Genomic DNA, 144179 nt, shown 5'->3' on the forward strand with positions numbered 1-144179 from the left:
ACATTTTTCTCTTTTACCAGGTTCTTCAGGATTTCATTAAACTAATGTAGACCAGGAAACGACTATGTTTCTGTATGAAATATCCTGTGGTTCGCAGCGCCAGAAATGTTTCTTCAACGTCGATATTCCCAAAAAAAAAATCTTTATTTCGAAAATAAAAAGTTACAATTTTTGAGAAATTCTACAAACTACTACATTTAATGATTTAAAGTTGACTATTGAAACATAATAATTACAATAATAATAAAAATATTGATTTCTTCCTATTTATAACGTCGGATATCGGAATCTGCTGATTCTTAATAGTAAGGGAGCTTATGGCTACATTTCTATATATATATATATATATATATATATATATATATATATATATATATATATATATATATATATATATATATACCCGTACATATACAGTGTGTCCGTAATGTATGAAATAAATTCGATATTTCCTAAATGAAAAGCCTTTTTAAAAAAATCAATATTTATAGTAACGTTCAATAACAATTAAGTACTACAATAATTGTATTAATTCCTGAATGTTCTGTATTATTTCTTAGAATTAATTTTAAGTAGAAATGAATTTGAGTGTAAAGCAAATAATTGAAATACTCATGATGATTGGGTATGGAGACAAATCACGAACTCGGGTGGAAGTATAATTTATTTAATGATAAATATTCAGAAATACCCATCATGCAGTCAACAGTAAGTAAGATTAAAAAGAAATTTCGAGAAACTGGTACGGTTGAAAATGCACGCAAATCAGGTCGTCCCTCTGTAAATTATGTTACAACATTAGATGTTCTACTTGCTTTTGAAGAAGATGCTCACACTTCTGTTTGTAATGTTAGTAGTGATCTCGATGTTTGCAAAACAACGGTACACAAAGTACGTAAAAGTAAGTAAAATGCACAGTTGTATAGGAATTAAACGAGGATGATCCAGATAAAAGAATACAATTTTGCGAAATAATGATGGATAACAGCCACCGAAACCCTCTCTTGGTTCAAAATATTATTTTTTCTGATGAGCCTACATTCAAATTAAATGGCGAGTTCAACCGTCAGAATTGTAGATACTGGGCAAAAGCAAACTCCAACTTTTTGCGGGAACATCATACACAATACCCGCAAAAGGTAAACGTATGGGCTGGCCTTACTATTTTTAATTTTTATTGTTTTCCCCCCAACCGACAGATGAGTTTTAGGGGGAAGCCAGGAGTAGAAGTGGTAAAAGTTTTTTGCATATTTTTTGGGGTCCCAAAATTGACATTCTCGACAAAATTTAGTTTGTTTGTATGATTTTGAGAGGTCAAATCTCTGACGACTGGGCTACTTGGTCTAGGCCATTATAAAGTTTTAGTCAAGTCATGGAGTTGGGATGCCTACATTGTAAAATGACGTACACTCTATCCTCCATGCTATGGCAAGCTGGATGAGCCATATAGCCTGTAGTCAACACCCCGAAGTATGAGCAGGAATACAAAGTGTAGCAATACTCATACGCTTATGAAACGCACCTGGCGCATCATAAGGGCCTTCACATTTTACTCTTTTTCAACTAGTCTTGAGTGAAATGTCTTTAATCTTTTCTATCAGCCTCTCTTATCTAACTTGTTTCTTTCGACCCCGAATGGCTATTAGGTTTCCGTCTACGTATCACTATATTTCTTTCTACTACATACTCTTTTACAAACAAAGTGAGGGTAGCCAGACATGGCAATAGGTCGGACAGTGACAGCTGGCTGTTCCAAAACTGATCATGTACTATTTTTCCAAGTGAATTTCTTCCCATAACAATGACAATTTCAGTAAGTGAAGATGGAATATGTAGCGACCCGACTCACGGTCGGCGCCATCTCGGTTCCGGGTCGGATGGTGTGAAATATGCTACCGGCTGCCAATGTGTGAGGGACCAGGCATCTGGCAGAAATTGTGCGACTGATTCCAAACTTTTACTCAATTTAAGAAAATGTCAGCGAATTGGTACATGGAACATCTAGGGACTGATCCAAAACCCTGTAAAGTTACATATAATTGAAAAAGAAATAGCAGACAGCAATCTTTCGGTACTAGGACTCTCAGAAACTCACTGGAGAGGTAAAGAGCATTTTAAAACAACTGCTGGTAACGTCGTCGTTTCAGGACCAGATAACACAAGTACAAATGGAGTCGCAATAATTGTACCCTCTTAACTGAACGACAACGTAATTGGATATAATACTATTGATGACAGGATAATATCCATTAAAATGAGAATATCCACCAATACCCTACACCTTGTCCAGATATACTGTAGTCTACAAGAAATTTAGATGACATTAACGCCAAATTAGGGTCATCTAATGAAAATATTTAAGGTGTGCTGGGCAAAAATGAACTACGACAGAGAAATGAGAACGGCGACCGTGTAGTGGAGTTCTGTGAAGAACAACATCTTACAATTACAAACACGTTCTACCAACATCATCCACGGAGATTATACACATGGCTTAGCCCAGATGGACGAACAAGAAATAAAATAGACTACATCCTAATAAGATCAAGATGGATGTCGTCGGCCATCAACTGTAAAACACATCCTGGCGTAGACTGTGGAAGCGATCTTAACTCCTGGTATTGAACGTTCGACTTCGTTTTAAAGTCCCCAAAAGAAGACCCATAAGAAAAGTCATATCTATAAATCAATCCAGAGATTGGACCCACACAAAAGGAAATGAATTAATTCATCAAGTCCAGAATAGAGAGAAATTTGACATATTGATCGCCAACCTCAACAGAGAAGGCACTTAGGAGAAGGATAAATCAATGAAAAATTAATGACTTAACAGATCCCAAAAAAGCTCTTTCTTTAGAACAAGTATATAGTGACCCTGAAACCACTTCGATCTATCTCAAAGATAAGGTAATCGAGGCTGCAAAAGACTGTGAGGCAGTGGTTTCCACGGCCGTAAACCGTGGATATCAGATAATACTTGGACTGTGATTCAACTCAGAAAACAACAAAAAAATAGATATGGAACAAACGATGAACAGAGAGCGTTAACGTAAGAAATCATAAAACAGTGCTGCAAAGACAAAGCTGATTATATCTCTTAAATATGCAGGGAGATAGAGGAACGTGGGTGTCGAAATAAACCGATACTACGATATTCCCGATAGTTTATTGAAATCATAATTTAATCTGATCCAACTTACCCAAAGTTAAATACATATCTGCCATTTCCTGAAATGTGTAGGCCATTGTAATATCAAAATTTTTAATATTAATCTTATTCACACAATAAATGATAGCTTCAAATTATTGACTATTATTGATGGACCTGTTTGTAATTATTGTATCCGTAGAAACTAAATGTAATTTTATGGCCAACTAGGAAAAAACTAGTTTTTCGAAAAAGTCATAAGAGGCAAAAAAGTTTTAAAAATAATGTGTTAAACTAATGATGCCACAAAATTCATTTGATTTGAACGTACTTAAAAGTTTAGGGGGATTTAGGGCTGCACACCCCCCTTAAAATGTTTCTGTGCGCTTAGATTTTGTTGTTTCTTTTGTATGAAAAATGCTTTTACAACAAGAAAGTAACGTGTCCATTTTTATTACAAAATGTCAAGTAGTTTAGGAGATAATGCAAAAAAACAATTTTTATTTTGTAACTTCAAAGAGCTGTAACTATTTTTGTGTACACTTTTGTACTAAGGTAAGTAGGATTCAGTCAATTTATTTTTGTTCCCAGAATGCGTGATTTAATTTATGACATATGTTTTTAAAACACCCTGTATTATAATCTATGGTTATAATTTTGGACCAAAATCAATCAGCCACACAATAGTTGGATGTAGATATAGAACAGGGAACCAACCGCCAAATTTTGAAATATTCAGTTCTGTCGTTAAATAGATTTACAAAATACTCCTGCACCCAGCTCCAGAATATAAATCTTAAATAATACCCCTAGCGCCATCTATTGACAAAAGGTCCATGTTCTTGTACAGTTTCGCGAAATAATAATTTTAGAACAAAGATCCACAGTTTTTGGACCACGTTTTAGTGATTTCGAAATAGTCTGAAAGGTTATAAGAATGTCGCGTGGAAAACAAATATTAAATCTTTTAAAAGCCTCTGAAGTATTGCCAGAACCATCCAATGCACATAATAAACAGCAGGTAAGATTACTATTTATATGGATTTTATAACCTCAAATATGTTACGTGGTTCCTTTTTCAATAATGAAGTTAAGTGAAATATGGGGGTTTGGTACTTTTTATTGTTGTTTGGTTCCATGTTCTAAAATGTCTAGTAGGAATAATATGGATTCTCTTCTTATTGGTTCTTTGTTCAGAAATGTGATATTTAAGGAATCTGACGTGATGTGCACATAGGTACCTAAATGTTTTCGTATTTTGCTAAGATGTTTTTTGAAGTAGGATTTGCTCGATAATATTCCTAATCATCTTTTCGATGCACACAAATTTGGTAGTCAGACATAATTACTTTGGTGTTTTGTAATAAATCAAAATATATTTAGATAGATACCATTTTTTTACAGTCAGTTTGAAAAAAATACTGGTTACTGTGTAAATACCTCACTTATCTATTATAACTTTGTTTCAGGATAATAATAGCTTAGATAACGACAAAGATAGTTATCCAAATGGTAAGCAACATGGTGCAAGAGAGGACAATAGTGCAGCTAGTTCAGCACATAATACAACTGTGGAAGGCCGGAACACCGATTTATCTGAGGAGAGTGACTTTGACGACAATATTGCAGATCCTGATTTTCAAAATGATGAAGCCCCATATCCAGAAAGTACCGATGATTCGTCAGACAGCAGTGCCAATACGGGACACTATTCTAACAACGAAAATGATCCTCAACAAGTAAACCAAGAAGAGCATAGGAAAGGAAGACCAAGAAAAGGAAGAAAACGGAAGTACATTGGACAAACAGAAGCAATTCGGAAAACTTTAAAAAACACCAATAAACCATATATTTCTAAAAGAGGATTACACATAGATTCTAAACAGTTTATTGACTATAAATGTAACTGTAAAGAAAAATGTTACACAAAAATTAATAGTGACATCCGCAGAGAAATTTTTGAGAAATACTGGAATGTTGGTAGTTATGATCTTCAAACATCATTTATTACCGCCTTGGTTCAAGAAAATTCAGTTAAAAGACGAAGAAATCATATTCAAGGTAGTCATTTAAGATTGCATTCAAGAACATACACGATGAATAGGTTTACGGTGTGCCGCGATATGTTTGTAAAAACCCTAGGAATATCCACGAAACGCGTAAATACAGCACTTAAAAAATCAAGAGTATTAGACTTAAAAGATAACCGCGGTAAGCATCAACATCATAAAAGGTTGTCTGAAATGAAAAAGGAAGAGGTTAAGGCACATATTAACAAAATTCCAAGGTATAAATCTCATTACCGACGAACTCAAACAGATAGAGAATATTTACCTACTGATATGACACTTGAAAAAATGTATAACTTATATAAATCAGAAAACAATAGTCCTGTAAGCTTCTCATATTATAGGCGTATTTTCTACACAGAGTTTAACATTACACGTAAACCTTTAAAAAAGGATACATGTAATAAATGTGATACTTTTTCTGCAAAATCAGCGGCTTCAAATATCGTTAGTGATGTAGAAAATTTTAACCAACAACATTATGAACACTTGGAAGCAGCCGAAAAAGCTAGAAAGCAAATGAAAGAAGATTTTAATGAAGCAAAATCTAATCAACTTGTGGAAACTATAACATTTGATCTTGAGAAAACGTTACCAATGCCAAAAATTCCAACCAACATTATTTTCTACAAGCGACAGATTTGGTTGTACAACCTCGGGATACATACAGCCACCACCAACAAAGTCCACTGTTTTATTTGGCCAGAAGGTGTCGCTGGACGAGGATCGCAGGAGGTTGGATCTTGTTTAAAAAAGTTTATAGATCTCTATCTAGGCCCCGAGATCAAAGAAATTCGTTTTTGGTGCGATTCATGCGGCGGCCAAAACCGCAACATTAAAATATGTTTGTTACTGAAGCATGCCTTACATAATCACCGTACATTAAACAAGATAACAATAAATTTTTTGGAATCGGGCCACAGTTTTTTGCCCAATGACGCTGATTTTAGCGATATAGAAAAAGCCATAAAATTTCAGCAAAGATTGTATGGGCCAGAAGATTATGCAAATGTCATGAGAAGCTGCAGGAAAAAAAATGCAATAACAGTGAACACCATGACTACCAATGACTTCTTAAGTTCAAGTACTCTAGAAAAAATGATTGTCAACAGAAAAACCGATATTATAGGACAAAAAGTAAACTGGTTGTTGGTTCGAAAAATTAAAATCGAGAAGGAACGTCCATTTAGTTTATTTTTTAAATTCTCACATAATGATGATGAACAGTTTACGGAAGTTGATTTAAAACCAAAAGTTAAAGGTAAACCACAGCTGTCATTAACAACTGACTTGGAGCTATCATGGCCGACTGGAAAACCTATTTCTACGCCCAAGTTAAATGATATTAAATCTATTATGCATTTGATTCCTGAAAACGAGCAAAACTTTTTTACATCATTGCTTGCTAATGACGCTATTATAGATGATGTAGATGGTTATGATGGTGACGTTGATTTTGAGTTTGAAACTGAAAGTGAATAATGAAGCAGATTTTGTTAAAAAGTTCTATCAAAAATACTAATTACCATTTTTTTCTTTTCTTTTACCTTTATTGATACCTGTTTGTAGCATTAAATATTGTTTTTACGTTTTTGTACAAGGAACCACATTACTTTGTTGGAAAATAAACGTGTTTTATTTGGTGACTTGACATTTTCTTGTGTTTCCTGAAACCCACTCGTTGTTACTTTATCAATAAAAATATTTTGTGTTTCTTTATAAAAAAAATATTCCTATTTATACATGGAACCAAGTGACTGGTTCTTTTTAAAATTGTATAAAAATATTGAAATTTAGTTTTTTAAAAAGGAACCAAGTAGCATATTTATTTTATGAATGATATTTTTTAAACAACTTTCAGACAACAGAAGTATAAATTACCTATACTAATATTGGACGTGACGTGACCTACAATATCTTAAAATAACCGTTGTTCAAAATAATCGATTCTAACTGATGACAAACAATTTTGTTGATTTTCTCAGCTGTTACTTGATGGTGCTTGGTTCCCTGTTCTATATCTACATCCAGTTTATTTTCTTAAGATATTATGGATATAATTAAAAAAAAAACAGTAATATTTAAACCTAAAACGATATTAAATAAGATTTTCAATTGGCCCATATACTTTATACATTCGAAAAGAATATGTTTAATATCTCCTTTTTTATCGAAAAAGACAGACAAAATGAAAAAAAATTGCCTATCCTCTGCCTACAAGAAAGATAATTGGATACATCCATACATACGTATGAGCCTTACAAAATTTAATTTTTAGCATAAATTTATTGCAACAGAAAAAATTAAATATGTAATTTATCTTCTTCGTGAATATTTTTTGTAATGTATGCACACGTGCAACTTTTCTCTCATTTTTATAAAATAATGTATGCATTGTATGATCAGTGACACCCCTAGAAATCAGTCACTTTCTGAAGTGCTTTCAAATGGTAGCAACCGGTCCAATTCAAATTCCACTTTTCTGGTAGTTTGTGAATATTATATCCGGGTTTTGCCCGCATCTGCTGTTATGCACTTTACCCCCTTTCCCACCCGCCACCCCTTAGAACCACCGAATTCAACGCTACATCACACATTGGCATTGCGTAACAACGACAGGGAAGTTTCTGAAAAATATTGTTTTGTGATAATATCAGATATTTTTTTGTTTTCTAACAGACTAATCGGTTTGTACGGTTGGTTCCTACTTATTTCTGTAGTGGCTTCTTAGTTGTCCCTATTATAAATAAAAAAACATATCTTAAATAGTAAATCAATGAATTCTGAAACTTTAAATATTTTACAACAAGTTATAATGCTCATTTTATTTTTTTAAGAACTTATTTTCTTATATTCAGGCAGTAAAAAGTTATTGCATACCTACATCCTTTAAATTTTCCAAAAAGTAAGTAAATCTAGAGCAATAAATATAAAATAAACCTTTCTAAGAAACTTGTTCCTTTCGCAATGAATATTCCTCATTTGCATATCGTACCCTTGCAAAATTTTTATTTATGACCTAATAAAGAAATTTAGGCAAGAAACCAACCAGTATTGCACAAACACAGAGTAGGTCCAAGGGGTTACTTTTAAATATTTGAAAATTTTCCATTAAATGATGAAATTTTTTTATTTTTTTTTTTTAAACAATGTCATCGGCATTTTAATTATTTCATTATTCCGTTCTTTCCCCTTGATATTTATCAAATCATGCACTAGCCCAGCAAGCCATACTACGTTTCATTATGCTAATGCTTTCATACTAAAGATTTAATATAACTCGAAAGATTTTGCGTTTTTAGTCTTTTTCATTCATATTAAAGATTTAAACCAACTCAGTCTTTTGCTAAGTTGCATTTCCACAACATTCACTAGCTAAAATAGAAACACATAAAGAGGTGGATAAAACCAATAAACATTTAAAATTTTGAGAAATTTTAAATGTTTATTGGATAGTCCTGCACCAACTACTGACATAAATATTTACATTAAAACAAACAATGGTCAAGACATAACAATAAACTTAAACGAAATATTTTCCAGCAAATAGGAAAGATGACAGATGATAGAGGATAACAATATATGCAAGCGAGAAGCATCTAGATAAATACGTAACAAAATTACAAAGATAATAAAAAGAACAAAAAACTGAAAAGAGGAAAAAACTAAACAACTATTATAGGAAAACAAAATTACTAAATTTTTTAGAAGAAATCTACAAAAGAGACAAATTTAAATCAACAAGCTAATAAGCAGAGCAGGGACAAAACTAAACAAAGAAGAACTACTAACGATGATGGAAGAATACTACACAGACCTCTATTGAGCTAGAGAGATAGAGTAAAGTGTAAAAGCTCTAGCTAAAACTGAAAAAACAAAAACAGAAGTCACTGATACTTTAAAGAAAAAAAGCTCCGGATGAAGACGAAATAGAAACAACGTCCAAAAGGAATACAACAAAAGCACAATAAGTTTACTTTATAAAAAAGGATAACAAGACAAATTACATTGGGCGATTAGTCTTTTAAACATGCTCTACAAGTTGTTAATCAAAATAATTGTTACGGAAATGAAAAAATACTTAAGATATAACAATATAGATATCAGGTAGAATTCCGACAAGGTTACAGAGCCATCGCCCATCTACAAAGCACGAAAACCCTAATACAGAAAATAGTGGAATATAACGAGCCTCTTCCTCTAATCTTTATTGATTTTCATAAAGCTTTTTGCAGGGTTTCATTAAGCAGAATACTACAGGCGCTTAATACATTCAGGTCAGATTATAGGTATATAGAACTACTATACAACCTATACAAACCAACAATAACCACTGTTACATTACATAGAAACAGTAATTACATAATATAGGACGGGGATAATCAAAGAACGTTTGTGGCTGGATGATGAATACTCGATATAATACATTTTCAAAAAAAAACGAATCTTTATTATACCCGTACGTTGATATACCTACCTTACAATTCAACACAAAACTCTTAAGACTAAATAAAGCAATAAGATATTTATGGTTAATATTCGACGAAACGTTAAGTTGGAAAACTTATTAAGGAATAAAGTGATGTAAGACAGGGAAGATCTAGAGACAGTAAATCCACTTGTCCTATCCGCGTCCTCCTGCGGAACGGAAGATTTTTTATGTCTTTTAGTGGTACCAGATGGATAATAGTAAAAAAATGATATCGCTCGAAGCACTGTTCACTGTACCAACTGTAAGTACACTGTAAGTACCAACACTGTACATCTACACCAACAACCAACTCATACCAGTAGATACCATAAATGCAGACTACACAGCTATTGTTGTGCAAGTAGTAACTTTTGCCGGCAAGTGGAGACAACTAACTAAAGCCTTGAAAAAATGACAATCTATTACCAATCAAAGTAGCTCAAACTCAACCCTTTTCATCTTCGTAATAAAGACACATCTACAAAGGTACACATTTAATGGTATGGAGATGTAAAATTGTAATAAACGAAGAAATAATAAACCAAGTATCGAAATTCAACTATCTGGGAACACATATATCGTTTTATGGAAACATCTCCTAAGGAACCCGTATACAAGCTAATAGAGCAGCTTACTTGTCAAGATACCTACGAGACGTAATATAGAGAAATAAGAACATGAGAATAGAAGGAAAAACACGCATATATAAGACTTGTGCCTATGAACCTACTATAAATCCATTCTACTTTACCTGTTAAGTTGTTTGATATGTTTGATAAGGCTAATTTAAGTAAAAACGTTGTAAATTTACGTATTTATTATTAAAATGACTATGATTTCTATTACTTATGCATTCATTAGATATCTAAATGTTAAATGTGTAGGCCTAAAGTTTGTTTAACCTTTTATATCTAAGGCCGTTCCTGTATCTGTCTCCTGAGATTTTTGGAATCGATTTTTATTGTTTTATAGCTGTGGGTCTACTGAGCAGTAAAATAACATTAAAAAGTTAAGTCAGAAATTTGCATTTTGTAGGGACATTATATGACAGGGGTAGGTATCTCTTTAAAACAGCCGACTTAAAGAAAGAATGAGGTAAATTTAGGATAGAATTATACAACTTTTTACCTGAATTTTGTGCAACAAGATGTTAATATTATGGTAAAAATATTAAACACTTATTTTTGAACTGAAAATGCGTTTAGATATTTTTCAAACAGACGCGAATCAAATGACACCGTGGGAAAATATTACAAACTTAATGAAAATTGATGAAACCGCAATTACGATTAAAAAAATTGTCTATCTCTTAATTGAATTGATAAACAATAAAATAAAATTAAACAAATAGTTATGTATAATTATAATATAAAGTAAAACGATGACTCACTTTTATTTTGCAATTTTACCAATAATATATTATATTTTTTAAGTTTTAGACATAGTGCAATCATCAAGAACTGTGGTTTTGGAATCATTTAATACTCTGACAGCGTTTGAGTTGATTTTGATCAATTGATCATTCTTCAGCAAACGATGTTCACTGCCAGCGTATACAGTTATTTACCTGTGACATTTTCTGTAGAATCATCTAAACCAGTTAAAATTTATTTTAAAAGTGCTTGCTACAACCCCACTACGTCTTTTGTTTCTTCTAAATTTTTTGATTGTTCTGAAATATAGCGTTTTTGCATTTGTATTTAATAGCAAATCCGATTTCTTTAAGCAGTCTTCTTTGTAAGCATCCTTACCTATAATTTCTGGGAAAAGTAAAAAAATTGTGATCTCCAATTACCTTTAATATGTAGTTCTCTGTAAGACTTTGAAACATCTACAAAAAGAGGTTCTGAAAGAGGTTTCTTGTGGCATGATTAAGTTAAACATTGTATTTATATAAGATTAAACCACAATGTTGATTCTAATCAGAATTGCATTTTACATTTGTTTTGATATTTCGAACAGTCCGCAAATCGTTTTAAAAAAAAATTGTGAATTAAGAAATAATGTTAGCCTTGTATTCACAAGATATTTTATAATGCAGTTCTCTAATTTGTCCTGTGTATTGCTGGGTTTGATTTTGGACAGAATAAATCTCAATGTGTTGATTATTTTAAATGATGTGATGTATTTATTTCCTATCCTTTTTAATTTTTCAGTGTGCGTGTGCTCGAAATAAGTCTGTCAAATCACATGCCAAACAAACAAATCATGTTTTTTTTATAGCTCCACTAGTTTGATCATCATCATCAAGCTGTATGCATCCACTGCTGGACATAGATCTTCCTCAGCTCTTTCTATCTATCTCTGGATATGGAACGACAACTTACTGGAGGCACATTGAAAAACAGACAGAGTAGAAGACTAGAAGAAGAGTAGAAGGTAGAAGACAGAAGAAGAAGAAGAGGAAGTACTTATGTAGTCTGCACAATATCCCTGCCATCGACAGCAATATTTCGATTTAGTACCAGATTATTATTACATCATCCATACGATCGGCTATAAGAACGATGTCATCTGCGAATCTCAAATAATAATGACTGAAATGGTCGGAAATCGGTCTTAAAATACAAACATTAATAAATTAAACAAATTTTTGTTACTTGGTAAAAAATTCTTCTAATCCAGTAGAGCGTCTATTATTCGAACTAATTGGGGGACATAGGTGTTCGGAAAACCGATTTGTTCGGATAATCGAACTATATTGATTATAAAAAATTAATTAAAATCCTTTGTAAAATGTATATAAAATAAAATTTTAAGAACTCAACTTTCCACATATGTCTAGTTTCTATTTTCCAGGTACCAAATGTTGAAGAAACATAAAGGGCCTTATATTAAAATCTCTATTTCACAACACTACTACACACATATATAGTTGGTTGCCTAACTTTAACCACATAATCTTCTCTCCACATTTCATCTCATATACATAATTTTAAAACAACAACATTGATGGTTGATACTGTTATATTAATTTATTTTACTTTAACAATTTTAAATAACGTTGGCTTTTGTCGTAAGTACACACATACTGTTATATTGACTGCTCTGTTACGACTTCCATCCTAACTTGTCAATATTGTCATTTCAATCAGTTGCTTCCATAAAGTCCCCGTAGACACACCGTCTCAGGACTAGCAACTTCAACGTGGAGTCATAGGTCGCCATGTTACCTTATCCAACGGTAACTTAACATCCTAATAATTTATAAGAAATACTGTCAAACAAATGTAACTAATTATTTGTTAACGGGTTTTTACCCATATATTTAGTGGCTACATTCATGTACTCCTAGTAAGTATTAACCACACTTTACATTAACCTTGGTCAAAATTTAAACTTCATGTTCTTTTTAATTAAGTGGTTACATATTTTCTAGGACACTGATGATGGATTCCGAAAACGTTAAAAAAATAAAAAAAAAATAAAATATATATAAATATATATAAATATATATATATATATATATATATATATATATATATATATATATATATATATATATGTATATACCTTTTACAAAGGATTTTAATTAATTTTTTAATATATGGTATACAGCCAACTACAGGAACGTAGATTCCTGGTGGATATTGATTATAGTCATACATATTTATCCACAAGTGAATGAAAGCCATATTTATATACCTACATATATCTTTAATGACAAATAGGAACTAAACAAAAAAGTGCAGTCCTTGCAACAACAATTTTTAGATACAATATTGAAGAAAATTTAAGATATTTTAAAATTTTGAATTTTCGTCTACCGAAGCAAGTCTACCCGTTTACGAGCGGCTAGGTCGCGTATTTTTTTAGACAATTATTTGATACTGGTCACTTTCAGCTTGTGTTTCAAACCAACGCAAGGCCATATTTAAGCAAGTAAAAGCTTCTGAAGCACCAATTATCTTTTCATCTTCATTATTTGAACTTGCAGTTGTTGAGGTGCTAGATGTGTTCTCAGTTTTATTATTCATTTGCTCTATAATTTCACTATCTTGCATAATTTGGTACTCGGGATTCTGTTCGGTTTCTGGCAACATGTTGCCATCTTCTGATTTTTAATATCCGTAAGTCGGTTTCAACTCCATCTAACCACCTAATTCGCGGTCGGCCTTTGCTTCTTCTTCCTACAGGTGTTCCTGTGGTTAGCTTTTTAGCAATCGTATTTTCTGGCATTCGTATTATGTGTCCAGCCCATCTAAGTCGCTGTGGTTTAATGAACGTTATGACATCTGGCTCATCAAAGAGCTGATACAATTCAAAATTATATCTTCTGCGCCACTGCCCTTGATCGTTTATAGCTCCAAATATTTTGCAGAGTATTTTACGATCAAATATTCCCAAAAGTGTTTCATCTTTCTGCATTAGAGTCCATGTTTCTGCTCCATATGTGAGCACCGGCCTCAGCAATGTTTTGTATATAATAATTTTAGTTCTTCTTTGAATGTTTCTTGAGTATAAATGCTTTTGCATTTATATAATAGCGACCCAAGATATGTGAAGTTGTCAACACGTCCAAAGGTATGACTTCCAAAGACTGTTTCTCGTTCTTCATTTGGTATCGGATCCTGCTTTGTAACCAACATGTACTTGGTTTTGTCTTCGTTGATGACTAGACCGACCTGTTTCGCCGCTGTTTCCAATTCTAGGAGATATTGCTCAACATCTCGCTTGCTACGCCCTATTATGTCAATGTCATCAGCATATGCTAAGATTTGTATCGATCTATTGTAAATAGTACTGCCGTCCCTAATTCGTGTATCTCGGACTGCCTTTTCTAAGGCAATATTAAATAGGAGGCAAGCCAGAGCATCCCCTTGTCTGAGTCCATCCTTTATCTCAAAGGATCTAGAATTCTCTCCCTGTATTCTAACAGTGGCTTCTAAGTTAGACATTGTCATTCTCGTTAGTCGGATAAGTTTCTCTGGTATACCAAACGCATGCATTGATTGGTATAGCACTATTCTCTTGACACTGTCGTATGCGGCCTTGAAGTCGACGAATAGCATTCATATTAACGTGTTTAAAACAACGTGGTTTCTTGCTTTTACCAATGATAAGCATAGGCAATCGGTGGCTACCGGTAGCATTAGCACAAGCTAATGAGTGACAATGAATTAATGAATCAGCGTCTTGTAAAAACTGTGGGAGTCGGAAGTTCGGATAACCGGTCGTTCGGTTGATCGACGTTCGGATAATCGACGCTCTACTGTACTTTAATTTTATCTGACTCATTTATATTAACAATTCAGACATATATTATACATTTTAAAGTAGACGACTTTAAAATGATATTGCCAATATTGCTGAGTTGCGTTCCTGGGACGACTTTATTGTAAGATAGTTCATTCGATTACATGAAATCAACTTAAACTTGAGAATATTCGTCAGAAAAAATCATAGCGTGTAATTTGTCTTTCAAAAGACAACCCATGCCATGATGACAGTGAAATTCTCCTGTTAGTATTCCATAGTATATCATGAGGAAAAAAACAGAAAAAAACATTTTATTTACTAAAAAAGCTCTTCACAGATTCGAAAAAAAATGTTTTTTTCTTAGTGTTTCTGTCAACTAGTCAGTCAGGGACTATTTATTTCTGTCTTAAATTTTTTGGTATATAAGTATCTAATATTTGTACGTATTAATTATTCAATTGCGATTAATTAACTATAATTTAGAAAATATATATCCTTGGTATGCCATTGGTAATTTGATTGAATGTTTATCTTTCTACAGTTTTAAATATCAAATCAGCTAAAAAGAGTAAACAGACTATACCCCAGATATCCTTTATAGAATAAGGTGAAGACATACGTCAGTAATTTCCGCAATTCTTGTGGGCTGTGTTTTAATAATTCGTTCGGATTCCATATTGCATCTTCGACTTCCTGTACTGTTATTTCATCATCTTCATCGTATTCCACTTCATGTTGTTGTAATAGAGATCTTCCTTCTATTAAATCTCTTCTACTCACTTTTTTTCTGTTTGTTATCAGGTTTCTTACTGTTTTCCATGCTTCTCTTAATCTTATAGACTTTATATATTTGTTGACCTCTTCATATTTACTTTCCCAGAAAACATTTTTGCTTTAGTTACTAGATTTTTTACTTCTCTGTTTGATCTTGGGTATGTTCGTCTATCATCTGGGATCTGGGTCACTAGTTTGCAGCCACTTCTGATATGCTTGTTTCTTGTTGTATACTGCATTAGCGATGTCATTTATCCACCACAATGGAGTATCCTTTTTGTTTCTTTGGATTCTGGGCTAAAGAGTAGATCAGATTTGTTAATAATTAATGTCGATTAATTAATTAATAATAGTTAATGTCGATATTTTTTTAATTCTAAATATTTTGTTTTCTATGACCTTTGGAAATGCATTTTTCTTATGCAATAAATACAATTTTCATTTTACCACCATGAATTTTGTTTACAAACTTTCCTAGCACTTTCCCGAATCGAATTCAAAAAGTTGCACAGCGATTCATCTTGCTGTGAAAAATTGGTAGGTTAAGTGCTTCGTTTCAGAGCCTATATCGAAATATTTGGATGTAGTTTGTACTGAAACTAGACGACCCAATTTTAAAATATAATTTTTATATGTAATATTTCAATTTCGGAGACGTTTCTACTTATTTAACCGGTTTTAAAACGGTATGTAACGTATGATTGGACTTCAATACGAAACTATAATCTATACAGTTTATATGATTAACTTTTTGTTATTTACGTATTGTTCACTACCAGCAGATACTTTTATTGCTTATTTCCTACTGTTTCTTTTAACCCCAATTGTATTTGAAAAAATAGAACGACCCAACAATTTCAGTAAATTATTGCTACCACTATAATATATTAAAAATAAACCAGTGTAATTGTAGAACAAAAATACAATATATGCTCTGAAGATTTCTGGTTGAACAGATATATTGTTTGATGCTTATTTGAATAAGGCCGTTTCCTTACAATTATTTCATAGCAATAAAAACATTGTTGAACGTTCCTGAAGAGTTCGAAAAAAATGGATTGTTTAAGAATAGAATGGCTTCTATTTCTAAAAATGTCGATTTTCTTCATGACTTCTGTAAAAGTACAATAACCAATTGTTGTGTCGTCTCCTGAATTAGGAGTCAACCTCCGGGATAAATTTCTCAGGTGCGGGTCAAATTATATTAACATCCAGAAGAACAACCGGCCTGAGAATGGCACTATCATTCCGATAGGAGAGTTGACTCCAGGATAAGAAAATCCACAGCTAACAACATGGCTTGCTAACAACCATAGCAGAAAAGACCAGGATAAAACCTAGGATTTGGTGACAAGCATTTTTCCTTACTATAATGTAACACTGTAGCAAGAAGTCGAATAATTTTTATTGAACTTCAATATCATATTTAAACATGTATTTTTCTGTCATTTTTTTTTTTAATATTTTAATAAACATGTGTTAATTTAACTGTGTATTGTTTCTTCTTTTTACTTGTTTGCGTACGTCCTGAGTGAGCTAGCCAGGGAGTGTTTCGTATAACGTCTAATGTAGCAATTTTGCAATTGATACATTAGGGGTTATGACGTTAAAAATTGGTCCCAACGGGAAACGATTTGTCGCTCCAACGTTGTTAGTGATGTTAGTCGGGTTGTAGCACCAAACTAAGGTTTGCGGTTACAAGTTGACAACAGCAGCTCAACGTTGGGATTTTACAAATTGAGCCTCGAAGGGTTACAAATTGGCACCCAATAAATATTCGTTGGTACGTCATAGATAGACGTACAATGAATGTTCGTTGGAACGTTACAAATTGACGCCCAACGTTACAAATTATTTAAACAAACATAACAAGAATAATTCAAAAAAAGGAAAACGTAAAAAAGTGTTCTGACCAATTTAAAATAAATTATTACGCCACATGGCAAAAATGATTCAATTAAGAATTAACAAAAAACTCGAAATTGATATCATTATCATCAGCAGCTTGTTTTAAGTTCACTATAGGATACAGGCTACCCCTGTTTGTATCCAGAGTGTACAAACTTGTGCAGTATGGATCAAATTTTTTGTCATTTTCCCAGATCTTGTTACCACCTTCCTCTGTTTCGTTTATCTGTCCTTGGTCTCAATTCGGTTAACTTGCATGTCCGCCTTCCATCTTGTCTTTCAAACTCTCTCCACAACATATTATGTAACTCTGGTTATGTTTAATAGGTCTTTGTTTCTGATCTTGTCTTTTGTTGTTACTCCTATCATTAAACACTCCATCTTTCTTTGGGCTATTCTTAGGTTTGAGTCATTATTTTTGTTAGGAACAGTGTTTTCGCACTATAGGTCATTACTGACACACTGATTGGAGACTTTCCGCTTCAGATTAATGGGTATGTTACTTCTTTAGTGCCTCTATATAACTAGAAATTGACGATAACTAGATAAAAATTCAATTTCCCGTTCAATTCTATACAGTTCTAACGTACTTATCCATTATTTTTTGGACATCATTAGAGAAGTTGTGCAAAATATTTCATACATAAGTATAATCTATCATTTATGATAATCTAACGGTTAAGCTTGACAGAAATTCTATCACATTCGAACCAATAATTTTATTACTTCCTATGTTAAGATACAGACACAATTCGAACATTTCAAATTTTGCAAAGCCACTGGTCATTTGTCAAAGCTATTTGAAAAGAAATATAGAATCATTACCGGCAAATTTGAACGTTGGGGATGATACCACCAAAAATTCATTAATTTTAGTCAACCACGCTTCTTAAGCAAACAATACTGTACATGCTCTACATCATTAACATCATTTAACCTAAATAAATACATCTTTGTACATTTGAGTTCAAAATTCTACAAAAGACAACTGTTACAAACGAAAAGGACATTAACGTCAAGTAAAGAGGTAATAAATGGGCCAAGGTCCGAAAAGAGAAACTTTTTAGAAAAAATATACAATACCAAGCAACAGTAGCTGGACCATTAGGGAACAATGGAAGTCGTAAGGACAGTTTAGCCGGAAAGTTAAATTCTTGTACTTCGCACATGGTCACTATTGGCATTTTCAGTCTAGATTTATGGGTTACAGATGCAAGGTTGAATAACGGGTTTAAGGACATTACAGTCAGGGTTGGGTTAAGAATCATAGGTAAGAATAGAATAGCGGTCATAATCTCGACAAATACAACAAAGAAATTCATTGTACTTAGAAATAAAAGGGTGCAATGTGTCGGAGGAACAATGGATGTAATATTGCATGTATGGTAATGCTTCGATGGATCAGAAAAATAACGGTATAACATTATTTACTTTTTTTTTTCATTTGATCAGAAGTTGCAAGTGCAAATTAAACGACTTGATTGTTTATTTCTTGTTTTTATGGTATAAGATAAGTTGAATTTATTACTTTTTTAAATAAAATATATATACAGGAAATCAATTATCTACCAAAATGTCTACTATATTATATCAAAAGGATATAAAATGGTAAAAAATGGGAATAACAATTAACACTTTGTCAGTAACGCAGTGCTACAGCTTATTTCAAATCGAGTGGCGAGCCCTTCCACGAAATAGTTACTCGCGCAGACAATAGAATATCTATGATCAGACCCATGCAGTGGCGTTGCAGTATTAAACAAATTAAATTATTTGAAATCGCACTAACTAGAAAATTATTACTCACTTAAATAATAAATGGAGTTTGATTATACAAAGATTGTTTTATAGATACCAAACTTTTTGTTTGTTATAATATCATCCTTAATAATTGATACTCTATAAAGTTTGGTAAAAGTGAATTTCTAATTTAGTATCAGTTATCTTAAAACCGTAATTATAAAGTCATTATTAATGACTCCTTAACGACTCGTTAAGGACATACAAAGAACTGATAAGAATTATTTCCGAGAATTTCTAGTCACTGGATTTCAAACGAGTTCGTAATTTAGTCTCATTATGTTGTCGAGTCTCAGCAAGAAAGGTGTTACCACGCGTAGTAGAACTATTTTGTAGAATGGAGATGGTTAACTGTAGTAAAACATATCAGATTGACACCAGAATCCAAAAGAATAGTTTACAATATACTTAAATATACGCAAATACTATTTCCTGAAGATAATCGAACCAGTAGTAAACAACGTGTGAGTGAAGCTACTGGAGTATCTTTACGTACAGTAGAAAGGATCATTCAACAAGCGAGTATGTTAACAAACGCGGAGTCAAATAATACACTAAAATTTACAGCTACAACACTTCCTAAAAGGAAAGCAATCATGACAGACTTGAGGGAGTATGACAAACAGTTCATTAGAAATACCATTCATGGAACTGGACTGGAAGTGTGAGTTTTTTCTACAGAATTGTGGAAGATTTTGGATTTAAATGGAAGAAAATGAAAGATAATCGACGTTTATTAATTGAACGGAATGATATTCGTGCTCTAAGCATTAAATATTTGGATAAAATTAAATATTACAGAAGCGAAGGTAAGTCAATAACCATCACTGATATCAATTTTTTCTCCTTCTTATTCCAAATGAATAGCTTCTACAAAAAACACGAAGAGGATGGGCTTTGCAAAGCCCGAATAACACAACCAACAACGAAATAAACTATATAATTATTAACAAAAGAGTAATCATCAAAGATGTGCCTGTTCTAAATAATTTCTCTATAGGTAGTGATCATCGGATAATACGAGCCAAGGTTAAAATATATCTAGTCAAGGAAAGACATCGATTACTGAGAAAACATGAAATGCACATAACCTTGACGTCAAAATGTACCAAAAAAACATTGAGACCAAATTAAAATTAAATAAAAAGACACCTCCTATTGAAGATATCATCATCATTTGGCTCTACAACTCTATGTGAGTTTTGACCGCGCTTAAAATTTGCCTCCATTGTTGTCGGTCCTGAGCAGCTATTTCACATTACTGTATTCCCATTTTGGGTAGATCACTGGCTACTGCGTCCTTCCATCTCTTTTTGGACGACCAACTGACCTTCTGCCATCGGGCCTTTCCCAGAATGTGGCGTTTAGGAGTCTTTCGTCACTCGATCTTAGTACGTGGCCCGCCCATCTTATTCGGTTTGCTTTAATGTAGCGTACTATGTTTTCATCTCCATATACTGTCTGGAGTTCATCATTGTGTCTTCTTCTGCATTCTCCTGTGGTCTCTTCTCTGCAAGGCCCATAGATAGTTTCTCGCTGGTTCAGAGTCCATGTCTCGCTTCCATACGTTATTGTGGGACGAATTATTGTCCTCGTTGACCTTCAGACCAACTTCCTTGGCTCCGTTTTCGAATAGGGTGAAAACTTCTTTTGCATCTCTGGTGAATTGTGCAATTGTGTCCACGTTATCATCATTGTGGGCGGCAAATCCGTTTGTCAATTGTTGTTGAGCTTTCCTTAGGGCATATTCCAGTGCAAAATTAAATAGCAGGGGCGCGAGAGGATCTCCTTGTCTAAGCCCGGTGTCAATGAGGAATTCCTTCGACGTGGTGCTACCAATTCTGATCCGTGAGGAAGCGTTCTCTGTGCTCACCTGTGCTAATCGTACCAGCTTTCCAGGTACTGCCATTTCTACCATGGTCTCCCACAATGCTTTAACAAAGTCCACGAAGATTTGGTGTACATCGCGGTTGAGTTCTCAGTTTTTTTCCAACACCTGGCGTAGGACGAAAATCTGGTCCATGGTTGACCTTCCCGGTCTATATTGATTAACGATATTCCTCTATAGTTCCGACATATTTGTTTGTCTCCCTTCTTGTGGATAGGTATTATATGGATTTTATGCCAGTGTTTCGGTATTTCTTCTCTTTCCCAGACTTCTCTTATAAGATGATATATCTCAAGGTGGAGCTTTTCTCCCCCTTTTTTTAGTAGTTCCGCCTGTATGCCGTCTGGGCCTGGGGTTTGATGGTTTTTTAGGGACGAAATTGCGGACTTTACTTCAGCTAGTGTGGCCCCTGGTATTTCAGGTTCCGCTAACTGGTACTGTCTTTGTCGCCCTGTCGTTGTGGGTTTTTCTGTATTTAGGAGTTGCTCAAAATACTTTCTCCGTTGGCGGCTTATCTCCTCGTCGTCTGTGAGCAATTGTCCTGCATCGTCTTTTATAAATCTTAGGCTGTTGGTCGTATTGCCGTTCATTGTTTTTAGGTCTTTATAAACTATCTAGACTGACCGGTTCTATGTTCCTCCTCCAGTTGCTCTATTCGCGCTTCTAGGTACTGTTTCTTTTTTCTTCTCAAAAGTCTTCTCGTTTGAGTCCTTACTCTCTTGTAGTCTTCCCTGTTCTCATCTGTTGGGCGTGTTAGTAAATGTAACCTCTTGATTGCTTTCTGATGCAAGCTTTGTTCGCACTCCTGATCAAACCACTGGTTTTTCTTCTTGTTATTCCTTTCTTTTCCTATAGTTTTCGCTGCGACACTTTCTATGGCGTTCGTTATATTTTACCATTTCTGGTCTATGGTCAATTCTGGCGTTGATGTTTCTTTTTCTTCCAGTGTCTGCAATTCATTTTGGATCAGTGCCTGATATTGGCGTTCAAGGTCAGGTAAATCGAGCCTTGAAATGTCCCATCTGTTTCCTTGTTGGCGATGCTTTGGCTGTCTCGTCTTTAGCCTTGTTCTCATTTTTGTTCTGACCAGGAAGTGGTCAGAGTCACTTTCTGCTCCCCTTAGACTGAAGATATAAATCCGTTATTTATATTTTATATCATACATTAAACAAGCTATTCAGAAAAGTCAAAAGAAAAATTGTCCAGAAACAAGGAACGGGGAAAAATTCAGCAGTGACACCAAACCCTAATCAAACAGAGAAAAAATAAAACAGAATATAAACACAAATAAAGAAGAAATAAGGTGGATGAATCAAGAAGTATACAAAGCAATCAAAAAAATCTGAGAAAATATACATAATAACAAAAATGAAACAGAGTCAAATAATCAAATTAAAAGACCAACAGAGTGAAATAATAACCAACAGGACTGAGTTGTTAAAAACTCTGGAAGATTTCTATCAAGAACTATTGAGTAATTAGACGGGACACTATATTAAATCAAGGTTTTGAAGTCATGCCAGACATAACGCTTGGTGAAATCAGACAAGCATTGGCAGATATGAAAGTTAATAAATTATCAGGAGATGATGGACTACTAATAGAAACTCTCAAGAACAGGGACGAGACCCTGATTCTCAAAATACAAGAACTTTTTAATTCATGCGTACGAGAAAAGTCGATATCGTTTACATAGAATAAGGCTGTAACAATTGTGTTACATTAAACGGAAGATAAAACTGGCCAAGAAAATTATCGACCCATTAGTCTATTAAGTTACCCTGTGTTTGTAATCAATGATTCCAGATATCAATATGAGCTAACAACCTCAAACCGTTCAATCGTGGTTATGCGCAGATGATTGTTATGTATTGTCTATTCACTATCATGATCTTTGTCTTTAATATGTTTAACTGCAGACCAAATATTTGACTTTCGCTTTCAACCAGTCTTATAAGATCAATTAACTCTTCTTGACTATTTGCATGAAGGGCTGTGTCGTCTGCAAAACGTAAGTTGTTTATGTTTCGGCCGTTTATTGAGATGCTCTTTTCCCATCCTTCAAGCGATTTTCTCATAATATGCTTCCCACATATATTAAATAATTGTGGAGACTTTAAGTTCCTGGCGTTGATATAGACCTTGGCAACATAATCTCCATTAGTATTTAAATGGGAATAAGCCACAATTAAAGGTTAAAGTAAGTTTATTGACGTTTCAATTTCCACTTCGGAAATCGTTCTCAAAATACAAACGTTAGTCAATTAGCTTCAGAACAATATAATTTCCATGTCTGGTTGTCTTCAATTAACAGAGTACAAACAAGGGTAGAAGGCTCAGGAGTACACCGATATCCAAAAATATTATAGTATCCAAAATTCTGGCCACAAATTTTAACATTTTATAACCAAAAATTTTTATTTAAAAAAATTCTTTTATAAAAGAAATATATAATAATCTGCTATCTGGCTGTACATATTTAAAACCACTAAATATGTGGGTAAAAACCTGTTAAATATAATTTGATTAACTTTGAGTCACATCATAGATTTTAAAACCATTTAAAAAATCTCCTTCCTTAATAAATTTTTTTCATATTTTGTTTACTTCAAATATATCAGTCTAAGAAATAGCTAGAAGACTGACTATTTTAAAATAAATTTGTCCACAAAATAAATACTCGAACATAATCATTCCAATAATTATTGATAAAAGCATATTCCACCCCTTCGATATTTCAAAATAATAAGTACTTAATATGTAGGGCTCTTAAACGAATATCCCACTGTTCAAAATATCCCCAATAATCGTCAGTTATTTTACGCTTATTTTATTTTGAATAATACGTGAAAAGCAATGAACCCTTTCAACTCTTCCGCACCCTTGCCATAGAGAAAGCCCAACCTATGAACGGCGAATTTTCGACCATTTCACCCTTTTAGGAAGGGTATAATGATAAACAGAGTGTTGATTAATTGAGTACACTTTATTATAACGTTTACACAAAATGTCCGCATGAGTAAAAAATGGAATTTATTTAAGGGGTGTATAAATTAAGGTTTTGAGTCCTTAAATGGCGTTGACCGAATCAATTTATAGTTACACAGTATTCATTAAGATTTATAAAAACATTCATAACCACATGGCATTTGTTCTTAAAAAAATTGTGATATTCAATTTTAAAATCTATGAAAACACTTGTGAAATTTAAAATAAAAACAGATTGTGGGAAGTAGTTTTTTTTTGCTTTGATTTTGAACCTTTGGTCACGTAATTACAAATAAATATTAATATTCATTCATAAAGGATTGTTCAAGGAGGTCACTTTTCATGATCAGGCGTTCATCAGAGAGACTTTATTGTATACACAAGAAATAAACTGCGGTTAGATATTTGAGCAACATAATATTGTTATGATTCATTTTATTAGCCAAAGAGAAAAATAAAAATAAATACATAGACCATTTAAATAAATTTTCAAGACATCCTGGTAAACAAAATTTATGTATTATATTACGATAAGATTATATTAACAGAAAGTTTTGCTTGTCAATAACTGATTTTTTAAAACAATCGCAGGTAAATTTTTTTTATATAGAATTAGAAAGCCCATACTCATTATAATCTTTTCATTGTTTGTATATGACCTAGGATTAAGATATTGAAATTAACCTTTTGTTATAGAAATGAATTAAGTATTTTTAACCAAAGAGAAAGCCAAGTTTAAAGCAAAAATTTTAGTTTCTCTGGAAACAGTAATGGGGTTTTTTCTAGGTCCCTTAAGCTAGCGGGGACACATGAGCGGAATCCAATTTAACCTACGTAATATTTTTTCACCAATTTTTCACTAATTTATTACCACCCTAATAATTTTTCACCACCAAACCAACCTTAAGGGCAGCGATTCTGCTGGCTTAAGGTTCAAGCTAGCAGAATTCAAAAAAAAAACTTTTTGTTATTGGCATATTTTTTCACCCATTTTTCACTAATTTATTACCACCCTAATAATTTTTCACCACCAAACCACCCTTAATGGGAGCGATTCTGCTGGCTTAAGGTTCAAGCTAGCAGAATTCAGAAAAAAAACTTTTTGTTGATGGCATATTTTTTCACCCATTTTTCACTAATTTTCTACCACCCTAATAATTTTTCACCACCAAACCACCCTTAATGAGAACGATTCTGCTGGCTTAAGGTTCAAGCTTGCAGAATTCAGAAAAAAAACTTTTTGTTGATGGCATATTTTTTCACTAATTTTTCACTAATTTATTACCACCCTAATAATTTTTCACCACCAAACCACTCTTAATGGGAGCGATTCTGCTGGCTTAAGGTTTAAGCTAGCAGAATTAAAAAAAAAAACTTTTTGTTGATAACATATTTTTTCACCCATTTTTCACTAATTTATTACCACCCTAATATTTTTTCACCATCAAACCACCCTTAAGGGGTGCGATTCTGCTGGCTTACGGTTCAAGCTAGCATAATTAAAAAAAATATTTATGATATACCACAGTGTTCTGCTAGGTTTTTACGAATTTATTACAACTTTAGTAATTTTTCACCCCTTACTACCTCTTTAACAAAAATTAAATAAATTTGTTTTTTCAAAAATACTTCAATACATTTACAAGGTGTGTGTGTGTGTGTGTGTGAAAAACACTTCTGTTGTAATAATTATATTTAATTAAAAATTACTACTTACCTATTACTTATTAATTACTTACTAAAAGTACTACATATTTTACTGAAGATGGACTGATAAGTCCGAAAACGTTTTGAACTTAATCCTTTAGGATTTTTAAAATTTAATTAAATATACCAATCACAACAGTGTTTTACTTCAATGTTCGAGTTTTTTAACTATATGATATACAGCCAACTCACGGGAATGATCCCTTTTTAAGTTGTAAAATTTTGTTAAAAAATAGGCAATGTACAAAACAACAATATTGCAATGTTTAGCATATAAAAAAGTTGGTGAAGTTGGTGTTTGTGTAAATTCTAGCATTTAAAGATGTAAACTACTTTCCTTATTTGAATTTCTAGTATTTATGGGAATTATCTTCCACACTGACACATACGGATTTCAATATTGGAGGGTTATTGGAAAACAGATCCACTATTCAACTTAAAATCTTTTTTCGGATCGGAAGAGATCTTTTTCTTATAATTTTAAGGTGCTTAATCTTCATCCATAATCCAATGGGACCGAATGTTATTCCTGAAGATCGGTTTTATAGAATAAGAACAGTTATAGACTTTTTAATAATAAAATGACTGCTCTGCGTTATCCAGCAAAAGAAATATCGCTAGATGAATCGATGGTACCGTGGAAAGTTAGACTTAGTTTTAAACAATATACTAAACAAAAGACATAAAAGACGATATCAAGGTTAGAATTAATTCGTAAATTAATTTATAAAAAAGCAAAGAAAGACGGAATATCGCACGCGAACATTTACCTATAAATAATTGCTAATAAATCGGACAAACGCGAAACGAAAACGAAAAGATGCAGAGTATGTCCTATCCTAAAAATAAGAAAAAACCCAATTTATGAGTGTGTGGATTGTGCCGAGAATCCAGATCTCTCCGTGGGCGATTCTTTCAAACATTTCCATAAACAAAATAAATAAGTTAATATTTTTTTGTAATAACCTTTAATTTTTTCCTATATTCAACAGACAATGAATGAAAAATCGACAAAGAATTAAAATACAAATATCTTTAAATTTTTAAATGCTGCTAATATAAATTTATTTTACTACGCAAATAATCTATATCAGCTGTTCTGACCAACCGGTAATTTCGGTCTCATTTGAATATACCTACTTAAAATATTTATATCCTAAAATGTTTTCCAATATAAATTCTTTATGTTATACACCTAATCTTAAAATTATGTTTTGACCAATCGTTAATACTCTTCTTATTTAAATAATATTAAAATATTAAATACCTAAATTATTTTTCAAATTTTCATCTACCTAATGAATATAAATCTTTTAACAATAGGTGCGAACGGTCCCGACGACCCTCCTTTACAATCAGATAAATAATGTAATAGACGTAATAAAATTATTTCAATTTGAATATTTCTTACCTGGTAATTTATTCTATGAAATATAAAAATTCCATTGTATTTACTAAAACTCAACTTGATTTCAGTTATTTTATATTCATAAAAGGGACTAACGATTCGATTTCGCTTAGCCATGTAATACAACTCGAATCAGAGTCAATTTTTTAAAACAGGTAAAATTTATAGTTTTTGGAATAAAGTGTTTTCATATTTTTAATATTTAAACATTGAAACAATAAATATTAGTTAGTATAGAATAACATTTGAAAATGTTTTTCAATTAGGGTAGTTGAGAAAAACATGACTAAGCTGGTAAAGATATAGTAAAATTCTAGCAGAGCACTCTTGTGTTTTCAAAAAGATTTTTTATTCACCTAGCGTCAATGTGTATCTTGTTGAATGTTTCCCATTAACTGAGGCTTAGGGGGTCAAAAATTATAAGGGTGGATCAAATTTAGTAAAAACCAGGCAAGCAATTTATATTTTCAGTTACAAGTAGAATACAGTAAAATTATAAAAATAGATTTTTTATCACCTTAAATTTTAACGTAGTAGAATTATTGACTCCTCATAGAGGGTAGTTGAAGGGTGAAAAATTACTAGGATGATAATGTCTTAGTACAAATCTAGCATAATACTGTAGTATCTCATATTTCCGAAAAGATTTGCTTTGCATTCAACCAGCGTAAATGTGTAGATGGTGGAATTGGTGAAGTTGGTTAACATTTAGTAAAAACTAACCAGAGAGTTTCTTATTTTATTTATTAATAGTATTTAGTAAAATTATAAAACAAAACTTTTTCACCTTTAATTTAAACGTAGCAGAACTATTGACTTCCACTAAGGGTTAGTCGAGGGATAAAAAATTACTAAGTTGGTAATAAATTCGTAAAAACTTAGCAAAACACTGTGGTATATCATAAATAATTTTTTTTAATTACGCTGGCTCGAATATTAAGCTAGCAGGAACGTTTCCAAATAAGATTGGTTTAGAGATGGAAACTTATCAGGGTAAAAATACTTTTTTATGTCAGTTATAAGTAGAGGATAGTGAAATTGTAAAAAAAGATTTTTTTCACGTTAAATTTTAACAAACTTTTTAACCAACAATTTTAAAATATTGTAACAACAGAATTATTGATTTATCACAAGAGGTAGTTTAGGTGTGAAAAATTACTAGGGTGGTAATAAATTAGTAAAAACTTAGCAGAATACTGAGGTATTTCAAAAATACGTTTTTTTCTTATTTTGCTGGTTCAAATATTCAGCTAGTAGGAAAGTTTTCGAATAGGTTTATGGGAGCAAAATTATCAGGATGGTCAAAGTTTAGTATAAACTTAACAAAACACTTTTTTATTTCAGTTATAAGTAGTGGACAGTAAATTTGAAAAAAAAATTTCTCCTTAAATTTTAATCTAACACAATTATTGACTTTTCACAAGGGGTAGTTAAAGGGTGAAAAATTACTAGGATGGTAATAAATTGGTAAAAACCTAGCAAAACACTGTGGTATATTATAAATATGTTTGTTTAATTCTGCTAGCTTGAACCGCAAGCCAGCAGAATGGCACCCCTTAACGGTGGTTTAATGGTAAAACAATATTAGGGTGGTAATAAATTATTATAAATGGGTGAAAAAATATGCCATCAACAAAAAGTTTTTTTTTGAATTCTGCCATCTTGAACCTTAAGCCAGAAGAACCGCTCCCATTAAGGGTGGTTCGGTGGTGAAAAATTATTAGGGTGGTAATAAATTAGTGAAAAATGGGTGAAAAAATATGTCATTAACAAAAAGTTTTTTTTTTTAATTCTGCTAGCTTGAACCTTAAGCCAGCAAAATCGCTCTAATTAAGGGGGGTTTGGTGGTGAAAAATTATTAGGGTGGTAATAAATTAGTAAAAAATTGGTGAAAAAATATGCCATCAACAAAAAGTTTTTTTTTTGAATTCTGCTAGCTTGAACCTTAAGCCAGCAGAATCGCTCCCCTTAAGGTTGGTTTGGTGGTGAAAAATTATTAGGGTGGTAATAAATTAGTGAAAAATTAGTGAAAAAATATGCCATCAACAAAAAGTTTTTTTTCTGAATTCTGCTAGCTTGAACCTTAAACCAGCAGAATCGCTCCCATTAAGGGTGGTTTGGTGGTGAAAAATTATTAGGGTGGTAATAAATTAGTGAAAAATGGGTGAAAAAATATGCCATCAACAAAAAGTTTCTTTTTTGAATTCTGCTAGCTTGAATCTTAAGCCAGCAGAATCGCTCCCCTTAAGGTTGGTTTGGTGGTGAAAAATTATTAGGTTGGTAATAAATTAGTGAAAAATGGGTGAAAAAATATTACGTAGGTTAAATTGGATTCCGCTCATGTGTCCCCGCTAGCTTAAGGGTCCTGTTTTTTCTTAATGATTGTAAACAAAATAAAGCTTTTTGATTGGACAGTTTTTGTTTGAGTGGGAGAATTGATAGTTGATATATGAAAGAAACAGACAGTTGTTTTAGAGGATCATCGAAAGGAAAGGTCGCGTCTCGATAGAGGGTGTGTTTCGTGAGTTTGGATACCGGCATTGTGAAAGGAAGTTAGCAGAATTGTGGAAGGAGATTACAAGTCGATGAAAAGATATCCTTGGATCTAAAGTGGACAGTTTCTGGAATACGTAGGAAATAGTTTGGTGGCACTAAGTTGACAGAAAAAGGTCTTTGTGTCATTGAGAAGTAGGTGTTTTGGAGAATAAAATTTAAAGTGTAAATTGTTGGAGAATTGAGTCAGGTGTTTCGTACAGTCGCTGCAGGAGGATTGCAGATACGAAAAGAAGAAAGCCGAAGCGAATAGTGGCAGATCACATTGCTGTGGAGCGTGGACGATTCTGGGTATGGTCCAAATACAATCTACGAAGGAAAGGTCAGTGATTTTCGGTTCAGAATTAAAAATTTTGTAACTGTAAATGAGGTTTGTTGACATCATTTTCGCTACCATTTTAACTCAAGAGTAGACTTCATTTGTAAAATGTTTTAAAATTTTGTTTTTGCAATAAAGTAAATCTTAAAAATCAGAAAGATAAAAAGTTTTAAAGATATTCTTTGAAATTGGCTTTAAATTGGTTTTGTCTTCAAGAAAACTTAAAATATTCGTTTTGTGTAAATTTTATTGTGTTCATTTACGCTGATTGATAAGATAACGGCAAAATTTGATAATTGTTTTATTCTTCTTTAAATAAAATAAAGAATACCAATTTTTTTGTAACATACTATTTCTATTATTATCCTTTTTTCTCTATCCCGATAAAGGACAACTAGGAAATCTTTGGATCCACACAACATAGGTTAATATAAAGAGATTTTTCACCCTGAGAACAATTAAGTTATGTTTTTGATTTGCTCAATTAACCAAGTAAAAAAGTTAATAACATAATATATATATATATATATATATATATATATATATATATATATATATATATATATATATATATACTGTTATACACACAACAGTGTTATACACACAACAGGAAATGTTCATTCAAACGATAATTTTTTCAATTACACTTTTAATTTAATTTTTGCAGAAATATCATTATTAGGTTAAATATGTTTGTATTATCTTCACTTAATAGTACATCTAAGTTTAAGGCAGTCTGTTTTCAGCAATTCTTGTAGTAACCACGTGCTTATATTCAGATGTAAGGGACATTTGAAGAATATGTGATGTAGATCACCTATGCTAAATCCACACTCACATATACGAGGAGAACTCCGATTTTGTGTAAATTCTTCGGAAAACATTCATGAGCTACTTTTAATCTTGGGGTAGTCGACAATGTGTTTCTACTTAGTGCAAAAGCTGGTTCAAATTGGTTGTAATTTAAACAAATTAGTGCCTGTACTTTCACCAAACTGAATCCAAATTCTATCCCATTGAAATTTAATACGTTGTTTAACATATGCAAGGAGATCACAATGCTCAATTAATATATGTAGGTTTAGTGGATTTCCAGCTATTAAATCAGCAATACTGTTACCCAATATGTCTGATGTTCCTTAACCCATATGAATGTAACATCATATGATGAAGCTGATAGTTTTAGTAACTATTGAAAAATTGGTTCTGTAATGCATTTAATACTGATGATGATGAATCAGCGCATACGACAATAATTTTGTCCCACTGGTTTTCACACCATTCAAGGGCTTTATATATAGCCCATGCTTTAGCGGAAAAGATGCTAGATTTATTATTTAATCTTCATTTTTGGTACAATGTAAGCAGCGGTTATACATGTTACTAACTTTGACCGATCTTTATAGATCACAGTTGTAATTTGAAGACCTGCTTGAGAGTATTATGGCAAAATTAAGTTCGTTATTTAGGAATAATAATATTTGTAGATAGAACACTTGTTAGGTATGGTATATCAAATGATTCCCAAATAGAATTCTCCACCAATTTTGCAAGTGTGGAGAATTGTTTTTTAATAAGTAAGGTAAATCAGAGTTATATGGTGAACAAAAAAGTTAAGCGGTGATAAAATATACTTCTTCCACAAAATATATTGGCAAAAACTTGAGTGCCATAGTTTCAAATCAGTGTCAAGACCTCACAAATGTTTGAAAAAAAAAACAAAATTAATTTTTACTAAATTCACCATTTCATCCATGCATAAATGTGAAATGGTGAAGGTACTTGGGGTGAAATTATGAACTTACTTCTCCTGCTTTTTACTACATATATCACACATGGATTAATATTTTAAACAGTCTTCGTACAGCCAAAGTTGGCAGCTCATACATTTGATCCGAACCACGTCCTTTTTAGTGTAACTCTACAGTTCACCACACTCTACACAACAACAATCTTTATCGGCCACGTCGTCATCATCGTTTGCAAGTGGATATCCAGCGATGAGTCGGATTCGGTGTGAGGTGGTACACGCTTTTCGTTTCTTAGGTTGCTTGGTTCTGGTATTTCCTTTGGTAGTCTCTTTGGTTGCTGTTTTTTCTTTGACCTTCCTTTTAGCATTTCGTACACTCCTCACTGACTCAATTGTTTTGTTTTGTCGTTTTCTGTTTCATAGGTTGGCGATATTTTCTGAAGAATTCAAAATCTCCAGTCCTCCTCAGTGAAAGCAGTCCTCCAAACACTAGTCAAACATTTTAATGTAGGAATTACAAGCATTGTAATAATAGGATTTTAAAGGTTTAAAAAAAGCTCTGTCTAGTGGCTGCAGATAATGGATCGTGTGGGTAGGTCATCATCATCATTCTGGCTTTACGACCCTGCGTGGGTCCTAGCCTCCTCAAAAATGTCTTTTTATCTTCTATCTACCTCAGATGTCATATCTTAATATGTTTTACGATATCTGGTTCCTGGTATATTCTATAAAGTTCGAAATTGTATCGTCTTCTCCACACTCCATTGTCATTCATTTCTCCATAGATTCGCCTTCGTACTTTTCTTTCGAAACATCCTAACATGTTTTATTACTTTTTTTTTAGAGTCCAGGTCTCTCACCCATATGTTAGGACTAGGCGTATTATTGTTTTGTGCAGTTTTATTTTGTGTGGCTAGGTAGACAGAGCAAAATTACGTTATTTTCCTATCTAAACTATGATGTATCCACACTGCTGCAATGGGAGCATTCAAAATGTGCACGTATATTCCCTCAGACTTCCTCGATACAAAATGGTTCCTTAGCTAGAGAAGGAAAATGTAAGTTGTTACGTACGCCGACTTTTGTGACATGAAAATTATGGAACCAGATGGCATACCGTCCTTATAATCGACCTTTTCATTTTTTCCCTTCAAAACACATGCTGGAGGTAAACACATACCCTCTGCATTGCAGCAAGCGATTACAGATATGGTTTCACCCTACGATCTTAGATCCCTTTGCTGCAATTAATTTGGGCAATTTCCTTTTCATGGTTAAACTTATGATGCAGATTACATTTCTCGGACAGTTCATATGCCATGGTATGAAGTTCTGTTCTAGTCGGTGAAAATCCGAATTTTTGTAATCTTATGATATGTTTTACCATCTTCTTCTCACATTCCTGTGTTAAAACAGGCGGCCCACCTAAAGGCTTTTTTGTAAAGCACCCCTTTGCTATTTGTGTCTTCAGCGTTGACTATGGAACGCCAAACTCCTTTGATGCTTTATTGATATTCACTACTGCTTTTACTTTATCTTTAAGTTGCTCTTCTGTCCAGTCAGCACGGATGGATACTCTTTGCCTTTTATAAAACGTAGACATCTTTACCTGAAACAATGATAATAGAAGTTTTACTAATGCCGAGTTCATAATGTTAGAGGCAACGATTTCTAGGTTATGTTGTATAAAAACAGTCTAAGAAGTTTTACACAAAATACTTGCGGTTTTTAAAACGGGACTGGTTTACACAACGTACTCGATGCATAAACGAAAATAAACTGTTGGCATTTAGATTTACAGAGACATTTGTATACCGGAAAAAGAAATAGAACATTTCACGATTTCACCCGATTCACTATATCAATTATTTTATATAGATGTTAAATCAGCTAAAGCATTTTGTATCATGTTTCAAATTGGAACCTTCTCCAAATCAAAGTTTAGATGAAAATAAATGATTTTTTCACGAAAGCATCGGTTAATTTTACGGCATCATTGTTTAAACATTAAGTAAATTTTACAAAAATCTAAAAAATCAGTTTTTTAGATGCATCAAAACTTTTATATACTTTTAGATACATTTATTTAAATTTGTTTAAAAAGGCGGCTTTATAAATTTAGACAATATTGGTATAAAGAAGTAAAAAAAAATGGTACAGTAGGCTGTACTGGAGACTAGCGCAAGGCTTTAAACTATGTTTTCTATATATTTATTAATTCTATTGTTTTCAATAAAATTGATATTCAGATGTTGTATAACGACTCTCTCGTAACATAAATCATATATTTAATATGTACTGGTTTAGAAATCTCTTCCAAATACAATAGTCGAACTGATAATTGTAAAAATCCGAAAGTTTATTTATATGAAATTATTTTAAAACGAGAAGTGTCATAAAAATTTAAACAAATGATTCAATATTGTTATAATTTAATCACATTTATGACCTTAAAAAACGTTTTATGACCTTCAACAACTTTGGCGGTTATACACCCCTTTTTAACACAATTCTTAAATAATCTTTTTTGAAAATTATTTCCGAAATGGCAATCGAAACGTCAAATTTTTAGTTAATGAAGTATAAACTAGTTTAGAACAGATATGAGAAAGACTGACACATTTTATATGAACGTACAATTGCATCAGGACTCGGCGATTGGTCCGTATTTATTCTAATTAATATTGAAACATGCATATAATACCCATTCATCTTTTATAACACATCTTACATTTCAGGTTTCTTTATGAGTTCAACACAATAACTTTTTTTGAAAACTTATGACAGAGTTTTGACTGATATTTATCCGCTTGATTTGCAACGAAAAGGATACATTTTCGTCCCTTTGTGGGAGTCAGTATTCAAAGGATTAAAATACGATAATAACAAACATGTATCGAACAATGGATTTCTCACTTTCCTGGTTTCGTAATCCGTCTGAATGATGCCGCCACGTTGTTATCCAAATGGTTTTGTAATTCTAGCCCATATATACTGGGCGTTATGAATATTACAAACCTTATTTTATCACTGCCTAAAAAAATTATCGATATAGCATTTTTTGCAAAATTCACAAAGCATATAAATTATGCCATTGATCATTATCTTTTAATATTTTAGTTTTTACTTTAATTAAATATACAGAGTGAGTTAAAAATATTAGGAAATAGACAAGTTTAGGTCATTTGGACTAAAATATGACTGTTTGCCTATTTTATTTAGATATTATTGCTACCACAGTTTAAATAGAATAAATTGAATAGTTTTCGAGAAAAACACATTTAAACAGTATGGAGGATTACGAGAGGGGATTTCGAATATTACTGCATTTATGAAAAGTATGTTTTTAGCTATCAATTAATTGTTTTCGGTAAATGTTGTTTCTTTTAACAAACTAATTTGTTCTATGGTAGTGTATTTTTTAAAGCTATCATTAGATGGTATGGATTGTTACATGCTGACAACCAAATCAAACTAGTGCAGATTTATTTTATTCATTACATACTACTTTTTCCCTATTTAGTTTTCTTTTTTTTTATGTAGTTGTGTAACTGATAGAATAAGAAAATAATTTTTGTTTTTGTTTTGTTTGTTTTTTGTTTTTGTTTGTTTATGATACATGGTATACAGCCAGCTACAGGAACTTAGTTTCCTTGTGGATAGAATAAGCAATTTGTTTGAAAGAGTTCACGCTGAATATGTATATTATATTATGAGAGACATGTATGAGGGAGTAACAACTAGTGTTTGGACAGGTGTGGGAGAGACTGATGAATTTCATGTGAAAGTAGGATTGCACCAAAGCTCGGTGTTTAGTCCTTATTTATTCTCATTAGTTCTGGATCAATAACAGCGAAACTACAAAGTAAAATACCCTGGTGCTTAATATATAGTAATGATCTAATGTTAGTAGGAAATAATGAAAGCTATTAGAACAAAACCTGGAATAGTGAAGAAAAATTTTTGAGAAAAAGGTTTCAAACTTAGTAGCACAAAAACAGATTAATTGGAATGTTAATTTACAAATGGTTAGTACAAATAACTTTGGAACATCAAGAACTAAGTAAGAAATAAAAAAGTAGAATGGAACGATCATATAAGCCGAATGACAACAAATAGAGTAGTAAAGACGGCAAGAGCCGGTTCCCCAATAGGAAGACGATTAGTAGGAAGACTAGGAAAACGATGGAACGACAACTTACTGGAGGCACATTGAAAAACAGACAGAGTCATGTCTATATAAAAAGAAGAAGAAGAAGAAATAACTTTGGAAGGTAAAATAATTATTGTGAAAAGTAATAGTTTTAGGTACCTGGATCGGTATTATGGCGTAACGGAAAAATATATGGAGATGCATGCACTAGAATGAGGATTGGATGGATGATGTGGAAGAAAGCGAGTGATGTGTAGTATGCAAGATTCCAATGAACCTAAAGTGAAAATTCTATGTATAGAACTAAATGTTAAGCGGTCAAAAAGAAAGAAACAACGAATACATTTGGTAGAAAAGAAAAACTTAGATGGTTTACTGGAGTGACAAAAAAGGATAACATTAAGAATAAGTATCAGTTGTGTCTGATCTTTCGTCCAGTATGTATCTATTCAGATTTATCGAAAACTAACGCGTTATCTATAGACAAAAAGTTTGTGGGTAACTAGTGTTGTTTATAAATAATATTGACTGTAGACTTAAAATAAAGTGAGTTTTTCCTTTCATTGCAATGGGGGAAGAAGATCTTCTTGATGGAGGGTGATTAGATAATATGAATATGGAAAATAGTTTGAAAATCGAAAATACAACAAATAATGCTGTCATTGATGAGGAGCCACCCAAAAAATTCTTTAATTTGCTAAAAGCTCCTCTTTATTCTAATAAAGTATCTTTATTGAAAAACTTCACTTCACTTATTCAATCTTTACAATGGTTATTTGACATTCAAGTCATTTAACCGTGGCAACTAACTTCGTACACGTACACTTGTACAACTCCACTTGGTCGAAGTTGGAATTCAAGCATTATTGGATCGTGTCAACCAGCCTTTAGGTAGGAGAATGATTCTAGCACATAATTTCTCTCAGTAACACGAGATTATGAGATAATTATGGCTCACGTGGGCAGGGTCGCATCCCTGAAGTTTCTATATCTTCTTCTTCTTCTGCTAGTGCCTATCCTCTATGGATGTTGGCTACCACAATAGCCCATCGTATTTTATTAGCAGTTGTTCGAAATAGGTCTGTGGTGGTCATACCTGTCCACCGTCTCAAATTCTTAAGCCAGAATATTCGGCGACGTCCTGGTCCTCTATTTCCTTCTATTTTCCCTTCTAATATCAGTAGTAGGATTTATTTTCATTTCTCACTACATGTCCAAAGTATGCTAACTTTCTTTAATGGATTTCAAGACTTCAGGTTCTTTTTGTAAACGTTGCATTACTGCGTCGTTGGTTATATATCTTCTAATGAATAGTAATAATATTGCCCCAATAAATATGAATGTGTTTAAGTATTGTCAATTTAATCCTACTTCCATAAATTATTATTATTAAACAATAACTCTTAAAATGTCGATAATTGTTGAAATAATTTTAAACAATTTATACAATACACTTTATACAATTTATAAAATACCGTTATAAGACTACTAACAAGCCGTATCTAGAAATTCAAGGAAAATATCGGCAATCTGTCTCTGTATTTACTAAGTGTACGGCATATTTTTCTATAAGTCTGTTTTCAAAAAATATTACCCTATAATTTTTTAAATAGAAAATATTGCAAAGCGAGAGCCTCTAAACCGTAAAGTATTTGCACAATTCCTTCTTTTGCCTTTTTATGACAGTTATAAAATTGCATAATAACCCATAGTAAATTATTTTTGAAGGTTGACGCAACAAAGTTAGCGTGACGTTTACAAATACTTAACGCTTAAAAGTAATTTATGGCAAGTAATCGTATGTACCTACAAATCAAACAAAGATAAACGTGGTACTTTCAAATCTAGTAATACATTTAGAAATAAAATAAATACCGTTCATAGTCCACATTATTTGGAAATAATTCAAAGTGTTTACAATTATTGTTGCGTGTTTTTGGTTATTTCATCTGGTTTATATTAATATTAAAATCTCTTGAAATGTCTTTATTAATAGTAGATATATTACATTGTATACATGTTTTGATGTCATGTGATGAACAGTAGCGTCTGATCCAGAGTGGATGGCTACGAACAGCGTCTGACCCAGAGTGGGCGGCAGAACTCACCAACCCGTCTGGCAAGCGAGGTGTTTTAATGCCAAAAAACCCTCTTCAGGAAACATGTCGAATTATGAAACAAACGAAATAGGACCCGAGATGGGTAGAGTTACTAACTTGGAATCCCACATCGGGAAACCGGTCCGCCTCAAGGATTCTGGGGGAGGCAAATATTCGACAAAAATAAATGTAGGAACGTGTAACATCAGATCCATGAACGAAGACACTAAAATCCACGAACTAGAGGAAGAACTGACGAAAATACAGTGGGATCTTATCGGCATATCCGAAGTAAGAAGAAAAGGAGAACAAAAAATACAGCTAAAATCAGGAAATTTGCTATACTATCAAGGTAATGAGAAAACACCACCAACGGAGTAGGATTTATAATAAATAAAAAAGTAGTTAAACACATACAATCTACCAAGAGCATATCAGATAGAGTAGCATACACGACGCTTAAATTAAAAAAAAACTTCCTTAAAAATCATACAGGTATACGCTTCAACAAGTACCTACAGCGATGAAGATATTAAACATTTCTTGACAAACAGCATATAACATGACAAAAGACATAACAACAGCAATGGAAGAAAAGAAATCAAAATTAACGCTAATAATCGCGGACTTCGATGCCAAAATAGGAGAACAACTATATAAAGAAGAAGACAAAGTAGGACACCATGGATACGACAAAAGAAATGATAGAGGACACATATTGATGAATTACTTATAGGAGAAGCAACTATGCAATGAATACATTCTTAAAAAAAAACTCAAAGAAAATGAACATGGATTAGTCCCAATGGTGAAACTAAAAACGAAATTGATTATATTCTTTCAACACCAATATCCATGGTTAAAGACGTAACAGCCCTAAATCGCTTCTCAACTGGTAGCGACCATAGACTAGTCCAAGCCAAGCTGATCATTGGTAGTAGATTTAAAACAAGAAAGAAAATGGAAAATAATCAGAAATTAGACATGGAAAAACTAAAACAAGAAAAACAGACGTACGAAGAGAGAATAAAAAAAATATTGCCGACCAAGGAAGATATAGAACACAAACATATCGATGAGATAAACATGATATTTACTGAAACTCTAATGAAAGTGGGTAAAGAAATAGCACAGACAACAACCAAAAAAGAAAGTTTCATATCCGAGGAAACAAAGATTCTTATGAACACAAGAAGAACATTACTAGAACAAGGGGAGAGAAATAAAATGGAATACAAAAAAATAAACAAAACTATTAGAAATATATCAAGGCGTGTAAACGGAGAGTACAGGAAGAAAACATAGAGAAAACAATTGAAAAAAATAGAAACATGAAGTGCTTAAAGCAGAACCTGGAAAACATACAAATTAATAGCATAAAGAACAAAGAAGAAGTGGAAACCAACAATATAAAAGAAATTTTACAGATAACGCACGAATAATATACAAATCTCTATAAAACAGAACAAAAACCAACCCAAGAAATCCGTAATCAGTTACAACTGAAAATGAAGAACGTTAACTCTGACCTACAACCAGAAATCAGTAAACATGAAATAAAAAAGGCACTCAAAGAAATGAATAATAACAAATCTCCTGGGAAAGATGGAATAACTGTGGAAATGCTAAAAAATGGGGGGAAAACTACAGTGGAAGTCCTTTATGTACTAATAAATAAAATATTGAACGCAAAACAAATACCCACCACATGGAACGAGGCAATAACACTATTACTATTTAAGAAAGGCGATAGAAAAGATCTGAAAAACTATAGGCCCATAACGCTACTGAATGTAATGTAGAAACTGTTAACTAAACTACTAACAAACAGATTAACAACTAAGTTAGATAATTACCAGTCAAGAGAGCAAGCCGGTTTTAGAAAAGAATTCAGTACAAGAGACCATCTGCTTACGATAAAAATATTAATTGAAAAGACCAACGAATATCAAATCCCAATGTAGATGGCATTTGTAGACTTTGATAAAGCAATTTGATAAGGTGGAACATTGGGCAGTAAAAAAGTCTTTACAAAATGGGAGAATAGACTATAGACGGACTTAATTTCCAATATATATGATCAAGCAACAACATCCATCAAAATAGTTGAACAAACGGAGCCCATCAAGATACGGCGAGGACTCAGACAGGGTGACACTATATCACCCAAACTATAAAGCATTGGAAGACGTTATGAGGAAATTACAATGGGAAACGGGGTATTAACATAAATGGCCAATACTTGAATCACTTGAAATATGCAGACGACATTGTATTAATAACAGATAAAAGGGAAGAATTACAAAATATGATGGATGAATTAAATAGCGAATCAACAAAAATAGATCTACAATGAATTATAATAAAACAAAAATTATGACCAACTAACCAAAAGAATTAATAATTACAATTGCACAAACAACTATAGAACAAGTAAAAAAATATGTATATTTGGCACAACTAGTTAAATTAAATAAAGAAAATTAGACCGGACAAATAAAGAGAAGGATACGGTTGGCTTGGGTATCCTTCGGAAAACTTTCCTATATACTAAAAAATAGAAAATACTCCCAATATTTAAAAACAAGAGTATTTAACTAATGTATACTTCTTGTTCCCACCTACGGTTCTCAAACTTGGACGTTTACAAAGGAAAACAAGGAAAAAATAGCAAAGACCCAAAGAGCCATGGAAAGACAAATGCTGAACATCAGGCTATCAGACAAGAAAATAAATACTTGGATCCGCAACAAAACAAAAGTGACCGATGTATTAACGCAGATAGCAAAACTTAAGTGAAAGTTCGCTGGACATACCATAAGATAGAAAGACGACAGATGGAATAAGATGATTATACCCTGGAGACCATATAGTTATAAACGAAAAAGAAGAAGGCCACAAATGAGATAGTCAGATGACTTGAAGAAACACGCAGGCCCGAAGTGGAAACAAACTGCCTACAATAGAGAGATGTGGAAGAAGGAAGAGGAGGCCGATGTCCAAAATTGGACAGCAAGAGCTGTATAGATAGATAGATACATGTTTTGATTACTCATTAATTTTTAAGGACACTGATATACAAAAAGATCATTGAATAATTCTATAATAATATAACCAATGTAAATACAGTGTTAATTCACCATAATAAGGTGACACCTCAAGGACTATCAAGGCGGATTTCGATCGGGAAGATCAACAATAGATCAGGGGTTTTACTATCAGGTAACTGCTGGAAAAACATTGGAAATTCAATAAAGATGACCACCAGTTGTTTATAGATTTTGGATTTAGCGATTAAATTAAGATTGAAACAACAAACGAGGCGACTACCAAAAGAGCACTACACCTTATCTTCGTTATGAATGAACTCTGGACTCTGACTGAGTTTAAAATAAATAACTGATCGAATCCCAATATGCGACATAGCAAATGAAAAGGGAGAATACAAAAAATATATTAAGATAAAAACTAACAAACAAGGCGACTACTAAAAGGGCACTTCACAGCATCTTCGTGATTAATGACAGTCATGTAAAATTGGACTTCGGATGCGCGCCACCCAGCAAAACCGCGGCGGACGTTTGAACGATGTTATATTCCGTATATTCCATACATAATGATGTCGAAAGACTAATCCTAGTCTCTTTTCCAACGGTGCAACTCTGTTTGATATTTTAATTGTTGAAATTGGGAATTGTTTTATTAGATATTATATTCTTCTCTTTGTATTAATGCGAAATTTCTAATCAATTTAATTTATTATTATATTATATTTTATGTTTTCCTAAAATGAAAATTTGTCTTGTATTTTTTTGTAATTTATGCAATTTCAAAACTCCTTTTTCCGAATTCATCGTGTACGTCCTTTGATTTAAGCTTTACATTCTTAACAGTATACATGAAACAAATCTTAAGATGCTTTTTCCTGTAAGAAAGAAAGATGTGCGTATTTGTCGCCTTTCTCTTTTATGTTTGTTTACAACAATAGCGGATCGCACCATTTCACTCGAATGGCAAAGTAGAAAATAAAATCACTTCTTGAAAGGGTTTGTGTCTTAAATATCAACCCGCAAAACCCTTCTTATCCCTTTTTAAAAGTGATACACTTCTTTGGGTGATATGCCGCTCTAGCAGATTTTTCTGATATTATTTTCTAAGGATTATGGGATTTTGTAACCATAGGCATGAAGTTAAATAAAGCGTAAATTTGGCACTCTTTTTATCACTTACGAAGAAGTGAGTTGGTAAAGTATTCATGGAGGCAACAGGCGTCTTTAAGTAAATATTTAAAAAGGGTTTTTATATGTTTTTATATGGAAATGCGTTTAAATTAGTTTCAATGATGTAATAAAATTTTTACTTCAATTTTATATATCTTACTTTTATTATTCAACGATTGTCTAATAAAGGGTGTCCCAAAATTTACGCAAAATTTGAATTGAAAAAAAAAACACGGTTTTTTCTTTATAGATTGCAATTTTTTAGTAGGTGCTACAGGTAGGTACATAGGATAAAAGAAAACTTCATAGAACAGTTATGTGTGGAATAGCACATCAGTCACATGGACTTTCCGGCTTTGCTGGCACATATGTACTCTTTTGTCGAAATGTTTCATGATCCACAAGGAAACTCAATTTCTGTAGTTGGCTGTGTATCATGTATCACAAAATTTCTTATTAAAAAAATTTCCTTTATAAAAGGTATATTAATAAAAAACCCTATCGGGCTACATCACAGAACGTTTTCGGAATAAATATTCCGAAATTCCGCATATCAGTGCTATCCTGAAATAAGTAAGACTACTTTAATTAAAGCAAACGTGAAAGTTAAAATTTTGAACAAGGTTATTACAACAGTGTGATTAATACTTACTGGATGTACATGTTTGACGACATAATTATACCCTGGCCGCTTAAAACATGGAATCCAAGGTCGCATGATCACTCAATGCAAGCATCGACAGGCGCTCGAAACTAGACCTTATGGGAAACTGTTTACACCGTCATTATTTGTGTCATGATACTATAACTTAAATGTTTTATGTATCATGATTTGTGTTTCACTTTCGTTGGCTGATGAATTTTGTGAAAATGTTTAAAATTAATGTAAATCAATAACCTCTAAAAAACGGTATAAATATATTACAGCAACATTGTTAGTTCGTTTTTGTTGAGCGGTGTAAACGTGGGAAAAGTGATAACATAGGAAGAGGAATATTTAAGAGTGCGTGCCATTCACATGATCATTCCATCTTTTCAGCGGCTCAACTATAGTGGCTTCAAACATGCACATCCAGTAAGTATTACGTTTTGGGTCACCCTGTATTCTATATAAAGAAAATTTGCAATATCATTTTTATAAATTTTGACAATCAATAAAAAATAGATCATTGTATTTGTGTTTCTTTTTAATTATACAGGGAGTTAAACTTAAAACTATTTTCCAATAGTTCCATAATTTCATTATGGTTTAGAATACACAAAGGCCAACAAACATTCATTCTATGAACACATCCACAAAACATGTTAATAATACACTAAAAAGATCCTTAAACAACGATATGCAGGGTGAGTTTTAGTGCGAAATGGTCGATAATTCCATTGTGATAAGATATCCAAAAAACTTATTTATAGAAAAAATGTAGGCAATTATATTCTCCATACCTGGAAAATATGTGGAATTCTACAGGGTGAATAATATCTACGTGGTATAGCAAACATTCAACTTTTTAAACGGGACACCCTATATATGTTTTTATATTTATATTCCTCTCATAATTCTTGTTCTAATAATATTGGGCTTTGCATTACTATACAAAGTATTTACCAAGTTATGACCATTTTTATTTCGAAATCCATATGAAATCAACACGATGTATATAAAGAAGTAATGCATAAACAATTATTTATTTTACATAATAAAGTAAACAATATATTGTAGTTTTTAAATTAAGTTTAATTAAAATCATTGACAAAATATTGTATACAGGGTGAACTACAAAACAAAATTACGATTTTCTCAATTTTTTTAAATGAATCACCCTGTATTTTTTTAAAAATTGTATTTATGAAACTCTTATATTTTTATACGGGATGTTTCAAAAAGATATGTCATAAAGATACCAGATACAAGAATGCAATCTTGAGGTTCTTCTTCTTCTTCTTTTGGCATCATAACCCTTGATGGGTCTTTGCCTGTCTGGCTATGTCCTTCCATTCAGATCTCTCTTGGGCCCTTCTTCTCCATTGTCTTATATTCATCGTTTTCAGGTCGTCTTCTACGTCATCCAACCATCTCGTCCTGGGCTTTCTTTCTTTCCGCCTTCCTACCGGCTTCCACTGTCACATTTTCTTTGTCGTTTTCGTGTCTTCTTGTCGCTGAACATGTCCCAGCTATGACAGTCTTTGACTTTTCACAAATCTTACAATGTCATACCCTTCATTCAGTTCATTAACCTCGACGTTTCTTCTGATTCTCCATGTGCCCTCTTCCTCTTGCACCGGGCCATATACTTTTCTCAGTGTCTTTCTCTCGAATGTCCTGAGTTGGGCTTCTTCTTTTTTCGTCATTACCCAGGTTTCACAACCATAGGTTACTACGGGTCTAATCAAAGTTCTGTAGATAGTCATTTTGGTTCTTTTGTCCGCATGGGCTGCTCCGCCGTAAAATATATTGTCTCCTTTTGATCATTTCCATTGTCTGCATTTAGGTTTTCCTCAAAGTATTCTTTCTATCTCATTATAATATCTTGTTTCTCTATTAGTAGTTCTCCGTCCCTGTCTTTGCATTTTGGTCTAAATAACTGTGTGCTTTCTTTTATTATTTTGTAAAATTTTCTGCTCTTATGTCGGTTGTTATGTTTTAGAATTTCTTGTACTTGTTTTTTCAAAGCCTCTCTTTTTTTTCTTCTACATATTCTAGTCGCTTATATTCTCTTTTCGTTATAAATTTCTCTGCTATTTCTTGTGTTTCTTTGTAGTCGGTTAAGCCCAGCTTGCATTTTTTCCTCTAGCGCAGTTCTGTATTCATCATCATACCATTCCGCATTTCTTTGCCTTTTGGCTTTTCCGACAGTTTCCTCTGCAGACTCCGTTATTGTTTTTAATTGTCTCCATTCTTCCTCTGCAGTATCTTTCTCTCTGATTCCGTTGAGTTTTATTTGGAGAGTAGGTATTTTGATATTCTTGTGTCTTTGTTGGACTTTTGAATCCCTCAACATTCCATTTTTTAATTTGGCTATTTTTCCCTTCTGCCACTGTCGCGAATTTCTGTCGCAGTTTTGCCCCCATATATGAGTCAGATACGTTCTGACATTAGTTATATCCGTTGCCCGTCTTTTTGAGATGAAGATATGGTCAATTTGATTGGCTTTATTGGTTCCTGGTAATGTGCATGTTCCTTTATGGATATATTTTCTCTGGAAGTTAGTGCTGACAACTATGTAAGTTGATCATGCAATCTTGATGTACTTCTAACATAAAAGTGGAATAGTCTCAAAAGTGATCAGTTCACAGTGATTTTTCTGTCTAAGAGGTAGATTTGAATTAATTTGACAAAAGGAATGACCATATCTTCGATCAAAAGTTTCTTTTAAACTTTGTTATGCAAGATTTGAACAAAGATCTTTTAAACTTCTAGAAATACACTTATTGTTAGTTTTTATCTAAGTAAGATCTTTACTAAAGTCGAGTTGAAAACTGTGGATGATGTTATTTGTAGTGAAAAAATGTAGTGCAGATTGTTTAGGAGAGATTCGATAGAAGTGAAAACAATATATTTTATACAAAAGCACAAAATTTAGTTTCGAAGTATAAGTTATTATTCAATACATGTTTATATTCAATATTTATATTTAAAAAATTAGTTTGTTTTCGAATATTTAGTAAGTGGATTTAATTATTTCTACTTCTAGCAGAAAAGTAGCAGCTTTTGTAGTGTTTGAACATCCCCATTCTTTTCTTTGAGATATTTGAGTAATTTTTTTTGTTCCTTTGCTCTCTTAAGTACAACATATTCATATTTAGAAAAGATAGTTAAGATTTGATTTCTAGAATTAGTGCCTCTAAAATTGGCTTATAGGTACGTATTTCGTCCTAGCAGGACTCACCAGAGTTACTGAGAATAAAACAAGAAATAGAAATCCAGAGATTTCTAGGTGTTCGAAACCAAAATTCAGATTTTTGCCTAAATCTGTGTCTAAATTTTTACATAAATTCTAGAATTTTTAAAACAACAGACGATGAATGGAGCGACATGGTGAATCTAAAATTGCATTCCACGACATATCGATTCATCAGTCGCTCTAATAATTCCTTCTAGAACGAATGAACTTTTTTTTTTCTATATCTTTGCGGATAAAGATGCGGTAAATTTTTCAATAAAAAAAAGTTTAGAGGCTATGAATAAGTACGAAGACCAAAATATATAATTATTTTACAAAAATAACAATTAAAATTTTGGTGAGATAGGTATGTAGTTTGTGACAGTCTATATTTTGCGAACTTCAATTTTAAAATTTTGGCCAGCACTGACTAAATCACAAATCGGAGGTCTGTGGACTAAAATGTCAGTAGAGAAAGCAAAAATATTACTGGTTGCATAATGAACAATCACGATCGTTGTAAAACTGCAGAAAATCTTAATAAATGTAATACCTAAATAAATGTAAATAAAAATTGATAAATAAAGACTATTTTATTTAATAAAGTATACTTTTATTTTAGTGAATTTTTACTTCAATAAACTCAAAATTTATTCATCTGATATCATCTGATATTAAAGTATTTTATAAATATTATTCTGTTTCATTATTCTAGGGTTTGACATATTGCTGCATTTTATTTGAAAAATGTTTAATAACATTTTTTAATGACAATAATTACATCATTTTATTCCGAAATAATCAAGAAGTGACTAATAAATTATACAACCAGTTACATATTCTATTTGTTTGACATCTAGCGGGTAATATCCTAACTTAAAAAGAAATTTATGGAAATTTATTTTGTTCTGGACTAGTTTAGTCATAGACGTATAGATGTCACGACTAGAATAATAACTGTATGGCGTAAATGAATATTCTGTAAAACAAAATTAAAATAATATTAATATGTTAAAATAATATTTCTTCATTAAGTATATTTTCTTAAACCTTCTTATATTTAGAAAGAATTGAGTATATAGAGATATTCGAAAATTGTTAGCTTCTATTAGTTAGGCAATTATTAATACACTGTAGTAATAGTGATTAGCAGTTTCGTGGCAACATCTACCTATTTCGAATTATTATTTAGCTCGAAAAATGTTTCGCAGATATCTGAAGCTTTTAAGACATAGGTGGGGGTTACTACTACTTATAGATGGCGAATAGATGAAAAGATACTCCTATTTTTACCTTGCGTTTTTTTTAAACAATAATTTATGGTCACAATTTGATTTTTTGTCTATAAGTTTTTTCCCTTATATTTTAAATAAACAATATTTATATCATTTTTTTATATCAAGAATATCTTTATTTTCCCGTTTTTTTCAATTAAAATTCATAAATAATTTACGAGATATTTGCAAAAAAGCAGGTTTTTGGACTAATTTATAAATTGTATTAATTTTTTTATTAACAAAATAAAATGTTATTAATACATTTAAACATCAAGGAATTACTGTCCTATAAATTTGTGCGAAATTTCCCCCCGATCGGTTAAATAGTTTAAAAGTTATTTAATTTGTTTATCCCTGAGGCTAATTATTTAAACTATTGAGCTTGCCCTATTCATGATGCTAGACACATTTAGCAAATTTCATAGGATTCTTTAAGACTTAGACTATCTCAGAAGTTAAATGTTTATTGCGTTTCCATCGAAATTATTTACAAAATAAACGTTTGAAAAAGAAGTATGTTTTTACTTATAAACAATTGTAATAACTTCTATATTTTTCAGGCTACAGACTTGTACCATTGTTTAAATAGGACTAGTTAGACAATCCTTATGGAACAAACGTTTGATTTTTATTCTGCCGTTATATGGCGGCCTCTAGTCATAAATTTAAAAAACTATTAACAGAAACTTAATTCTCAGCAGGATTCTATTCGAGTATATTTTTACCTGTGTGGTAACTTATGCAAACCTGTACACGGGTGCCAGATTGTGAAGAAAATATAAGATTTTAATAAAATGCTTATTGTTATTATCGTTGTATGCGTTTTGTGAAACATAACTTGACTATTTCGAGCGAATATTTCAAATTGTTTTTCTACTTTGAGACTTGATAAATCTAAACCGGTTAGTAATCTATTTAAATGAAGCAGTTAAATGCTGCCTTTTTTTAATTTTCATTAGTTTACCAGATATTTAATTTGGTTATATGATTTGTTAGAAAAGGATTAAATATTTAATTGAAATAGACTCGACTGCTATCGTCTTAGAACACTCATGCGGAGGTTTATTTTTTAGTCAAGACTTGAGTTTTATCATTGTTTAAAAAAAAATCTTTTTAAACAATGGTTTTATGTATGTTTTGAGAAAATTAAATTTTCAATCTTTTAATCTTTAAAATGACGTTTGAAAATATAGTAAATTTATGGGTATGGTTTTTTGATAATGGTTTTGAAACAAATAAACAGATCGATATGCCACAACAAGAGGCAACACATATTTAGGGACAAATTAATCTATGTGTTGGGATAAAAGGAATAATAATTAAAAACTTTAATAAATAGTACCCTTTATTTTATTTATTTATGTATTTTATAATATACACACCATTTTTGTATTTCTGTTTACATAAATGAGAATGTTTTTTTCAATCAACTCGCCCGATATGACTGTTTATGCAAAAATTAAATTCGCGTTATTTTAATAGTTAGATAACACTTATGAAAATTCTAATAACTACACCATAGACAATATTAACAAAATAATAATTCAAGGTAAAAAAACAAAACAAAATTGTTTACATTAATAGTTATAGAAATCGATTGTAACATTGTTTGCATGAACTAAAATAAGCAATGTATGAGTTGGATCTATGTATGAACCAGCAATACTAGTTTAAAAATATTAGATCGATGTTTAACTACAATGGTATCAAGTCCAACAAACGTTATGATAGTAAAGTGTTCAAGAAAAACTGCAGCAGAAAACTGAGTTTGTGGCTTTCGTGCAGTTTGTACAGATTTTGTCCTAATCTTAACCAGTCTCTTTTTTTAGTGCTGTTATGCGAGTTTTAAGAAGATTAATCCGTATTTGAGATGCATGTAATCTCCTTTAAAGTGTGTGATAATTATGAAATCTTTTTTTCTTGACCAATGGTGATAACGGCATATCTAAAAAGCTCATCAACAAAATCGTCAAGTTCAGAATTATCACTGTGCGAAACAGTATTGGCACTGGTTGATGGTTGTTTTTCTATTGAATACGTATGAAAAACGCGTGGTGTCGTTAACGAACCTTCCTCTTCTACCTCACTATATTTTTTTGGTATAGCAGTACTGGGTAAATATTTTGCATTTAGATATTTTTGGTCAAAATGCTTACTGCATAGATTTTTTTTAAATCGGGTAGCTCCAGACTTTCCAATGCAGCATTACCTACAACAATATTATTATTAACACAACTGAAAAAAAGCAACTTTCTGCACAATAAATTAAAAAAATAAGTTCTGTATTTAAGATATAGATAACTTGGAAGTTATGCCAATATATGTTTATATCTATATATATATATATATATATATATATATATATATATATATATATATATATATATAATATATATTATATATTATATTATATAAGAGTAAGAAAAAAAATTTTTAGATAGGAAAAAAAAGAAATTAATTACTATTTAAATGGGAATAAGCCACAATTAAAGGTTAAAATACGTTTATTGACGTTTTAATTTCCACTTCGGAAATCGTTCTCAAACATGTTTGTTTTTTAGAACGATTTCCGAAGTGGAAATTGAAACGTATTTTAACCTTTAATTGTGGCTTATTCCCATTTAAATAGTAATTAATTTAAAATGCCACAAGAAAATAGCTTCAGAACAATATTAGGAAAAAAAAGATCCCATATCACTACCAAAAACAAATTTTTGATAGTCCTATGGGATCTAGTCATGGATGATGTTATCAGTGATTGTATCAACAATTACACTTTTTTCATTCCTTTTATTAAAAGATATGTAGATGATTTAGTTTTGGCACTTCCTAAGCACAAAATTAATGAAATAGTCAACATTTTCAACAATCATAATCAACATATACAATTTACAGTTGAGGAAGAGGTAGATGATTCTCTAGTTCCTTAGAGAAGGTTTCAAGTCCAGTGCTTTATACAGGTTGGTGAATTGTTTGCAGTCGGTAAGTTTGGTATGATTGATTCGTAGTCTTCTAATAGTCGATGCTTCTCTTCTAGTTATGAAGTCTAGGGAGAGATGACCAATAAAAGATTGAAGTTTATGAAAAGTTGTTTTGCTCTTTTGCTATAAGTTTTGTCAAATATCCTCTACTGACTTTTTAAAAACGAATTTCGAGATTCGTTAGCTAGTTGAATTGGGGTGACTTCAGTCACCCCATGGTTAGTAGCTTCTTTGGCAAAATTATCTGCTGTTTTATTACCAGTAGTTCCGGTGTGAGAAGGCAGCCATATGAGAGAGACTTACAACGTAAGCAGAGAAATTTTGGTATATGTCATGAATGTTTTGAACTAATAGGTGGTCAGTGAAAATTGTATTGACTAAATGGATATATGAAAGTTAATCTGAACAAATGGCAATATGTCTGTTTTGATGGGAGATACATTTAAAAGCCAACAGAATACTATATAGTTCACCTGTGCAAACGTTGCATATTAAGGGTAACCGAGATGATCTTACAAGTTCATGTTTAGTGGTTACTGCGCAACCAATACCAGTGGTAGTTTTAGAAGCATCTGTATAGAAAATTAAATTCTAAAAATGCTTTCTTTTTAAGAAGGTTAGAAGATTCAAGTTTGTTAAAAATGGTGAGAGGTATATATTGAAGGGAGATCTTTAGCCCAGAGGGGAAGTAAAGTTAGAGGAAATGAACTAGTCTGAAAAAGGTCAATATTTTTAAGTAGTGGACAAATTAATTGAGGTATAGGTTTTAATATAAGGTGTTGGTTATTGTTAGTGGAAGAAGACGCCATTGTGGCAATTAGGGAATGAACGGGATTAAATGGATTTGCGGATGTTGATGCAGCATACGAAAGTAGAAGTGATTATCGTCTTAGGGTAGGAGAAAGTTCATTAGATTCACGGTATACACTCTCAATAGGACTAAAGCGAAAAGCGCTCAGACCTAGAAGAAGTTTTATCGGCACCCCATTGAAGATGACTGAGGGTTTTAAAACAAACAAACAAACTTTTAAAACAATTGGTTTTAAGTTCATAGATTTGACTCTTTCAATTTAATCTGGAGTCAAACATAAAACCGAGAATTTTACATTAATTAACAGCAGAAAGTAGAGAATTGTTAAATAAAATTTTGGTTAAGGGAGTGAAAATTCTTCTGGAAAATTTTACTAATTTGGTTTTGTTCTCAGTGAGTGATAATCCTAGTTCGTTAGATCTATCTTGAAGTAGATTTACTACACTTTGTATAAGTTTATATGAGGTTGGGACCTCACCAGGGTTGAGTTACCAGTGGATATGATAACATTTGCCATGTTATTATATCCACTGGTAGCTTTAACATCCTAATATATAAGACTAAATAATGTAAACTAAATTGTAACATATAACTTTTAACGGGTTTTTACCCAGATATTTAGCGGCTCAAAACATGTTCACCTAGACACCGATGATGGAATATAGATTCCAAAAACCTTTTGTCTTCATGACAGCCCATTTGGGTTTTTTAATTTATATACCTTTTATAATGGATTTTAACAAAAATTTTTTTTTGTAATGATTTTTCTTTTATATTAGTATAGATTAGGGCAAGATCTTTCATTGACGATTGTCAGCGGTATGTCAGTGGTAAATTTACTGGCTTCATTTAGAGGGTCGTTGGTGCCTAAGAAATTTTCGAGAAATTTTTCAAGATAATTCTAGAAAACCCTAATTTTTGTAAATTTATAGGATTTGAGTGCAGCTTTTAGTTCGAAATAGTTTATAAAAGAGTTCGGATAATTGGTATCTTGTGAAACTAAGGATGAATAAGGAAAGGGTGAAGGAAGAAAAGAGTATATATGGTTACGTCCAGATTTGTTCCAAAACTTTTATTTTATCAAGTATAACCTTTTGATTAAAAAAGGGATTGGATATTTTAAGGTTATTTTTTATTAACAATTTATTTTTTAAACTAGACTTGGGCTAGTATTTGAAGTACATAAAGTTTTCTTACTTAATTAAATATCGTGTCTAAATTTGGCAAAAGATGAAGTAAGAATATACAAAGAGCAGAAAACTCATGATATATGCCTATTGATTATCTGATGTTCCGTATTTCTTAGGGACTGTTCGATTAGTGAATGCGGGATGGAAGGAGATACATTTGAAATAAGGATTCTTTTGGTCGCAGAAAGAAGCCTGCAGATAAAGATGACGGTAAAATTAATTATGACGTTCGGTGTATTAGTTGATCAACGATGTCAGTAGAAGTGAGGAAAATGTAGATTCGATTATTCGAAATGCGAGATTTAAAAGTAATATTTTTTGGATAAACTATTTTACCAATTTCTTTAATATATTCAAATAAAACAGTATTCAAAATGGAGTGCATGACAATAACTTGTCCCCTTTTAGAAAACGAACGGGAAGGAGGTCTAGAGACTGCGGCAACGACATATGATTTTGGGTTGAAACTGAAGTTGTTTTGTGTAAATGTAAATATTTAATTACTGTTCATGATGTGTAGTTTTGGTTACAAAGACCGTAACACAATACCTAAACGTGAGTACCTAAAGGACCCTCTCCCAAACTGGAAAGAAAGAAAAAAAGGATCTCACCTATTTCTTGGGATTTTCTCTGATTTTCTTTAATTAAACCAATATAGCCACAATTAAATTCGACTATTGAAATATAAAACCAAATTTGATACTCGTCTTCTTATCACATTGTGATTAAAGAACTTCGCTTCGTATTGTTAACTCGTCGATGAATTAATTTATCTGTTTAACACTGTTTAAATCTTTAAAATCCATTAGGAACTTTAACAAGGGTGTTTAACCTTTGACAGTTATTTGATGTTTTTTGAATCGATCGTTATTATTAAAAAAACGGTTTGCAAAAGTGCTTTTTAGCTTCTAAACATTTATACTACTTTTGATATTTTTCATGTCATACGGCTGTACGTAGGCTCAATGAAAAGCTGGCGTAAAAGCACAATTTAAAAAAAAAACAGAACTTTCTATAACCACTAACAAGAAACAAGCTGAGATATTGCAGCGGACAGATCTCCCTTGCATTTTTCTGTGGCGATATTTTACGAGTACCATTATTTTTTTGTTTCAAAACTAATTTACTTCTTCACTGTGTATGCTATTGATAAATCGAATTATAAAAATTAGATATTCTTTTACAATGTTCAATTTTCAGCTCTTAATGTTAATAAACAATGAAAATATTTGCAATTTCTTAAACAAGAAAAAAAAATGCTATTTGATTTTCTCTGGGCCATAGAAGGTTTTGGTTTTTTTTAATGTTTTTTTTATTAGCTTTATATTGAGCCTACATACAAGTGTATGACATAAAAAAGTCAAAGTTATTAGAAATTTTTATATGCTAAAAATTTGTTACTCTTCAAACTGATTTTTAAAAACAAATTTAGTATATTCTTGATGTTTTTTTTTTTAAATAATTTAAAACGAAGCCATAAAAAATCGATTGCTATTTACAAAATATCCCTAGAGTGACTGTTTGGACAAGTACAGTTGTTTAAATAATCGGTCTCCTGGATAAACAAATTTAATAACTCATAAACTGTATGGTCGTTCTGTATGACATTTAGCACACTTTAAAAACTCATTAACTGCCATAATTTTAAATAGTTGTATTACATATCGTTATGCAAAAAGAAAGTTATTGACATTTATAAATTATACTTTAAAAATAAGGGTTTTTAAATTATCTCGGTGAATTCTTTATGTATTTTAATTATAAAAATATCAATATTAGAGAACATTTTATGATCTATAACTTTTATTTTAACGTTTTATGTGCATAAATTTTTTCACTTTTTACGATTGTTTAAAAAAAAAGCAAAGCAAAATTAGCTAAAGTCTTCACATAATTGTCATCAGCTACCCCTCATATACCTTTTAGAGACTTTAAATATCTGTTTAAGATTTTTTCAGCTTTTTTAGAGTTGTAGATCATAAAAAGTAATGTAACTTTTGAGAGTATCTAAATTAAAATACAAGAAACTATTAATCGAAATAGTTGCAAAAAACCTTATTTTTGCAGCTATTTATGCAAATTTATAATGAAGAGTTATTTATAAATTAAAATAACTCTTTTTTGTGCAAAAACATATAACATAGCTCCTTGAAATTATGGAAATTAATAAGTTATTACAGTGCGCTAAATGTCAATCAGAGCAAATAGTTTATAGGTTATTTAATCTGTTTATAAACATTTATATCTTTGATATCGTTTATGCCACAAACTTATATAGAGGCTAATGAAAAACTGATGAAAAACACACTTCCTAAAAAAAAAAGAATCTTCTATGACCATTACGAGCCAAGAGAGCATTTTATATTTAAAACCAAAGCATTTTATTCTTAAAATCATACTTCCATTGTCTATTAACAGTAAAAGATGAAAACTGAAGGGACTCTAAATAAAGATCTGAATTGTGCGATCCAGCTTACAGATGGCATATGCAGTAAAGAAGTAAAAAATTTATAACCCGTTAAAATGATGGTACTCGTAAAATACCTCTTCGGAAGTAGAATGGAGAACCATCTGAGCTCCGTTTTTTTTTTAGATTTGAACTTTTTTAAAATAAATCGCGCTTGTAAAATTTGCAATATCTTGGCTTCTGTGGCACGTAAAACATAATTTTTTTTTTAACTGGGGTAGCTCAACAAAAAGTTGTTTAAATAATCGCTTTCCATGATAAACAAATCGTCACTATTTTTATTAGTTACATTACATACCATTATGCAAAAACAAAGTTATTAAAATTTATAAATTTCTGCAAAATCAAGGGTTTTTTGCAACTATTTTGGTGAATTCTTTATATAAAAAATTTATTAAAATCCTTTGTAAAAGTTATATATTTTTAAAAACCCAAACAGGCTGTGTTAGACAAAACGTTTTCGGAATCCATTATTCCATCATCGGTGTCTAGGAGTACATGAATGTAGCCACTAAATACATGGGTAAAAACCCGTTAACAAATAATTAGTTACATTTGTTTTACATTATATTTTATAAATTATTAGGATGTTAAAGTTACCGTTTGATTAGGTAACATGGCGACATATGACTCCACGTTGAAGTTGCAAGTCCTGAGACGGTGTGTCTACGAGGACTTTATGGAAGCAACTCCCTAGTTGCTTGGAATAATGGATTCCGAAAATGTTTTGTCTAACACAGCCCGTTTGGGTTTTTAAAAATATATACCTTTTACAAAGGATTTTAATAAATTTTTTAATATATGGTATACAGCCAAATACAGGAACGTAGATTCCTTGTGAATTCTTCATATATTTTAATTTAGAAACTCACAAAAGGAAGAACTTTTTAAGATCTACAATTTTTATTTTAACTATTTTTCTCTAAACTGGATAAAAAACGTTTTAAAGCAAAAGAATGACCTCTCACTTATTAAAATTGTTTAAACAAAAACAAACCAAAATACCTGTATGTCTTCACAGATTTATTATTAACTAACACTCATATATCTTTTAGAACCTTCAAATATCTTTATAAGATTTTTACGTGTAATCAATGATTTTTTTACAGATGGACTGGTGTATAAATTAGTTCTCTAATTTGTTTTTCCGAAGTTTATTATATCATAATTATAATACCAACGAAAACGTAAAATTCAAATGATGAATGAAAAAAAAAAATAAACATTTTTTTAAGTTAATTACGTAACGGAAACGGTGTAAAATAAAAGAATATAAAAAGTTTCTATTTACTTACCAGAGTGTAATATCCATGTTTGACAAGCCGAAAGATTTTTTGTCGGAAATCTGAACATTCTTAAACCATGAATTTTGTATGATGATAAACCACATTTGTAATAACAACAAATATTTCCAGCCATCTGTAAAAAACGATTTATTTATTATGGAAGTAACATTATTTTAATTTAAAATCACTTTGTTCAAATATTATCGAATGTATGTATTATCCGCTAAAATTTATTTCTAAATACCTAATTTGTTCATTTCTCATACAAATGTTTTTTGTTTTAAACACACAGAATTAAAATGTTTTACTTACCTCGGACCAAATTTTTGTAATACACTTCCAAATAAAATAAAATATTTAAATTCTTTAAACTTATTTAGATATAGGAAGAATTAGAAGCCACAGTACGTTTATGTACAATTTTAGTTGACACGATATTTACTAGTTGATAGTAATAACTCTATTTTAAATGAATATCTTAAGTGATTCAAGGTCTGTTTTTTGTTACATGTTTAAAATGTTGTAAATAAACCTGTTGCTACTATGTCAGTGAAATATTGCAACGCTGGTGAATTTAATTCAATGGATCAAAAATGGACGTTAAGTTTAGTCTTTAACTTTTTCACATAGCACCATCTAGTATAACGTATATCAAACAAAGAATGGTATATTAAAATCTATTGAGACAGAAAGAGTGGTGACATCTAGTGACTGTCTCAATTAGAATCAAACAAATTTATACATTGCGTTGACTAACTAGTTCTATTTAAACAATGCTTGTACGTACAACCATTGGATAGCTGGTAAAAAAAAACTCACATTTAAAAAAAAATAAATCTTCTATGACCAATAGGGACGAAGTTAGCGACTATTTTTTTTTTTTTTAATCATATCTACATTGTTTATAAACATTAAGAAGTAAAATTTGCACAAATTTTGAATGAAAATCTAAATTTTCTATTTCTCTTTCCTTGTCTAAGAAAATTCCTATTGAATTCTTCTGTATCTTCTGTTTTTCTCTGTGTAGTGTGTATGTAGTTAACCCGCCGGTCCTATGGCGACTGTTTTTCAGCCAAGATATTAGCTGACTACCAGGACCCCGTTTTACTTCGATTTTACCCTTATATTCCCGTATATTATTTGATAATGCAGTTAATTCTCTGTTTTTATTTTTTTTTAGATAAATTGTAGGTATTATTATATATGCCATGCCATGTTTATCCCTTATCTCCTTTATTAAACACCCAAACACGTGAAGGCCGTGAAGCTAGTTATTAACGGCGCAAGTGTCAAGATCAATCCAAAAAATAAAATAATTTAAAAATATTTTTTTGAAAAAATGTCTCTAAGCAGATTCAGCCGATTACTTGCTTTTAGAGATTTAAGGCTAATAACAAGAAATCTCAACTTTACAAACATTAACTCTAGAAAGAGTTCATCTTTGGGTAAGATAAGTATAAGGTTATGTTAAATCTGCAAATTAAAAAAGAAATAATTTTGCAGGTAACCGGAACCTTATAAGACTTTTAAGTACACAAACATCGCCTAGTGAAGACGAACATCATTCAATTATTAAAGACACGGAGAAACCAACAGGTACATTCTATTAGTATATATCAGTACATAACTTAGAAGAGTTTGTAAAACATATTTTCTAGGTGAAAGTACAAAATATGAATTTAAGGCTGAAACCAAAATGCTCTTGGATATAGTGGCCAGATCGTTATATTCAGAAAAAGAAGTATTTATACGAGAACTAATATCCAATGCTAGTGATGCCTTGGAAAAGTTCAGATACTTAGCGGTTTCAGGAGATGAGGCTGCCAAAAAAATTCAAGATGTTGATCGACCATTAGAAATACATATATCAACAGATAAACAAAATCGAACAATTACCATACAGGTAAAAAATAAAGTAAAAGTGTTCCATAGACATTTAATGATCTATATTTTTTTAGGATACAGGTATTGGAATGACAAAGGAGGACCTTATATCAAATTTGGGTATAATAGCTAAGTCAGGATCTAAGGTAATTCAATTCTTGTGCCATTATTATAACCATTCTGATGGTTATCAGTCATGTATCAGAATATGCTGGAACTTGCATAATATGTTTAATAAATACATTGATTAATTGAATTTAAGTCAAATCCCTACAGTGACATTTTTTTGAAATTTATTACAAATAATTTAATTTTAAGTTTAGTTTGAGTTGTATGTAAAATGCTAGTTAATTTTAGGCATTTATTGAACAAATCAAAGAAAAAGCTGCTGCAGGTGATAATAATATTATAGGACAATTTGGCGTTGGTTTCTACAGCTCTTTTATGGTAGCTGATAAAGTAGATGTTTATTCAAGAGCTGTTGGAGAAGACACTGGATATAAATGGTCCTCTGATGGGTATGTGACAAAATAACAAAATAGTGTTTGTGAAAATAGAACATTTGCATATATGTATGCCCTATTATTATGAGATTAGTTTTTTCATGAGACCACATTGATTATGGTTTTTCCAACTGATTTCTTTCCAATATCTTCAATATACATTCATCACTAGCACTACGAGCCCTAACAACTATATGTTGGAACAAACAGCTATTTTGCAAATAATTTTATTTGCAAAACGCTAATTTACCAAAATTCTTTTATTTAAATTTTTTTAAATTGTAAATATGAAATTAACATTTTTTATGATGTATGGAATTATTTTTAGGGCCTAATTATATATTTTATGTTCATCATCATCAACAACTATTCCATCCATTGTTGGATGTAAGCCTCCCTTAGGTGTGTCCATTCATTTCTGTTTGTTATTTTTTGCATCTATTCGTAACCAGTCATGTGCTTGATGTCATCAGTCTATCTGGTTTGAGGCCTGCCTCTACTTATAGAATTTTTCATATAAAAATGATTGCACGTCATTATCAAGATTTATGACATCAGAACCCCACAGCATTGCCAAAACATCAGAATAGTTAGTAAGTGAGGAATTTTTGAAATGTCAACTATTTGTCAAACTGTTAAATTAACAGTAAATACACTTAGTTTTAAGACTACTACAACACACTAAAATACATAAAACATTTTAATACAAAATTATGTATTCTAAATTTTAAACTTACTTTTTTATAGCATTAATAGTATAATAAATGTCCCTCCACTAATCTAATTAGACTTAAAAAGTTATTTCATAAAATTTATATTATTAATAATAACAAATGTTTTTGGTTATTTAATCAATATAATTCTAAAATTCCCAATGTAATGATGATTACATTTTTCTAATTATTATACCATGTTGACGCCTATGAAAGATCGAGCAGTTACATATGGGTTTTGTATTACTAGCTGTGTTAGGAAAATGTGAACTCTAAGGTTAACGTTCTGGAAATTTTAAATATAAGTGACTTCACTTTATATAAATTGTGACATGCAACATTTTTACTTTGAAAAATGGTACATCTTTTATGCTCTTGGTCGCCATTCAATAATTCACTTCATCCATCAGTTGTCTTCCAATCTTCCTATGTGTCTTGCTCAGTTCAACTTTAACATGGCAATCTTTTGGATTACATCTGTAATCTAGTTTTGCTAGAATTATTTTTAGTCCTATTTCTTTTGATTTCTTATTTAGGTCTAATAGCATTTCCTGCAATTCTTCTCTGTCTTTTGCTATTTACGCAACATCATTGGCAAATCTCAGGTGATTCAGATTTTCGTCATCTATTGTCACTCCTTTATTTCCCCATTCTATAGTTCGGAACACATCTTCTAGAGCTAAAGTAAATAGCTTGTGTGAGATAGAATCTCCTTGTCTAACCCCTGTCTGTAGTTTTATTTTTTCTTTTATTTGTGATGTTGCATTGTCCTATATATACTTTTGATGATTTTTGTATATCAGTCATCAATTCTATTGTTGCTTAAGGCGTTAAGGATGGTCCAAATTTCTATGGAGATTATCAATATTTTATATTGCTTACTATTTAATTAATTGTTTGATAATTGAAAACTGCTGACAACTAAATATTGGAACATTTTCTGCTTTTCCCCTATGGTACATCAGTACCATAAAGGGAAAACAATGCGTAAAATTTCCAGTCAATTGACTAAAGCAACAACTACTGTGTTTAATATAATTAAGAAATATGGTAAAATTGCCAGTATTGATGTTCGCGGCAAAAGCTCTGGCCGTCCAAAAGCTGTTTCTCAAAGGAGTGTAAGGCATTTAATTAGAGTATGTAAGTTGGGAAGAAAAAATACACTATGAGAAGTAATTGCTAGGTGGAATAGAGAAACTAGGATAAATGTTTCTAGAGAATGTTGTCGCAAATATATCAACAAAAGCGGTCTTAGTTTTTATAAGGTGTGTTTGATAGGTTCTTCTTTACGATATAAATTTCCTATTTTTAGATTTATTCGAGTAGACCAAAGAAAAACGATTGTTAGATAGATAGATAGAAATGTGCTTTATTGTCACTGAAAATTGTACAATTTTATGGACAAAGCTTACAAAAGTAAAAAAAAATGATAATAACAATAACAATTAAAATTTACTAAAATTAGGTAAATCGACAATATCACAGAATAAAACATAATAAAATATACAATCTATTGCAAAATTTCACTAAATTGCATAATAAAACCTTACGAACTAGTTTACGAATAAGTTTAAGCTGCTGCATGTGATACCCAAATATACATATATATATATATATATATATATATATATATATATATATATGTTCTATAGCATCTCCAAAATTTCTCTAATGTACCTATCAGCAGTTAAGGATCCTCCATCTAGCTTGGCCCTTAAGAGATATTCCGCCCCACAGCATAATAGATCCTCCTCCAAATTTTTTTGCCGGTCTTAGGTTGCATTGAAAATAACGCTCGCCATCTCGTCTATAAACTGGTTTTCTTCGATCCGAAGTGTATAAACAAAATCTTGACTCATCCGTAAAGAGTATGTTACCCCAGTCGACGATATCCCAGTTCACGTGCTCTCTTGCAAATGTTAGATGTGCTATATGGTGTTCCCTTGTAAGTCTCGGGGCAGTAGCAGCTACTCTGGCCCTAATTCCAGACTGTCTTAAGATGTGCATAACAGTTTCTGAAGACACACGTACATTTCGAGTCTCGGCTAGTCGTGTTGAAGTTGACTTGCAGTCACATGTCTTCGACACAAAGCCTGAAGGACTAAAAATCTATTGTCCAAATGCGTAGTTACTCTTGGCCGACCTGTTACAGCTCGTCTTTCATAAACACCAGTCTTTCGGTACCTTACTACCACTCGTGATACTGTCGACTGATTTACACCCACTAAATTTGCCACATATCTCTGACTCCTTCCGTCTTCAATGAGGTAAATTATTCTAACCACTTGATCTCTCGTTAAATTTAAATTTATATTGTCACAACCTTCCATACTCAATATTTAATACGAAATTTTAAATTAAACGCAAACTGTATACTTTTTACAAGAGTAAAATAAATACTGATCATATAAAAACCAGACACAATAGCAATTAACATTTTTTTTTCTTAAACAATAAGCTGTATGTACAAATTTCTTTTTAATAAGGAATAATTTAAATTAACCAAATGCTGTCAGAAATATTTGTAATTTTATAAGTGATGCGATACTTTTTTGGCGGAGAATATTATGTACTTGTTTTTATTAGTATCTTAAATTATGTTTGTTTTTCCTTTAATTTTAGAAGCGGTACTTATGAAATTCAGCCTGCAGAGGGTGTTCAATACGGAACCAAAATTGTTATTCATTTGAAAGCAGATTGTAGAGAATTCGCAGATGACGATACTATTAAAAATGTAGTCAATAAGTACAGCAACTTCGTTGGTAGTCCTTTGTACCTTAATGGCAAAAAAACAAACATTGTACAACCATTGTGGTTATCAGATGCTAAAAATGTTACAGCACAACAACATAGCGAGTTCTATAGATATATAAGTGGCAGTTATGACGTACCTAGATATACATTACATTACAAGACTGATGTACCTCTTTCTATTAGAGCTTTGTTATATTTTCCTGAAGGAAAGCCTGGTAAGTTTTAAAACATTTTGTTAAAATACCTTTACTATAACAGAATTTGATTCATTTGCATTTTCAGCAATCGCATACAAAATAATACCAAAATTCTAAGCACTAAATTCAGAGAAATAATAATTGAGTTTTATTGAGTTTTTAACCAGATACTTAATATAGAGGAAGAAGAAGAAAACCCGGAAGACGAAAACTGTGAGGTAACCGGAGCAGACGAGATGGAGGAGGATCCACCAACGATCCTAGAAGTTAAAGACGCTGTAAACAAACTAGCCAGAAACAAATCACCCGGAATAGATAATCTCCCAGCGGAATTATATAAAGAAGGTGGCCACAATATCATAATAACACTACAGCAGCTTATAAAAGAAATATGGATACAGAAGTCCCTTCCCAATGATTGGAATATTGGAATACTTTGCACCATACACAAAAAGGGAGATATCTTTGAATGTTATAACCATCGAGGAATTACGCTCCTAAATGCAGCGTATAAAATATTCTCCAATATACTATGCCATCGTATGGCACAATATGCAGAGCAAATAATAGGACAATACCAGGCTGGTTTCAGAGGTGGTAAATCAATAATTCATCAGATTTCAACCCTGAGACAAATTCTAGAGAAAACACTGGATTACGGTGTAGACATGCACCACATATTTATAGACTACAAGGCAGCCTACGACTCTGTAAATAGAAGAAAATTGTTTAGAGCAATGATAGACCTAGGAGTACAAAATCAGTTGGTAAGTCTAAACAAACTAACCCTTGAAAAAGTTGAATGCAGAGTCCGAATCCACAGGGAACTCTCTGAACCTTTTAAAACAAATAAAGGGCTACGTCAGGAAGACCCACTCTCCTGTATACTATTCAATCTAGCTCTGGAAAAAGTAATACGTACGTCACAAATCACAACTACCGGTTCAATATATAACAAATCTGTGCAAATCCTAGTATATGCTGATGATATCAATATTGTTGGGAGAACGGAAAACGCAACACGAGAGGCGTACGTAGCACTAAAAGAAGCGGCTACAAAAATAGGTTTAATAATAAACACCAATAAAACGAAATACATGAAAATAGGTACGCAACCACAAATACTACGGTCATTTGTTATAGAAAACGACGTCATCGAAGCAGTTAACGAATTTGTATACCTGGGAACGCTCGTCAATACTGAAAATGACACTACCACAGAGATAAACCGCAGAATTTGCACGGCTAATAGATGCTATTTTGGGCTTAATCTCCTTTTTAAATCTACAGTTATATCAAGAAATACAAAAGTAAAACTCTACAAAACAATAATACGCCCAGTCCTAACATATGGTTCAGAAACCTGGACTTTAACAAAAAGCAATGAAAACATGTTAGGATGTTTCGAAAGGAAAATACTAAGGAGAATCTATGGAGCGGTAAATGAGAATGGTGTCTGGAGAAGACGATACAACTTCGAACTCTATAGAATATACCAGGAACCAGATATCGTAAGCATTATTAGGAAGAATATACCAGGAACACATTAAGATAGGATGTCTGAGGCGGGTAGGCCATGTAATGCGGATGGAGCAAACCGACCCAGCTAGAAAAACGCTAATTGATAGACCTATTGGTCAAAGAAGAAGAGGAAGACCCAGAACAAGATTCCTAGATAGCATAGATCAAGATATGAGAAATATGAAAATACGTGCTTGGCGGAGGAAGGCGATGGATAGGGACGACTGGAAACAAATTCTTGGTGAGGCTAGGACTCACACAGGGTTGTAAAGCCAAAATGATGATAATGATGATACAGTAAAAATAGTCATAATTGTATTCGGGCATATGTCTCCTTGCAAGAGCAAGGAGACATATTTATACTTGCTTGTAATCCTACTTTCAACATAGTTTCATCTAATGATATATTTCTTTGAGAAAGCCAGTGATTGCTCCAATTGTGGACTATGGTAAGATGCATTTTCCATAACATTGACAGAATTTGGCTTAAGGTTTAACAAAATTATTGAAAACCAACCTTCAAATATTTGGTTCTTTATGTTAGTCATTGGTTTTCTTGGATTCGAAGAGTAACAAGCCTTTATCCAGAAGACTCGAATCACTGCCCATGTGTGTTAAAATCCTTTGTGTCTCCATTCTTTGTCTGCTGTTGTTTTTAAACCGGGTCACAACCCTGCAATAAAGGCTAGTCGATGGTTTCTAACTTCAAAATCTTACAACACCTTTGAGGCAGTATAGCCTTGGTTCAACCTATTTTGGTCTAAATAAAAAATTTTACTTCCTTCACGTAGATGGTCTTGATTTTGTTCAGGTAATGTCTCCGCCACAAAATAATATCTTCTCTTTCTATAAGACTACTATTCTTATGGCCGATTTCACATTTTTGTTAGAATTTCGTTAGCGTTAGGTATTAGGGAGAGAATAGTAGTACATTATAATTTTTGAAAAATGTTAATACAAGTGCCGTTTCCTCTAATCCTTAATTTTTTTGTACGGCACTGGAAGACCACGTAACGCTGAATTGTCATCACCATTTCTCGGAATTTATTGCCTACAATTTTGAAACCATACTATTATAGTATGCTTTTTCTTTCTTCTGTTATTTAAATTCTTGTAGTGGAAATTGTAGTTGTCCTTGTTATTTAATTTCCTATGTTACTGTGACTGAATTTATTTGCCTACTACTTAATATTCACTGTCGTAGAGTCTTTTTCGATATTTGATTTATATTTTGGGTTTACTCTTATTCCTTCGTGGAGTGGGTGAGGATTTAGTAACTCTTTTTTGATTTCAATATGTTGTCTTAACATTAAAAAATGGTCTGTTAGATACTAACTGTTTTTTTTTTCTTATAAATATCGTTATGATAGAGATTTTGGAGAACATCTATTTTCATACGCAGGATTTATTGGTGATGCCTTTATTGCATGGTAATGCACGATGCCACGAGTCACCACCACCTATCTGACTGAGATCGGTGTACCTACAATAAATTGGCCTGCATTGAGCCCGGACATAAATCCTATAGACTATAGAGCATGTTTGGGCTGAGCTTAAACAAAGGGTCCGGGACAGAAATCATGCACCAAGGAGCATAATGGAGTTGAGAGCTGCGCTTAATGATAAATGGGAAGCAATGTTTCAAGCATGTATTAGAAAAGTCATCCGATCCATTCGAAATCGTATGAAAAGTGTAATAAGGAGTGGGGGTGGTAATATTAAATACTGCAAAAATAAAGAAATTCATTTTGTAATTGATGATTTCTCTGTTAATAACATCTTTCTTGCGTTAGTTTCAATGATGAATATTTAGGAAATTCTGTTCGTATTGCATATTGTTTTTATAATGCGTCTTCCAAATAATGCAATAGTAATTTTTGTAAGTTCAATAATAAAGTTATTGTTTGCACATTACATCTTTTTATTTTTATATTTCTAACATTAAAACAAGGTGTAATCTCCAATATCGCTTTTAAGTCGATTGTTTTGCACTCTCAGGTATAGTTTCTGTGTTTTTTTAGTCATATAATATAAATATATTATTATTTAAAACACTTGTGAAATTGCCATAACTTAAAGTTTTCCCTTCGTTTTGCTATCACTTTATCTCTCTCCCTTTCCCCCTCCCTTTTACTCTCACTCTCACACTACTTGACGAAGCACAGTGAACCATGAAAATTAAAACCGATGTCCGTCCAATATTTTGTATAGTGATCTAAGAGGTTTTTTTCGATGACCTGGGGAACCATTCACTAAGAAAATTTTAAGATACGTCTAAATTATCTACAACTATGTTTATTTTACTATAAGTATACTATAATTTTTAAAGGAATATCTTGTATTATATTAAAGTAATAATTCAAACTATCATTCTTTAAGGTTTATTTGAAATGTCGAGGGAAACTGAATCAGGAATCGCACTATATACCAAGAAAATTCTTATTAAGAACAGGACTGATAATATTTTGCCCAAATGGTTAAGGTTCGTAAAAGGTGTTGTAGACTCGGAAGATATTCCATTAAATTTAAGCAGGGAACTTTTACAAAATAGTGCTCTAATTAGGTAAGTGCTAACGTTATAGTTTGACTACACATTAAGATAATACAAAATTGAGTTATTGGTCGGTTTCACAAATCTTCATTAATCACACATTTAACTACGAGGCTTGTTCAATTGAAACTCATCTTTGATCACGTTCGCCTTGGAAACAATTGTAATCACTTAACTGATGCTCTGCAATGTTAGTTACGTTTATAAACACACACTGATCAGTTCCTATCCCAACAAGTAAGATAGGAAATATCTCAACCAGTTATGTACTTTGTTGATGTCTGGAATAATGAACACAGAGTATAATGGATAGGTGCGTCAATAGTTATGAAAAAAACAGACATGAAAAAGAGAAAAATCAAATTATCAGCACTCTCACGAAGCGGTTCCTGCATCTCTTTTTAATGGACGGGGTTTATTGTCCACGTGACCTTCCACTACCAAACACAAATGAAGTAGTAACTTAAATATAACTTACATGTTTGATGTAAAAAGTGGAGTGGAACCTTCGCGGTATTGTTTCTGCTTTTGGACCTGGATAATCGGGGTTCAAATCTTCGACATGGCATCGGACCATTATCAATGGAGGTACACAAATTCACTCACAAAAAGAAGACGAGCAAACCTGTGGCGACAAGTTTACAGCTACTATGACATTATCGGTTCCGATACTAACTAAGCAAGATTCTAAACCGTACGCTTCGGCCGGTTTTGCAGATCCAATGCTTACCGACAAGCGGCGCATACTCTCCAGCAGAATAACTTAACAACTGGTGTCATAAGGAAAACATGGAAAAAATAGCAAAGACCTAAAGAGCCATGGAAAGACAAATGCTGAACATCAGGCTATCAGACAAGAAAAGAAATACTTGGATTCGCAACAAAACAAAAGTGACCGATGTATTAACGCAGATAGCAAAACTTAAGTGGAAGTTCGCTGGACATACCATAAGACAGAAAGACGACAGATGGAATAAGATGATCATACACTGGAGACCTTATAGTTACAAACGAAAAAGAGGAAGGCCACAAATGAGATGGTCAGATGACTTGAAGAAACACGCAGGCCCGAAGTGGATACAAACTGCCTACAATAGAGAGACGTGGAAGAAGGAAGAGGAGGTATATGTCCAAAATTGGACAGTAAGGGCTGTATAGATAGATAGATAGAGTCATAAGTGGGATTAAGTTAAAATAAGTTATTTTCGAGAATTTGTATGGTCAAAACAAGATGTAGAAAATTCGAGACATGATTGCAGCAATGGAACAATCTCAAAGAGAAGAAAAAGAGGCTGACAAAAACGAAAAAAAAAAATAAAGCTGAAGAGAGAAGTTGACCTAAGTTGTTCTCAAGAACATGTGTAAAGAACGTGCGTGCAAAACTTCACGATAGTCCAGGGGGCATTTTGGGATCAATAGGACTAGGCTAGAGTTCATTAGAGGTATTACTGGGTTAATTGTCGGCAAGATGTTGTACAATTGTGCAAACGATGTGACCCCGTATGCATCCAAGAAGGGGCTTAAAACGAGAAAACTCAAAGAATCCATCACCGCGAATCCATGGGAACGAGTTACTGTCGATATTCTGGCACCATTTCCGATAACAATATCAAGAAATAAAAGTTTGATTGATTTGATTGATAAATTGACTATTTTTCCAAATGACCAGAAGTAGTTGCATTACCCAACCAAGAAACACTCACAGTTGGTGAAGTCCAGCAGGATAATGTCGTTTCTCGACGTAGGGTTCTATTTCTACTCCATTAAACCTGTGGCGCACCCAGGGGGGGGTTTTGGGGGTTAAACCCCCCCCCCCCCCAGGGCATATAAAGTAAAATATATAAAGAATAGTAGAAAAATGTTACTTGTCTTTCACACACAATACAAAAAATCCAAAACGCTGATTGAATAATTAAATTACCACTTTAAATATGTAGAACACAATAATTATTGTATAAATACTCAATAATTAATAATATTTTTCATTATATTTAGATATAGATACCTAATATTAGGCTTATAAAAAATTAGACAGAACGAGTCTGTTGCGAGTAGCATGCGCCTACAGGACTGTAGAAAAGAAAAGAGACATCTCTATGGGAGAAGAAAGCATTTGACAACAGCTATAAAAAAAAAGAAAGGGAAAGATCAATGGAAAAATGGCAAGAAGAGTGGAACAACAAGGAAGATGTTGCTCAGTGGACAAAGATGCTGATCCCGAACCTAAGGGACTGGGTAGATTGTCTGTTTTAGGGCGTATCTTCTAGGTTCAGAAAGACAGATGCAGATAAATGCCTATACTGCGAATATTCCGACACTGTTACTCACACAATGCTGGAGTGTAATAGATGTACAGTGGAGAGAAACAGAATGTATAAAGAAATAGGTATGAACCCTGTGACTGTAAGAGATGATCGTAAAGATGACGGGAAATACGGAGGGATGGAATAGTGTTCACAATTACATCCAAGCAGTCATTAAAAAGAAAGAAGAAGAAGAGAAATACCAACCGGGCTAATGACAGAGATAAGATCTAATTACTATTTTAATGGGAATAAGTCGCAATTGAAGGTTAAAATAAGTTTATTGACGTTTGAATTTTTGATCTTTGATCTTGCACTGATAACTTGTTTATACTCCAACAATTAATATAAAAAAGAATAGCGGTTGGTACAGAAATACATCTAGCCTTCATCGACCTAGAAAAGGCGTATAATACAGTTCCAAGACTTAAATTGTGGCAAGCTTAACAACAACTCGACATTAGTCCATACCTTTTAGGAATAATCACAGAAGTATACAGGGATAACACTACTTACCTAAAAATCGGATATAGACTATCAGAGCCAATAAAAGAAACTAAAGGACTAACACAAGGATGCAGTATGTTACCCTTACTGTTTAATTTATATATTGAGGCAGCCCTCCAAAATTGGAAAAACCACTGCCAGGGAATGGGAATCCCCATAGGAAATGACGTACTGTTTTCCCTAAACTTTGCGGATGACCAAGTCATCCTAGCTCAAGATTCTTATGATCTAGAATTTATTTTATGATAAAGTATGTATAGAGAGAATATTTAAAATGGGGGTTACAAGTCAGCATGAAGAAAACAGAATATTTACTTAATTATCAGTTCAGAGGTTTGAAGTGTTGATAGACGAGGACATGGAAATCAAACAAGTGAAAAAATTTAAATATTTAGATCCACTCATTGTTAAGAACGGCTTGGGAGAAACCGAAATTAAACACGAAGTAATCAGGGACGTAAAATTGTAGGATGTCTGAACTCCTTATGGTGGGATCACCACATTTCCAAAAGGAACAAAAAAAGAATAGGGCAAACCATGGTTGAATCAGTTCTTTGTTCTATGGCTCTGAAGTATTTTCAATTAATGCAGACCTGAAGAGAAGATTGTTGACAGTTGAAATGGATTATTTGAGAAGAAGTGCTAGAATATCAAGGCAGGAAAGGAAGACTAACGAATCTATAAGAAATAACATGAATGCTACAGAAACGGTCATTGACAGAATAGAAAGAAGAGGTTCAAAATGGTTTGGACATCAATTGAGAATGTCTGACAAACGTTGGCCCCAAAAACTTCACAAATCGAAGCCCCCTGGAAGAAAAAAAAGAGGTAGATCTCGACGCTCTTGAAATGAAGGAATTAGAAGAGCGATGGAATCGACAGGTTTGGAGGAGGAGCATGCCTTGCACCGGGAGGATTCCCGGAGGAGAACGGGAATACGGCGATAGCCGTCTTCAAAATGTATTGTATTTACAAGTTCGATTAATGTCAAACGTCAATAACCTTATTTTAACATTCAATTTTGGCTTATTCCCATTAAAATAGTAATTACTTTAAAATGCCACAAGAACATAGCTTCAGAACAATAGATAAGATCTAGATAAGAGAAGGGAGTGTTCCAAAAATGTCGTCAGCCTTACAGTGGCCATCCCACTTTCGGAGTACGGTACGTGCGACAGTCAACTGCGCATAAGTAAGGGAGGGTGGTTTTAGTTGGTAGGTAGGATAATATATACCTAAATCTTTGGAACTGCTATCTTTAGTACTTTAAATTAAACCAAAACCCAAATTGTAGGGACTCAACATGGAGGTAGCATAAAAAATTTCAAAACCCCCCCCCCCTAAGGCAAATTCTGGGTGCGCCACTGCATTAAACTAAGAGATTAATGAATTGAATGAAGTCGATATTGTACGATTTGTAAAAAGTCAGAGGCTGTCTTGGCTGGGACATATCTAGAAACAAGAACATATAAAAGCAACAAAGAAAATGTTACATTGGAAGCCGACTTGATTTAAATCATTTTTTTTTAAAGAACTTGATTCTATATTTTCTCAAAAAATGCGAAGTTATTAAAAAACCGCATATTATGTAATACGTAAAATACCCCACTCGGTCGCGAAAACGTTAATTCTTTATTTTTCCATGCAACTCAATGTTCAGCTCATTTACCATTTGTAAATTTCAGCAAGTTACGTGACGTTCTGACAGCAAGAGTTTTGAAATTTCTACAAGAACAGCTGAAAAAGAATCCAGAAGAGTACGAAAAGTTCTATAAAGATTATGGTTTATTTATTAAAGAAGGTATTATAACAAATTACAACATGACAGAAAAGGTAAGTTTTTACGATTTAAGACCAACAACCGATAATCAACCGGTGTAGCGTGAAATTTTTACTCTGTGTGTTAAAATTTTACTCTCTGATTCGGGGTAAATACCACATTGGACAAGTTGATCTATCCTTTGTCAAAGAAAGGTATTTAGTTGGTTTTTTAGTTTCTCCGGTGATTTGTGGGAATGACCAACAGTGGAACAATTAGAGAAAACTTTGGGAGTGGGTTGTGTTTCATTTAAATACAAGTTGCTTTAAATTTAAGTAACTATTATTGTATATCGATACATATTTATTTTTCAATATTTAAATTTTCTTATGAATATTTTTCTTATTTTCATATACAGGGTGTTTGAAAAAAAGGTAACCCCGTCTCTAGGGTAGGTAAAAAACTGAAAAATAATTGGGATTTGCTTAGTAAAAAATTTTTGTAACGCCATCCGTTTTCAAGATACAGGACGTTGAAGAAAAAAAAATTTTACGCATTTTTTACGATTTTGCCGAAACTACTGGCAACATTGTAATGAAATTTTATACGAATATGTTTTGGAAGCTGATACATCCCATGAATTTGTTTTTATATCTGATTTTCATAGAGGGCGCTTGTTACACGGATCGTACTAAGTATTAGTCAATATAACTTTTTTAAGAGTATAATTATTAATTTAAAATTTCAAGTAAACTTAAACATCATTCAATTTTACACGAAAAAGGTACTCTTGGTAAAACTCGATACCGTGTACCGTTTTCGGAATATTTTGATTTGAAAATTATGAAGTAATAATTGATGCTGGTATAAAATAGTTAGTAATTAAACAAAACTCACAAGAAGAAAATTAAATTAATGATTAAGAACATAAAATAAAATTCAATTACAGTAAGTGTTCAAAATGCCCCCCGTTTTCGCGAATACACGAATAAAGAAAGAATAAAGTCTATTCTTTTTTCTAAAGATTCCATTAACCTTCTAAACGGTAGGGGATCAGCTATGATGTCATTAAATTGACGTTGAATTCTTTCTTCCAATTCTTGGCGTGAATTTACCTCTGTAGCATAGACTTTTTCCTTAATATACGACCAAACTGCGTAGTCCAAAGGGTTAAAATCGCATGATCGAGGAGGCCAATGAATCGGAGCTTCTGCACCTCTACCAATCCATCGATTCGGAAAATGATTACTCAACCAATTACGATAGATTCTATCAAAGTGTGATGGAGCTCCATCGTGCATAAAAAATAAAGATCTTCGCTAGTTTAGCGTTAAATCTTCTAATATCTCGAATAGGGAATTGTTTAAAAAATCAAGATACATATCACCATTAAATTTCCAGTCAGAATATGATAACCTATTAATTTGTTACCTAAAGTTGCTGCCCTAACATTAACTTTAAATGAGTGTTGGTAATGTGATACCCTTTTGACTTGTGGATTCTCATCACACCAGTCGTGTGCATTATGGGAGTTAAACATACCTTGTCGCGTAAAGGTGGCCTCGTCCGTAAAAAGAATGCATTTTAAAAAATTTGGATTGTGGGCTGTCCTTTGTTGCAATGTTTAACAAAAATCCACTCTAACCGGTAGATCATCTGGCAAGAGCTCTTGGACTTGTCTGTAATGATAAGGATGTAATTGCTGTTCTTTCAGTATCCGCCAAGTACTTGAAGAAGAAGGATTTGTTTGTCTTGTTATATTCCTTACGCTAATTGTTCTTGTTGTTCTTGGTCTACCAGAATTTATTTTATTTGGTCTCACATTCCCAGTTTCTCGACAACGTCGTTCAACGGCTCTAAATGTTTTTTTACTTGGTAAGTTTCTTCTAGGAAACTTTTCTGCATAACGTGTCACAGCTGCACTATAACATCCTAAACATTCGCCTAAGGTTAATAACATGTCAGTGTATTCAACATTTGAGTACATTTTGATTTGATTTTACAAATAACAAGGTTTCAAAACTCTACTTATTGTTGATTTATCGTCATAACAATCAGTAAATGTCAGATTTCCATGGCACAATTGGAGAAAATAGAGGTATACCTATTAGAACTTTATCATTACTACCAGCATCAATTATTACTTCATAATTTTCAAATCAAAATATTCCGAAAACGGTACACAGTATCGAGTTTTACCAAGAGTGCCTTTTTCGTGTAAAATTGAATGATGTTTAAGTTTACTTGAAATTTTGATTAATAATTATACTCTTAAAAAAGTTATATTGACTAATACTTAGTACGATCCGTGTAACTAGCGCCCTCTATGAGAATCAGATATAAAAACAAGTTCATGGGATGTATCAGCTTCCAAAACATATTCGTATAAAATTTCATTACAATGTTGCCAGTAGTTTCGGCAAAATCGTAAAAAATGCGTAAATTTTTTTTTCTTCAACGCCCTGTATCTTGAAAACGGATGGCGTTACAAAAATTTTTTACTAAGAAAACCCCAATTATTTTTCAGTTTTTTACCTACCCTAGAGACGGGGTTACCTTTTTTTTGAAACACCCTGTATTTTAGTATATTTCATATATAATTATTATTTAATACCAAAATCAAAATAACGCTATAATTAAAATAACCGTTAAAATAATTTTTATAAATTAATATTTACTTTCGTTACCAGTAGAATACATAAGATAGATTAGTATCTAATGGTATTTTAACATGTTCGTAGCTGAAAAGCAGTTTACGATACTGGTAATTATGACGTTGATAACGGTATCAGGGATATCCAAAATATATTTAATACATTCGGTCATATTTGTTTTATTAAACTTATTTCAATTGAGTGGACACCTGTCTAAAATAAACCTGTAAAATATAAAAACCATACTGGTGGTAAAGAACGAGGTGGTTATTGAAAGTACAGAGCATGGGAATAATGAAAACGAAGAAAGTGGTACAATTCATCAAACGAAAGATTTCGTTGGTAAAGACTGCGAACAAATACAACAGAAACAGCAGGCAAAAATGAGTTAGTGCTTGAAGACAAATAGCTGCAAAATTCAATGCAAGTTTCACTTGTAGGGGTAAACCTGAACCTTCAAACACTCACAGCAATATTTTTGTAATTTTTTTTTTAATCTGGTGATTGAATTAGTAAAAAATGAGAAATAAAACTCGAAATCTCCGTCACCTCAAAAGAGAAGAAAAATCTGCAGTGGGACAGAAATTAAAACATCACAATACTTAGAAAAAAGAAATTAGAAGAGGAAAATTAAAACTTGAAGAGGAGAAGAAAGTTCGAGGAAAAACGAAGGCTGAGAAAAAAGCAGAAAAATTTATCTTTATCCATAATACAGATTCTCTGAAAAAAAATCCAAATAAATATATTTAAAAAAATTTTAATAAAAAATTGTAAAATCAACGAAACTGAAAGTGAAATGGACAGTAGTGAAGATGACTCAGAAGGTTCTATAGAACTGATTTCAGGTAAGAATTCAGAATATATCGTGGAGAACGATTTTGTACTTATAAGGTACAAAATCCTGGACAAGTGTTGGAAGTAAAAGACTAAGAAATCATCATATCTCACATGATAAAAAGTGGGATATTTGCTTGGTGGTAGCCTGAAAAACATGATAATTTAGCATAAATATGACGAAATAGATACAAGTTATCCATGAGTCCCAACAAAATAATAATAGGTGATCATACAGTGTGTCATTTTTAAAACTTACAATGGGCTATATCTCACGAACAAAAACTGATATCGAAAAATGCTTGAAACCGTTTGTAGGGTAGTAAGGGGGAACTAAAATGACATGAAAGAGTACTCACACTCATCAACCCCCTAGGCCCCACCCAACACAACCAAAAAAGTTTAAATTGCAAACCCCTACTTGTGATATATCATTGAAAAGACTATAAAAAGCGCTATTCAATGATATAAATAATAATTATACAGGGTGAAGCAATAATTGTGAAACTTTGGCTTAAATGGAAAATTTAATGAGGTTTTTGTTGAACTACAAATTTGTTAAAAATGTCAATTAAGTAAATGTTCAAAGTGGGTTCCGTTGTTTTGTAAACAAGAATACAGCCTATTTTCAAATTCTGCACAAACTTTGGCAAATGTTGTTCTAAGAGTAATAGCGCGACATGCTTGCGTAATTGTTTCTCGCAATTCCCCAAGTGACGCAGGTTGAGTTTTATAAACAACTGACTTGAGGTAACCCCATAGAAAAAAAGTCAGGTGGCGGTAAGTTTGGTGACCTCGGTGTCCACTCAATAGGACCTCTCCTTCCAATCCATTTGTTCGGATAATTAGTATCCAACCAGAGCCTAACTGGAGCTGCATAGTGAGGAGGTGCTTCATATTGTTGGAAGTGCAGGAAATGTTCATCTAGAGCTAGGTTGCCTTGATCGTCCCTTTGGTTCTCTCATTCATGCACAATTAAAGGTTCGATGGTGTTTTCCAGCATATCGAGATAAATGTCGCCACTTAAATTGCCTGGTTTGAACAAGGGGCCAATTATAGCATCGCCTAATATTCCTGCCCAAACATTTTTTGTTTGGGCAGAGTTTTTCAGGATATTGAGTGTGACCTTCTCTGAATCGATGTGGGTTCGCATCACTCCAGTACAGACAGTTTTGTTCATTTACATTACCATTCAGCATAAAAGTACATTCATCAGTGAAACAAATATTGTTTAACATTCTCGGTTAAACGCGAATTCTTTCAGTCATGAGTTCACAAAACTTAATTCGTCGGTTTGGATCATCATCGCCTAATTCTTGAAGAATTTGTGTTATGTACGGGTGAAACTTATGTAATTTCAACACCTTTTTAACCAACTCAAGTGAAACTCCTGTTATTGCAGATACTTGAGGTGTTATGCAGTAGGCTTTATTGCAAAATTTCCAAGGACCTCAATTTGTGATGCTTCATTCAGTAATCTTGGGGCATCCTTTTTTTTTATTTTGCACTGATCCCGTTTCTCTAAACTTTTCAACTAAAGCGGACGTACACGTAACTTACATTTTTGTCCGGATGCCTTTTATGAAATATTTGAGCTGTTCGTAAATAACACTGGTTCTGGGAGGCAAATATGAAATCGTGACAACTACAGCTGAATGACAGTACCGATCGTACAAATGATGAAAACTAATGACGTTTAAAATTCTCAAATAAACCAAAAAAAAACTAAAAATAAACTTTTTATTATGTTAAATGCTACTATAAATAGTCGTTACCAAACTAACCTCATTTTCTGCTTTTGAAACATTTTAAACCAAATTTAGTATATGTTGTTCTCTGGAGGATCTATAACTCATTGTTTAAGAAATGTTTTACTACCCAATAATTGTTAGTAATTAATAATTTGCAATATTTTTACTACTTTATAACACAAACATGCAGTCTTAGCCTTATTGCGTGACAAACAAAAGTATTAGTCATTGAAGAAAGGAACCAAATCCTGAAGTATTTTATGCTATGTGATTCCCAAGTTTTGCAGAATGGAACCAACCTACTTGGATCTTTTCTGCGGATTACTTCACTGAGTACTGAAGTAATGTGGATTGGTTCACTACCTGATAGAAGACAGCATCCACTTGCTGTGGCCTGGTTACATTCTGCATATAATTTTTAACCACCATTCAAAGCGGTACCATGAATAAAGCAAAAAAAATGTATTTTGTGGGTTGGTTCTTTTCTGCAGAAAGTCGTCCAGTTTTTTTGTACAATTTATTAAAATTAGTTAAATTAATAAAGCTTTTTTATTTTTTGACAAAATAAATAACGATACAGTTAATCAAAGAGACAAAAAGAAAACTGGAAGTCTTCGAAAGAAGCCTCCTCCAACGTCATTTTTATGAGGCCGATATATTTTTTTTGTATAAATAAATTTCGGAGGTCTTCCAGCATTTTGTCTGTAGTGGCTCTATTTGGTCTGAATCCATTTTGATAATCACCAATTATATTTTCGGAGTATTCTTACAATCTAGTGTAGATAATGCCAGAAAGGATTTTGTATATTACATTTAGCAATATAATTGGTCTGTAACTCTTATCTCCTTTTTTATATATTGGTTGTACAAGACCAACTGCCCATTCCTCCGGCATTTGCTGCTCGGTCCATACCAATTTTATCAGGTAGTGGATTCTTCCCCAGAGTTCGGGTCATAAATATTTCAACAATTCTGCCGAAACTTTGTTTTCTGGCGCTTTAATGTTTTTTAGTTTCTTTATTTTTTGAACTACTTCTTCATAACTCGGATTTTCAATGTGCTGCTCCGCCGTAAAATATATTCATTTTTATATAATAGATATAATATTTAGTGTAATAAAAAAACTATGCTTTCTTCTTTATTTATCAAAATGAAAAAGAAATTCCATATATTAAAATAGAAAATATTACAAAATTTAACAAAACATACTACTTATATAAACATATAATTAGTCAAACACTTCACTGCCAACAGATCTATCATCTTCAGTGTTTCCATTTAAAATTTCGGTATCACTTTCATCGGAGGGCAGCAGTTCTTCATCACTATCTTTGTTGGTATCATCTGTCATTACTGTGCTTTGCGATAAAATTTCTTCTCCATGTAAATCTTTATTTTTCAAATGTCCCATCCAGAAAGCGGAGGAGCAGTTGTTTGCTACCAATGCTGCTTTCACCCTAAAATAATATTTAGTTGGATGACTGAATTATTTTTTAATTTTAATAAAGATCAATATTCATTAAAACCAAATACGATGGGTAGCAGAAATGGCCTTCACTTTTATACCAAGAAGACCAAAGTAATTGATCATAGATAAAGCAAATATATATATATATATATATATATATATATATATATATATATATATATATATGTTTGCTTTTCACCCAAGGGAAATGACATTTCGAAGTAGACTAGATCGCATTTTTTCGAATCAAAATTATTTAAAACTTATTTACTTTTTTAACGATATATGCTGATCAGGGACGTTTTTTTAAATATTGCATTTATATAAACAATTACATATAAAAAAATTAACAGTAAAGTAATTACCTGTAGACAAGCGATTCTAATGTCAATCTAAATTGCGGAACGTATGCCATCAAACTGGCATCCTTAGTAAACTTGCTGTAGCAACATAAGTGATGTAAAAACCGGGTGCTGCTCTGCATAGTTTTAAAAATGGTAACCACTTCGTCTTGTTTCGATTTCAGCATAATTTCCATCATTGGTATCCCATGTGAAAGGAATATTTTTAAAACTGCTATAGATTTTTTTAAGTAACAACCCAAGTTAGTTCTCGTTTCTTGTTTTTGGGCAATATTCTTCAGTCCTAGCAACGCGAGTGTTACATTGGTCCATACTATTATGTGTTGATTGTTACTGAGATGTTCTATTTCCGTTTTTGTTCTAAAATAAATGAAATATATACATAATGTAATTGCAAGAATCTCTTGTAAAAATTATATAATTATACAACTAAGGAGAAATAAAAATAATCAGGTTTCAGCTGTAAAGGATAAAGGAATATTTGCCTCTTTTAAATATTGTGTTTATATGGGATTAAGACAACAATTGATTGTAATGAAGATTACATTTTTAACTAAAAAATTGGTTTCGATTACCACTCCGAAAATGTTTTTAAAAAAATATTATTTAAGAATTTTGTTAATAAGAATGTATAACCGCCTAAGTTGTTGATGAAGTTATGGTGTTGTAGGCAACGTTCTTGCTGAAAAGATAAGGGGGTGTATTTTTTCCCTATGGACCTACAAATCCTGATTATTTTGTGTGTTTCTGCATTATCTGCATGTCCTTTAAGCATCTGTATGTGTGTGTGAGAGCGTTCGTGTATTGTGTGAGTGTTGCATATGTATTGTGTATGATTGGAGACAATGTGTTTCAGGTGTTTGGATTTGGGATTTGTATCTTTTAGACCCAGTTTTTCAGTGAGAGGTTAAAATTTGCAAACCTAGGTTAAATTCTAACCAATTTTTTAACCTTCTTAGCGTTTTTCAGTGCTCTAAACCAGGCTGATACAATCTCGGTTAGCTAACCACTTTTTTTCCTCTGTTGGTTGCAGTAATTCTGCTTGCGCATGTGCAAATGGCTAAATTTTAAATATATAACACTTGCTGTTTAAAGTATGAATAAAATCTGAATCACAATTTGGACTGTGATGGCATTCCTGTCCAATATATCATTTATGATGCAGTCAACCCGTGTTGGCTGCATCATTTGGCTTTGACTGACCACCACCTGCAGCTGTACAATACTGTTTATCCTTTGCATGGTTACATACTGCAGTTTTTATAAATTTGTCCACTTCTTCAGAGTTTTTGCTGAGCGTGGTATGCCATCGGTAGATTTTGAGTTAAATTTATTGGCAATCTCTTCCCATTGACAGGACTTTTGCTTATTGTTTATCACACCTGTTTCTCTACATTCTAATATTTTTGTATGGTCATTCACCAATTCTACCAATAAAGTAACTTCACTTTCAGTGAATTCACTTCCGTTCATATAGAACGTAAAATACCTACACATAATTAAAAAATCAACTTATTTAATAATGAAAATAATCTAAATCATAATAATGTAAAGATATCTATTATAGCTATAATGTATTTAACAAGGTAGATAATTCGCACGATAAAAACAAAATAACCTAACCTCTTTCCTTTCAGGTAATACTCTGAATAATGCATTCAATCAATGTACCGAAATATTTTACTGTACCTATGCGCAAGCGTAAAAACAAAATTCGGAGTTAACCCATCTAACGAGTATCGGTTAAAATCTTAGTCACATTAAATGGGTTTAACCTCTAACCTAGTACTGAAAAACTGATTTAACATACATATTTTGGTTACAGAAAATTAAATATTTTAACCCTGCACTGAAAACCCGGACGTTAATATCTAGGATTTGCCTTTATATATGTCTGATGATGATGATCTTTATATATGTTTCACCAAGTTTATTTCCATTTTATAATTTTAAGTTAATATTTTGATATTTTAAAACCCCAAGGTCATTAAAACGAGAATACAAATACACATTAAGACGAAAGGTAAAAGAAATAATAAATTAGACTTACTCATAATCAATTTAATTTAACTATCCAGACGACCGGTTTCGCTTTCTACAATATGCAAAGCATCTTCAGGTCTCGATACAAAGTTAAATAAATGATGCCGGTACCTACTCTATTAATTGATGGTTGAAAGAACATGGTTCAAACTATCCTGTATTGTTGATTGGAGAACTCAAGTCTGCTATTGTAATTGTTTGACAGTAAACGGGGAAGTTCTTGAGGAGACAGATTTTATCCAATGAAGTAGAGATAGGTGTAATGTAATTGTTTGTTTGATGAAAGTAATGTTCTATACCATTGAGTTATTTAAAAGTTATTTATATTTATTCTAGAGGTATATTTATGAAATGTGTGTTATTTATTGAGATTTTATTTTTGAAGGTGACAGTTGTGAGACAATGAATGAGATTAGATGTACAAATTGTGTGGGTGTGCAATTCTATCAACTTGTAATAATCAAATTTCTTTGATAAAGTTCTGTTGTAATATGTGGCAAATGGTTGTAAAGTCCAATATTTAAAGTTAAAAAATTAAAATTGAGGACACTTTAAGACACACAGAAAACACTTAAAAAAGGGGGGGACGAAACAGACATTAAATTTAAAAAAGGGGGAGGATTTGAAAGCACTACATCTCTTACTTGGAGACAATACATCACATACAATACAATACAACACATTAAGACATTTTATCAAATAACTTACGAGAAGTAATTCTCCAAAAGAATTACAATTTTTCCAATTAAAGTAATGACATTTGACATTACTTTAATAAACATAACCATGATTGTCTTCTTTTTTTTTTCTTCTACTTCTTGGAGATCTTTCGATCTGTTTAATTCTGAAGCTGCCTCTGGTTCTGCCTCTAACCTAACCTAACCACGAGTCATTTAATTTAAACATTTTTAAACCTATTTCAGTAGCTAGTTTCAACTACTTTTTAAAATGTTTCACTGATGATGGTCTGACTGAGCCGAAAACGTTTTGGAAAAATTGTAATCTTTTTGGATAAATTTTAATTATTTTTTCGTAAAATAAAATGTACTCATATGTCAAATAATGAATCTTGTGCAACGACATTCCGTGGCAAGTATGACTTGGTGAACTACAGCAATATGGTTTTTTCTAATGTAAGAATTGTCTAGTGTGATAGCAAATAGATAAATCCCACTCGAAAGTTGTATTCAGTCACCAAAATACCATTGTTATGAGATGTTTTATGCAAAACTTATTTACAATATTACTTTTACCTCGACTTACCTATTAACTAACGCGCTGCACAATCCGTTATAAAGCACGTGGAAATTCTGCTTATCAATGCTATTTAGCATCTGTAACGAGTCTTCTTTGGAAGCCAGACTTTCAATTTGTTCTTGCAAAGTTCCAATCAATCCTGTCAGCGTTTCTACATCAGCACTAGATAGATAAGTTTTAACCAAAACGTCTATATTCAGATAACAATTTCTTCCACTTTCTGGTATACCTTTAGAATTATACCAACGTCTTGAAAGCAGTTTTTCAGCGACGGCCGATATTTTCTTCTGAATATCAGGACTAGATGTCGTTATAGCGTAAAGAGCTTCCATAGTTTTTAATAAATATACAGCATGAGATAGTTCTAGACATTGTTCGTTATAACCAGAAAGTCTGTTGATTAATTCTATGATAAGACGATGTGCTGAATGGAGTGACTGTGATTGCTCCGATGAACGCATACTCTTTAACATATTTTTAAGTACCTAAAACAAGTTCAAGGACAATAAAAAAATTAAACTATATTTCTAGGTAAAATAGAGGGTAAGAAGGAACCTATAAGAAAACAAGTTGCCTTAAGTATCTAAAAATAGTAGTCTGATCTCCAAATTTAAATTTTTGCACGTTAGGAGTGGCTTCATTCGTATAAATGCTGATCTGGCAATCTCTATTCGCCAGCACCGTTTGTCAAATTTAAAGATTAGTATTCAGTATATTAAATCCATTTAACTTACCTCTAGATTACTAGAATGTTGGAAGCCTGTCCAGCTAAATATCAACAACAAAGATTCCAAAATCAGACCAAAACATGTTTTATAATTGATAGCTGTTGGTGAAAACATTTCTGCTAGATCAGTTCTACCGTCTGTTTCTTCTAGAAGTTTATTTAATTTATCAACAATGACCTACAAATAATATTACCTTTATGACAAAATTTCTTATAAAGTAAAACTGGAATTAGAAAATAAGTTCAGCCTACAATATCTATTGAATCAGAAAATGAATATTTCATCTTGAATTCAGCTTTGCCTCTAGAAATATTTGATAAATAATGGTTTGGCTATTCTCAAATATTGTTCGTAGAGTCATAGCATATCACAGTGTATTTGGTTATATAAGGTTTTATATGGTAGTAGTATATAGGTTTTTTTCTTTTCTATTTATACTTAGGCATAATGTCTGATATTTTCTTGAAATCGTCACTTATTTTATTGAACTAATATTCATAGGGGGGTAGAGGGTGGATAATTCTCTGCGATCCCGGCAGGGGATAGATCTACCTCACACCTGCCCATGGGAGCTCATGGATTTCCTTAGCCTCCCATCCCCGGGGAAACCATGTCCAAAACCAAAGCATTCCCATCTCCACCCTTTCCTCCCCCCACTTCCAAACCAACTCGCCAACACGCACTAGCCAAGCGTGGCTTTTGAATGGCTTAAAAAGCCAAAATTATTTTCCATAAAAGACGAAACTACTGAACTTCTCTCAGTCTCCGGCGGCTCCAACACCCCCAACTAAGGTAGCGGTTGGAACAGGTTTTGGAGAAGAGGGTGTTAAGAATCCCCGGAGAAAAAATCAGACTACTACAAAGAGCGACAAATGCATATTACTTCATACAATGTTAGAATTCTTATATCAGACCAGAAGATGATGTAACTGGAAGAAGAGCTGAAAAACATAAAAAATGGGACATCATCGGCCTCAGTGAAATAAGACGAAGACGAAGATAATATTTCATTTTAGAGGTGAAGAAGACACTTCAAATGGTGGAGTAGGATTCATTATACATAGAAAGCACACACAAAATATATTTGAAATTGTCAGTATAAGTCCCACGATTGTATATCTCATCTTCAAACTAAATGCAAGATATAACCTTAAGGTAATCCAGACATATGCTCCAACGACTACCCACTCGGATGAAGAAATTGAAAATTTTTATGAGTCTAGAAATAGCGTTACATGCCACACCAGCATCTTACACAATAATTATGGGCGACTTTAATGCGAAAATGGGGTTTAAACAAGATTATGCAGAAGTAGCAATGGGTGAGTATGGCTATGGCGAAAGAAATGTACGAGGGCAAAGATTGCTGAACTTCTTACACCAGGAAAATTTATTCATGATGAACTCTTTTTTCGATAAAAAGCCTCAGCGTAAATGGACATGGATCAGCCCAGATGACAGTGTCAGAAATGAAATAGATTATATCATAACAAACAAAAAAGAAATAATCAAAAACATCGAAGTACTCAACAATTTTTCAATAGGAAGCGACCACAGATTAATCCGAGCTAAGATACTATTAAATGTCAAATTGGAAAGAACAAACATGATCCTAAAAACAAGAAAAAAGAAATGGATTTCCCCAGAAAACAACGACCTGTATGAAGATACACTAACCAGACATATAAAAGACTTGCAAGACGAAATAGAAGATATAGATCAAGCAAATGATGGCATAATGAAGGCTCTAAAAGTCGTTACTCTTTCTATACTGTATACATAAAAATGTATGCCCGACTTTTTGTTTTTCTTAGCAATTAGGAACAAGAATTTGATACATTTTAGATTATTTGTCATCTATATTTTGCTCTTCCTCCTTCGACATATCTAGTATATCTTATTAACTTATGTAAAATACAATTTATTTCATTGTTTTATTGCTTTTGCTTGCGTAAACGAACACAATTTTTGTATCTTGATTATCCTTTGTCTGTGACACGCCTGAAGTGAATAAGTGGTTTAGAGAAAGAATAAGTTACTTACCCTGAGATGTAAGTCCAAATTCGGAAGCACGTATCCAACATCCGTTATAATATGAAGAGGTATAACTTCATTCAAATGGGACAACCCTGCGTTTTTGCTCTGCGTAGTGATTGTTAATTTTAGAACCAAGTCTTTCAACAAAAATTTTAACTCTTCTATCTGTAGCGTAGCTGCCTGTGAAGGAGTTGGGCTAGACTCGTCAGAAAGAGACAAAGGATACTGAAATAAATAAAAATTATATGAAATTTAATAGAAACTTAAATGTTGTTAATTTTAGAAACAAGTATAGTTTGGATGAGTATAGATTCGTCAAGGTAACATTGTACAACAAAACCAAGTTATTAAAACAGTAAACAATTATTATTAAAACAATAAATAACTTATCTGCCGTTTGTAAAAGCCCCAACAAATATTCTTTTTTTTTTTTTTTGGATAGACATCGTCTCTCCAAAGCTATGCACGACGCTTTTAGAACATACTTGGTTGTACATACATTGATACCATGCTACATAGCATGGTATCAACATAAATGGAGAGAAGCTTAGTCATTTGAGATTTGCAGATGACATTCGTATGGTTAATGCAATAATGTTTGAAAAATTATATCACGCTTCCTTGGAGATCGGACTAAAGATTAATATGCACAAGACGCAAATAATGACTAATCTGGTGCTAAATCGAAATATTGCTGTTGATGGAATGGATATTGTGCAGACTACACCGTATAAGTACTTAGGACATGAAATTCGGTTGGGCAGAGATAACCAGACATGTGAGCTCCCTCGTCGCTTAGGATTAGCCTGGGCAGCGTTTGGTCAATTAAACTATGTATTTAAATCGGATCTACCCATATGCCTCAAAAGGAAAATATTTGTCCAATGTGTGTTACCTGTACTCACTTATGGAGCGGAAACATTCATCATCATCATCTTTGGCTCTACAACCCTGTGTGGGTCTTGGCCTGTTCATGAATTAGTCTCCATTCCCCCCTATCTTTCGCCCTGGCTTTAAAATTTCTGACCTCTAGATTCCTCAAGTCATCTTCGACTTGAGTTTTAAATCTAGATCTTGGCCTGCCTCTCTTCCTGGTTCCTACTGGCTCTTGATATAATATCTGTCTTTGGAGGTCTCCAGTGTCCATTCTTTCAAGATGCCCTAGCCACCTTAGTCTATTAATTTTAATAGACCGGACGATGTTGCATTTTTCATAGCATTGATACAACTCAAAATTGTAGCGCCTGCGCCATATCCCGCTTTCTTGTACTCCTCCGTATATGTGCCTAAGTATTCTTCTTTCAAAGCGGTCTAACAGTTCTTCGTCGCTTTTTACCATCTTTACCAGCGGAAACATTAACACTCACAAAAAACGGTAGTGAATAAGATTCGCGTGACACAGAGGGCTATGGAGCACTAGATGTTGGGTGTCTCTGTTAGAGACCGAATGCCAAACGACTAAATACGTTGTAGAACAAAAACAAATGGAATTGGGCAGGACACGTCGCCAGATTATCAGACAACCGATGAACAAAACGTATTGTCGAGTGGAGACCAATACAAGAAGCAATACGGAGCAGAGGACGCCCACCAACTAGATGAACTGACGACGTGAAGCGTGTTAGCAATAACTGGATGCAAGCCGACAAGACAGAGACAGATCGAAAGAATGAGATGGAAAGCTGGACATTCGGGATAGAAGAAATAAAGAAGTTAGAAGCACTCGAGATGTGGCGCTATAGAAGAATGCTCGAAGTGCCGTGTATTCAAAGAGTTACTAATACCAAAGTGCTGAGACGATTACAAAAAGAGTGCGAAGTCATTAAGACAATTAAGGTGAGAAGACTGGACTACCTGGGCCATATTACTAAGGGTGATAAGGTATAATAGCAGCTCAGTAGACACTCAGACTAGCTGCAAATGACGGACGGATAGCAATGATGATAACCAACCTTTACCAACCAATATTAATAGGAATTATTCATAATTTTAGCCGAAAATACGTTTATTTTGAAGTTTAGATTTCTACTTCGGAAATCGTTTTTAAAATACCTTTTGAAAAAACGAATTTCAAAATTGGAAATCGAAACATCAAGCTAAACGTATTATCAATTAAAATTAAAATAAATATTATTAAAATTAACATAATTCTAATAAATAGTAAATACTTGACCAAATACATAGCATAATTCGCCCTGCTATTAGTCGCTAAACGTCTTGGACAATACTAACAGAAGTTACATAGCGTTATAAGTCTAGCAAACAAAAAAAATGAAATTAGTAATCCAAAATCACATGTCGTAACTGGTCAAAAATACCTGAAATCACGTGTCAATCATGATTCCCGGAAATTTTGAATTCGATCATTGGCGGCGCTTAAGAAAACATGATTCCAATTTTAAATATTTTTGATGCTCTGATTTAAAAATTGTCGTTTTTTTTTTCAGAGTAGTTTTTTTGGAATCGATGGTATAATTGTAACTTCTCTCGGAACATATACACAAAGGCACCTGAAAATGAACAGGCGGACTTACAGTAAATATGATAAATCATGTTATTGTATACTCAAGACCCCAATCGAATGTAATAAACGTCCGCTCCAGGATAAGAGCAAATGCCGATTCTGAGCACTATGGGCCGAAAATAGGATAAGGGCCAGAATTTTAAACATACAAAAAGGAAATACGTTCTCAACATGAACGATACAATGTAGAAGACTTGAAAAAAATAGAGAATATAAACAAAATATACACATCAAACTAGAAAACAGCTTAAAACATGAAAACACAAATGAAGAGTGGGAAGAGTGCAGAAACATCATGAAAGAAGCAGCTGAAAAATTACTAGGCATAGAAGGTAAACAAAGAAGAACAAGAACGAATGACTGATTTGACGAAGAATGTCAGATTATAACAGAATGAAAAACATAGCATATGTACTAATGCAACAGGGACACAGAACCCGACAAGCAGAGAAGGAATATAAATAACTACGTAAAGTAGAAAAGAAAATCCACCGCAGAAATAAGGCAGAAAATATGAACAAAGAACTTCAAGAACTACAAGAACTAAGTAATCCAAAAGAGACAAAAGCAGAAAAGAATTCAAACAAAAAATGTGAAGAGATAAGGATGGTTATATAATGACAGAACATCAAGAAAAACCAAGAAGATGAAATTCGTGAATGTTAAAATGAAAATGGTTTAGATTGTATTGATATCTCAAATGTTTATTTTGTAATACTCCAACGTTTTCTATTGCTTTTAATAATGTGTTCTTATGCTATGCCATACGCTAAATAAAAAATAAATTCTTCGCTACTGACACGCTTTTTGGTAAAAGTCATAGTAAATGAGTATGACTCATTTAAAATTAAAAGTGAAACTGGAACAAAACCATGAAGTGGAGATATCCAGGATTGGCTAGTATACCTGTTGAATACAACGCATGTGGTGTTCGTGTGTATCAAGGTATAAAAAATGCTTATTAAAAGCTTAAAATTTTTACTTTAAAGATCTTTTCGGAATTGAATCATTCCATCATCAGTTTAATAAAAAGTTGTTAAAAAACATTGTTTGGCCACAGAAAAACACTGAAAGGACATCAGTAACAAAAACAATCCTCATGGAATTTACTTTTATTTAGACCGTTAACTTCACTAATTAATAAAAACTAAAAATGGGGGCTGCAGCACAGATCAGAGGTAATGTAAGTCGACTAAATCTCACCAGCTCCGGGGGGTCATGTTAGATGCCCCCATTTTTAGTTTTTATTAATTAGTGAAGTTAACGGTCTATTGCATTTACCTTTGTAAATTCCATGAGAATTGTTTTTGTTACTGATGTCCTTCCAGTGTTTTTCTGTGGCCAAACAATGTTTTTTAACAACTTTTTATTAAACTGATGATGGAATGATTCAATTCCGAAAAGATCTTCTTTAAAATAAAAGTTTTAAGCTTTTAATAAGCATTTTTTATACCTTGATACACACGAACACCACATGGTGTATAGTATTATCTGCTATTTCCACTTCATCATAATGAGCATTTGCTATATCAGCAAAAGTAAAATAATTCAAGAAGAAATATTATATTAAAATAATTATAATTAAAGAAATTATTACAATAATTGAAACCTACCTTAAGTAATAATACTGCGTCAGTGTCCAAATCCCTAAAATGGATTTTATGTTCTACGCTATTGGATATTTTAGATGTAGACGCTTTTCGCTTATTACTTTGTATGGCGACAGTCGAATTCACTGTATCATCTGCTTCAACAGTGGCGGACGTTTTAACTTTCTTCTTGGGATTTTTGGTTTTCGTGTCGCTTTTTGCGATAATATTTTTATTTGCTTCGTGATGTAGATCGAAGTAACTAGCAGGAAATTTGTGATTAGGAGATTGAGCTAAGCATTTACTAAGATTACTTTCCACTTCAAGTAAATTCTGAAACAGCGAAATTTTTATTAACATAGAAATTTTTCGAAAGAGATTAGCAGCACAGCGGAATCGCGTAAATGTATGAAAAAATCAAACCGTCTGAAACAATAAAATGTAACCACAGATCGCGCGACCACACACTACTAGGGGTAGTAAACGTAAAAAGATATATAAAATAAATTAAAATATATTACATTAAAATAAATTAAAATTCTTCTTTTTCTTCTTCTTTTACAAGCTTTTGAAATGTGGTTGTATAGCCGAACACTAAAAATACCTTGGACAGCTAAGCAGACAAATGAAGTAGTTCTCAACAGAGCAGAAGCTACTCGTCAGCTGATCGATAGCGTTAAATCTAGGAAAATCAGTTCGAAACAGAAGTGGAAGATCAAGTGAATAGAGCAAACAAGATCCGCAGGTTGTCTGAATGAAACAATGTGGAGAAATGTAAATATCGGGAAAGAAATGAAAGGCAGAATTTACAAAACAGTCATCAGACTAATAATGAGATACGCGACAGAAATACGACCTACACAGAGAGGACAAAAATGATAATAGAAACAGCAGAGATGAAAATACGTAGAAAAATTGAGTGTAAGATATTATGGGACAGAGCTAGAAGTACATATACGACGGAGATGTAAAAAGGAAAACATCAAGAGCTAGGTAAGAAATAGAAGAGTAGAATGGAACGATCACATAAGCCGAATGACAACAAATAATTGAAAGTTAAGACGGCGAGAGACGGTTCACCAATAGGAAGACGATCAATATTAAGACCACGAAAACGGTGAAACGACAACTGGAGGCACATAGAAAAAGGCATAAGAAACGACAACTGGAGGTTTTAGCATATTTAAAACTTAAAACGCCACGCTTGCCGAGCGGGTTGGCGAGTGATTCTATACAATCCCTAAAATTAGGGGATTGCCACTTCCGCCATCCACGCCGTACTGAAGGTATTCTTCTCCGCCGTGTCTGCCGTTGTGGACTTCATCCGTGACCCTGGATAAGAGACCCTAAGCAGGTACTAGTTTCCCGGGTCAGGAAACCCCTGAAATCTGCGGAGGGCAGGGATTGATTCATTTTCCCTGATAGGACTATCCAGAGGAGTTCCTACCCGCTTTACCAAAAAATCTGCTAAAAAATTAGAAACAACGCAAAGAGCAATGGAATGAATCATGCATGGAATATCACTAAGAGACAAGATTAGAAACACCGAGATAAGACGTAGAACGAAGATTAGGGATATTGTGGAAGAAATTACAAAAATGAAATGGCGCTGGGCAGGTCACGTAGCCCGATATAATGACAACAGGTGGACACGGAGAATTCTAGAATGGAGACCAAGGACGACAACAAGAAGCATGGGAAGACCTCAAAAAAGATGGGTAGATGACTTAAGAACAGTGGCAGGCAAACAGTGGATTAGATTGGCGCAAGATAGAGAAAGATGGAAGCAATTGGGAGAGACCTACATTCAGGAGTGGATGGAAAATGGTTGACAAAGAAGAAAATCGAAGGAAGCCTCGTAGTTGAACAATGTCAGAGAATGGACCGGGATACGACGGGAATGGAGAGTCGAAAAACTATTCAGAATATCTCAAGATAGAGAGAATATTACTATAAGGCACGTTAAGAATATGAAACCTTTTTTTTACATATTAGCATTCAAGCATATAACTTGCAGAACTGAAAAATATAATAAATCCGCATTTGAAATGTGGTAATATAGACGCATGTTGAGGATTTCCTGAATAGACAAAGTTACCATAGAAGAAGTTTTATAAGAATGAGTAAAGAGCGCGAACTCTCAGACCATGAAACGTCGCAAACTAGAATACATGGTAAATATCATGCATAATGAACGATACGACCTACATTGGACCATACTTCAAGGGAAGGTGTATGGAAAAAGGGGTCTAGGAAGAAAATAAATATCCTGGTTGCATAACCTATGAAAATGGTTTAACTTGACTACTACCGAACTTTTTAGGGCAACAGTTAATAAAGTCAAAATAGCCACGTTAATTTCCAACATCCTTAACAAATAAGCACGGGTAAGAAGATATTAAAAATACATTATGTAAGTTAAAATGAGTAGACTATATAGATTACATTTAACGTTATAGAATAAGATACATTACAGATATACATCCAAGCTATATTGAAAAAATTTCCATTGTATTTGTTTATACATAATGCGTTTCACTAAATTGTTGCTTTGCGAGATGTTAAAATATTTAACTTTACTTACTTACTTTAAAGAAAAAACCGCAATATAATGAAAAATGTTCCGTATAAGAACGGAATTTTTTTAAAAATATATTTTGAACTTTATTTTATATAACCGATTGCCATCAAGTAAAGATCAAATAAAAATAGGAAATAGAAAAATAATTATTAAGTCAGGACATACCCCTAATCTTTGTATAACGCGCATCCGTAACTTCTTATCTTTTTGGGTAACAAATCCACTGATCAGTTCTCTAAACCAATTACCACAGTGGAACAAACAGTCTGCCACTTGTTTTACTTGTTCAGAATCGAAGTAGTCCACATCATCGAACCGTGGTAAGATTACGGCAGATCCCAATAAAGCATCTATCGTTGAAAGATTTCCGTCTTGTTGGCGGTAATGAAGTAATCTCAACAAACGGAAACGCGGAGCCAAAACCAAAATAGCAGGATTCTTCTTCAAAGTTAGTTCGCCTATATTTATTCCCATTGGTGAATCCACTTCAGATGACCTAAACAAAAATATAAATTTTATATCTAATCCGGCCTAAAAATGAAAAAATGATCGATTTCACGGGAAAATTTATTACAGGTTTAATGTCATAGGGGAGACATCGTTAATGAAAAATGCTCAGTGCAAAAATTCAACATGCTCAAATGCTTATTCTCCTGAGACCAATAACGTACAACGGATGGATTATGTTTATTGTGAATTGTGAAGGAGGACTCATCTGTAAACAAAATATTTCTTAAAAAATTATTATTTGCATGGCATCTCTCCATCATAATTTCACAAAATTGCATCCGTTTAAATTGATCATCAGGAAATATTTCCTGAGTTGTCTGCACTTTATAAAAATGGTAGTTGTTTCTTTTCAAAATATTCCTCACTCTTTTTGCATTCAAATCAACTTCATCGACAATTTGTTTAGTTGAACACGGCGTTGCTTCAGCCAATGCACGAACTTCAATTTCTCTAATTTCTCGTTCTTGAGAAATTTTCTTTTCGCGAGTTTGATCTGATGGGCAGCATTTTTTACATCTGCCATTAGTACAGCAAAACTTTTCAAATTGATGAATAATGGCCAATACAGTTTTTTCTATAGGTATTGGCCTCTTTTCAAAAGCCATAATAAATAAATTGATAGTTTCTTGTACTGAATTGCCTCCAAAGTACCATTTTATTATTTGTACCTGTTCTTCTGTTGTATAAACAGTTGGCATATTTAATTCTTATCTTCACACTTACAAAGTTACCTTACGAAGAAATACATAGCATAGCGTTCGGCCTGTCTCGTATGCATTTTACCATTCAAGAGAACGGACGAATGGCGATGTTGCCAAAATTATCTTATTTTATTCAAAATTGGGTTACAATTTCGTCAAATAAAAATGCGAATCTGTAAATTTTTCATGAATTTAAGAAATTTTGTACCAGTATTTGTGTCAATTAGTGTTTCATTTTTAATATCATCATCCAGTTTTGAATGGCAATATAACCGCGCCATTTTTTTTTTTGTCTATTTGCTGAAAATATGATTTTATATCTGTGTTAGATATCCTGTTTAATTCTACTATACCGACCATAAACTGTTACCTACACCGTATGTGCATATTATGTATAAAGTGACTCCTAAAATCGCGATATCTCAAGAATGGTAACTCTTAGAGAAAAAATTATACAGACTATTTTTGTAGAGAATTTTAAGATCTACAACTTTGGTTTGAGGTTTTTTTTTTTATAAAACTTACCATTTTCGAGAAAAATACAGAAACCTAAAATTTTGACGTTTAACTTTTATAGCACACACACGATTGATGTCGATTTTTAAAACTTTATTTATAAAGGCAAACCCCAGCTCTCCACCAATATTTGTCTTCCAGCAAATTTTTGTTATTTGACCACTATTTATATCTAAATTGACCGGATTATAAGGCACATAATCATTTTCACGTATTATCAAGGTTATAATATGTTACTTTCGGCCATTTTTGCAAAAATTATTAACATTTATTCAATAGTACTAAAAATCTATTTTTTACAATTATCTCGGCAAATTATTAACTGGCAAAAATTTAAATTAACCGTCTATTCATAAAAATAGGTTCTGAATACAAAAATCTATCATAACATAATCAAAAAATATAATATGTAAAAGAAATAAAATAAGACTTACTCACAATCAGTTTAATTTTACTACCAAAACCATCGGTTTCGCTTTCTACACTTTGCAAAGCATTTTCAGGTCAAACAATACAAAGTAAATTTAAATGCTGAAATTATAAAACGCCCATATTAGGGTGCTGTCTTATAAAGATCCAAAAAAAATTTAAATAGGGGGCTTATTGGCACTACATCACACTACATACTTAAAAGTTTTATGTCTGTTTTGTCCTTTTAATTGTGTTCTGTTTGTCCCTAATTGTCCTTAATTGTTTTAGTTTTATAATTTTAACATATACGACATCACAATTTTCTGCCAAAACAGAAATCAAATGCTTTTTATCAAAAATTTGATAATTACAAGTCAAAGAAATTGCACACCCACAAAATAGTACATCTAATTTCATTCATTGTCATACAACTGTCCTCTTACTGTAAAAAATTTCAATAAATTAACACACATTTCTAAAATATATCTCTTGAATAAATATAAATAACTTTTAATAATTTAAATAATACTAGCGGACCAACTCGACATCGAGTTTTTTAAATGAAATTTTTATTTTGCGAGAAAAATTAAGAGATCAATACAAACAATATAAGCAAGAATATACGTAACATTCATCATGGATATCATTTAGCAGTTAATTTTGCATGCTGATCACGAATCCGGTGTCAGATTTGCTCTATCTTGACGTTTTATGCGCGTTTCGGGTCACTTTCGATGTCGGATCGCAACCGGAAATACATATTTAGATTCGTCTCGACGAGACCTTTCGATCCATATATACATTGTGGGGTCTAAAACTTAAAGTAAATTTTAACTTCCGGCCATCTCAAAACCGGAAGTGAATTTTTGTACCAAAAGTATATCTTGACAATCTCATACGTAATACTAATAATATTCCGAAAAAATATTTTAATTATCTAATATGGTTTTTGAGTAAAGTGGTGGACAAGAAAAGGGCTTAGCGTTTTAGTATATAAGATAAAACATCACTTTCATTTAACAAACAATCACATATACCTTACTCCTATTTCATTTGTTAACATCTCTCCCCTCAAGAAACATTCTCGTTAATTGTCAGACAGTTACAATATTAAACCGAAGATCACCCATCATCCGCAATACAGGATAGTTTGAACTATGTATCACGAATCATTAACTAAAAATTCTTGTAGACATACTTTGTCTTCTTAATCAATATTATGCATATTAATAAACACAGACATGTAATATTGGCATAATTACTATAACCTTTTTTGATCTTTATCTTTATAAGACATCACCCTAATATGAGCTTTTTATAATTTCAGCATTTAATTTACTTTGTACCGTTTAACTTGAAGATGTTTTGCAAAGTGTACAAAGCGGAACTGGTCGTTTTGGTAGTAAAATTAAACTGATTGTGAGTAAGTCTTATGTTATTTCTTTTACCTATTTGAATTGCACTCACACAAGCAACACATTCATGATTAAAAAAATATAAGTAATCAACTAAGTAAAACTTAATTTTCTGACTTTGGTCTGTTTATAAAAAAATCAGTATCTCGAAACGTATTTTTTTTCATTATTTGTCCCCTGTGACTTAAAGCTATGAGATACCTGTAATAAATATTCCCATGAAATCAATCATTTTTTCATTTCTAGATTGGTTACGCGGCATTCCTTAAGTGGAACAATGCAACACAAAATGCCCTCAATCCCAGAATTCAATTGTTTTTTTTTACATTCTATGTGATTAAAAAATAAGGTTCAACGCAATTTTAGCCCGTCATCCCATTCCTCTTCCCCAAAAACGTCATTGTTTCGTTTATTTCATTTATTATTTTTTTTCGGTAGGTAGAAATCGATTTACACACGCATAGTTGAAGCTTTTACAAAACTTGTCTATTTTTTATAGACCCGTAGGTTCAGTGTACATAACCTAAAAATGCATTTTTTAAATACCTTATAACTTTTTTGGAGATGGCTGCAATATTTTTTTTTATTTTGTGTATTTGATCAAAAACTATATCTTTGATTTTTTTCGCAAGGTGGCAGGCTAAAATTGCGCCGAGCCTTATATTTTAGGCACATAGAAAGAAAAAAATTTTAAAAATTTTAATACCGTAAGTGAGGGCATTTTGCCTATCGTCGTTGCGCGAGCAAAATCTGCTATGTGTAGAAAACTAAATTTTACAGGGGAGACATAAAACTGTTTTGTTTGAAAATGGTACGTTGTGTAAGATAGTTGTTTATGGAAGATATATGTAGAATAATCATATGGTTAATGTAAAAGCGTATTTTACTAAGTCTGAAATAGGCACTGAGATTTATTTTTGTTTTTGTGAAAAAAAAATTACATAGCAGATTTTACTTGGGAGATTTTAGTAAATATCAGATTTTGCCTAACATGTTCAAACAAATTGTTTCTTTTATTATTGATTTAAAAATAAAACAAATAAATATTCAACTATATTTATTGAGAATTAAACAAAAACAGAAACAAAAATTAGAAATTTCTAAACGAAACATTAAATTTACTGAAACATTTTGTAGTTTAGTTTGAACTTATTTGTGTGTCAAACTGTCATAGAATGCATGACTTTCCCGGTCTATAAATCTTTTGAGATCTTGCAAATTATCATATTTTTGCTTGTCAATAGGTCGTGGACTATCATAAAGCTTAGGTATAGGGTTGAAGAGTGTGTTAGGGCGTCTTTGTGGCAGCAAAGCATAGTCCTCAGGATGTCGAAGTTTGAAGTATACACACCCATCAGGAGTGTATTTGAGTGATCGTATGTCGACAACTCGTGGATCTCCTACAGACTTCCCCGGTCTTATGCTGTTGAAATTTGATGGGACACTTTCATAGTTTAAAAAAAACTCGTAATGTACTTGATTCACAAAATAAGGCTGGCGCGGTCGTGCTGATTTCATTAGTGTTACATAGTGAGATGGCGTCCATATTGGAGCTATGAACACAGATTCCAGTGTCGAGTGAACCGAGTCTACTTCCATCATAGTATGACCAGATTCAAGTATGATCTGCTCAATTGTGATATTCAATTCTTTAGCCAGATCACTTCGAGCACTGCACAAAACTTTGTTTCGGTTCTGATAATTGCAACCATCGGATACCAAAACGAACTCTGTATAACTACGCGGACAGTTACGAATGAAGTCCACAATACATGACGTAAATTCGTTTGATGATACCTGGCCATCGGCTTCGTGCCATACGTACATGAATACATCTCTTGATTTCAGGTTATATAATGTAAAATTATGCAACTGAAGTTTATGCCTATAGTAAGCAAGAGATGCGAGCAGTTTTGGACTCAATAGAACACACTGCAAATCCATCGTTACTACAAGTCTTGTTTCTGAAACAGACTCTTTTGCAGCTGCCTTGGCTTCACGTGCTTTATTCTTCATTACAATGTGAAGATCATACTCGGACTTGCTTACATTTCTAGTTTCAAACTCAACACACTTGTCGCATTGGTCTTTCCGAGGATGATGTATGGAGATTTTCTTTTTATTTAATATTTGGCACATAATCTTACGTGACACTGAATCAATATTATTTTCTACACACCAGTGTTTGTAGATTTTGTGCATATTATTGTATGATTTAAAATTACTTTCAACATACTGATATTCTGTCTGACTCCTGCAATAATGACTTGGAACTTTCGGTAAGAGTTCAATCCAACTTTCAACATTTTTACGATTAATTTCTGATTTTGATACAGAGTTGCTTTCTTCTTCTACAGCTGGCTCTGTTACATCGTTTGTGCCTGTAGTATTTGCTGGTGCCGTCCATCGTAAAAATGTATCACGACCAAGATTAAGTGTGTTTAGAAAAAACATTCGACACACAAAGATTCGATTGCCTGACGAAGGTGATTTTAAATGGCAATCATGTGAACAGGCTTTCTTCGGTTCGACATTGTTTTAATTACCTCTTTTTCTTTGTTTCGGAGAGTGTATGTCAACATTACTTTGTACGAAAACTCTTTTTGCCTCCCAACTTGTTAAATTCCAAAACATAATGTTAATCTCTTTTCTTTCGGTGTCTGTTATTTGGGCACAGAAATGAGTTCTTTTTGTTTTCTGTTGGACATCGTCATGTTTACATCTTGGCAGTACACCTCTCTCCTGTCTTTCTACTGCCTGAGTTATCTTTCCTTTTTCATTTTTCTCGAAGCCAATGTTATGTTTTTCCCATCAATCGATTCTTTTTAGCTGTCCGTCTCTTATAAGCTGGTGCTCTTTTCCTGGATAACCTAGTAATGGATTCCTCAGTTTGGTCGACCGCAGCTATGTCCTGGGGTTGGTCGACCGTAGGTGTGTCCTGGGGTTGGTCGACCGTAGGTGTGTCCTGGGGCTGTTCGACCACAGCTGTGTCGAGAGGTTGGTTTACCGTAAGCGTGTGTTTAGGTTGATTGACAGCAGTCGTGTCCTGGGGCTGATAGACCGCAGTTGTATTCTCAGGCTTGTCGACAGCTGGTTTGTCTGGGGGCTGATTGACCGAAGTTGTTTCCCCCATGTATATAGAAGCAGAATTTGGACGCGAGTGTACTTGGACAGAAGTGGTTACGATTGGCGTCCAATTTGGATCATTATAGTCATCATCCGAGCTAAAATCTTCGTTGTCGGTAGTACTTTCATTCAAAATTTGTTCCATTTCAGCAGAGGTTAAAAAACGCCTTCTACCATTGCTTCTATGAGCCATTGTCCTGAAACAATGGTCATAATAAATTTTATGCATAATTTTATATTATAATTTAATTATTAAATAATTTAGTTCGGAGCCTAATAATTGAGTAACTGAGAAAAATAATGTATAACAAGGCTATAATATGAGTTCATGATGCACCTAACCTCAAAAGAGAAAATAAAATTTTGAAATGATTTTATTAGCAGATGAATTAAAAAATTAATACAAACCTTGATTTATAAGTCCCCTGTCGAAATAGTTTATTATAAACTAAAGAGAAACACTAATTTTAAAATTGCAAAAGAATGCAAAAGAAACAAGTTATTACAATATGCACACACTGCACCATAGAATAGATAAGTTGTGTTGCGTGGTAGCGACGCACGGCCGCTAGAGTTTATAAATAATGGACTATTCCAATCCAACGCCAACTGCGAACGCGGACGGCAGCGAAAAGTTTATAAATCGCCCGTATAATACTGCATTGTATGTAAAAAGTACATACTCAGTCAAATTCATAATGAAATTAACACAAAAGAATGTATTTTTAATATAAAAGTGCCTAAAATATAGTTACAGCGGAGAATTTAATAAAGTTAAAATCTGTTAAGTGCACGTAGTCGCTCAACTTTTACAAAGAGCAATTTCGGTTATATGCAATTTTAGTACTTAGCAGATTTTACCTCACCTGAACACATAGCAGATTTTAACCAAAAGTTTATAACTTGGTTAATTCTATTCATAGCCTAGAGCAGATTATACCAATGTGTTAAGAATTAAATTTTGGGAATTTCTGTGCTCATAACTCAATTTCACCAAAAAGTGTACATAGCAGATTTTGCTCGCGCAACGACGCTATGCAAAATATCCTGTGTTAGCACCGTCACGATTTTTGTACATAATAACCGCACACATTTAATGTTACCAAATCTTACCTATTTAGAGTATACTGAGAAGTCATTTCCAAATCGTTAATAGGTTGTGGTAAAGACTCTGAAATGTACGTTTTTCTAAATTCTTCGGTAACGGTTTCATACAACCACGCCAAGAAAAACTTATCCAACTGATACTTTGAAATAAGCATTGATGCCAACTGATCATAGTACAGACCTATTAAATCGGGATATCCACTACTGCATGTATTAGCAAGTTCTAATAAGCTACCTAGAAAGCAAAAACCATTATGAAATAAATATAAAATATCTTACTAATAATAGTCTCCCTTTAAGCTGGATTTATAGTTTGACGGATTGTAGACGTAGGCGCACAGGACACATAACAAACGGACTGTAAATATGTCAATTTATTAATCGACGGGGTGGAATTTTTGTGCATGAGTAGAAACAGTGGCTAGAGTTAGCGACCATGAATGAGTGACATTAACTGACATTCAACATAACCTACAAATTATACGAATCATAAACAAACTGTGTGTGTTTATTTATACTATTATTTATTATATTTATCCGTTTTGCGTGGAGTAACAGAAGCTCAACCAGAAGGTAACGCTTTCTTCTCCGTTCCATATTTATTTATCAAATTTATCCAAATTCTCTGGCAATCTTTCATTGAAAAAGTATAATGCAAAAACACATTAACAGTGGTTATACCGGTCATTTGAAGTTCTTCGGAAATTTTTTTCCAACTATTTTGTTTTATTTCCTGGTCTCTAAAATGTTTACTGGATTTATCGTATATGTGTGGATAACTCTGAATTAGGCTAATTAACAACTCATATTTATCTGAAATATTGAAATTATACTATATCCCTTGATTATTTATTATTATTTTATATATCTCCAATGCGTCGACGTTTACAGTCCATCAAACTACAAATCTAGCTTTATACCGGTAGCGTGGCTTTGGGATTATATATAGCAGAGTAGTCTGCTATCTCTTGGGCCTAAAAGATGTTTATAAAAAATAGTAAAACAAACAAATCACCTGCTTCCCGTGCTGGGCCTCTAGGCAAGCTTGAAAGACTCTTCATAGAAGTTTTAGGTAGCTCACGAGTATCTTCATTCGAAATACGAGCTATGCTTCTTGCCATAACCACTGCAGCTATAATACCTCTGAAAATAATATTCCAATTATAAAAAATCATAATAGAGGGGTTGAAAAATCAAAATAATAAATATTACTTGAAAGAGTAACACATGTTTCAATTTGGTTAAAGATTTTAAAAAAAATTATTTTAATTAAACGATTTATCTAAGTTAAACTAATTTCGTGCAATAAACTTTAAACTTTATTTTATGAATGCTTTATTACCTGTATTTTATCGATTTTTTCGTACTACATAACTGCTTTCTAATTATGATATGAATCTCGTTTTGTGCTCCTGACATGGAACTGTCAACATCAGGTCCACAAGTTAAACCACACAATATTTCAAACACAATCTTGACATCAATTGGGTCAAGAGAATCAAGTTTTTCCAGAAGTCTCATTAATATCATAATATGTTGCTGTAATTTTTCCTTTTTATCAGTTAAAGATGAAATGATACTCAGCACAGTACTAACTGTTTTTTTATCACTAGCTCCTGTTAGTACTATCAAACTATTCAGTATCTCTCGTCTATATATTGACTCAGTGTATTCATGATTGAAGAGTAACTTGAATAATGTTAAACAAAATTCTTTTATTATTTGATCTCCAGAACTTCGTGCTAAATGGGAACCTGAAATATAATATTATTACTGTTAGGCAATTAAAAAGAAATTTATTGAAGAAATAAACAAATTCATGGTGAAATGAGAATGCTTAGAATGTGGAATATGGGGTGTCAAAAATGATAAAATTTAAAATGAGTTTATTAGAATATTGTTCTGAAGCTATTTTCTTGTGGCAATAAGCCACAATTAAAGTTAAAGTAAGTTTATTGACGTTTGAGAATGATTTCTGAAGTGGATATTGAAACGTCAATAAACTTACTTTAACCTTTAATTGTGGCTTATTCCCATTTAAATAGAATTTATTAGGAAACCACCAATTGATGCTAATATTAAAACATAGGGTAAGGTCCATAATGCTGTTCAACACTGAAATATGAATCACTGATTAAGAAGAACTATAAGTCTTTGAAGGAGATTATGTTATGTGTTACAAATGTTACATGTACTCAGTGCATATGTACGGAGTAGAAATGTGGACATTGAAGGCGGAAACTCTATCAAAACTTCAGGCTTTTGGGCTATGGTTATACAGAAGCATCCTGAAGATACCATGGACAGACAAAGTCACCAATGAAGAAGTGCTGCGGAGGATGAACACAACCGCGGATTTGGTCAACATCGTGAATGTAGCTGCAGAACTTGAGACATATAATGAGAAATCAAGGCAGATTCGAGCTACTCCAATGCATTTTGCAAGGTAAAAGTGAAGGAAAAAGGGCCCCAGGACGAAGAAGAATAATCTTGGCTTGCTAACCTGAGAGCATGGTATAGAAAGACCTCAACACAGCTATTCCGTATAGCAACCAACAAAGTCATCATAGCCAGAATGATCGCCAACAGTCGGAACAGACAGGCACCTTAAGAAGAGGCCTTGCACAGGAATAAAGTCAATGATGAACAATCAAACAGAATTTCATGAACTTAATCCTTAACATTACTTAATAGATAAGCAATCAAATATCACCTGTGAATTATTCCTAATTTTGACTAAAATCAGACTTCATAATGTAACTAAATACAAAAAAAATAACAGTTAGTAATCATTAAAGAACAATTTTTATTTCATATCGAGTTTTTGTTAATAAAAAAATGATAAAAACGAAATTGACTTACCTATTTCTACAATAGATGTTAAATAATCTTTTAATAATTGCTGTGGTAAATACTTGTCAAACACTTTTTCCAAATTGTTAATTTTAAATAATCCAGAATGAACACGTTTTCTAAAAATGGCTTCGATTATTCTCTTCTTGAATGGTGCTACATTATAGAGCATGAACATTATCAAATAATCTATTGGCTTATGATCAGATGATGACTTGATACTTGAAATCATATTTAACCAAGCTTCAGATGCAGCTTTTGATGAAAGAGTGAAAGATTGAAGCTTGTTGAAAATTAATATTTTAGAAGATTCTTTATCTTTGCTCTTTTCTGGTGTCAGCATGATTGAGTCCAATGCGTTGCGAATTTTTAAAAGAACTGGGACAGAATTTTGTGATTTACAGTCTGACATCAAAAACTAAAAAAAAAAATTAATTATATTTTTTATAACTTGTTTTGAAATAAAAATCGAACACAAAATAAATTAAAATGGTAGTCAATTTAATCAGGAAGAATAAAAAAAATTCATCAGAATTCACGTTGTATTTCATTTTTACAAACTATGTATATATTTTAAAATGGAACATAACCACTCAGCTCAAAGTTTCTGAAGCTCCACTTATGTGGTTTATTGAGTTATTCTGCTGTAACTATCTTCACACTTTTGTTGGTATAATCTGTTCATCTACAGCTAGAAATTCTTCTTTCGGAACTATGAGTAGCTAATCCCTGATTTGGCTCAGAACAGTTCTGATTTTGAACAGTCTGTTATATCCAGCTAATGTTTTATCAGATCATGTCATTATTGTTATTTAAATGCAAGAAACATTGTATTTCGAATCTATTTTCATCATATCACTAACTACTGTTGAAACTTTATTTAGAAGATCCTAAATGAATTTGATAACAACAGGCTCTGTTGCTGATATATTACTATCATAGTTTTCTGCTACACAAACGGATCAGTTACAAATGTATGCTATATCCTGGGTAACTTGTAAAGTTTAATACCATAACATTCTGAACACCTAATGCCAAAAAATATAGTACTATTGAAAAACTAGTCATCCTTGACAAGGCATAACATTCATAAATATTAAAATGTGTTAGCCAGAAGTGTAAGCTTGTTGAAAATTAAAAACGAGTATATTTATAATATTTTTATCCGTGTATAAAAATAGTTAAGTACTTAAGGAGCATTATCATTATCAAAATAGTCATGTGTGTGATAGCTTGATAAGCAATTCATGTGTGTGATAGCTTCATAAGCCCATTCGACCACTAATTCCAAGGAAAGGGTGGATATATGTTTTTGAATCATTGTACAAAAATTTTACTTGGCTAATTAATATTTTCTGTCACAAGCCTGTTTAACATTTTTGTATACCATCTATCAACAAGCAAATAATATAGTATACTTAATAAATAATATTAAATATAAAATAATATCACAATTTAACAATTGAAAATTTGATTAAGTTTGATATTGTCCTTAGCAGTGAGAGTATTAATGCAATACTTCTCGTTACACCCAATCTTTGTAGATATTGTGAATTAATATGAAAAATTGTACTTACTGACAATAGAATGGGGAAATCTTTTAAAGAAGTGCCACCACTCATTCTCTCCAGTATTCTATCCTGAACTTCAGTTCTCATATCAGCATCTAAGTCCAGTGCATTTAAACAATCTATTATAGCTCCTGTCAGCTCATCTTTTTCATCAAGTAGCTTACACAATTGCTTTGTAGTTTCACTAAATTGGCTGTCAGGTATAATTTCAGGTATTGTATCTAAGATCTCTAATTGAGCAGGATAAGTAGCAACTTCGAGAATGTCTATTAGTTTGGTGGTGATGTTTTCTGGATCTTTCATGTAAGGTAAATATCGAAATGAATTTAAGAGAGAATGTAGCCATGATGTATCCTCAGTTGATTCACACGATATTGAAGTTATTTCATCAAGAAGTACTTCAGTTACTTCTGATTGCAGACATCTGACTTTAAGAAAAATTCTGAAAATAAGGATTTTTTATTAATTCACATTTATTGATTTTATAATATATTAAAATGTTAGTTCTTAACTTACTACAGCAAAAATACTGGATAGTCTTATACATCTTTAAAAAATATATATTAAAAAATTTACAATGCTTTTATTGATGTATGCCATTAAAATATGTGTTAAGATAGACAAAGATCTATCAAAATCTAGACATTAAGTCTAGACACTTAAAATTAACAGTTAAAAATAAAAGAATCTGAAAACATCAAACTTAGTTCATCAGGGAGAATGTAAATTCCTTGGAAGAGAGAATAAAACATACATCATAATCTTTCTTCAATAAATAGGACTGAACAAACTATTTTTACTAAATATGTTACAGTTTACTTCTTCCTTGCTTGAGTTAGTTCTCATTCTTACTGGTGATTCTACCAAAGATAAGAAAATAAAATTGCCAATCGGGATAGATTAGCACAGATCTATCAGGTAAATTACTCACTATACCACAATCTTACCTAAATAAACTCTCCTGCTCAGTCCTTTGTTTCGCACTTGTACTAATAGTCTCATCATTACTTTTTCTCAAATAAGTTAACGCTAGAGCTTTCTTAAAGTACTTTTCCTTTTTGCATAAAATCTTTAAACCAGTCATAAAGCTCTGAAATACATCATTAGATTGTTCCAAATACTTTTCTAAATCTCTTACAACTAGTGATTGTTCTTGTGTAAGAATGTGAGGCTCGTCTCCGAAAGACAGTTGTATTCCAATTTCTTGTAGTGTTATCTTAAACATTCGTATCCGAGTCTTGATATCCTGAGACATTTGAATTGAGGAGACACTTTGTGAGGTTAGGAATCGACTACTTTGTGTTAAAGACATTTTCAGCTATAACAGTAGAGATTCACTTCAGAATTAGAGATATAATCATCAACTACGTTAATAAAAAAAGATCAACAAAACGAGCTCAGTAGACACACTTTCAGCAATTATAAGATTTTTTACTCTAGTTTGGCGGTTTTATTTTGATTTGAAATTGAAAAAACATAACCAAACATTTACATTACAAATATATTGACAAAAGTGGCCTTTAATGTAGTTACATATACAGTCAGATCTGTATTCAAAGAAATAGTATTTATTGTAGATTTTTTTTTTGTTCTAGGAAAGTGCTGCAAATTTATTATTATTCGAATCATCGCATGAAGCTCCCAACAAAAAAGTAACTTTAAATGACTACCTGGCAAGAGCTACAGATAATAGGACTATTTATTATTTAGCAGCTCCAAGGTAATTGTCTTTTTTATGTAAAATTCAAATGTGAATATTTTTCTCTGTCGTTTTTATTTAAATGGTTAATTCAGAACAGGCATACTGCTTCGTATAGGAGTATTATTTCAAGAAACATGCATTATATCAGTAACCTCGGTGATATTCGTTTTTGAATAAATAAAATAAGCGTGACTTGGTCAATGACGTAAAATTGCACTAATTTCAAATACCTTGACCATGTTATTCGAACTTGACTATGTTAGTAATCATATCAATTAATATGGTCCGGCAGATTTATTACATAATATTTTAATGTGTATAAAATGTTATTTGCAGATTTTGACTTTCTTATTTAGTTATAAATCGAAAAATAAGCCGGTATTAACATTTTGAATTTCAAATCAGACATGTTTTATCAAAATCACCTTTGTCATTAGGCAATCATTATAATCCAAAATTAGACTTTTCAATTTAGATTTATTTTCTGAATTGAATATTTTTTTGTTTCTAATTACATATTGACAAGTACGCGTTTATTTCGATCTGCTATTTGTTATAGTTTTAATTTAGTAATAACAGAGTTGGTGTTTTGTGTTTATGTTTTTAGTTGGACCGCAGGTACTTTTTAAAACCTTAGATAAAAGAAATTTCCGAATTTCTTTGGATAAGCCCTGTCTTATTATAAGATGTAAATATGTATAAATCATTTTACAAACAATGATTTATAAAACTGTAATCAAAATCAAACCTACAATTACATAGGTGAGTGAAAGAAGGGCACTGAAAAAACCGGAAAAACGGAGATGAAAGAAAAAAATGTAAGTGTAATACGTTGCGGGGTATGTAATGTAGACGAGCTGTGGAAAGAATAGCAAAAATAATGCTCTCGTCGAAAAAGATGTGGTGACAATTATACGAAGTACTAAACAGAAATAACATCGATAATTATTGGAAATGAAAAGCAGCTTTTAACAGTTTTAGGAAGATTCTCTGTAACATAATATATTGTCCTCCACTATGGGGTAGAAAGCTGGAGTCTCACAGGGGATGTCATCAAATGGTTAGAGGCATTTGAAATATGGTGCTACCGACGTATGTTGGTAACTTGAAAATTATGCGCCCTGTTTTCCACATCATCAACGCGACGGCATCAGCGATATAAGGGAAACTTATGAGGGAAACTGGTTGATAAAAGACTTCGTAAATAGTTTTACAGTCACTTTTCATTTCAGTTCTTTTACAAATTAGTTTGTTAATTTACTATTTTATGATTTTGTTTTATTTTGATATTTATCTATTGTTGACAATAAACTATATTCTATATGTTTTAGCCGAACATTAGCTGAAAACTCTCCTTACTATGAATCTCTGAAAAGTAGAAAACAAGAAGTGTTGTTCTGTTATGAACCTTATGATGAACTAGTCCTTATGCAACTTCAACAATTCAAGGGTAACAAATTAGTTTCCGTTGAAAAAGATATGCGAGAGGATAAAAATGCTAATGATCTAACAAATTTAGGTAAGTAAAAATTTAACTGTTACGTGACACAATTCGGTCAAGTGTGACCGATAATCACGGTCCGGCAGTACTTGTCATGGTTGGTAATAATGTTTACTGTTTGGAATACTACAAAAAGTTAATTTTTTATAAATATTTGTATACAGGATGCCTCAAAACTTTTTACCAGTACTTTTGATTATTAATACCAATTAAAAACAAGGTAAAAATTAAAATTAGTTATTACAATAAATTAAAATTCGTGCTTATGTATTCTTTTCCAGTCCCAAAGTCCATAGTATCTTTTGTTCCAATACCAGTAATTTTGTTTCTTCAAGCTGGTTCAGCGTTCATGTCCCGCTTCCATGCGTTATTGTGGGGGCGAATCATGGTTGGATATACCCTTATTTTTGTGGCTCTTGAAAATACAATCCTCTCTCTCTATAACGATATGCAAGGGACCGGAAATTTTCATCATTATACAGAGAGAGACAAAATTCGGTACTGTAATATTAATAATATTGTACTAATAACCTATTTTAATTTAAAAAAATTATCAAAACGAATATAAATGAATTAACATGTATTCCACATAGATTTATTAACGAATAATATAAGCAATACAGTATAAAAAATGACTGTACAATTAAAACATGTGTACTGTACCATAAAAAAAATAATATGCTACTGTAAAATATATTTAGCATACATTATCAAAAAAATCTGTCACCTTGGTCTGTCTTCCTTTCCCTTTCCACAGAACTGACCTGACCTTGTCCTGAAGACGCATCGAATCTTCCACAGCACTCATATCGTCTTCCTGGTGGATGAACAATCGATACAGTACTTTTGCCGCATCCAATGCCTGCTGAGGGATCGGAGCTGGTTCTGGCTCTGCTTCCACTTCCGAGTCACTGTTTTCTTCTTCTTCTACACGAACTGTTTGCAGGATGTCCTCGTCAGAAAGTCCAGATGTTGTAGCTACATTTTCATAAACTTCTTCAAAATCTGTTACGCACTTTTCCAATTTAAATTTTAAAGTTCTGTTTGGTGTCATTTTAAAAAACAATCCAATCTCATCCGCATTGAAAATGTCTCCTGGGGCATATCGTGCCCTCAGTCCAGGCCACACGTTTTCTAGCCAATCATTCGTTACGTTTTTGTTAACATCGCGAGCCTCTCCGCTGACTTGTCCGTAGTTAATCTTGTACCGCAGCTTCCACTTGCTCAGCCAACCGTCAGATGCCTTGAAATTCTCAATTCCAAGTTCAGTTGCAAAAAACTCAGCTTTTGTCCTGACCACAGCCCCAAAAAGTGGAATATGGTTCATACGCTGCTGCTGGAACCACTGAAGCATAGCACGATATATATCTTCGTGCTGAGGTTTCCGCAACTTCTTCCTGCTTCCGCCCTCCATCTCCGCTTTAAGCCACTTTTTTCTGTCCTTCCATATCGTAGCCACAGTTGACTGAGACAGCCCCGTCCGGCGAACGACATCCGATTCCTTTTCACCTTTCTCTATTGCTCGAGTTATCGATAACTTTTCCTCCACCCAGAGCACTTTACGCTTTTTCGAAAACATGTTGACTGTTGACACACTAAGACACAACTCAAACTGGAAACATCTGTGTGATAACAGTTAGGTACGCCGCCCGAACAATAAACGTGAGTCACTTAATTCTCTGATAAGAAAGAGTAGAATAGATGACCGCATTCCTTAAGCGCAAAATAAACCAACCGCTGGACAATGACCTTGCCACTCGTGACTCACGTAGTCTGAACTTTAAACACAATAGCACGTTTGTCATCAACTATTGAACTCTAAAAAGTTATCGCTATAAAGAGAGAACGATATCGGCGTAGAGAAAGAATTAATACATTGTTCTTATGACAAACCAACCAACGTTTACTATTTTCATCGTTATAGAGGAATTATCGTTATATAGGGAATCGTTATAGAGAGAGACTACTGTATTCTTGATATTGAAACTTTGATACAAATTAAGTTTATTGACGTTTAAATTTCTACTTCGGAAATCGTTCGAAAAATAAATTGTTACAAATTTATTGGAAATTGAAGATATAAATATTCTGATATAATATATTTTGTTTGATGAAAATATTAGATTATATAAATAGAAAACATTATATGAATATTTATGTTTGTTCGCACGTGGAAAGACATTGTGTGGCTAGGCCAACGACAGAAGGAGACTAAAGCAGGCGAGAGGGAACTCTACGTTATGCATTAAGCAATGCAAATGAGAAACTTACTTCTGCAGGACCATGTTTTTAAATACTTTTGCCTTATTAACTTTTACTGTCGAAAATTGGATAAAAGAATCGAAATACGCAATGTATCCTAAAACTGAGTACTTGAATAAGTCCAGAATGGATAAAAACCACAGAGTCAGACTGTTTGATGCTTACAAAAAGTTTCTGGACGATTATTTTCACAAACTTCCTAAACAATTGTCGCATTATTCAAGGAAAGATTCCAATAAGCTTTATCTGGACGAGAATTTTCCTTCTATAAATCAAGTTTTTAAGGTTTATGAAACAGAGTGCAACAAGAACAAAACTGAAGCTTTAGCGAGATTTGTATTAGAAAAATATTTCAAAATGCATAACTTTAGCTTATACCAGTCTAAGAAAGATCAGTGTAATTTATGTATTGAACATGTGAATGGAAATTGGAATGATGAAACTTGGCAAAAACATGTTGCAATGAAAGAAAAGATAAGACAAGATAAGGAACGTGACAAAGAAATAGCTAAACGTGCAAAAATTTATAATTTACTTATAGGGGGCTAAAAGATGGGAACTGAACAATTACTAGGCTTGGAGATAGGGTAAGCAAATAAATTTAAACGTTTGCGAACAGCTACTCGTATTTTGGTTGGAGAGCTGAGTCGTGGATAAGGATTCCTTTATTTGGGGAGGACTGGGAGGACTAAATACAAAAAAGAAATAAAAATACTTACAGAAATGTCCTGGGCAACAATACACAAGAAGATTCCTAAACTATTCAAAATAGGGCGCCTTTTAAAAAAATCCTCTTGCTGGTTAGAAAGAAAAGTTTTTCTCTCCTGAAAAATTTCAAGGGTGAATATTTTTTTAAAAGAAATAATTTTAAACTCCTGGTTTAAATTTATTATTTCTTTTGAATTTAATAAAAATTGAATACAAATAACACTGTCCCACAAAAACTTCAAATGATCTAGATCCGACCCATGGAAGACACAAAATGGAAGCTGGACAAATCTTGAGAGAGGTCCAACATCAAACTGGGCTTCATGTTATCCTGGATGATAACAATATGTAGTCTTCAAAACTCGGTTGCTCATTTTTCACTTAAAACACTTTTCAGGGCGCTATTATCAAATTCCTTGACAAAGAAAACAGCTTCCAACAACTGACTAACTAATTCACTATACAAAGACTGCCACATATCATTTTGAGCTTAAATCACCTTCTTTTAACCAAAACTCGCCGAATTAAGCCAAAATTTGTCGGTTTTTGAAACTCTAAATTCCTCCTCGACCGTTACACTCGACCTCGACTCCCACTTCGCGTCAAATTAGTCTCTTTCCGTACTAGTTTCTAACTCCCAGCCAATCGGATCTCACTTTAACTACGCTTTTGATTCGATAATAGACCTTAAAGTGCTGGGACTTCAAATTTTTGTGGGAACTTATTTAAATTAAAACGCAATTAGACACTACGCAGTTAATATTTTCTTTAGATGACTCGGCATATAGGTACACCTGGGTAAACAAACTTCAGATTACTGTTACGTACCAACCAGGGGCGTATCAAATAAATTCTTATACATTTTTATATATTAAATATTCGATACTTAAGGGAAAAAGATCATGCTACAAACAAAATGAGGTGATTATGATAGCGATGGATTTACAAACTGTAGAAACAGCTTCGCATTTGAACGCAACCGCCATTTATTTCAAAACTAAATTAAACTGTCATAACTTCACCCTTTATAATGGTGCCAAGAAAATTGCTTGCCCTTAAAAATACCAATTATAGCATAAAGCGATGGTTGCACCTTCCAAAACTGGAATGCATTATTAACCAATGCTATTTATCATTATACAGAAGCAATTTATCGATCCTACACAATCGAGGTTCCACATCCATGTAGTAATACAAGATACACATAACATTTTATGAAATTGATTCTTAGGTGTAAGTTTAGCTGAGAATTGTACAGTATAGATCTAAGTTTCATAAATGCTTCTCTTGCAATTTCTATGAGTTTTAATTTCGTCATCCGGATTTAGTGTTTCGTTTTTCCAACGTCCTAGGTTCTTAAAATGGTTACGTTTTGTAATCGGCTCATAGTTGACAATTAGTTGTATAGGGCCAACATCTTGTTTACTAACCACAAGTAACTTTGTCTTTGATGTATTTATACCAAGTCCATCCTTGGAGCATTCTCTAGTGTCTCGATCTATGGAGAATTGAAGATCTTCGGTACTTTCGGCTCATATACTATATGAGCCCTTTTATTTATCAAAAATACATAAAAATATTGTGATGATTAATGTCATATATTAACATTAATATTTATTATTATTTTTGTTTGTAGGAGACGATAGTTTAAAACGGAGTGAGATTAATGACTTGTCAGCATGGATAAAAGAAAAGTTAGGTGATAAAGTTGCGGCAGTAACCGCTACCACTCGCCTAGAAAGTCATCCGTGCGTTGTTACGGTAGAAGAGATGGCAGCCGCGAGACATTTTATCAGAACACAAAGTCACAGTGTTTCCGAAGACAGAAGATACGCTATTTTACAACCTAAATTTGAGATTAATCCAAAGTAAGTATTTTAAAGCATAATTAAACATAAGCCAGAAACTCGTAATTTGTAGTATGATGGTACAGGATATTTAGCCTCTCTGGACCTTCATTTAATAAGATCTTTTATTTATAATACATAATTATAATAATATATAATTAGAATGACAATACTTCTGGTAAAGTTGTTCTTTATCTTCTAGGATTAAGAGTAACCTATCTATCTATCTAATTAGCCTTCTTCGGTCCATCTTTGGACATAGGCCTCCCCAATCCTTTTCCATTCTTCTCTGTCTGTCGCTATAGTCATCCACCTAGAGCCCACGTGTTTCTTGATATCATCTGCCCATCTCATTTGGGGCCTTCATCTGCTTCGTTTATATTCCCACGGTCTCCAACTTATAAGAATTTTGTTCCATCGGTCTTCTTTTTGTCTTATATTATGTCCTGCAAATCTCCATTTCAATTTTGCAACTTCTTGTCTAACATCCATCACTTTTGTTTTCTCTGTTATCCACTCGTTTCTCTTTTTATCCATTAATCTTATGTGCAACATTTGTCTTTCCATCAGAAAAAAAAAATAAGAAAATTTCAGTTCCAACAACCATTCAATTATCTTCAACAAACACTTCGAAAGGCATGTCAACTGGAACTTAACAATCATAGTATCCTTTGATTGGTCTTTAACTTCCAATGAAGCATTTTTGAGTATCAGGATCTTGAAGTAACCAGTTCAGTTACCTGATTTAACTATCTGTGATCCTGATTTAATTATCCTATCCAACCCTGGGCAGTTGCACAGAAAGTGTTCCGCTGTCTCGTATTCAGCCTGAAAAAATCTGTAACCGCACTTTCTGACAGTCTTTTATTCATGTGTCCCTTGAGGCGATAGTGTCCTGTAAGGAAACCTACGATAGAGGTTTCTAGAGGTACGAGACCTGTGAATGTCTCTTTTGTCCCTCTCCTGGTAAGTAGCTCCACTTTTTCGTTTTCTTCGATAATGTATGTCCGGGCACCCAGAGTAAACTTAATTTGTTATTTTTTTTACCCAAATCAGATTTTGAAGACAGTTCCAGTCGACTAACCTGGAGTCAATTCGATTCGATTCCAGTGCCTTTAATGCCGCCAGTTATCCGATATCATTTTAATAGATCTGACCCCCAGTTCCTCTTTAATATTTCCTGCAAGCATGTCTCTATATCATAAATTTCTGCTTCGAAGAGAGTAGTGAGATTACCTGGGATTTCACTAAAGCCTAGGTTTCCCTCCGTATACTCCAGCCCCAAGTTCTTCATCGGTTTTATAGCGTCTATATTCCAGCATTGATCTGCCATCATGAGATTGGTTTTATTCGACTCTCATTCGTCCCGTCCTGGAAAAACGACGGTAAACTACTGGATCTCGATTATCTCTCCAGATTTGATCCCGGTACCCTTTCGTCTTGCTTCCTGGCGTCTTACCCAGGAAGCATGTATGCTCCTACCTTCGACTCCTCCATCCATATATTTAATGGAGAGAGGTCCAGTGTGACCTTCATGGAGGCGGTTAGGGTAATCAACATCGCTCCTGTTAGGTTTAATCAATTTTACTAATAAACTTCTGCTGATGGGTTTGCTTTCAAATCAATTTTTCTTCATTCTGAGCTTCTCTGTATATATTTTTGTTTTCCTTTGTGATATTCCCGTTTCTTTTTACTTACTGTATTTTTAACTTGCTTACTTCATCATATTCTATATGAGATATATTTTTCTTGAATATTTTACAAAACCACACTTTGTGCCACCCTGTAATATTGTACGATCTTGAAATGGAAGTTAATTATGACGTGAAATAGATCTATCGTAGTATACGAGAAACATGTGTGCTACGTGTTTACTTTTTGATTAACGTTATTTGTATTTTACTAGATAATTATGATACTTAAAACATAATGTTTACTTTTCAGACACCCGATTATTAAGAAAATGTATACCTTAATGGGCACAAATCCAGTACTGGGTGAATTGTTAGCGAAACAGGTAAACTGTAAATTTTTGTAACATATATCATTAAATATTTAAAAAAATATATTGTTATCTTCAATAATAAATAATAATACATCGGTATTTTCTTGCGAAATCTAATCAAAAGTTGTTGCAAAAATGACTTCTTCCGTTGTTGTTTTCTCCTATTTTTTAACGTCTTCACGGTTATCCTGTCTTTTCCTGGCGATTTATGATTCTTCATTGGCTTAAGTGCCCATAGGTGTGGCCACAGCGGGTTCCGCGGGTGCCGTGATAGCCACAGTAACTATCGAGGGGCGCAAAAATTAAGACTTTTCACTTCTAGAAACAACTAATCTGTGAAGGTTTTGAATAATATTAAATAAACCAGATATTAAACCCAAGAGTAAAACTTTTTTAATACAGCAAAAATTTAATGTTCCATTGAAGAAAAATGTGCTAAAATAAAATATTCATTAACTGAGAAATACATAACAAAGTGAACATTTTGAATAAAGTAGCATTGTCATAAGTTTATCAAAGCATTTAAATAACTCAGAGTCTGAGTAGCTACATGTGCTGCTGGCTTCGTCTGGATTTATTATTATGGGTTCGATATGGTCCTCTATTATATTGTCTAACTTCCACATTTTGGACTCGACTTTTTGTTGAACGTGTTGCATACATTGCTGCCACGTAGTTGGACTAATATTATTTAGTGAATTATAAAAAATATTTTTCATAATCTGCAAATTTAAAAGTAGTGTTTTTGGCATAATTTTTTACTTATGCCAGATGAGCTCAATCGGATTGAGCTCACAATGGTATGGGGGCAGCCTTAACACTACTTTGTTTTGGCTTTTTGCCATCTCATCAATGATATATTTATTATATTGTCCCTTATGTTCCTCAACGATAGCCAGCAGTTGCATTTTTAACATGGAGCCAATTTTCGAAAGATTTCCCATCCATCAATTCATGGTAGTCCCCACTTTTTTCGATTCAAACATCCAAAGCCCTTCTGGAACAAACTCATCTTCACTGCCAATGTGACAGATTATTAGTCTTTTTCCTTTTTCTGAAAATTTTATTATTTTAAAATTTACTTGAAGTGAAAAACCACATAAACATTTACCTGCAGGATTTTTTAACCCCGTAGAAAGCCCGAACACGGAATTCAGCAAACAACAGAAAACCGATGGTGACAGGAAATAATACAGAGAAAGGAACGCCCTGATATTAGCAATTATTGGGCACGAAACAGAAGGAAACTCCAGAAACTTTACTCGAATGTTACGAGTGGATTTTGACTTTCTCCTCAATAGTATCGGAAATAAAATGGGGAGAAAGGACACTGTTTTCAGAAAAGCCATATATATAGAAAAAGCCCTAGCTCTGGCGCTTAGATTTCTGGTTACTTTCGCACTACTGGTGGTTAAATGTCGAAACAGGCGATTGGAGAAATAATTCCTGAAGTGTTTCAAGCCATAGTAGACTGACTGTCTGAAACATTATGTGACCAGTTGTGTTAGTTCGTTTTAATTTTTGCTCTTTCCGTTCGGTATAAACCTTTGAAGCATTCCAATTTCTTACGGCAATTCTCTTTTGGCATTTTCATTAAGTTAATTAGGAAATTCTCTCCCATGCATCTTCTTTTTCAAGTTGTTAAAATATAATTTATGTTTTGGATTTCAAAGCTCTTCAAATCTTCTGAAATGGTCGATAAGTAAAAGAATATTGTCTTTCCATTTTTTGTTTTTTGTTACGCAACAAATATATTTAAATTGCACAATCGCATACGCCATTTCACTTCTTGTTAAAGCTGTTTGATCATTCGGGCCATCTCGAGATTTTTCCCGGACGCACTTAGCACGAAACGAGTACCTGCTCACCTTGAATTATCGAAAAATCTCGACTCGGGCTGAGCGGCACGGACCCGTTCGGCTCCCTCCGTACTCATCTGAGCAAAACATGGCAAACGAATGGTCATTCAGGGTGAATTCTCAAGTACGCGGCTTAACATACCAACCAATGACCGTGATAACACTTGTGTCGCAACATTTATCTATTCTTTCTTCTTGATGTGCCTATCCGTTACAAATGTTGGCGATCATCATTGCAATCTTTATTTTATCTGCAGCAGCGCGAAAAAGCTGCAGAGATGTTGATGAAAACGATGATCTCGTTTTCCAAATATTTTTCCTTGCAGGATGGCTTGAAGGAGAGCATATCTGGATTCATTTCGCATGATATGTCCGAAGACTTGTAACTTTCGAGATTTGATGGTGGTCAGTACCTCTCGGTTCTTATTCATTCTTCTGAGGACTTCCTCATTTGTGACTCGGTCAGTCCACGGGATCTTAAGTATTCCCCGATATACATACTTATCTATACAGATGGTAATCTTTGATTCAATAAATACTGTTTGCTAAAATTACCAGCTTTCTTTAAGTGGTCTTGTTTCAGACACGACGTCGTATAACTTATTTTAAATAAATTTTTGCAAAATTAAAAATAATTTGATCTAATTTGTTTACCAGAAAAACAATAATATACAAAATAAGAAATGAAGAAAAAACTAATAACTATATAATCACCACAGTTAGAAAAAAACTATTAAACGAGTATGTTATTAGTGAATCATGTATAAAAAAATCATTACAACTGACAAATGAATATAAAAGAAAACAGGACTGGCAAAGTTTAATAAAAACAAAAGATGTAGTAGTTTTGAAAATCAACGCAAACTAGATTAAATAGTAATCATTCTACAATTATCTGATAAGCTAAATAAACAAATTGCCTAATTGTTAATGAAACAATTAAGACTTTTGTAACCATAATTGTTAAGAGTTTTAAGCACTTATACAATTGAGTGACATTTATTATTTTCGTATATCTTAATCAGAATTGTTTAGAGATAAAGTTTTTAATGGGAATTGCCACACTATATGATTAAAACAATACCCATCAGATAAGTATCCTTTTCAAAATATATAGCAATTTGTTTTCGAACTATTGTAAGTACATATATATTTTAATGTCATATTAATACATAGAAAACATACATTGTACATTGCGATAAATTTTTATATAATTTAATATCTTTTAAGATTTAATATCTATATAATTTAATATCTAAGATGTTTTTCACGAAAGACGTGAGGATTTGTGTCACTCCAATACCTCACATCGTGCGAGTTAACATTTCCATTGACGAAAAAGTACTTTCCCCACTAAAACACATTGTTTTTATGTAATACAAAACTATAATTTTAGTATTTATTTAATTTATTCATCAAATCAGCTTAAACTCAAACAAAATTAGTATGATTAAATAGGTATTTTCAATACCTTTCAAACGAGATATCACTTTCCATAAGGTCCCATTTAAAATTATCGGTCACAGTGGCACTGTAACGTCATCTATCACTATTACTCACTTGTTATGACTAGTTGAGAAGACTACGTCCGTTTATTTCCCCTGTCCAAATTTTACTATTATAAGTATAACCTTTCAAAAGATACGAGGTGGGAGAGGACTTTTGGCTAGCACTCTACAATATTTATAAAAAGATTCCAATAAGACTAAAAGGAAAATTCTGTAAGGCTACCATAAGACTAGCTATGATATAGGAAACAATATGGGCAGTTAAAAAGAAAGAGTAGCAAAGAATTGGCAGAAATGCGGATACTTAGATGAATAAGTAGAGTCACAACAAAAGGTTAAAATTCAGAATTAATACATTAGAGGACGTCAAGGGTCAAATGGTGCCAAACTGAGAGAACATACGTTACGATGGTTCGGGTAGGTTCAACGTTAACACGCTAATCAATCACTAAGAAGAATCGCTGATCTGCAAGTTTCTAGAAGGAGTAGGAGAGAAGTACCTATGGAGGAATGTAATTAGAGAAGCTGACGCCGCATACAGGCAAGTTGACGTCCACCTGCAACAACGATGACAAGTCTCTTCGAGACATGCGCAAGCGATCCATTTTCAAGAACATTACTTCATGCTGAAATGCCAAAATATTTTACATGGAATCATCCAAACCTGGATGGACGTAAATGACCAATGGGAAGATCACGTGGTTGATAAACCCGTCCCATAAGAAAGAGATGCAGGGACTATTTGTATTATATGTTATTTGAGTAAACGGTTTATAGAAAAATCTAATAAGAACTGACTAAATAAAATAGATGAGCATGGAAGAATTAATTGTTCAAACGTTATTAGGGACTTACTAACTTCTAGCAAATATAGATCTTTGTCAGATTTTGAATTCCATGATTTATATTTTCATGCATTTTAAAATCAAATAAAATTTTATTCCATCGCAAAATAATGACAATAAATTTTTGACATTTGAAAATATTTTTGAAGCAAACATGATACAATAGAATATTACCCTACTGTTTTGAATTTTTAATCAGTTTGATAGGATAATTTAATGTTTAAATTTTATTTCTTCCTGTAATGGGGTCGAAAGAAAAGAATCTAAGAAAAATTTGAATTCTTTAATTGTGTGCAGTCCGTCTGTCTATCCATCCAGGAATTGCTGCTGCCAAAATTGCAGAAGATACAGAAAAACTTATGAAAGAATTCAGATTTGACATTTAAAGTTATATGGACTAAAATTTTGAAACGGGTTAATTTCGGTTTGGACATAAACACTGGACATTGGATACTCATAACAAATTATTCTACTTTTAGGCTTTCGTGACTGAACATTGAATTCTCCAGTATAAGTTTTAAATATCACTGTTGTTCGAGGAAAAATTTTAGAAGCTGTGTGTATTCAACAAATTCATATAAACTTTTAGAATTGTTAAGAAATGGGTCGTATTGTTTAATTATAGCTATATCTGGTAATAAAAGTTTCGTACTTCCGAGTGAAAACGTTTGTCGAAAATGAGTCCATAAACTATTGAACAGACTTATTTTATTATTGAAGGGCGCTCTTTGTTTATTTTTATCCTAAATATTCGTTATGCCAGAGTTTATTTATTGACAGACTTTTTTCTTTTTAGTTATTTGCGAACTCCATGGTAGGAGCTGGCCTAGTAGAAGATCCTCGAACTCTATTGACATCAATGAATGATCTGCTGGTGAAAGCTCTAGAGAAACATTAGACTACTTGAATTAAGATTTTTATTACATTTGTTCATTCCTGTAAATATGTTTTTTCTGTTATAATATTCTCGTAATAACAAATTAACCAAGTGACGGTTTAAATTTGTTTTTGAAATCAACTGTGCGATAACTTGTTCGTAAAATATCTCATTGTGAAAATATAAATAACTTTTTGTACGTTTATCTTTTGTATTTTGAAAAATGAATGTGTTTCTATATGTATAAGAGAGAAAATAATTCAAAAGAGAAAACTCAGGAAGCAGTGGCAGCGCCTTAAACAAAACTAAAATGGAACAATGTTATAAAAAAAGAACAATTCCGGTCCTGGCGGTTAATCAGTGGACAAGATGTAAATATGTCTCTTAGTATAATTTAAATCAAAATTAAAAAGAATTGAACTCAGAAAACAACAACCAAAAATTAATGTAAGAATGCTAAAAAACGAAGAAATAAAAAACGAATTAAAAAATAATGTGAATGTTAATATGCAAAAAACACTAACTGGCAACAAACAAATTATGGATGTAAATAAAAAGTGGTATAATATAAAAAACACATTACTGAAACCAGCTCAAGAAAGTTTGATACAACATAGGTCAATGGCTAAAAAACAGTGGATGACAGAAGAAATACTATTACAGATGGAAGAAAGAAGGAAAGATAAAGGAAAAGATCTACAGAAGTATAAAGAAATACAACGAATAATTAAGCAAAAAATCAAAACAACTAAGGAAATCTATTTGATGAAACAATGTAAAGAGATAGAAGAACTAAAAACACAATATGATATGAGAAATGCACAAAAAAATAAGAGAAGTAACTGGAATGGGTCGAAATAGACAGCAAGGACACATAAAAGACAAAAAAGGAGTACTAATAATAGATTTACCAGAGAAATTAAGACGATGGGAGGAGTACGTTAGAGAACTTTTCTAAGATGAAAGAGGTGAAAATGCAGAAAATACAAGAATTAAATCCTTTAGAGGTACAGAACATCACGATAGATGAAATCAAATATGCTATCAAAAACTCTAAAGACAATAAGGCAGCTGGATTAGATGAAATACCAGTAGAACTGTTAAAACTAGTGGAAGAGAATAACTTGGAAGTATTGGCAGATTTATTCAACACAGTGTACGATACGGGAATAATACCACAAGAGTGGCTGAAGTCAGCATTTATAACCATCCCTAAAAAACAAGCAGCAAAAGAGTGCTCTGATTATCGAACACTGAGCCTCATGAGTCATACTTTAAAAGTACTGCTGAAAGTAATACATAAGAGAATATACGAAAGGCTAGAGGAGGATATTAGCGAGACGCGGTTCGAGTTCCGAAATGGAATGGGAACTCGAGAAGGACTATTTGCTATCAACATATTGATTCAGCGATGTCGGAATGTAAACATTGATCTACACTTGAGCTTTGTTGACTACGAAAAAGCTTTCGATAAAGTAAGACATGAAAAACTAATATCAATACTTATGAACAAGCGCATTGACAGTAAAATCATAAATATAGTGCAAATATTATATTGGAACCAAAGTGCCATAGTTCAAATTGATGGGCAACTCTCAGAAGAAATGAAGATCTGTAGAGGAGTTGGACAGAGATATGTTTTATCGCCACTTTTGTTTAACTTATATTCTGAAGAAATTTTCCAAAACACGCTCAATAATATCAAAGCGGGAGTTACCGTTAACGGAAAATTAATTAACAACTTACGATATGCAGACGATACTGTGATCATAGCAACGAGTATAGAAGATCTATAGAACATCTTATCGAAAGCTTAAGTATAAACAGTGCTGAGATGGGAATTACTATAAACGCTAAAAAAACGAGTACATGCTAATTACAAAAAGACCACAAAATATACATCGCCTATTGACAATCAATGGTAACGTGATTGAACAAGTAGAAAAATATCAGTACTTGGGAACTTTGATCAATGAAACCAATGATCATACTGTAGAAATAAACAGGCGAATAGAGATTGCCAGATCAGCATTTATACGAATGAAGCCACCCCTAACGTGCAAAAATCTAAATTTGGAGATCAGACTACGTACCATTCGCTGTTATATATTTTCAATATTATTATATGGAGCTGAGACTTGGACATTAAAAAAAATGCAATTTAAAAAGAATCGAGGCTTTCGAACTCTGGTTATACCGCAGAGTATTAAAAATATCATGGACTAATAGAATTACAAATAAAGAAGTACTGGAGAGGGTTGGTAAAGAAACAGAACTAATCAAGATTATACAAACCAGAAACTGGAATACCTAGGCCACGTGATGAGGGGACCAAAATATGAAATTTTGAGACTCATAATACAGGGAAATATTAAAGAAAGAAGATCTGTTGGCCGAAGGCAGAACTCATGGTTGAAGAATCTACGTGATTGGTATCAATGCAGATCGATTGATTTGTTTAGAGCAGCGAGTTCAAAAATAAAAATAGCCATTATGATTACCAACCTCCGTAGGGAGGTTAAAAAAAAATTCAACGACTCGATAGGATAAGCGATGACAACAGTAGCGGAAATTTGACCATAGGTTGTGGCAAAAGAAACAGGGCCGGCTTGAAAAATTTAATTTAATTAAATTATTTAATTATTGTTAATTAATTATTTGTCATATGACAGTAATCTGAGACGGATGATCGTTCTAAATTTAAACATATTGCTGTAAGGTGGTCATGAGCTTCTGAGACGTTGAGTGTGAATGACCTAGTCGAAGTATGTAATAAAGTATGCAAAATAACAATATGTCCCAATATTTAGTTGCCAATAATTTTTTTTTAATATTAATTGCGTTAAAAGTAAGTCCACCAAAACACAAGAGGCATGCGATAATTACAAGACAATTAAAAACGAAACACATGCACTTATAAGAAAAATAAAAAATGATCACTGGGAACGCTTTTCGAAAGATATGGAACATGATTTTTACGATCTGCAAAAGGAAATATCGATCTTTATAAGAGGTCAAACGACAAATACATGGATTGACTACCTAAAAAATCTCTATGCAGAGGAAGAACAAACGACGCTAGAACCAGAATCACGAGAAATTACCACAAATGAAGAACTTAATACAAATGTTCACGAAGTTCGTAAAATACTCGAAAATCTGAAGAACAGAAAAGCAGTAGGTAAAAACGGGATACCAAACAAATTACTGAAATATTGTGGAGCAGCAATGAGAGAACAATTAACAACATTAAATAAAATTATACAATATAATAAAATTGAAAGATAAAACCACAAGAGAAGAAGTCAAAGAGGAGTTCAACAACAAAATAAACAGCACGGTAATCTCAGATATTAATCAAGAAAACATAAGTGTGGATGATATGTGGAATAAAATCAAAAATATATGTAATTCAGTGGTAGATAATAAACTTAAACCAGAAAACAATATAAAGAAACAGCCATGGATGAGACAAGAAATATTAGAGCTAATGGAAGAACGAAGAAAACACAGAAATAAGAGTGAGGAAAGGTACAAAGAAATAAACAAAGTCATTAAGAAAAAGATTAAAGAAGCAAAACAATCATGACTACAAGATCAATGCATAGAAATAGAATCCCTAGAACAGAAGCATGACACTTTTAACCTACATAAAAAGATAAAAAACTTAACGGGAGGAAACGGATCACGAAGTCATAACTTAATACTAGATGAGCACAACAATCTGCTCTACGAAAATAAGAGAATACTTGAGAGATAGAGGCAATACATGGAAGAATTATTCAAGGAAGAGCAAGAGACAGAAGTCAGTGTTTCTGGATGTTCAGGACCAGAAATAACGCTCAGTGAACTAACATATGCAATAAAAAGACTAAAAACCAACAAAGCACCTGGACCTGATAACATACAAGCTGAAATATTGAAACTATTTGAAAACAACCAACTCAATAAAGAGGCTAATGAACAAAATCTATGAAACTGCAGAATTTCCTACAGATTGGCTAGTTTCCACCTTCATCCCTCTCCCCAAAAAGGCAAATGCCACCAGATGCTGTGATTACAGATATATAATCTTAATGAGCCATCCACTCAAAATTCTTCTTTCTGTTATTTACTCTCTCATATATAGAAAACTTGAAAAAAACATTAGCAGTGTTCAGTTTGGGTTTAGAAGCGGACTGGGAACGCGAGAGGCCCTATTTTCCATACAAGTATTGATACAAAGAGCTTGAGACGTAAATTGCGAAGTCTACGCATGCTTTATAGACTTTGAAAAGGCATTTGACAAGGTGCAACATCAAAAATTATTTCAAATACTGAAAGAATCTAGTAGTGATGAGAAAGATTTACGCCTAATTAAAAATTTATACTTACAGTAAAGGGCAACTGTACGAGTAGACAATGAAACCTCATAAGAATTCACGATAAAACGGGGAGTACGTCAGAGCTGCATTTTATCACCGACGTTGTTCAATACTTACTCGGAAATGCTGTTCAGGGAAGCTATTGATGGTTTAAGAGAAGGTATAAAAATCAATGGTGAAATCATAAACAATTTAAGATATGCGGACGATACGGTTTTGATTGCTGATAATGCGGAGGATCTGCAAACATTAATAGACCGTGTAGTGGAAGCCTGTGACAGATACGGCATGAAATTAAACTGTAAGAAGACCAAAATTCTTGTAGTAAGTAAAAACGACGTAATACAGCACCAATTCACAGCTAATAATGAACCCTTGAAAATAATCGACAAAATTACATACCTTGGATGCAGCCTAAATAAGGAATGGGACCACTCACAGGAAATAAGATGTCGTATAGAAAAGGCGAGAGCTGTCTTCAATCGCCTCAGGAAGATTTTATGTAATATGCACCTGAACATTGATATAAGAACACGAGTCTTGAGATGCTATGTATTTTATACCCTTTTATATGGAGTCGAAGACTGCACCTTGACGGAGGCAACATCCAAACGATTAGAAGCCTTCGAAATGTGGTGCTACCGCCGCATGCTCAGAGCAGCTGTCAAAAAAGTTGTATGGACCAACGTGATTGCCAACATCCACAGAGGATAGGCACCAAAAGAAGAAGAAGAATGGAGAACAAGCGAACTAATTCTACTATTCAGAAAAGCAGATAAAAAACAGCTAGAAAACTAGAGGTATAAACTTATTAAATACTACCCTAAAACTTACAATTAAAATTTTACAAGTAATAATAAATCAGAGGATAAGATTAGTAGACGAACAACAGGGTTTTCGTAGTGGAAGATTGTGTACAGATGCAATATTCGTTATAAAGCAAATTACTGAGAAATCACTAGAGTATCATAGACCAGCATTTCTGTGTCTGATTGACTTAAAGAAAGCGTTTGATAGAGTAAGACTCAAAGATGTAATCCATCTTCTGTATAATAGAGAAGTTCCTCAAAATATTATAAAAACTATCGAAAACATCTACCAAAACAACAAAATGGAATAGATGACAACCTACAGAACCTATAGAAATAGCCAGCGGAATAAGACAAGGAGACTCATTGAGTCCTATGCTCTTCAATTTAATCATGGATGAAATCATCAAAAGTCTTAACAAAGGAACAGGGTATAGAATGAGAAACACAGAAATAAAAATACTCTATTACGCAGACGATGCAATATTGATAGCCTAAGATGAAGATAGTCTGCAAAGACTGGTGCACAGATTTAACATAAGAGTAAAAGAATTTAATATGACAATCCCATCTCAGAAAACTAAAACAATAGTAATCAGCGGCGGCCGGCCAGGTGAAGTAGGTGAAGGTGAGGTTCACCAAAAAAATATAATTTAATTGAGACAAATAAATAAAAAATGAAAGCAACATTATTATATCTAAATTCTGAAATCAATTATTGAAATGCGAAATGCATCTGCATGAGCGTTCACGGTTGCCATGGCAACGTGACGTCAGCCTATCCTTAGTGATAGCTGAGAAAACTGGTGAGTGCAGTTCTGTCTATGAATATATTATTCGTCTTCGCCCACTGTTGGATGTGTATTTGGTATTCCTATTTTTCGGAAATTTCTCTCAGCGACAAGATTTTGAAATTTAGTCTATTATATAGATATTTTTTATATAGTATAGTGTATATAGTATAGTGTATAGTATAGTATTTATTAGTTTAGTTTAGTCACAGTATTAATTTTATTTGTTTAGTGCACTTTATTAATATTTCTCTGTGGTTTGTTTCGGATTTCGGATATAAAGTGTTCTCGTGGATTTCGTTTGGACAAAAATAATTTTAGACAGACATAAATCGAATTAATGACTTCGTCTTCTTCTTCCTATGCCGTCTCCATTACCGGAGGTTGGCGACCACATTTCTAAAAGTTTCTCTGTCTTTTGCAACGTGGAATAATTCGTCTACAGTCATGTTTGTCCAGTCTCGAATATTTCTCAGCCATAATTTCCTCTTTCTACTGATTCTCTTTTTGCCATCGACTCGACCCTGCATGATGACTTGCAGAAGACTATATTAAATGGTGGCTAAATTAATGACTTGGTGTGTAATATATTAGAGACTCCGTTTAGGTATTGGAAAAATGAAGATAAAAGGGATGTTCTTTTACATGGTCGACCAACCAGTGTTTTAAACATCTGCGTCTGATCCAGAGTGGTCGGCTACAATCAGCATCTGACTCAGAGTGGGCGGCTGAATCGAAACTCACCAACCCGTTTAAGCAGGCGTGGTGTTTTAATCGCCAAAAAACCCTCAATGAAATGTCAAGGTGCAGAACTAAAATACCCCAGGCAAGCAGAACGAATCATATCTAGTATAAGTGCCCTAAAAAACTGTTTTCAAGTTATTAGGGCCCTAAACTCTATACATTTTTTTTAACAAATTTTTAATGAGTTTTGGGCGCGACGTAGGTACCAAAACTCCTTTTGGTCTGGCAAGCTTTCCTCATCTTCACCACTTTTTTAGGCCACGAGCCGCCGCTGATAGTAATGAGCAAAGAACCAATCAGATATAAAATGGATATAAAAAACCTTGAAATTACACTGTCCAGCTATGGAGACCTAGACAAAGAAGTGAGCGATCAAGTACAAAAAACAAATAGACTAAGATGCCTTAATAACAGTATATGGCGAAACAGACACATTAACACTGAGATGAAGTCAAGAATTTATATAGCCAATGTAAGACCAATAATGACATATGCCTTAGAAATAGGACCCGACACAGCAACAACAGAAAGGCTACTGGAAACGGCAGAGATGAGAGTACTGAGAAGAATTACAGGAAATATGCTGAGAGATCGAAAGAGAAGACATTAGAAGAAAATGTAACGTACAGTATATAAATGAATGAACACAAAATAGAAAAAAAGAATAGAATAACCACATAAGCAGGCGCAAAAGATGGAGTGACAACCTTCCATAGAGGTATTAATCCGCCAATGAACAAGCAGAATTGCTTATAAAGAGGAAGAAGGAGAGTTAGTAGGTATATTTTGTTTTGTGTTACTGATTGAACCGATATTATTAGTAATTAACTAATTACATAGTATTAGACTAAAAAACATTATCAGAAAAAAATTAACTGTCAGCTATCTAAATTACGCATAAATTTTAGTTTGTCCCAACACATAGTTGTTAGTGCTCGTACTTTGATACACATGCGTTGGTGCATAAATCATACTCCATCCTAAACAAAAATGAACGTGAACGTTAGAAAATAAAAACGCATAGAGCCCTAGTGCAACTTATATCTCCCAGAGAAGGTTAGGAAAGGAGAAAAGTACTTGTGCAAGTAAAACATTATTGAGTCAGAACAAAGTAAAAGATTCGAATGGCAAAGAAAAATTTCTAAGTTTTTAAAAGATGTAATTTTCCTCAGAGGTAGAAGGCCCCTGCAGAAATCTTTCTGACTCTTCAAGATTGGGGGTTAGAGCGATGGGTTTGCTTCTTATTCTCTGGAAAAAATTAAATTGCAAAAAAATTGAATACGCCTCGAATATTGACGGGAATCAAATCAAGACGAATACGACAACGAAAAAGATTTAGTCTTCAGAGATATTAGAGAGAAAGTAATAATGGGTGGGGTGTGTATTTCCGGGTGTATACGTCCATCACATGTCCCATGTATATAATTTTTTGGTTTTTGTTGTTTTCATAGAGTAACTGGTTAGTATAAAAATAAAATAACTAAATAAAGGAAATAAATATAATGTAGGGTAAATATTTTTTTTTGTGATCTAAACTCTTTTTTTAATTTTTAGGGCTCTCCTGTTACTGCGTACGTTCGAATATCCCATGGTTATCTCATTCTTCACTCTACTCATGGGTTTTCTCTATATCCAGCTAACTGCTGTCTGGGCCGTCTGTGTACCGTCCTTGGTTGTCATAGTCTTCCAACTCTCTTAGTAGTCTGCTCCTCGGATGGTTCCTAAGTTTGTTAAATATTTCGTGTGCTCTTTTGTCCATCATTTTCAGGATTTTTTTGTTGTGAATCTCTAAATACGTACCTTAGTACTATTCAAAGCTTTTCTGATCATGTGGTTGACATAGGGTTGTCAGCTATTTTCCACTGCACACACCATTCTTGTAGTTTGAGAAGACTAACAAATATTTTTGAAAAATTTAAACACAGAATGAAAGATTGATTACATTATTACCGAGGGCGGAAAGTCCCTTAGAATAAACAAAAAGTTTTTTTGAATGAGATATTTGAAATTAAAAATCACACTAAATTTTCTCTTTTCTTTTTCACCCCTGTAACTTAATAAATAAAATAAACATTATAGAAGTTTTCAGGGACTTTTGGCCCTCAGTAATAATGTATTCTTTCATTCTGCGTTTAAATTTTTTAAGAATACTTTTTACGATTCGAAAAAAAGGAATGCATTTAAAAAGCATTGGCCCGAAATTGCGCCTACGCTCTTAAGTGCCCTTTGTAGGTGTCTTGTTGCTAGATATGGGTTGGTACTGCTAGCAGCTATAGCTGTATCGTCTGCGTATAGAGTTAGCAACGATCTGAGTTCTGTTGGGGTGTCTGCCGTATATATATATATATATATATATATATATATATATATATATATATATATATATATATATATATATATATATATATATATATATATATATATATATATATATATATATATAGTGTATAGATACGGCGACAACACCGCTCCCTGTGGCACACCAGCGTCCATGGTTCCTACTTCGGATAGGGCTGGCCCTATCCAAACTCTGAACCTCCTGTCAGCTAAGTATGACGAGAGAAGATATGTCATCGCCTTACTGAAACCATATTGGTCTATTTTATATAGCAGGCCTTCATACCAGACTCTGTCGAAGGTTTTACTGACATCTAGAAAGGTGGCTGCTGTATATTTCTTTTCATTAAACCTTTTCGTGATGTATTCTGCTAATTGCACCACCTGAAGTTCATATAGGTGTTCGGATCTTAATCCGAACTGTGCTTCAGATATTGTTCCGATTGCTTCTGATTTTTTCTTAAGCTTAGCTAGTATGACCGGCTCTGTAAATTTGCTTATTGCTGGTAATAAGCTTATCAGTCGATAATTCTGTGGAAATGTGCCGTTTTCTCCTGGTTTTTTGGTCAATATTAGGTGAGCTTCCTTTCATATGTCAGGAAAATATCTTAATAGTTAGCTGTAATAGCTGTTCCGTCAGTGTCCTTGCCTCTATATATAGGTATGGTATAAGTAACTCGTTTGTGCATCAGTCGGACACATTATTTTAATGCCATATTTCACAGGCTTATTAGGCATATACATTTGGAACCTACACCTTCCCCTAAAGCCGACCAACATTTCATCAATACAAATACATGTGCCTACGGAATACAGTTTTTGACAATTTGATATAAATATATTAAATATGTTACTAATGGCTGCTGTTGGATCTATCTTTCTTCTTTTCTCTCTATCCAGAGGGTTATCAAAACGTAAAAATTTTAGAAATATTGCAAATCTTTCTTTTGACATAACTGAATATATCCCTACCGGTGCCATCTGTAGCAAATATAGAGTTTATATCTTCGTCGTTGGATTTGAAAGTTGATCCCAAAAAGGTTTCAGTTATATTTCATCAATTTCATTTGGTTCTGGTCTATTCATTTTTTTATAGTTTTCACGAATTGCACGTAATTTATTATTTGTCCATTTAAGTATTTCTTGTATTATATCCTCTTAAATAACAAAATTAAAAAAAAAAGATGAACTCTCGTTTCTTACATCTTTGGACCGAAGAGCTGGTAGTGTTGTTACAAGATTGTGCAACGGAGTTCTTACATTTTTTGAGGGTTCTGTAGTAGACCACTTAAAACGATTTTTGCCGTACAAATATGACTTATCATTAGCATTCGAATCATATTCGTCTTCAGAACCTTCCGATTGCTCACTTCCGGTGTCGTGTTGACTTTCAATGCCTACTTCTGTGCTTACATCGTCAATATCACTATCACTAAAATATTCTAAATCGCTAGGTACTTCGTCAGCCCATTGAGCTAAAACAGCCTCAAAATCATAATCCGAAGGTTTTACAGATTTGCGAGTAAATTTAGAACAACTTGATGAACTTGCTGCTATACTAATAACGAAAGAATACACTGGACTGCTTTTAACTAGGAAAACGTAAACACCGACATGCGGTACGTGATACCGCAATAAAACTTTACGTCAACGTAGCTCAAAGAAAGACTTAACCCATACTAAAACTGCGGTAGTTGGGAGCAGGTATAATTACACACCACTTGAAGGTACACAGATGATTTTGTAGGAATCTTTTATAAAACACGTTTTACAACAATATATTTTCATCACGGTATGGTATACCGTGATGAAAAAATTGGAATACTTTGCACCATACACAAAAAGGGTGATATCTTTGAATGCTCTAACTATCGAGGAATTACGCTCCTAAATGCGGCGTATAAAATATTCTCCAATATACTATGCCATCGTATGGCACCATATGCAGAGCGAATAATAGGACAATACCAGGCTGGTTTCAGAGGTGGTAAATCAACAATTCATCAGATTTCAACCCTAAGACAAATTCTAGAGAAAACACTGGAATACGGTGTAGACACGCACCACATATTTATAGACTACAAGGCAGCCTACGACTCTGTAAATAGAAGAGAATTGTTTAGAGCAATCATAGACCTAGGAGTACCAAATCAGTTGGTAAGTTTAACCAAACTAACCCTTGAAAAAGTTGAATGCAAAGTACGAATCCAGGGGGAACTCTCTGAACCTTTTAAAACAAATAACGGGCTACGTCAGAGAGACCCACTCTCCTGTATACTATTCAATCTAGCTCTGGAAAAAGTAATACGTACGTCACAAATCACAACTACCGGTTCAATATATAACAAATCTGTGCAAATCTTAGCATATGCTGATGATATCAATATTGTTGGGAGAACGGAAAACGCAGCACGAGAGGCGTACGTAGCATTAAAGGAAGCGGCTACAAAAATGGGTTTAATAATAAACACCAACAAAACAAAATACATGAAAATAGGTACGCAACCACAAACACTACGGCCACTTGTTATAGAAAATGACGTCATCGAAGCAGTTAACGAATTTGTATACCTGGGAACGCTCGTCAATACTGAAAATGACACTACCGCAGAGATAAACCGCAGAATTTGCACGGCTAATAGATGCTATTTTGGGCTTAATCCCCTTTTTAAATCTACAGTTATATCAAGAAATACAAAAGTAAAACTCTACAAAACAATAATACGCCCAGTCCTAACATATGGTTCAGAAACCTGGACTTTAACAAAAAGCAATGAAAACATGTTAGGATGTTTCGAAAGAAAAATACTAAGGCGCATCTATGGAGCGGTAAATGAAAATGGTGTCTGGAGAAGACGATACAACTTCGAACTCTATAGGATATACCAGGAACCAGATATCGTAAAACACATAAAGATAGGACGTCTGAGGTGGGTAGGCCATGTAATGCGGATGGAGCAAACCGACCCAGCTAGAAAAACGCTCCTTGATAGACCTATTGGTCAAAGAAGAAGAGGAAGACCCAGAACAAGATTCCTAGATAACATCGATGAAGACATGAGAAATATGGAAATACGTGCTTGGCGGAGGAAGGCGATGGATAGGGACGACTGGAGAAAAATTCTTGGGGAGGCTAGGACCCACACAGGGTTGTAAAGCCAAAATGAATGAATGAATGGTATACCGCACGTCAGTGGTTAAGGGTTAATCTTAATGCTTTATCTAGTTATGTATACTATTGATTTTGCTGGCAAATTCTTTATTTATTTTCTGAATATAATTGTCACAATTTTCGTTTCCATGTTTTTCTAATTGTTTTTTGACTTCCCTGTTCAGCTCATTAGCAATTATTTTGTCCCCTTCGTTTCTTGTACTATTGGCTCTTCTTTTTTTCCTGTTTTTCCCTTCATCAGTTCGTAGCTCGTTGCTCATTTCCCTGAATCTTCCTTTTACTATTGATGTTTCTTCTTCTGTGGTGTTGGGTTTGATCGCATTTTGTATCATTTTTTTTAGATTCAGAACACATTCTTCCAGTTCTTCTTTTGTGTTTAATGTTGTTATTGGCCGATGGTTTCGCTTACTCTATTTTTGTAGTTTGGCCAACTCGTTCGTTTTTTCTTGTAGATTTGCAAGTAGTTTGTTTCTAGTGCTCTCAGGGTCAATAAAATTGGGTTGGGGTTTGATTCATCCTCCTTCATTGAATGTATTTCGTATTGTTAACCCACGTTTTGTAGAATTGCTATGTCTAGGAATGTAGGAAGTCTGTCTCCGCCATGGAAATATGTAGGTTTTGTGGGCCCTACCAATATATGGTGTTTTATCCCTCTTCGATACACATAATAGTCTCCCGTTGCGCTTTGTGGTTCTGTCGAACCAGTTTAGCGACCTGCGTTCAGGTCTCCTATAATAATGGTGTGATCCTTTGTCCAAAATGACATTCAGGTCTTCATTGAAAATGAGATCATTCGGTTTAACGGATATATGTTGATGTGTCTGAGTTATTTTGAATGTTTATAAGCTTAAAATCACAGTGCTTTTGTAAACCTATTTTACAATATTGAACACAAATTTTTTAATCATTAAATGATTTAATTTGATAACATTGGTGTATTAAAGTTTATTTAGACCTTATAGTTTACGCATAAACATTGTAGATAAAAGCTTTCTGGGATAAACAATTTTCAATAACTGTTAAGTGAAACTTGAAATTTTCATAGTTGAATACATGAGGTATTCTCCCTATTATCACACTAAATTAAAGTTTTTTGTGCAATTTTTAGGAAAGTTATTAATAATTTTCAAAAAACGACTTTTGTGCAATAACTAAACAACAAATTAACAAAAATATCTTTAAAAACAGTTATTTTAAAGTATATTCTATGCTTTTTCAGTAAAATTATGTTACTTTTCCATATAATTTAGAGTGTCTTTTTCTTCAATCTGGTGCTTTCAATAATCATGTAGACCCCATAGTTTACGCATAATACCGTTGTAGATAAAAGCTTTTTGGAATAAACAATTTCAATTTTGCAATAACTAGGTATTTAGTAAAACTAGTAGAAATTTTTAAAGCTGAATATTTGTTCGATTGTTCTTATTTTTAAGCAAAATCAAAGTTTTTTGTGCATTTTTAGAAAAGTTATTAATAGTTTTCAAAAAATCAACTTTTGAAGTTATTTTTGCCATGATTAAGCAACAAACTAACAAAAATAACTTTGAAAAACCTCAGTTTAAAGGATTTTTTATGCTTCTTTAGTAAACTTGGGTCACTTTTCCATATAATTTGTCGGTTTTCATCTTTAGTATTTAAAATGAAATAGTGATCTTACATTGTTTATATATTGTTCAGAATTAAAAAATGACGTTTAATCTTTTGCATATTTTATTTATTACACCAGCACCGTTTTCATCGTTTTTTGGAGAGGACTTTCACTTCTTCGGCCTCCACCTCACTAATAATAATCATATATATTCTTTATCTATGATAATAATATACAACGCACTTGCAATAATTATATCCTCATCCGATGTCATTTTTACAATTTACATAACTACAGCGCCACGAATCCCCAAAAATACCCGCGAAGCTAAACGAATGACTGCAAACGAATTCGTTCGCTGTAATGTGGACAAAAGACCAAATTTTCCATAAGAACATCGAATAAATTTGGTCAAAGGCAAGGCTTTGGTCACATGCTTTCGCCAGATGTCTACGCGCCTTTATATTATATTCTTACTGAAGGCCGCTTATTATTCCGTCCATTTCCTGATATCCATATGAGCGGAAATAATGCTCTACTTACTATAAATACTTTCTCCTGTTTTATTAATAGAGCTCTATCTATTAATATGACAGTTAATAACAAATAAAAACAATCAAATTTCGCAATAGCCAATTCCGACAGGGGCGCTGAAGATTTCAAAGATGGACGATAACTTCGGGAAAACAAATCATTGTGTCATTTGATCTCTAAGCTATAAAACGTTTAATATAAATCATTTACACGTGTGTTTTGCCAAAGTAAAGGAGTACGTTCTTCAAAGTTTATTTATTTGTGATTCGAGTTTATACATAAGGTAATTGACTCTCAAACCTGAATAAAAATAAAATTAAACGTTTGTTTTTCTACAGTATGTCTGAAACACGGGAAGTAAAATTTACAATATCTTAATTATTTATATGGTTGCAAGATCGGTAGAGATCTTTAGTTTAGGGTGAGGCAGTTTTTGGGAGCTGGCCACGTTATATTTTGTAAATTACGCCTTACGTTTTCTCATCGAGCAAAACGATGCATTTTCTACTATCTTCATGAGACCGTAGGGGCAATTTAGCTGATGGAGCAGCATTTTTCTTCAGTCTTCTCAATTTAGTTTCAGGTGTTACTATAAAGTAAATTAAGTATAAATATATTAAAATATAACACTTGGAAAGTAATCGTTCTCAGTAAAATGTAAACTGCAAAATTCGCAAAATGCATTGCCAAACTTTTCTCATATTCTCATCCAGCGGAAACTTATGTATGGAATTTCTTTTGCGAATTATAATAGGAGGAACATTGAGGAACACTGCAATAGTTTTTTGAAGCCGAAGTCATTGTTAATTACAATATAAACCGGTCGCTTATTATATACAAACTAATGACAATTTCAAGGATTTCCCGCTTTTGAAATCTACCACCAGGCGTCGCCCACTTTGCGGTTCCTCGCGAATAACCGTCTAAATTTCGGTACTGTTTGTTTTAGAGAATACCGTATATACAGAAATCTTTAATTTTAAATCCATAAGCTACATGTAGATGGGGAAAGTAGAAGAGCATTTTTATGATAGCGTTTATTAGGGACAACCACTTTGGATTCGTTAGCATCTATGGTTCATTAGATATTGAACCTCATGAACTGTAGTCTCATGTATTTTTTCGTGAGTATCTTGCTTTTTTCATACAAAAACCGAATCCTTCGTACGTTTAAGGATACTGTTAATCCGATCCCTCAAGTCCAAGCCTCTCTCATTCAGCGCATAACAAACGAATTAGGGGAAAGTTTAGTTATCCTGAATCAAACCCTGTTAGTGGTGGGACAGATTTTTCTGAAAACCATTAAACCAAAATGGGTGTAACGTAGTTCAAGCAGTGCGTTATTTCCAGAGTGGGAAAGCAAGTGGCTTTAAAAGAACATGAGTAACTACAGCTCATGAAATATAATGAAAACAAAAAGTCTAAAAGGTGCGTACAGACATGCCACAAAACTTCGTGTCATAAATAACACCGTCGAATTTTATTTAATTCTGGAATGCATGCGCATGCGTAACATCGTAACATGACACAATAAAAGGATGTTTCTACTGTATTATGGAGTAAAGCAGCTCAACCACCAACATACACCGCAACACCAGTGGACACGTCAAAAATCCCAGTGCCACACCCATCAAAAAGGAAACACGTCCTGAAGAGGCACAAGCCTAAAACAGGACAGCAGACACATCCAATACACAAGATATACACACATACACAAAAACCAACGCTACAATGAATCGAATTTATTATGGACATCGAAGATCGAGGCGTCCTATCTGTTAGGTTGTCGGTACTTTGCCGTCGCATCAAACAAATGTCTGGACAAGTCTACGTGCATACTCGCGATTTACCTCCTGTTTCATTTATTAAGTTAAAATAATTGCTATTATGGAGTGGGCGGAAGAATCAAGGGGAGAGGCTTGTACCTTGGGCAGGATTTTTTTAAACAGGTATTACAAAATACAATAGTGAAGTTATATTTTTAAAATTTACACAAAAATAACAACTAATTACATGAGTTGGTTTTCTTAAAAGAAAAAAATTCTTGAACGCCTACAATTTGCCCAAGATACAATACGTATTATACCTTGGGCTACCAAAGGTTGTACCTTGGGCCACTGGTAAACATAATTACCAAAACTTTTATTTTAATAATTAACAGACACATTTCAAGTTACATAGGAAGGAAATCCTTTTAAATTTTTTGTTTTATTAAGTTTTGTTTAGAATAAGGACCATTTTAAGCAAAATAAGTTACCAATAATATAAATCAATGATTTATTATTATTAAACATAAGAACAGATAATTTAAATAACGAAAACTTTACTCAACCAAATACCTTTCAAAATCCAAGTTAAAAGTATAAATATCCTGTTGACGCTTTGAGGATCCATCTTTCTTGGGAACTTCCACGACGCTTTTAATGATGTCTTCCTTTTCGATTCATATGCCTTTATATCAATCAGGCAGAAGTTTTCAGATAAGCGGATTCTCTTCAGGTAATTAACCATTATTGTTGGAGTTAAAGATACTATTTTAGCAACATAAAATCGTACCTCTTTCCAATAAGCTTTGTTAGGTAAAATCTACCAGTTTCCAGTGTAAACTCTGTTCGTGTGTCTGGTTTGTTATTTTTAGACATATGTCCTTCCCAATTTATGTCTGACTCATGCTCAGAAGACGGATTCGAACTATCATCGTAAGGGATGCTTTCCCGTCGCCGTTGTCAGAAGATGATGAAGTGTTGAGATCCTTCTATTGAGGAAATACTGGTTTAGTCTTTTTAATTTTATTGCCTGTTGAATGATGCTTTCTCGGTTGGGTGTCCATAACTTTTCTTTTCACAGATGTTTTCTTCATATTTTTGTTCATTCTTTCCTCGTGCTCGTTTTCTACTTCATTTTTCTCAGGTGTATCAGTTAAGACTCGACACTTGCCCCTTTTACGACCTTTTATATGTTTGTTCTTGGAGGTGCCTTACGTAAAGGGCGGACTACCTCTGGTGACTTGTATGGTAGCTCAGGTTCTTCAGTCTCAGCAGTTATTTTATGATTATTAATAGGGGATCTGAAATAAATGTCTTCATTAATATTAGCAGGATTATCTCTATCAATAGATATTGGTTTTCCTGGGTTTCTTATCATCCATTCGGTGCACGCGTTGTTATAATAAGTTTTATATGGGCCAACAACACTGGGCCTTGGAGCTGTGAGCCACACTGTGGGTTGGAGCTTATGGCTCGTATGAGGTGAAATAGTCAATATTACGATCCCAAGTTCTTTAGCTATGTTGATGATTTCGGGGGTAATATGAATTTCATGATTGTCTAATATTACTAATATTTTATCATCGACGGAAGGCTTTGTGATATATATAAAATGCCTTAAATATTCTAAGAATATGACTTCATTGGACCAACCACTAGGATGAGCCGTTCCCACCGAATCAGCAGGTACACCTTTCAGCATATAGGGCTTAAAATTCACTCTGAGAAATATGTACATTAGTACCCCTTTCTCCACTTGTAGCGGAACCAACTTGTTTAATACATTTGCAAGCTACAATTTTTCCAGGAACGTGAACATTAGTGTTACCACTCTCATCAATATTGCATATTTTACTGGGTGTGAAAGTATGCTTATTCATGAGTTCTTTTAATTTTGAAAAAAATAATGAGACATTTGATAGCCTAATGGCTTGTGGCTTTCTTAAACTAGGTTATAAAATTTAAGTAAAAATCCTTTGTAAAAGGTATATAAATTAAAAACCCAAAAGGGCTATGTCATGAAGGCAAAACGTTTCCTAAAACGTTTTGTCTCATGACATAGCCCGTCTGGGTGTTTAATTTATATACCTTTTATAAAGGATTTTTACTTAAATTTTTTGTGATACATGGTATACAGCCAGCTACAGGAACTTAGTTTCCTTGTGGATTTTAAACTAAAACTCTAATTTCACTATTTGGGAGAGTGAATCATCGTTTGAAGGCGTAGAAGTGGGGAAAGACGTATGAAAATCCAGTGGCGTACACTCACTTTTATTTCAACGTTAATTATATTATATTGTTTAAATATTATTGTTCAAAATAGGCCACAATATATTTATCTGCAAGTTTTTACTCAAGTTTCCATCTCTATATCCAAAGACCGTTTCCAAAGATATAAATTATAGTTATATTTATTTTATTTGTTTATTATTATATATTTATATATTCTTATATTATTTTCTTTTTTTTTTCTTAACTTTAAAAACGGTCTCTGTAATAGAGATCGAAACGTCAGTAAAATAAACATGTAAATAGATGTATTGTGGCTTATTTTCAACATTCTCCCTAAAAATACGGAATGCCATAAGCAAAAAGCCACAGAAAAATAAATATTGCTATCATTTGTATATTTGAAAACGATCTCTTTATATAGAGATCGAAACGTCAGTAAATTAAACATTTCAATTAAATATATTGTTACTTATTCCCAACATCATTTCTAAATATACAGAACGGCAAGCAAAAAACCATAGAAAAATAAATATTACTATCACTTGTATATTTGAAAACGATGTCTTTATATAGAGATCGAAAAATCAGTAAATTAAACTATAAATAAATATTTTGTGGCTTATTCCATACAAGTAATTTTGCAGAAAGCTTACTGATGCCACCAGGCTGTCACGGAAGTTACGCTAAAACGTCTTTTGACGTGACCCGTCCTTAAAGAGTTACACAATGAAATTTTTTTAAAACAAATTTTAAGACAGTTTCCACACCACCCGAGAGGTATGTCTTGTGGCGCGTCACTTTTTTTTAAATGGGTGTTCGCCAAGAGCCATATTGTCCCATTAAATAAAATAAACAAAACACTTAAACAGTATAAAACAAAACAAAATAAAATCCTATAAAACAAAATAAAATTCTATAAAAACAAAATAAAAATAATTTTGGATGTAACAAAACATTGTACTATTCTATTTAAACACAAACATTATACACACTTACTATGTTCTTCTCGTTTTTTTTTGTTTTTGGTTTTTTATGGTGATGTTCCTACTAAACTATTAAAAAATATTATTCGCTGTCTAAATCTGAAGATGCAGTGCTGCTATCGCTGTCATTATCCTCACCTGGTGTAATTATAATTGGCTCTAGTAAAACTTTGACATGAGTGTCAAGTTCCCACATACGATATTCTTCTTTAATTATGTGGCCTATACATTTAGCCCATTTCTCTGGAGTTACATGGAGGATTGCTTGAATCAAAAGTTCCTTAACTTCGTTTAATTTGAGCGTTTTGTTATTGCGTATATGCGTGCTACTTTTCCTTTCACTTGCGCCCAGATAAGTTCAATGGGATTAAGTTCGCAATGATAAGGTGGCAGACGTAGAACTTTGACACCATAATCTTTTGCAGTTTCATCCACAACATATTTAAGATATTCACTTTTCTTTAACCGTGCAATGTCAAGTAGTTGAATTTTGAGCATTGATTCTTCGTATGCAATACCCTTTTCTGTAAGCCATTCTTGAATTCTCCCTTTCCGCCATGCCGTCGTCGGTAATTGTTCTAGTCTGCGGCTATGATATGTCGCATTGTCCATAACAACCACAGACCCAGATTCTAATTTTAGTAAGATTCTCTTAAACCAGCGCTCAAATACTTCGAAAGTCATTTCTTTATGATAATCACCTGTTTTTTTCGACTCAAATTGAAGCAAACCATCATCAAAAACCCTGTATCACTTCCTATATGGGTAATGATTAAACGCCGTCCCTTTCCTGGTGGAGCTTTTAATCCTGTAGACCAGCCTTTTATAAATGCTTTGAGTTTACTTTTCACATTTAAATCTTGTCAAACTTTTCCAACTGTATGACCTTCGTTAATCCAGGTTTCATCCAAATAATATATTTTGCGTCCAGTGCTGCGAATTTTTCGTATTTCTTCTAAAGATTTTCTTCTCCACAGAATAATTTAATTTTTTTCTAATAGCATACTTTTTCTGTTGCGTTTTACATATCGAAAGTTCATTTCGCGCATGGTTCTGATTAAGACCCTACGAGATATCTTGGGTAAAGAGTCATCGTTTTCGAGCTCTTGAGAAATTTTTTTCAGTGTTGGAATTTCACTCCGAAAATAAAATGAATGAATTTTTCGACGTATAATATTCCTTGTCTCGTCATCGAAAACAATGCTTTTCCTACCTCTAGTTTTACCTTTTTCTGGCCTCTTTATTTTCGGATGTATTTTTAAGTACACGATAAATACAGCTAACGGATACTTTTGTTAAACTGCTATAAATGTCGACCGCTTGGCTAACATTTAATGCCATTTTTCTGACGACAATTCCTTCATAAATGTTACGTATCATTACCTTCTCTTCGGACGTTAAAATTTTCCATCTCTTTTGCGGCTTTTCATTTTTGGAATCAACATCAGAATTTTGCTGTCTTCTCTTGGAACAACTCGGTTTTCCGTCCATTGTATTTCAATAATCTGTGTATATACTATATATACAATAATTTCAACAATTCTGTATAAGAATATAACTAAAAATTTACTATAAAACGACAAACTATAACACTCTTATTATCAATAACACGTTTTATCAATACTACAATACAGTATTGTTAAAACAGTATTGACAACAATAAGTTTACAAACTTATCACATAAAATATACTCACCAAATGCACTAAGTACTCATAGAAACGCCAATGAACCATTTCTTCGGCGAAAAAATAATAAAAACTAGTTTTACGGCATGTCTGGGTCCGAATTGTAAAACGGAATTTCCTCGCTAATTCCAACATTGCCAAACGATTGAAAAATAATGTTTTAAAATATCGAAATTTATTTTATAAATTTAAATATGTAACGAAACGGAACATATAAATAAAATTTATTTCATTACAATTTTGTGCTTAATTTTTACTATTGAAAAAATCATGTTTTTTGTGACGGTAATAATCGCTGCGTGGAAGAATACAGGTTTTGTATGACCATAATTACTACTTGTGAACAAGAATTGGCTACACTGTACGACAACTTCTGGTCAAGTCTACTATGGAGAAGCACAAATAAATATACTACTTTATATATTCTGTAATTTCTATGAGGACACGCAAATTGCAATCGAGAAAACAGGCAATTTTCGAGGGCCGCTGTGTACATTTAAATTTGAGGATATTCCGCGTTTAAACTATGAAATCACTCTTCTAAATTGAGGGTTTCTACATAGGTTACTTATGGCGACTCATAAAGTCAAGGAACCACTGTTTTCCGGCACGATTCCAGGACGGTGGGACTGGCTTATTGTTTGGCTTTAGCGTATTTTCTAAGTTAACCCGAAGATGTGTAAAAAATAAAAGGGCAACCTGTCAGTCACTTTATTACGGTCGGCCCGAGTCGGCATAATTTTCCCATGCCTAAGCCGATTTATTGCCTTTTTGTTTAGATTACATTTCATGAGCTGTAGTTACTACCCATGTTCTTTTAAGCCACTTGCTTTTCCACTCTGGAAATAACGCACTGTTTGAACTACGTTACACCCATATTGGTTTAATGGTTTTCAGAAAAATCTGCCCCACCATTAACAGGGTTAGTTTCAGGATAACTAATATGCAATTAGTTACACCCTTCACTTTTTTGCATAATGGCTTTCTCTTGCTAGTTCACAGTATCCTCCAACATGTCCCTTACGACACGAAGGATTCGGTTTAAGAACAGAATAAGCAAGACACCCTTAAAAAAGATACATGAGACTACAGTTCATGGGGTTCAATCTCTAATGAACCACCGATTACAACTGGCTCCAAAGTAGTTTTCTTTAATCAACGCTATTATAAGATTGCTCTTCCACTTTCGCCATCTATAAGTAGCTTATGGATTTGAAATTAATGATTTATGTTATACCATGTTATACAGTGTGACTCCTAACGCCACCTGTTAATGTATTAACAAAGCATAGAAGCACACATTCAACATTGTTTACTTATGACACACCTGTTAAATTCAGACCAGATATTAATAATAAAGTATAAATAAATATTATTTGATAGAAAATTTAATTATTATATAAACTAAATACGTTCAAAAATAATTTATATAAAATTATTTAAAAAATTAAAATGAAAGACTACCCGTGAACGATCATATTATCAAGCACATATTTTGTATTTGCTGTCTTTCTATAAATAACAAACTAAGATAGATTATTAAGTGTTGTCTACTAACCAAAAACGTTATGCATACGCAGTTACATACTTCTAATTGGCAGAGTAAGACAGCGATACAATTATTGTTAAAAACAGTTAAATTAATTTAGTAGAACATTTTTAAGATTTGGTAAGTATTTATTTAATTAAAATACGTTAATAAAATTTGTAAGTAATCACCTGTCAATAAGGTTAACTTCTGTCTATGAGTTCGCCAAACGTGTACATATTACCAACTCTGAGTTTTCAATCATAATGTTTGAAATTAGAGATTAGTATTATTGTTACCAATGTACATTTATTTGCAGATAATGGCTGGAAAACCGCTAAACTCGCAATTGCAACAATTGGTTTTAAACCTGTGTGAATATTGTGTGTAATACCGACTTCTACAGTTGATTCTACAGGGCAAGATTGAGGGTAAGAGAGGCCATGGAAGTAGACGTATATCCTGGCTGGCCAATCTTAGGAAATGGACTGGTCTAACGTCAACTGATCTATTTCGAGCTGCTGTGAATAGAATTAGATAGGTCAATGTGGTCACCAACGTCTCTAGAACCTAGACACATTTAGAAGAAGTGAATATTTTGAGATGGAAAAAATAAATTCCCTTTTAGAACCTCTTTTATCTGTTCAAGAGGTAACAACACATTAAACAATATTGAGATTGTAAGATTAAAAATGTATATTTTATTTTAGAGAGTAGCGACTGCACTTAAAATACCCAGAAAAATCATGTATTCAATTAAAAAAAGAAAAGAGAATGATCCAGTTCTTTCTTCACCTGGAAAAAGCAAACCTCGTTCAAAGTCTAAAACCACTGATTTACCTGAGGGTATAAAAATGACTATACGGAATACATTGTATTCTATGTATGAACAAATTAAATTTAATATTAATTGGCATCTCTGAAAAGTCACTTTTATTACTCTCATAAAAAATAAAAAAAAAAAAAATAAATAGCTATAGAAGTGAGCCAAGAGACACGTTCTTTGTTTTATAATCAGAAACTGTTTTACCGATCAAATACATTATTTTTAACATTTTCCTGTAAAATTGTTACTTATTAAATAAATAATGTACTGCTTATGGAACCAAATGCATAATGAAACCAATTTTAAAACAATAATACTTCTTTTTGTAGCCGAATAATATTTATAGTAGCAAAATGCAAAACAATTTATTAATATTGTGTAAAATATTTTATTTGAATTTCTTCTTTACAAAGTGCTAACTACATATTTAATTTTTTAGAAAAGTATGTTACCGTCCTGTAACGTACCAATATTGCTAGTCAAAGGGCATGCTTTCTTCGTAAGTAAATGGAAAATCGTCATAGTACTTCCCCAAGGGATGTAATTTTTTTAGATGAAACATGGATATATGCCAAAGGAACCAATAGATTCTTGGCAGGATAGTTATATAAAAAGTGTACGCAAACCACAAGGTTACGATGGTAAACGTATCATTATTGTGCATGCTGGTTCTTCTAAAGGGTTCGTCGAAGAAGCAAGTTTACTGTTTTATTTAAAATCTTTGTCGATGGACTATCATGGAGAAATGAATGGTCATATCTTTACACAGTGGATTATTACACATTTAATCCCTAATTTAGACGAACCATCACTAATAGCAATGGATAATGGTCCTTACCACAGTATGCTAGTTGAAAAGCAACTTTTTTATTGTTCCAGAAAAGATGACATAATGATTTGGCTAGAAGAAAATAATAATTTCAGTGAAACAATTATAACACCTGAATTGTTACAACTTGCCAAAATGAATAGAAAAGAAAATGTTTATGTTTATGTGTAAATGAACTTTTACGAGAGCATGGTCATGAAGTATTACGGCTACCACCCTATCATTGTGACTTTAATCAGAGAACAACCCAACACAGTGTCTCTGTTATTCTAGGCTTTAATGCTATTGAGTTAATTTGGGCTAATTGTATGCCAGATATTACGTTGACTTTTCACCTATGGATGTGACGCATGGACGTATAAACATAGATCTGTGTTTATACTTCCATGATATGACGCAATAGATTTTTGGTTTTTTTCATTATGACAGTTTTACATCAGACACCATTTAATTAATTAAGTTTGATTGTTGGTTAAATTTTTTGGATTTTAATTGCAATAAGAATAAGAAAATTAATATTTACAAAACTGTTAGATACAAACCAATGTATAAAATATGTATATTACTTTAACCAGGCACTTAATGTGGAGGTAGAAAAAGAAAACCTAGAAGACGAAAGAGATGAGGTAAGGGGAGCAGGCGAGAGGGAAGAGGAACCACCAACGATTCTTGAAGTTGAAGATGCAGTTAAAAAACTAGTCAAATCACTGGAATAGACAATCTACAGCAGAACATGAATTACAGCTCATGAAATATAATCTAAACAAAAAGGCAATAAATCGGCTTAAGCATGGGAAAATTATACCGACCGTATAAAGTGACTGACACATGAAAAAACCCTTTTATTTTTTACACATCTTCGGGTTAACTTTGAAAACAATTGTAATCACTCAACTGACGTTTTGCAATCTTAGTTATGTTAATAAACGTCACACTGAAAAAAATCTTGTCTTATATCATTTTATTTCTGTTATTTAGTTGTTTTATTTTACTAACCAGTTAAATTATAAAAAACAAAAACCAAAAAATGTATACACGGGGTGTATGATGGCCGTATACACCTGGGAATGCATACTACACCCATTACTACTTTCTTTCTATTATTATAATTCATCATATTATATATAGTTCATCTTAACCTTTACCACTGTTCTGAAGCTATTTTCTTGTGGCATTTTAAATTAATCACTATTTAAATGGGAATAAGCCACAATTAAAGGTTAAAATACGTTTATTGACGTTTCAATTTCCACTTCGGAAATCGTTCTCAAAATACAAACATTAGTAAATTAAACAAATTTTGTTTTTTGTTACTTAGTGAAAAATTCTTCTAATAATTTAATTTTATCTGACTCATCTATATTGACAATTCAGACATACATTATACATTTTAAAGTAGACGACTTTAAAATGATATTGCCAATATTGTTGAGTTGCGTTCCTGGGACGACTTTACTTATAAGATAGTTCATTCGATTACATGAAATCAACTTTAACTTGAGAATATCCGTCAGAAAAGATCATAACATGTAATTCGTCTTTAAAAAGACAAATACATGCCATGATGACAGTAAAATTCTCCTGTTAGTGATTCCATAGTAAATTATGAGGGAAAAACCAGGAAAAAACCTCATAATACTATCCCGACATGGTAAGTATTTGATCGTGCATTTAGTTTACCTTCAATAAACACCAAATTCCGATTTTATATGTTTGTTATTTAAAAAACATAAATGATGTATTCTCTATATGTTACTGACTTACCAATACTGATATTTTTCTTTTAATAACTTCGTCTT

The 144179-nt window shown here is 32.8% G+C and overlaps 2 protein-coding genes and 2 long non-coding RNA genes across 4 annotated transcripts; 2 read left to right on the top strand and 2 right to left on the bottom strand.

Annotated features, from left to right (window-relative positions):
- Positions 1-48192: 48192 nt before the first annotated feature.
- LOC140443352 (uncharacterized) lies at positions 48193-57104 on the bottom strand. The gene is made up of 3 exons (XR_011951197.1): positions 56660-57104; positions 56357-56480; positions 48193-49821 (listed from the first exon to the last, which is right to left on the bottom strand). It is a non-coding gene; the product is annotated as an uncharacterized lncRNA (long non-coding RNA).
- A 491-nt stretch (positions 57105-57595) lies between these two features.
- Positions 57596-118390, top strand: Trap1 (TNF receptor associated protein 1). Its single transcript, XM_072534567.1, has 13 exons — positions 57596-57792; positions 57851-57943; positions 58006-58250; positions 58306-58377; positions 58589-58749; positions 62070-62416; positions 66299-66482; positions 70966-71113; positions 104673-104797; positions 106111-106298; positions 110887-111118; positions 113042-113114; positions 118111-118390. Exons 1-13 carry the CDS (start codon positions 57687-57689, stop codon positions 118210-118212), a joined length of 2076 nt encoding a protein of 691 aa, XP_072390668.1. The 5' UTR covers positions 57596-57686; the 3' UTR covers positions 118213-118390.
- On the bottom strand, positions 77402-104565 carry Fancd2. Its single transcript, XM_072534566.1, has 13 exons — positions 104025-104565; positions 103084-103519; positions 101516-101924; positions 99996-100407; positions 99669-99796; positions 98660-98888; positions 91033-91363; positions 88311-88619; positions 84180-84398; positions 82143-82313; positions 81415-81893; positions 78112-78468; positions 77402-77735 (listed from the first exon to the last, which is right to left on the bottom strand). Exons 1-13 carry the CDS (start codon positions 104387-104389, stop codon positions 77507-77509), a joined length of 4074 nt encoding a protein of 1357 aa, XP_072390667.1. The 5' UTR covers positions 104390-104565; the 3' UTR covers positions 77402-77506.
- Positions 118391-140742: 22352 nt separating the features above from the next.
- LOC140442621 (uncharacterized) lies at positions 140743-141745 on the top strand. The gene is made up of 3 exons (XR_011951085.1): positions 140743-140866; positions 141045-141376; positions 141436-141745. It is a non-coding gene; the product is annotated as an uncharacterized lncRNA (long non-coding RNA).
- Positions 141746-144179: the final 2434 nt, after the last annotated feature.

The sequence above is a fragment of the Diabrotica undecimpunctata genome, chromosome 6 (assembly GCF_040954645.1).
Source record: "Diabrotica undecimpunctata isolate CICGRU chromosome 6, icDiaUnde3, whole genome shotgun sequence".
Classification (NCBI taxonomy): Eukaryota; Metazoa; Arthropoda; class Insecta; order Coleoptera; family Chrysomelidae; genus Diabrotica; species Diabrotica undecimpunctata.

Excerpts from the sequence above, each read along its gene's own strand:
- Trap1 (XM_072534567.1), top strand. The coding sequence starts at position 57,687 with ATGTCTCTAAGCAGATTCAGCCGATTACTTGCTTTTAGAGATTTAAGG. Across the intron at positions 57,944-58,005 it reads AGACACGGAGAAACCAACAG|GTGAAAGTACAAAATATGAA; the intron begins GTACATTCTATT and ends CATATTTTCTAG. Across the intron at positions 106,299-110,886 it reads TAATGATCTAACAAATTTAG|GAGACGATAGTTTAAAACGG; the intron begins GTAAGTAAAAAT and ends TTTTGTTTGTAG.
- Fancd2 (XM_072534566.1), bottom strand. The coding sequence starts at position 104,389 with ATGTCTTTAACACAAAGTAGTCGATTCCTAACCTCACAAAGTGTCTCC. Across the intron at positions 98,889-99,668 it reads AGGCCCAGCACGGGAAGCAG|GTAGCTTATTAGAACTTGCT; the intron begins GTGATTTGTTTG and ends TTTGCTTTCTAG. Across the intron at positions 91,364-98,659 it reads TCTCAGTATACTCTAAATAG|GTCATCTGAAGTGGATTCAC; the intron begins GTAAGATTTGGT and ends ATTTTTGTTTAG.